Source organism: Python bivittatus, unplaced genomic scaffold (assembly GCF_059951505.1).
Source record: "Python bivittatus isolate LINGU-HERP-01145 unplaced genomic scaffold, Pbiv_v1 ctg000580_np1212, whole genome shotgun sequence".
NCBI classification, from domain to species: domain Eukaryota; kingdom Metazoa; phylum Chordata; class Lepidosauria; order Squamata; family Pythonidae; genus Python; species Python bivittatus.
The window spans coordinates 8821730-8952229 of NW_028277087.1; the positions used below are offsets into that span (position 1 = coordinate 8821730).

Here is a 130500-nt window from a genome sequence, read left to right on the forward strand (position 1 = left end):
TGTGTGTGTGTGTGTGTGTACACACACACACACACACACACACCCCTCTTACTCATCTCAAAAGTAAAACCATCTCACATGCATAAAAGGTAATGCTGAGGCATGCTTAATATAGTCAACCATACCACAAACTTTTCTCTTTGGCATTTTTTTTCTTCCTAGTGGTTTTTTCTGCAGGTACAGGGTCTGCTTTTTTGCGGGGAGAGGGAGATCAATCGAATGTTGATCCATTGGTTGTGACAGGAATTGACTCACCAGACTGTCGCCCGAGCCTGACGCTGTGGGCAAAGAGAGATTGTTAAAAATCACTTATGTGTAAAAAAAAGTTAGATAAGGACTGGTAAAGAGATTTTGATGTTCTTTTTAATACCTGAGTTTTCCCTTTCCCTTTCCCTTCCACCCTACTGAGGTGGAGTCTCATGAGATTGCCATGGGCTTGCATAATCCAGTCTAAATCTTGGACATAATTCATCAGGAGAAACAGCTTAGCTTTACCCAATAAAATGCTGGTCTCTCTTAATGGGGTTTTATGACTGCTATGGCGTGAAAAGATCTTCCTACACTGCTGGGTAAAAATGTGCTCCACAGCCAGCAACGTTGTCTTCTTCTGCTCCAGTTCATCTGACAGTTCCTTTAGATCTGTATCTCCTGAATCTCTCCTCTGTATCTTGTGCATATCAGTAAACACAAAACACATCATTTCACTTCTTGTTAGGACACTACTGGTCAAGCAACTGAGAGCATCTCAAATAGAGTGTGGACATTCTTCAACTTTTCCCTAGCTCCCCAAGGTAGTGGTCCTGGTTCAACCAAACTTTTAGCCCCAAAGTAACACTTCTGATTTTTCTTAGAAGGAGAGAGATTTCCCCCTCTCCTGAATATGGGTTGGATTCTCCATCTCTGCCATATCACCTACAAATCCAATGTATTATGCCCATTTGTCATGCTCACACTCAGACTTGGTGTGAATCTGTATTGTTTTTAAGATTGTTTTAGTCTGGGCTGTCTGTTTGGTTTGATGTTTTATTGGAACGAGATGCTTGTTTAGCCCCAGAGAAGATGCTGTGAGAACACTGGGTCCCACAGGTGCTGCAGTTGAGGACCTGGGCAATAAATCAGGCTTACACACACCATGGCTTAGGGGGTGCATGAACAATGGTTTCGATCCTCTCACTTCCTAACTCAACAGCCAAGAGGAAGGTCAGCAGCTGTGTGGCAGCTACAGAAAGGGCAAGAACAGGATGGCTTTTCAACTGTTGGCAAGGGGGGTTGAAAAAGGTCAAGATGGTGGCCATGACTGCATGATTGAAGCTACTATCCTGATGAACCCTAAGCAACAGCATGCAACTGGCTGAACTTTGGCCATATGCTCCACTAGGGATGGGGAACCTGTGGCCCACTATACATTTTTATCCTGGCTAGAGCTGCTGGGAGTTGTAGTTTAGCACGGTAGTGGGTCAGGGCTACAAGCAGCTTTGCTGTGGTTCTCCTCTCCTTACCCCAGTAGTCTCTCCAGAAAAGGTTGTGGAATTGGAACTGGATGGGAAGATGGGACTGGAGACTCCTTCCTTTATATTTGGGTTTGGGATTTTTTGGGAAGCTGAAGATTATCTTCCAGTAAGGCCATACAAACATTGTTGACCACTTTCTTCCCTGACCCTGATATTCCTTATAACTGAGTGTACAATTACTCATGTCTAGAGGAAATTCTTTCCTATTATTCATCATCTGATAAATGATAAATTATCAAGCTCAATTGCTGCAGCTACAACATTGCCAGATGTCTGCCAAAGTGGCACGCTGTGGAGACTTTTTGTGCTCCTTGGAGAGTTAAGGTACAACCTCTAATGCACTAAGATGTAAATTCTGGACCAACCTTCCCCAAGGTGATACTTCTCAGTTGGGTTAGACTACAACTTTCATCATCTCCTGCAAGCATGGAGCCACTAGAAGCTTTGAACTAGCCAGTTCCCAGCTGGCATTCTGGCTTCCAGATAAATTAGCCTATAGCTTCCATCACTCTGACAATTAGCTGTGTTTTCTAGGGTGAGAGGAACTGTAATCCAATATATCAAAAGAGTCTTTAGAGACTTTGGGTAAAACCCAGAAGATAGAGACCTTCTAACTGCTCTTGGCAGGGATGCCCCCGGGGTGTCCCCAGGGTGTGATCAAAAAAGTCAAGATGGTGCAATTGAAGCTCCACCTGTTTTTTATGTGCAACAGGTTAAGCTTCTATCACACTATTGTGGCTCCCATCTTGATTTTTTGATCACTCCTGGGGGAGACTCCTGCCTCATGGTAACATTTTTCATAGATTTACCTTCTTTCTACCAATATTTAGATGTGCACATATGTGTATGAATGGAAGAAAGGAGAAGGGAGGGAGGGAGGGAGGGAATGGGAAAAAGTGAATGGAGGAAGGAAGGAAGGCATTCTGTATTGGTTACAATAAACGGACTTTTTTCTTGGAACCGACTTTTGATTTGATGAGTTTCAACATTTTTATTATATTATATCTACATTTTATGCTCAGCTGCCTTGTAGTGAAAAGGTGGGACACACATTTAATGGAAAAAATAAACAGCTGTGTCTCATCACCCGCTTAATGATAAAATTTGGCTGCTGGTCCTACAGAGACTGCTTGTTGTATCTTTGCTTGAGTAGCTGTTCTGAATTAGTTTCCTTTTTTCCCAGCTTCCTTATTTCATTCAGTATTTTGAAAAAAAATATCAGTAGAAAGAAAGTCAAAAAAATATAGAACATGTATGAAAACAGGAAATAAGGTATAAATAGTAAAGCACAGTGACTAAACAATGTATCTAAGGCAATGATCTTCAAACTTGGCAACTTTACGATGCACGAGAGATGAAATCCACGCATCATAAAGTTGCCAAGTTTGAAAAACACTAATCTCTAAGCAAAACACAAATATTGTTATTGGATTTAAAGCTAAACGTACCCAGTCGACGCAGTAGAAATCCCTAACAAAACTATAAGCAATAAACAGTACATTAAGTCAATACTGGAATTTTAGATCAAATTAAGATGCAATTCTATAGATAACAAAACCCAAATAGAATTCAATTCCTTTCTACCCACAGGCCCAGCCAGGAGAGTGATGTGCACAGAAATACAGAGCATGAATTCTCATCTTTCTTGACCATCCTAGAAACCAACTTTTCTGGGCATGCACATGAATCATTGAATCACAAACATGAACTGGGCTGTGTCAGCCATTGAATTCCTCCTCCTCCTCCTCCTCCTCCTCCTCCTCCTCCTCCTCCTCCTCCTCCATCACCACCACCACCACCACCACCACTCTGGCTTAGGGCAGAGAATAAAGCCAGAATGAAGGCAGAGTGCCACTCCTACCATTAAAAGACACACTAACCAACTGCCTCTGGATTTTGGCTTATTTTATTTATCAAATTTATATGGTCACCCGTTTCACCAAAGTGACTATGGGTAGCATACAATAAAACCAATGTTTAAAACATATTATGAAAACCACTTAAAACAATTATTTAAACATAAATAAGACCAAGATCACAAGAGGGTTAAAATCAGAATGTTATGTGTGTTGTGGCTTCCCATTGCCACATAGCTCTCTGTCCCATGCTTGCTCTCTCTCTCACACACACACACAAACACACACACATCCTTTTCCCCCTAAAGATCTGTCAGATGTGATGAAAGCTCATGGCCCATCTTAGGTCAGATGAAAGATCTTTTATTGGCCTGCTCCTTGCTAACTTTGGCATGCAGAGCTCCAGCCAGGCCAGGCTGAAAAATCACCAGGCCTGGGGAGGGAAGGAACTGCTGTCATTGAGAGGCTGTGGGTCATTCATATTTTGGCTTAGGAGGAAGGATTCACACATCACCCCAAGTTCAGCCTCTACTGGAGGAAGAGAAACAGTTATCTGGAGGACTAGCTGTGTTTTTCTTTTGTGGGAAGTCAACAATAAATCTTGTGGCCTCTTGAAGAATAACAGTTGGCTTGCAACCATTATATTAAGCCATGCTATGGTTAGTTTCTTAGGAGCTGTTATATGCTTGCAAAGCATCTCAAGATGTATTGTCGAAGGCTTTCATGGCCGGCATACGATGGCTGGTGTGGGTCTTCCGGGCTGTGTGGCCGTGTTCTGGAAGTTTTGCTCCTGCACTCTGAAGATGCCGGTCACAGGTGCTGGCGAAACGTTAGGAAACAGAACTTCAAGAACACGGCCACACAGCCCAGAAGACCCACACCAGCCATCTCAAGATGGTTTGCAATGTTATGAATATATGAATGCATTCAGTCATATCATACCATATATAATACTTTCATAATATATGTGATAAAATGCCCTCCATAAAAAGTCATATTATCTAAGACACGATCTGTATGTATTGTGTGCTCCTTTCATACAACCTGCATTCACACAACCTGCTCATCCTAATGAATAAGTAAACCATTTCCTGGGCTAAAAAATGCATTAAATAGTCAATTTACCCAATACTGTACAGTAGATTCATGCAAGATGCCAAGACACACAGACGCTATCTTGACTTTTTTGACACCCTCTATTTCCCTTAAAATGCTCCTTGGTCTGGTGAAGTTTCTCAGATGCCTCCCATCCTTGGATCTTGATGACAGGAACATCTTCAATGTACATCAAATAAAAGAATGACTTTTGGGGACCAGAACTACAGAAGGAGTTCAGAGTAGGTCATCAATATATGTCAAGCAAGCATTCTTGGGAATGCTATTGACTTGAAGATATATGTCCTCCTCCTTCTCTCTCTATAGTAACTAGAGAAGTGGCAACATGGGGTGGCCCAGAGCATCACCAGAGGTGGTCCTCCTGATGCCTTGCCTTGGGTTCCATCTTTGCTGCTTCAGAAGGCAGGTCCAGAACCAGTGGGAGGAAGTTGAAAGGAAACAGATTTTAGTTCCTCTAACAGTTAAGCAGATAATGTCACTGTGTGAAGCCCACTGCCTCCTCTCCAGCTCTTAAATGAGAGCAGCAGACTTTCCTGATTCTTACTTTATCTATCTCTGCCTATCTTCTCTTCCATGCTGGCTGACTTCTGAGGCAAATATAACTTAAACCAATCAATCAATAAATAAACGATAGTTACACCGAACAACAATGCCATTCATCTGGCCAGCCAACCTTCTGGAATGAACTGTGATCTACAGTTGGCAGATATCTTGGAGCCATAAGAAGGAAGTGATCATCTACCAAGTCCTGACCCATAATTGCAAACTCTGATTGACAGTAGCTGTCCAGAGTCTTGTAACTTCCAAAAACAGAGTTCCTTCATCCTGAAAGGCCAACATCCTGACTCTTTACAAGTCCCCCTTCTCCCAAGTAACTTACCTTAGAATGCTTAAGATCAGAAGGAAAAGTGAGAGCTTTGGATCTACATTTAGAGCAGCTGCAATCGAGGTTAGTCTCAACTGATTCAAATCCCACGGAATGTAAAGGGCACTATATAAATATGATCAGGTCTACTTTTAACCCACTAGCACCAGTTTCTTGGCTTCTAATAGATGAGGCGCTGATCTAGTCTTCAGCACAACCATTTTTATTCCATTATAGCATCTGTAGTTCTTCAGCTCTTTTTTCTTTTTCCCATCCTTGCAGACTTTACTTAATTGATGCTTAATCTTTTCCTAATTGATAGTTAACTGAAACAGCCATTTTTAGTATTATTAGGCAGTTGTAATTTTTTGAGCTTGTTTTCTTCCAATAAAAAAGTGCAAAATAACAAAATGTGCTATTGTGTTAACTCTTGTCTATTTTTTTTCAATCCAGAAAACTGATTTTTTTTTTTAAAAAAAGTGGGTGCTTAAAAATGTAAAGGAGATGGCCATGATTGAAAGCAGGACCTTTGGACCTTGATTGGAGTGGTCTGATAATCTTGCCATGCCACCGGGAATTCCGGGAACTATTATCTGGTTATCTGGAAGGTGTAATCTGGGAGCGGTTATCTGGCCCTGTGGAAGTCTGCCACTGACTTTGCTCTAAGGACCACAAAGGAAAGGGTTATCTACGAATAGCCTGAGGATGGAGTAGGGACTTCCACAGGGAGGTCAAAGAAGTCAAGATGGCAGCCCCAACCATGTAATTGAAGCCCTTCCCCTTTTTTACATGCATCGCAATGCACATGCAAAGGGGCGGGGCTTTGAGTAGATGATCATGACCTTGACCTCTTTGATCCCACCTCACAGATGCCCCTGGGACGGAGCATTTATACCAGGTTTTTCCAACCTGGGAAAAACATTGAGCTGCGACTCCCATTATCCCTGGTTAGTGAGGGAGGTTCCTTCTGATTGGAGATGATGGGAGTGGTGATCAGATGCAGTGTGAGGCTCTAGGTTTGGAAAGAATGACTTGTAGTGTTTCTCAAACTTGACAATTTTAAGATGTGTGGAGTCCACACATCTTGAAATTGCCAAGTTTCAGAAACGGAATGCTTTGAAACTAGAATGACATCCAAGAAAAGCGACAGTTGTAGGGATACTGTTTTTTAATTATTACTTTTTTACCCTCCAAAAGTGGGGAGGGGTGTACCAATAACCTATAGGCTTAATTGGAGGGGTTGGGAGTAGGAAAAAAAGGGAATGGACTGCTTTTATATGAGAGGGGATATATCCCAGGGATCCAAAGGAGGGCTTGTCAAACTTGTGTGAAAAGCTTGTGTGAAAAGGAAAGGAAAGAAAAAAAGGAAAGAAAGATCAAGAAAACACAGGAAGCCGAAAGAAATGGTACCTAACAAATAAAGGAGATTCATATGTATTTGCTAAAAAGGTCAGTGGGTGAGTGACTTTCATCCACTGCATGCAGTAAAAATGAATCATTTTGTGATCTGTTATTAAGAGTGACTTGGAAGATGCCTGGAAAAGGCCTGTGAATTGATAGAGGTAGTCCTTGCTTAATGACCATTTGTTTAGTGACTGTTCAAAGTTATGATGGCACTGAAAAAAGTGACTTATGACAGGTCCTCGCACTTACAACCATCACAGCATCCCTGTGGTCATGTGATTGCAATTCAGACGTTTGGCAGTCATCATGCATTTATGACAGTCATAGCGTCTTGCAGTCATATGATCACCATTTACAACCTTCTCAGCTGGCTTCCAACAAGCAAAGTCAATGGGGAAGTCGGCAGGAGGTCCCAAGTCATGGTGACGTGATGTCTCGTTTAACGACCTTGGGTGATTCGCTTAACAACCACAATCAGAACTGCTGGAACTGCCATCGCTAAGCAGGATGGTCATGTCATGTTTCGCTTAATGACTGCTTTGCTTAGCGATAGAGTTGCGGGTCCCAATTAGGGTTGTTAAGCGAGGACTACCTGTATGCCGAATAGTACTTTTTAAAAAAATCATCCCTCATTTTTTATTACTCCTTTCTACCTTCATCTCCAGCTCTTCCTTTCTCACATTGTGGGATTTGGAGTTCCTTTCTCCTATTTGTCTTTAAGAGAAGTTGGGTGACGTGAGTCAAAGTGTGGGGAGAAAACCTGGACTGAACCAGCCCTCCTCAAAATATCGCTGTTTGGATTCTGCTTTAGCGGCACTTCTTCCCCCAACCCCATAAAATGTTTGGTGGACAGCTTTCTCACCTCTTTGCAATGTCCTGCCGTGACTCATTTCTCTTGCCTCATCCTCAACTCTGGTCCCCGACAGGTGGGTGGCAGGGGATGGGAATGGGCCCTGTTGTCTTCTGCCACGCATGAAGTGTGTTGAAGTCCACACATCTTAAAGTTGCTGAGGTTGAGAAACACGGCGATAGATACTGGGGCCTCTGTAGGCAGAGTCAAAAATCAAGATGGTGCCCAGGCTGCCGGTCAAGGAGATTCATATGTATTTGCTAAAAAGGTCAGTGGGTGAGTGACTTTCATCTGCATCGCCTGAGACCCGTCAGATCTTCAGGAACAATCATAGCTGGTTTTAGGACTTTTTTATGTAAATGCGATTATTCTTGTAGTGTTGAGGGCCACATGGTAGAATATTGTTAGAGTGCATATTTACTAGAGCGTATTAAGAGTGCATATTTACTGGAGCGTATTAACAAAGCGCTTGCGGTTAAGTCTCAAGAGGAGGTGGGTTGCGCACAGGTGTCAGACCACCGATAAAAAGTCGCTGTACTTTGAAAAGGGGAAGGGGAATGGTGCTGAGGTATTCAGAAACCATCAAGTTACCTTGTTATGAGACCCCTTATGACCCTAGTGTAACCAAAAGCGAATTAACATAGTAAAACACACACCCCTAAGATGGAAATTTTAGAAAGCATAGAACATGCTAAGCTTATTATGGGATCTTCCGGGCTGTGTGGCCGTGTTCTGGAAGTTTTGTTTCCTAACGTTTCGCCAGCATCTGTGACTGGCATCTTCAGAGGGCAGGAGCACAGACAGGAGCAGTTCTCTCTGTGCCCAGAACTGCTCCTGTCTGTGCTCCTGCCCTCTGAAGATGCCGGTCACAGATGCTGGCGAAACGTTAGGAAACAAAACTTCCAGAACACGGCCACACAGCCCGGAAGACCCACACCAGCCATCGTATTCCGGCCGTGAAAGCCTTTGACAATACACTTATTATGGGATGTTAGCATGTAACATGGAATCAAGTGTGTCTGCGCAACCATGTAACCAATCATGTTTTTTTACATGCCTACTTCCCTATTTTTGAAAAGTATAAAAATTGATGTAGAACTTTGCTCAAGGTTCCTCTCCTTGGAGAGACGGGACCCTTTTTGCTGAAGCACTTCAATAAAAAGAATAAAAGGGTTCCCCAACTCGGTGTGTTGATTGGACCTTGCGTGCCGGGGAGACAAACCTGCCACTCTTTTGTGGCCCACGGCGTAGTGTCTGTGTCATTGTTTTTAATATATTTTATTAGATATATCAGAGAAAATATATAAACAGAGAAGGAAAAAGAAGAAAAGAAAGGAATACAATGAGTAAACAAGGGATTTACAGAAGTCCCGGAGAGTATAATTTTCCAGTATATCATCAGTTTTGAATAACTGAATATATTAGATCATTTTAAAAGCCTGAAAATCACTATTTTCATTTCAAAAGAATGAAACTGTGAACTGCAGTAAATTCTGTCCATATTAGTAAATGTCTTTCTAATTTAGAAGTCCTAGAAAATTAAAATATAGTCTTTACGCAGAGAGAAAGGTTGTTTGTATAGCAATGACTCAAACTGGCTGCACACCATATTACTTTGGATTTTTTTATATACTTGTGAAAATTTGCTTGCTCCTTCCTTTTACTGAGTAGGGGGGCTTCTATATGCTAACAAGGGAATATCAATATCAATATTATATATTAATATTGACTACTGATGTGTTGCTTTTGAATTTTACTTTGCAGGATTCTGTGGTTGAAATTTCTTAGGATTTATGATACATTTTCTCTCTCTTGGGGGGATAATAATTTTTGGCTTGATGAGCCACTGAAATGATGAACCATTACAAATGCTTTTGTAAAGACTAGGGATACAGAACCCTTGATTTGGTCCCATTTAGACTTAGTTCCCATGTTATTAATTGGCATGGTTGGAAAAGGCAGAGTGACCCAGGCTGGAGTTTAACAAGAAACTGTCTGCACCTTGAATTATGCCACGGTTCAATAATGAAGAAAAGCTGAAAAATCCATGGTACAAATACAGCCTTTTTGAGAAACTGTAGTGATGTCATTCTGGGGCAGTGTTTTATCCATCCAAAACTGGGAAGCCACAGTCTCAGGAAGGCTAGATGCCCTGAGACTCCTTTTGGACCCAGTTATTGCAATCACCCTGGGAACCTTTTGCTGGACTGACATTGAGAGCAACTTCCTGCTTGTCCAAAAGAGAAAGCTGAGCTGCCTATCTGGCGGAAGCAGAGGGACGCATCTGCTACGGCTTCGTGCTTGGAGAAGTATAGATCTCTCTCTCTCCCTGCCCTGTCTCTTGCCTTGTTCCCCGTAAGCCCAACAAAGCTGACAGAGGAAAAAAACACCGCTTGGATGTGGGTGTGCATCTGGCCTCACAGCCAGAGACCACTCCGGAGTGAGCAGGGGGCCTAGCAACCCCCAAGGGTCCAAGGCTTGTGGGGATGTGGGAATGGAATGACCCCACTTCACTTTGGGGTTCAATGCATGGCAGCCACCAGAGAGCTGCTTGGTTGCTGCTGATATTACAGGATCTCCCTGGTGATCCAAAGGTTGGAAGTTGTGAATTCTGGCTGCCAACCGATGATTTTACTGCATCCCACCCTGCTTTTTTAACAAATGCGGCTGCTGTCAGTAACTCACAGTGTTTAATAGCTTTGAGTATTTATGTGTACACGTTCCATGCGCGTGTTGCATTTTCACTTCACTGTAAGCCATTCGTATTTCTCTTTTTTAAAAGGCAATTTGTGTCTCTGCGTGTGTCACACAAAACACAAACATATGTATTCTTACAGCACTGCAAATACCCTGTTCTTAGTTTTAGCACATGTTCAGAATTGTTTTTTAGTAACTTGATCGGGGTTAGTGTGGGCTAACTTCTCTATTTGCCATTTGGAGTTTATTTTATAAAGAAAAGCTGGATATACAGTTATAAATAAATAGAACAAAATAAATATTGAAAGGGGTGAGTTAGAGCAATCAGCAGAATGACCTCCAAACCACGGCTAGAAAAGGATAGAACTCCATTCCTTCCTATAGAGAACCTTGAAAGTGGATGAATGCATAAAAAATGGGCATTCTACACGGCTAGAGAAATATGATTTAAGTATCTCTGGAGAGTGAAGCCCACAAATGTCCCACGGGTAACTGGTGCCTCACCCAGGACCCTGAACCCTTCAATCTCCCTGGAGAGGGTGGCGACAGCTAAATTGCATTTCAAGGAGAAGAAACGCTGAGAAAGGGGAGAGGCTTAAAATTTACAGGAATTAAGTGGGAACATCTTCTAGACCCTGTTATCTCATCAGGGTTTTAAATTTTTTAAATGTATAAAACGCAGACATGAATTACATTTGGAACTCAGTTTCTTCCAATAAGTCCATTAGGCAATTATGAGGCTTACTCATTTGTTTGTTACGAGGAGTTGATGGGTTTTTCTATTCTCTGTCTTTCCTCCCTGCAAAAAAACTGATAAACTTCAGGCTGACTCAGAAGTTGAGATCAACTGTAATTCAAAAGAAATGTATGGGCCGGTTGTTGAACCCCATTCCAGGAGAATTACGTCTAGAATAAATCTGATCACATTAGCCTTTCAAAATGTTCTGTCCAGGGTGTTGGTAGAGAAATTGGGTATTTCCTTCAAGTTCCTAGGAAAAGGAAAGATTGTCACCCAATTTATTTAGGTAAATTGTTATTATTTGTTTGTACAAATTACAACAATTTGTAAATTGTTATTAAAAATGGACATTCTACCCGGGTAGAGAAATATGATTTAAGTATCTCTGGAAAGTGAAGCCCACAAATGTCCCACGGGTAACTGGTGCCTCACCCAGGACCCTGAACCCTTCAATCTCCCTGGAGAGGGTGGCGACAGCTAAATTGCATTTCAAGGAGAAGAAACGCTGAGAAAGGGGAGACATATTATTATTATGCCTTCAAGTCAGTGTTGACTCCTGGCGACTGCTTGGACAAGTCCCTGAAGTTTTCTTGGCAAGGTTTTTCAGAAGTGGTTTGCCCTTGCCTCCTTCCTAGGGCTGAGACAGAGTGACTGGCACAAGGCCACCCAGCTGGCTTTGTGCCTAAGGCAGGACTGGAACTCACAGTCTCCCAGTTTCTGGCCTGATGTCTTAACCATTACACCACTCTGTTTAGGACAGACCTCCCCCTTAACAATGCCATAGCCTTCCTATTTGAGCATCTTCCCATTTCTCCCCCCTGCCACCTTCAGGTGGAGGGAGGCGCAGAACATAATAAGCAAACCAGGGCATATGGAATGTGTGGGTGGAATGCCTTTATGCTAAGGTAAAAATACCTGATTCCACACATTCTTTTTGCTAGGATGGCCTGCAAAATGTAGAGCTGAAGATAACAGGTCTGTTCAGGTAAAGTAACTGGTGTTCATTGCTTCTAAATGCGATTGCTTTGTTCATGTCTTACACAAACAGCTGTGTCATAACAATTCTCATCCTGGTGATCCAGGAGATGCTGGTAGGGAAAAGGAGACAATGTTAGACTGCATAAACCAAAGATTTGGTTCTGTATGGAACAGTTTGTATTATTTATTAAGGGCATGCCCTGCAATGCAATGTTTGCATCAATGCCCGCTTCTCAAAGCATTAAAGTGGCCACATCCTCTGGAAGGGTTGATGCAGTTGTTTCGAAAGCTTTCTGGGCTGTCTATGAAGGTGTGTGCAGGCATAACTATTGTGGTTGGCTGATGGTATTGGTGGAAGCATTGTCTGTACATGCACACTTATGCTCAGAGGGCTAGGGAAGGCCTCTGGAACAACTGCGCCAACCTTTCCAGAAGATGTGGCTGCTTTAATGCTTTAAGGAAGTGTGTTCTGCTGGTTCCAACATCCTTTGCATAGTTTGAATGCTTTGCAAACTGGTCATGATACAGATGAAACCAAAAATAGATCCAGTCCAGTCTGTTGTGTCCGTAAGGACTCACAAGATCTATTTATGGAACAAAGTTCAATGTTACTCCTTGCCACAGTGGAATGGGAGAGGATCCAACTCACTACCCCAATGAGGAATCCTAGTACAGCATCCCTGACAGGTGTCCATCCAATCCCTGCTTAAACATTTTCCAAGGCAGTTTGTTCCATTGTTGAACAATTCTGTAAGGAATGGAGTCAGTTACAGTTGGCAATAAGTGTCACCACTGGAAGACCTGAAAGACCAGGTTAGGGATAGACTATCATGGAGAAAATCTGTCTGTGTGGTCACTAGGAGTCAAAAATGACTCAATGGCACATAATCTGTTAGGAACTTTTTTATGAGGTCCAACTGGAATCTACTTCTATGTAATTTATATCCACTATTTTTTTGGAACAACTTTGGACAATTCTGCCCCATTTTCTACATAACAGCCTTTTGGATACTTCAACGCTGCCATCATGTCTCCCTATGGTCTTTTTTTCTCCAGGCTAAACATTCCTATCTCCAACCATTGCTCATTGGAATTTCCTTCCAGGCTCCTGATTATTGCCTTACCATCTTGATTGCTTTCCTCTCAACACACTTTATCAATGTTCTTCCTAAAATGCAGTGCTCAGGACTGAATCCAGAGGAGTGAAGAGAACAACTTCACTTGTTCTTGATATCATAGTTCTATTTATGCAGCCTAGGAGTGCAACCTGATCCAGGAGGCATTAACCAAACCTTCTGCCTGGCTGGGTGGTTTTAAACACATCACCCCATAAAGTCTTTGTTGTTTCCCCTTCCTTATATTCTTTGCCTAGATGCTCTCAGCTGGGCCCTGGATCTCAATGCATTTGTGCATTTCCTTACACATAGCGTCACCTCCTCCTTCCTTTTTCTCCATTCCTCTTTCTGTGGGAGGGGAAATCCCAGCAGCCTTGATATGGTGCATCTCATATTTAAGAGGCTCTCCCTGAACCCAGAGGTGTTAGACAACCGCCTCCAGGTCTCCAACCTTCCTTTTTTAGCAGAAGTTGTTGAGAAGGTAGCGTAGGACCAACTATGGAACTCTCTAGAGCAGCGTTTCTCAACCTTAATGGCTGGCTGTGGAATTCTGGGAGTTGAAGTCTACATGTCTTAGAAGTTGCCAAGGCTGGGGACTTTGCTCAGCTTTGGCTGGTGCATCAGTTGTGGGGTTTCCTGGGATGAGAGGACCTTGTGGCAGTGACTCATGCCCTCATTGTCATGTGTCTAGACCGGAGTTTCTCAGCCTCAGCAACTTTCAGATGTGGGAACGTCAGCTCCAAAATTCCCCAGCCAGCAATTGGGTGTGCAACTGGCTGGGGAATTCTGGGAGTCGAAGTCCCGATATCTGAAAGTTGCTGAGGTTGAGAAACACTGGCCTAGACTACTGCAAGGCATCTACATGGGGGCTGTCTTTAAAAACTATCCGGCAGAGAGTGCAGTGGCCTGGATGGTCGCTGGCAGTTATCACTGGGAGCATGTGATACCTGTGTTGCAAGCTCTGCATTCATTGCTTAGGTGCTTCCAGTGCAAATTTGGTGTTAACCTCTAAAGGTCTTTATGGCTTAGTGCTAGGCTACCTTCAGGGCTACATCTCCCTACAGAAGTCTGCCCAACTGTTATAATCATGCCAAGAGAAGCAGCTGATTGTACCCCATTTTTGAGAGGTTGGGGGGCCAACGCTCATGTTGTTTCTCAGTGGTGCCATTGACCCTATGGCTAACCTAGGCCATCTTCCAGATGATATTGAAGACCGAGCCCTTCTGGAGGGCACTGGGGTGTGATGCCTCTCCGGTTGGCACTGTATGGGATTTAGTCTTTCTGTATTTTATTGTATCTGTAAGCTGCCAAGATTGCAGTGGAGTAAAAACCTGATAAATAAATGAATACCTTCTTTTTGAGCCAATCATATTCTCCAGTCCTGCGAGCTTCAGAAGCTTCCCTCCTTCCACCAGGTTTAAGTAATGTCCACAAAACCATATTTCTTCCTGTTTGCTCTCCATATTCTCTATATATGTACAGTACAAAGACATTGGAATCCTTGGGTCACATAACTTGACCTATTTCTTGCAAGAATGAGCACCCCTACATGCCCATGCACACCCATATATGCCACACAGTAAGTAGCACAGACAACCCAGGACTCTAAATGACCCGAGTAAAAGATATGTTTTGACCCCCCTCTTCGAGCGTAGAAAGGAGGGGCCCGGCCTCAGCCAGCTGCAACAGGCAGGGCTCCCTGTAGTGTGTGAAAATAGTTTGCCTCTAGAGCAGTGTTTCTTAATCTTTTTTCCTTCAGGACCCCTTCCCACTTTTAAAAATCATGGAGGACTTTTGTTTGTATGGGTTCTATTTATCATATTAAAAATCAAAACTGATGCATTCACTGTTGCTACCGCTTCTCACAATGGTTTGATGGGGTTTTAAGGATGGTATTATTTGTCAACCTAGGCTGGCAAATAATTTTGATTTTGAGGGCTCCTGAGAGGGTCTTGGGGGACCCCCAGGGGTCCTAAGACCACAATTCAAGAAACACTGCTCTAGAGCAACTGTCATCTAAGAATAAGTGCTTTGGATTAAGGGCTCAGCTATCACACTTCATAGCCATGACCCAATGGCCATGCTGGCTAGGAGACTGTAGGGTAGCCATTTACAGATGAGCGGGGGGTAGGGGGGGTAGGACCCCGCTTTATCAGTCAATCCAAGCCACCATTAGCCAAAGCTAACCAACCAACCAACCAAACACATCACATTGCACAGAGTGCAGAAAAGGAGTCCAAACTACTAAGGCAAAGAAATTAAAGGCATAAGATACTTCCAGGAAACCCTTAGACAGCAAGCAAAGGCTCTACCCCTCCTCCGTAGGTGTCTGTAGGGGGCAAATGATATGTTTGATGATGTCAACACACTAAGGCTATGAATTGTGTACTTGCGTCAGATGTGAGGATGCCAATATGTAATGGAGGCATTTGCATGATGACCTTGTGCAATTCATTGTTTTGGCTGTAGCTTGCTGCAGATGCCACCATCCCCACCTCCCGCACACCATCCTCATTGTTCAACTCCCCATCCCCCTCCAAAAAGCCTTTTGAGCTACAGTGCCTCCAAATGTGGGTGTTCTACCACTGATGGATCTATTTTCTTTTGTCACCATTTCTGTCATCCACTTTTAAAGCCACCTGCTGCTACTTGTGGCTGCGTCCTTCAGCTTAGTTTCTTGATCAATGCTGATCAATCTGCACAGCTGGAGAAGACTGTTTTTGATTTGTGGATTTACTTGCACAACTGAATCTTCCTACAGTCCCCTTTAGAACAGGGAGCCTGTCTTTTCCCATTTTACGTTCTCCCACGCTGGGGAAAGAATACCAAACAAGCAGTACATATCCAAAATCTTTATCAGGGTTGGACACCTTCTCCCCAACCTCCTTAATCTACACATTCTCAGAAAACAAGGATAATCTCCAGCCAAGATATTAGGCACCTCAATTAGGCACTTTAAACTGACTGGTCTCAGAAGCCACAGTCTAGCAGAGGGAAGAGCACCATCTACTGCCAGAGAGACGAACTTAATTCCCCCAGAGGTGAATGGCTGGTGAGGATCAGGGCAGCCCTGAAACATTTTTAAAAAGATGATTTCTAGTAGTAGTAATCCTAAAACTTTAGAAAAGCAGTCCACCCCAATGTTCCCTTCTTCAAAGCCCTCATTTTGGTCCATCTTCAAGAAACCAGTCCCTTGCGCCTCCTGTCCACAATGTTTGTCACTTAGGAAAATCAGCCCACATCTCTTCAGCGCCGGTAACGGTAGCGCTTGAAGTGGAACCAGAGCTGGAAGATGCCGTTGGCAAACTGGCAGCGGAAGCCATGCCGGTGAGAGTATTCCCACTCTCGGTTGACAATCTTGAAGGCAATGTCTTCATAGGGAGGTCCAGCGTGAAAGCGCAGGGTGGCAAAGTCCTTGTTGTCTGGGCACGCCTCCAGAAAGTATTCCGGGGTGGAGCGTTTGTCAATCAAGTCCGGGTAGAAGATGTTAAACTTGTAGCCCTGCACAATCTTGGGTGGGGGGTTGTCGAAATCGTAGTGGGTCTGGTTGTACTTGTTCCACTCAAATCCGGTGTGCACCCGGTTGAAGAAACGTGGTTTGCGGGGACGGTACTTGTCAGCCCACAGGTAAGCCTTGCCCGTCAAGGGCATTTCCACGCTGAACTGGGCCTCGTCAGCCCCCATCCCTTCTTTGGCACGGCGGAAGAAAATGTCCTCAGCACTCTCACTGGCATCGCCTGCAGGGGGAGAATAACTTGGATTGGCGTGTGGTCTTGTGCACCACTGGCCACAGTATGCCTATCTGTATTATCTTTGCAACATTTTAGCCCCTGTGACTGGTAAAGAAACAGAAGGCCCAAATACACCTGGAAACACCTTCACTATGGGATTCTACAGCAGGACGCTGTTGTCAATTGTATCCTGCCATTAAAATAGCTCAACTTTAATAAACATTTCACATTGATTTGGACTTCTATCCCAATCACAATCAACACATTATATCAAGCACAACTCTGATTAGGGGACTGGCAGACCAGGGTAAACACATTCAATTTTGTAGCTTGCTTAAAACGGATTTCTAATCAAGCCGATTTCCAGTCTGATTTTTTTAATTGAAGATTCGATTTCAAGTGCCCTGAAATGTGGATGGTGAGAAGAGGTTTGAGTGGAAGCTTGAAGAGATGGCCAAGTGTACCTTCTTACTTTTTTTAACATTTAAAAAGCCTGGCATGTAAATACTGGAAGAGCAGGAAGCTCTTTAAAATGTACAATCTATTTTTCTGGGAGTTTTTTGAAACCATCATGTTTGTCTTCCAAACTAAGACAAACACCTACTTCCATCAAGGAGTTTTCTGTAATTATCCTGTTCAGGATTCTGGTGGCAATGGAATACTCATTTGGCTTCCTTCCAGATTCGGGGAATATTTGTTTTAATTTCTAATCATTGCCTAATTTGAACTTCTACTATGTTTTTTAAAAATTTTTTGCATTATGGGCAGGAACCCATTTTGACCTGATTCACCTCTAATTTTTGCTCCTTGTAGTCCAGAAAAAAGTCAGTCAAACCAGGTTTAGGGCTGGAAATTCCTTACAAAAAACTACCAGAGGAAGAATTGCATAAGAGAGATAAAAAACGGACTATGGAGTGGGAAAATGAATGCTCAGCCTGGCAAGTGACAGGGTTTTATTAACTAATATTAAGAGGATGTCTCAAATGGGGGTGGGGGGCTGGCTGGGCATTTTGGAAATGGGAGACTTACTCCTGTCCTGTCTTCTTTCCCCAGGTTATTGCATGTTGCATTTCAGAATATAAGTTCCTTTTGGACAAAGCCATCCTCTTCCAGTAGCTCGGTACAGCGGCACGTACACACTGACTATGTTATATAAACTGCCATCATGAAAACCAGGTGACATCTCCACCCCTCCTCCCACGCCTTACCTGTGACCTGGAGCTGCTGCCGGGAGAGTTGCAGGCGCTGGAGATCCTCGTCAGCTTCCACCACGTGGGCATCAAAGGGGAGCTCGTGGGAGGTGAGCAGCCGGGGGCTGTACTTGCCAGCATCGTAGTCATCCAGGCTTTGCTGAATAAGGTCCTCCTCGATCAGCACCGCTTCTCCGTCTCCCTCAGCTTTGGCTTCAGCTTCTGGTTCGGTGCCAGACTCCATGGAAGAGGGACCAGGCTGTGTTGGGGCATTTTCCTCTGGCTCTAGACTGGGTAAAAGATAGGGGAAGGGTTAGCCCCCCTTTTTAGCAAAGAGAGTACAGGGGTTGGGGACCAGGACTTTCTTCTAAAGCTTTTTGACTTCGCCCATTGTTTTCTTGTTCGAACCTTCATTTGCTTTTCATCTTTCCCAGTTTACAACCCCACTTTTTAGATCAGTGTTCCCCAACCTTGGCAAATTCCAGGTATATGGACTTCAACTCCCAGAATTCCACAGCCGACATAGCTATTGCTGAGAATTTTGGGAGTTGAAGTCCACTCACCTTGAATTTGCCAAGGTTGGGAAATACCGTTTTAGACTGTGAGCAATTTAAGGCAAAGAACCAAGTCTGTTTAACTTTGGCTTATCTAATCCTATAATGGGTCATATATTCTGATGGTATCCTAATGAATCTTTTGAGACACAAGTTTTGTCTCTCTAAATATGACCAGTGACGGCTTTACAATCAATAGAAAAATATTCAACATATTCTTTTAGCTCCAAATAAGGCTTTGTTTCTTGAAACTGACTTGTTCATTCACATAAGCAAATTAAAGGTAGACCTCATGCTCCCAAATTCACTCCCAAACACACACACACAAACTTTGAAAAACTCTGATTACTTTGAAGATGGAGGAAGGTTTTTTTTTTTAACAGAATAGTTAAGATTTGGAAAGTAGAAATACAGGGAGTCCTTCCGCTGCTAAGCAATGCGGTCATAAAGTGCAATGTCACGTGGCTGCATTGCTTAGCAACGGCAATCCTGGCAGGCCAATATTAACCGAATCCCACCAGTAGTTAGGCAAGGACCCACCCTGATCCAAGCCATTCCCGGCTTGGTTCCTCACAGCCCTGAACCTCGGTAACTTAAGGGACTACCTCCTCTGCCTCCCCTTGAACTCCCCCTTGAACTCCCCCCACCTGCCTATCTCCCCACCATCTCTGTTCTTTTGGCCACCTGCCTACCAGCTGCCACCAGCTGCCCCTGCCACCCAGGCCTGCCTGGTGCATCCGCTGTACTGCATACCACTACTGTACCATCTGGGACCTTCTTTCACACTGCCTTCTTTTGTGCTGGTGCAGCCAGTTCTTCTCTTGTGCCCTGCCCAGGGCCTCCATTCACACCCTGTCCAGGGTCTTCTTTCGTGAAAGAAGCCCGACATGAGAAAGAAGGCCCCAGCTGGAATGCGTCTGAACAAAAACTGCTGCAACGGTTGTAACTCTGAGGACCAGTTGTAAGTTCTTTCGTTCAGCACCATCGTAACATTGGTTGCTGAATGAAAGGACATTAAGCGAGGACTACCTGTAATCTACCTCTATAATCTATAGAAGTATAGATCTATAATCTGAAAACACACTTACTAGGACAACTTTTCTCAAATTGGGTAACTCCAGATGTATGGACTTCAGCTCCCAGAACTCTTAGTAATGGCCACAGGGAATTCTGGGAGCCGAAGTCCACATATCTAGAGGGAGCCCAGACTGGGAAACATTGTACTAGAGAAAATATAAAAGAGCAAGACTTCTTGCTGCTGCTGGAAGTACTGCTCCGATAATGATAATGCTATTTATGTCACATGGCAGCAGTTAGCTTTGCCTTGCAGGGTTGCATATAAATAGAAAAAGCACATAAGTCTTTATGCACTGGAATGAAAATCCTAAGTGTTAGGGCTGAAGGAAGCAGGTAACCCCATCCCAACCACACCTACCGGTGGCTGCTACTGGCAGCGTCTGGGGATGAAGGCTCTTTTTTGATGATGGGGAAAAGGGGCTCACTTTCCACACCTTGTTCTTGTTTGAGCTTGTACAGCTTCTGGCGCAGGACGTCCTGATGCCGTTCTCGCAGCCTGTGGCCCAGGGGAGAGAGAACCAACTCATGCATCACGTCATCACAATCAGATCCTGTGGCTGGGGTGTGTGCGTGAGAGAGAGAGTCTGTAGCAGGAAACGACAGCCAGACCTGAGTGCTCTTTCCATGAAATCTATTGTTCAGTCTGACTCCAACTTCTCCAATAAAGGCCATATGCCAATGATGCTTAAGTGATAGGCTTAGTACTGGGACAGCACAGCTCTCTTAAAAACTTTGTTTTGGTGTTCACTATTCTTTGGCAATATGCCCCTTTCTAATGTAATTTCCATCATTCTTCTCCTCTCCATCCCCAAGTTTACAATCCCAGCTGATCCACTGGATAAGCTGTCAAGTGAACACCTACAGAGATCTTGATATGGCGAGATGTTGTATATATGGCATCTTCAAGTCAGTCTTGACTCCTGGTAACTGCTTGGACAAGCCCATGGAGTTTTTTGGGCAACATGTTCACAAGGGGTTTGCCATGGCCTTCTTCTTCCTAGGCTGAGAAAGACTGACTGGCCCAAAGTCACCCAGTTGGCTTTGTGGCTAAAGCAAGACTAGAATTCATGGCCTCCCTGTTTCTAGCCTGGAGCCCTTAGCCACTGCATCAAGTTGGCTCTTGTAAGATGTTATATAAATATATATTTATTTAACTTGTAAGTTGATGTTCCTGTTTCATTGATTGGTAGAGGCATCAACTCTACAGTTAGCTAAAATGTGACTGTTCCAATACAGTGAATGCTTCAAAAAATATATCAAACCCACTAAAACAGCCTCTTTAGTTAATCTTAAGAGGTATCTATCCGTCTCCAACCTGCACCTTCCAGCTGGATTAATAGTCTCCTTTGAACTGAGCTTATTTTCTTGAAGACAACATGGATAAATCCATGTAGTTTTCCTGGCAGCAACATGGATGTGGTTTTCCAATGCTTTCGTTTGGGACATCTGCTCAGTTTTCCTATCAGGTTTACAGATCTAATTTCATGGTGGTCCCCACAGTGAACACTACCCATGTCTGATGCTGCTGAGCTTTCTGAGATCGGCCAAGGACACTCAGGCATGGTCACCTTTTTCCACCAAAGCCAGCCAGCCAGCCTGCTAGCCAATCTGGTCCAGTCCAGTCATTTGGGAAAGGCTGCTCTCTTTGGTAATGGAAGGAGCTCAGTGTAAAGCACTGAGTTCCCCCTGAACTGAGGTGGATATAAATCAGATACAGGCATAGTTACCTGGCCCGTGCCATGTATGCCTTGAGCTGCTGGAGCAGGCTCTCCCAGTAGCCAATGTCCAAGTTGGGTCCCCCAGCCAGGATCTTGCCCTCAATTCCCTGGTAGATCACTTGCAACTGGTTGTAGGTCTTCCCCTTGAAGACAGACTGTACGTCAGAACTAACTGAGGCATTCACCCCTTCGCGGCGCTCTCCTGCAAGACACAGAAAGAGGAACATGTGATCAGGGGAAGATACTCCTTAAATCTGTAGGCCAGAAGAGGACTTGGAGGAGATTATTGCCAGTGGCCAGGAAGAGTGAGTCTTGATCTCACACAATGGGACAGGGTATATATATTTTTAAATGAGGTTTTGAAAGGATATTTGGAGCTAGGGTGATCTGACGCTTGTTTTACCTGCACTAAGCCTATTCAAAGAACTAGCAAGCCTTATTTCCTTACATTTTCCATCGGAAGATAGTGAAATTGCCTAGATTCTAAGGCAGTCTTCTTCAGCTCGGTGCCCACTAGTAGCACTGGGCTTCAGTTTCCAGAACCCTCAGCTATATGGCAGGGAATTCTAGGACCCAAAGTTCAACACTAGTAGGATGATTCACCCAATCAGAATACAATGAGTGGAGGATCCAGTTGGTTTGTTCAAATGGAACAGAAGTAGTAGAAAAGGAGGAATGGCCCCTACATTGACATATCCACATCTGCTCAGATATTCAAGGAAATGAACTGGGCAATAATGTGGAGAGTGCCTGGTTAAAACAAGGAGAGGAACAAATAAAAACCATATTGTTGTCAGTGCCTATTATGGTCTGCCCAACCAAGGAGAAGAGGAAGATGATGCTTTCCAGAAGCGAACTACAGATCTGTCAAAGAGGTATGATGTAGGAATGATGGGGACTCTGATCACCCTGAACTCTGTTGGAAACAAGATCTGTCAAGTGTGATCCTTCCAGAAAAGTCCTGGAAGTTCAATCAGTTGCCAATGTAAAATTCCCCAGGAGACCAGGCCTGGAGAGAGAAGGAGGGAATAGGTATTGATGAGAATATGGGGAGAAACTAAAGCTCTATGAAATGGGGAATATCAAACATCTTTAGAAAATGGAAAATACCCTATTTTGATGAAGACTAGCTGTGGGTAAGGAACTACCTTTGGCTGGAATTAATTGAACAGAGTCCTAATTTTCTGTTCTCCTGCCCCTACCAGGTCCTTTCCCAGAAGCCTCCAGTTTCCGGAGTTTGGCTATTTCATCTTCAGTGATGATGGTCATGTCTCTCCAGAAATCCACATTCTTCCCTTGCTCCAGCTCCATGTAAACCTGAAACCAAGAGGGAAAAGAGGTGGTAGGGAGAAAGAAAGAACACAACAGCTACAGTGCATGTTTTCCAACTCTCATCTCTTCTTGAAGTTTGAGCTGAGGGAGGAATGGATTTTATAACAAAATGACAATATGCATAGCTTCAAACCTTACTTATTTCTCCTGCCTGCTGTGGGGAAGGAGACTGGGGGGACATGGCATTTGAAACCAAAATATATTTTAAAAAGGAAGAAGGAAAGAAAAGAAACTAGAAAGTACTGTAGCAAAATAAGCCAGAAGTGGTGTTGCCTGTGCTTGGTAAATGGAACCTCCACGTTCACTGATAGCCAAACTTGGAATACTAGGCATTAAAGGCATAAAATTGTATTTTTGTACCTGTATGCAAGCTTCCTGAGAATAATTTGCATTTATTCTCTCCTTTGATTGTTTATAATCATCTGGACTAAACAAACCATTTAACTACAAGTTATATGGTTCTATTAAATTGCAGTTGTTAACTAGCCCAGCCACCTCCACCCTGGTATCCTCCAGATGGCTGGGCATTCTGGGAATTAGAGTCTTAATGTATTTGAAAGTCACCAAGTAGAGGAAGGCTGAGCTAGACCGACTTTGGATCTGGGACAGGAAGACCCTTCTCTTCCTCTTGAAAGAGGAAAGCCACCATTGGCTCGATACCTGGATGTCTTCTAGTAGATCTTCCATGTCAGAGACAGTGAGTCCATTTAGAAAAGTGTAAGGTTCGTGCATCTCCACTGCCAAGTCGTCATCTTCAGCACTGATGTATTTTGCCAAGAGATCAATCGGCTTGGCCCGCCCGTCTCGGATCCGGATTTTGGAGCTGCCAGAAAAGGGGTATCCAGGGAAAAGGGTTAGAGCGATGGAGGAGAGTCAGTGCAGCCCTTCCCAAAGGACAAAGGATTTGGGAAGGGTTCAATAGCTCAGCAGCAGGACATCTGGTGGGTATCCAAGGTTAGATCCCAGGCATCTCCAAAGAAAGGATCTCAGGAACTTTCCTTGCTACAATCCAGAAACACATTGCTGGTCAGAGCAGACAACCCTGGTGCAATGGACAAATTGCCCTTGTAGGTGAAGGCAACTTTCTGTGTTAATTCTGAATATCATTCCTGGTATCAAGTGGAAAAACAGGAAGGAGTGCCAGTTATAGCTGCAGGCACAGTGAGATTCATTCATCATTTTGTGTTCTCCAGTGCTGGCAGGACAGACTGCAAATTGTAAGGTATCACCACTGGAGCTGTGTGGCAGCCATGCAGATACCCCTTGTAGAGTTCTCTGCCCTGAGCAGAAGTGGCAAGTTTTGTGACACTAGAGCATAACCCTGTGTTTCAGTCTCTACCTGGCTGGTTCGGGTCTTGAGGGGAGGGGGGCATTTTTAAAAAACTTTCCAACTAGTGGACATCACCTTCCACAGTCATCCAGACAAGCATGCTATATCCATTCTGCAGACATGTCCAAACCAACAAAGGCATGATTGCTAGATCTTAGTCTCAACTGGGGCTGTTGACTGCCTATCTGCCTATCAAATATCCTTATTCCATCATCAATCACTTAGGCAGACGCCCAGGATTGTCCTGAAACACCTCCAGTTCCTCTTGATCCTAAGCAAACAATGTCCATGATTCTGCTGCACAGAGCAAAACTGGTCTAACGGTAGCATAGAATACGTAAACCTTCATTTTCAGGCTGGTATTTTTCTTCTTCCAGAGACATCACCATAAGCTGGCAAAAGCCGCTTAAGTGCTTCCAATTTGTGCAACGTCAGTGGATGTGACAACCTTGGATGCTGAGATCTAAGAGCCTAAGTATCTGAACACCTAATACTTAATATTATCTAATAGATTACATATTATTGCATAATATATTTAATATCATGTATATAATGTAATACCTAATACCTCAGTAAGATTAGTCAGCTGTTCTTTCAAAGGGTTTCTATGCGGCTCATAAGTACGATGAAAAGCTGGATTTTTCTTTTAGATTTTTTTATCCCGCCTTTATTATTTTTATAAATAACTCAAGGCAGCAAACATACTAAATACTCCTTCCTCCTCCTATTTCTCCCACAACAACCACCCTGTGAAGTGAGTTGGGTTGAGAGAGAGTGACTGGCCCAAAGTCACCCAGCTGGCGTTCATGCCTAAGGCAGGACTAGAACTCACCATCTCCTGCTTTCTAGCCTGGTGCCTTCACCACTAGACCCAACTGGCTCTCAAACTGGCTCTGGATTTGATGGAAATATGATGGAAAATATGATGGAAAGCCCAAGTCAAACTCCTGATCCATCTAATCCAGTACTGTGGCCTCTTCTTGGCCATTCCTAAAAGTCCTAGCAATTGGAGAACGACTCAGGAAATTCTGCTCCCAAACCAGATGGTTCACCACAAAGCTATGAATTCTTTCCTGCTCTTCATCTGATCATATTGGAAGAGAACTGTGGACTAGTAAGTTTAAGAAGTGGTCTTATTATTCTTTTAACATATTTGGGGAGTTAATTTCTCCCTCCCCTGAAGACTCTAGGTTCCATCTATTGTCTCTGTTTACCGTAGCTTGGCTTGCTGAAGGTGGAAGTTATCCTCTTGCTCCTCCCATGTCTTGAAATGCTCCGCCTCTTTCTCCCGTTGCAACATCTCCAGCTCTTGCTCTCTCATGGCCTTTTCCCGCTCCCGCTCCAAGCGGAGCTGCTTCACCTGGTATATGTGGGGAAGGGGAGGGTGGTGGTTAGAAACACTTCAGAGCAGTGTTTCTCAACCACGGCAACTTGAAGATGTGTGGACTTCAACTCCCAGAATTCCCCAGCCACTATGGCTGGCTAGGGAATTCTGGGAGTTGAAGTCCACACATCTTCAAGCTGCCAAGGTTGAGAAACACTGCTCCAGAGGCGCAGAGCAGAGCAGCAGCTGACCCTGATCTTGAGCCTAAAGTTCAGCATCTGGAGTTCACGAATGTCATCCTAGGTTCAACTCAGAGATGTGGGTTTTCTGAAAAACGTGGAATCAGAAAATTTTCTTATGCAAATAAGCAAGAGCCCAATTCACATGCTATATCAATACCCACAGTTTGCCCAAGTATTTAGACTACATTGATATGAAAAAAAATAAGGCTAGCCCCTTTTGTGAAGTCTGAAGACTACATTCAAAGAAACTAAAAGATTTGAAGTGTGGAGAAAAATGATGTTTACTGGAAATAAAACATGTTACATCATTGAAAATGCAACTGGCCTGAAGTGGAAAATGTTGACCCCAGAATAATTTCTGACCAATATCTCTGGTTTAACCTATGGCATTTTAGGAAAGGATAAGAAAAAACTATCTGAAAATCTGGAGGGATTGATGTCACTAATCATTTAGGTTGAGTTTAACAGAACAGTAGTTTCATTCTGTACACAACAGCTTCTTATGTTCAACCCAACAACATACAACCAGAATTTCACTGCTGTTTCTGAAAACTTTCCTTAATGTAATTTTTTATAGAGAAGAAGTACCTGTATTTCCCAAAAGCTAATAGTTCATTCCAAAAATACATAAAATTAACTTTGTTCAAGTATGAAGTTAAGATCTCAGTAGCTTTATTCCCCTTGTAACATCTAATAATCTGTGCAAGTGATTAGCTTATCTTAAAATATCTGGAATTAGTTCCATTACAAATAAAATATCCTATGTCCCTATCTAATTTAGCATTTCTCAGTCTGGACTTCAACTCCCAGAATTCTCAGCAATGGCCAAAGGTCAGACATCTGGAATTTGTCCAGGTAGGGAAACAATGATCTGATTAGCAAAGAATGTATACTTTGTCTTGGATATCATTCCATATATCTGGACCATTTCCTATGAAAACTTATGTCTTAAGAAATATACCTTAAATTCAAAATTAAAGTCCATTATCTGAATGACAACCAAAAGATCTTAAATACAGAAAAATAACTTTGGGTCCAAACATTGACTCAGTTCACCATCATATACTGCAGGTTTACATCTTGGAATTAAATAACTGGTTCTGGGTAAAACAGCAGTGTAAAACTCAAAGGATTCTCTCCATCTCTATTTTATTTTGATTCTTACCTTCTGCAACTCAAGGCGATTTTCTTCTTGGATCCGCTTGTTCCGGTCTTTCAATTCTTTTTCCTCTAAGTGTCCAATTCCCTTTTTTTCCAAAGCCTACAAAATAAATGCCATTCCCCCAAACCCTAAATAAAGCCAAATAAAAAAATTCTAGAAACATTTTCACTAAAGATGTATCACCCCACATTTTTAAAGAGTCAATCCCTTGCAAAAAATAAAAGAAGAGGAGGTGCCTTTGGGTCAGTCTTGACTCCTGGCATCTATCTGGACAAGGCCCTGTAGTTTTCTTGCCAACACTGGAAGTGGTTTGCTATTGCCTTCTTCTTCCCAGGGCTGAGAGAGAGGGACTGGCCCAAAGTCACCCAGCTGGCTTCGTGCCTAGGGCAGGACTAGAACAGACGCCCACTTTCTAGCCTGGTGCCTTAACCACTACATCAAACTGGCTCCCTATATGCATTTTAATCAATGATAATCTTATACTGTTGATTAGCTTTGCACCTAGATAGAAAAAAATATTGTTGAAGTAAGAAATGTAATAAACAACATTTTAAATCATGTGGTCTATGTGCACTTATGGTACAGTAAACATTGTGGAGTCCTTGGCCACTCTACCTGTGTAAAATCAATAATTATAATCAGTTAAAAGCTGCAGCCTTACTCAGAATTGACCTGAGAATATGATCTGCCCCAAACATATAATTCATCTCATTCCCCTTTCATGTTCCCACCAGCAAATTTTTTGGAAATTTTTTTGGAAGACTCCCATATGAAACTGAAGTTTTACTATACTCATGATTTTCAACAGTCTTCCACAGCTTGGTGTTTTGCAATACTTTATACTTAAATTTCCATCGTTCCTCAATCACAGCCATAGGGCACAGCTGATGGATTATGGGAACTGAAGTCTAACACTTTGGAAGAGGTTGAGGAAGAATGCTCAAGGAGGTCTGTTTGTCTGCCTATCTTCCCTACTCATTCCACTGTTCTCACAACAGCCCTGCAGGTTGGATCAGATTATAAGAGAGACAAACCACCTTACAGAAGGTGGTTCTCCCAGAATGATTCACTGCTACCCTGCACCACCTGTCTCAGACTGCAGACATGAATTCAGGACTTACCTTGCTCCAGATGAAAGCTCCTAGCAGGTTGTTGTCCCCAAAAGGGTTGTCGGTATTGGTGTAGCCCATATACTCTTCTCCCCACCCCATCTTCTCTCGTTTTTTTCGTTCCTTGGCCTCCTTCTTGGCCAGACGACGGGCCCGTTTCTCTTCAGGGGTTTCAAGTGCCTTCATCAGCTCCCTCTGCTTTTTTTTCTCTTCTTTCAATGTCAAGTGCTCCTGGAGGCTTAGCTGCTCACCCAGGTCACCCTTGGAGCTCTGTGAGCGGGAGGGTGAAGGGGACGTCATGGAAGACACCGAGGACCTGGATTCAGAACGCTTCCGGGTTTTCTTCCCTCGCCTCTCGCTTCTGTGGCCCCTTTTTTCTGAAGAGGAATCTGAGCTGGGGGACCGTTCCCGATGACGTGAAGAGTGCCTCTTGTATCTCTTGTGATGCTGGTCCCTGCTTTTTTCCTTTTTCTTTCCCCATTTCTGGTTCTCTTCCTCTGAGCTTTTAAAAAAAAACACCTCTGATGTTAGTTTAAAACAGGTAAGATACATGTGGCACCTGAGACTCTTCTTTGTGGTCCTTGCAGCCCCCTCTGACCATAACTGTTGGAAACCAGAAACAGTTTGAGGTAGGAAACAGAGGAAAACTGTATTGTAAGCTCTAAAATAGGCTTATCACAGTTAAAAAACAACAAAATCCTCTCCCATACTAGTTTTTGCTCTTCTGTGATGCAGCCCCATGCTCCTTGCAGCCTTCACTCCCCCAAAAGTGTCCAGAGCAGCCCTTGGCCCCCAAATATTCCCCACCCTTGTTATATACCTACATTCTTGCAGGTCAGCTTAAGAAGGAACTCAGTGGCTCAGCTAAATGAGCATTCATCAACATGTTACACCCACCAACCCCCATTGCCATAAATTCTGTTGAACAGGCCCAGAATTTATCTCTATAAAACCTTCCGTAAAACAATTAAGCACCATCTGATGCAGACAGAGTCCTAGCTATTTACTTTGAGGTGATTTCAACTGAAAACACTGGCACCTTTCAATCTATTACAGCACTGGCTTTTTCATTTGGTCCCTTAAGGTTGACATGAGGGTGAATTTCAGGAGACTGTCTGCTTTTTCTTAGTTTGTCATAGTTGATATAAGAGAGTCCACAAAATCCTGATTCCAATGAGATGCTGGACATTTGTCAGAAAGCTTCCTCTAAGCCTCTCACTGTAATCTTGTTTCACCATTAACCATTTGTCACAATCACTTATTCCCCAGACCAGATTATTCTGAAAATAATACATATAACTGCACATGCTTTTAGTTTATTAAGCTTTCACTTCCCTCTCCTTCTTTTGTTACCTAACTCAGGCAGCAACATAACCTCTTACACCCTATTAATAGAGTGTCATGAGGACAGATGCCCTATGAGACTCCTGTGGGGAAAAAAACCCCTCAGTTGTACAGGTAGTCCTTGTTTAGCAACTGCCTTGTTTAGCGACCAGTTACGATGGTGATGAAAAAATAATTTTACAACCAATCCTTGCATTTACTACCTTTGCAGATCTGTGAAGCAAAGGAAAGCAGAAGATCATAAGCCCAGTTGACTTAGCAACCACTTTGCTTAACAACTGAGTTGCCAGTCCTAGTTGTGGTCGCTAAATGAGGGCTACCTGTATTGTATTACATTTCACATCCTCTCATTCTTTCTAAAGAATCACACATGGATGATGTAACAGTAATAACAGTAGCTACCGTAGTTACTGTTATTGAGATAATTAGGTTTGATATCTAGAGCAGTGTTTCTCAACCCTGGCAAGTTTAAGATGGGTGGACTTCAACTCCCAGAATTCCCCATCCAGTATGCTGGCTGGGGAATTCTGGGAGCTGAAGTCCACCCATCTTAAACTTGCCAAGGTTGAGAAACACTGGCCTAGAGATAGAAGTTACATAAGATTGTTTAAAAGAAACAAATGGAGTTTACATTTTCACGCTCAAGAATACTGGAGATGGGAGGCAGCAGATTCTCGCTACTTCAGAAAGCTCCACTGCCTTCAACGTTCTTTATATGTACTCAGAGGGACTCGCTCCCCAGCCATTACCACTTAAGAACTGTTCCACAGCTTATCCAAACTTAACAGGCTAGGAAACAGGACTTGGGGTTTAAAGCCCTCGCCGGTAACTCTCGTTTGAACCCAGTTCCCCAAATATAAGTCACCCTCCCTAGGGAAGAAACATCTACCAGCAGAAGCCTATCCCTAAGGCCTCTCTACCCCCAAGTAACTCTATGATCCTGAACTCCATGATCACAGATCCCGGAGCCACATTCGTTCAGCTCACCTCCCTTCCCGATCTCTTCTTCTCCTCCCCCGACTTTCTCCCTCTTCAGACCTAGACCGGCTTCTCCGCTGACGCCGTTCTCTAGACCTAGACCTAGACCTGGACCCCATGGCCACTCGAGGCCTGCCCCCTTAGGCCCAACCTGCTTCTCGAAAGAGGTCCTTCCTTACTCTTGTCGCGATGAAGGTTGTCTACTGCAGTGCCTGATCGAGTTCGACTCTAGATCAACTTGGGAGCGCAGCTACTGCTGGTTTTCTTTCTAGAGAGGAACGGAGAATGTTGAAGAGAGACGTCTGTGGCGAGAAGAAAATTAATAACTGTTCAGGCAGCGTGTTGGACACCTTTTTCTCAGCTCTAAGTCACACCAATTTCAACCATAGCGCAAATCTGCGCAGCAGAAAGTAGAAGTTTGACCTGGTTACTGAATTAATCAAGTTGTTGAGTTTCCACAGTATATTTAGCTCTATATCAGTCAAAGAGGCAGGGTTTCTGACAGTGTTTCTCAACCTTGGCAACTTTAAGATGGGTGGACTTCAACTCCCAGAATTCTGGCTGAGGAATTCTGACTAGCTGGGGAATTCTGGGAGTTGAAGTCCACCCATCTTAAAGTTGCCAAGGTTGAGAAACACTGCCTAAGCCGCAAGTACAGCAACCAAGCTTAGCATGTTGAATTAGTGCAGGTGACTAACACAGCATGCTTAACCAAGTCAAAGATCTTGCAGCTGCCAACCTGGTTAATGTTAACCATACAGCAGCTGTGGTTTTTTACAGCTTAGCATGCTATCTTAACAGAGCAAGCTGATTACATTAGTATGACCTCACTGATCCTGAAAATGGATTAATTCAGTAGTCAGATTGTGTGTGGTGTGAATGCATCCTCTTTTCTGCCACAACTTCTCATTAATTGCAGTGTTACGGATAATAGTCTGCATCCTAAGACTGTTTCTGTAATCTGCAGGGTTGGAAGTAGCCTCCTTACAGCATCAAAGAGGCTCCTTACGTACAGCATAAAAACAACAATAGCTGCCCAGAGTTGTCAAGAGTTGGGTGGCATACAAGTTTAACAAATTACCATTATTGTCTTTATTTATTTATTTATTTATTTATTTATTATTAAACTTGTATGCCGCCCATCTCCCCCAACAGGTGACTCTGGGCGGCTCACAGTAACAAAAAAAAAAAACACCAATCCCTCCAACAGTGACTAAAATCCATAAATAATTAAAATACAAACATACATTAAAAATGTCCTATTCCCCCCTGTATATTTTAGCACTGACACCTTCAAGATGCTGGGGGGGGGGGTGCCAGAACCCATCACCCCACCAGCCATCTCCACAGATGCGAGCCCCCATCCAGCCCCCAGGCCTTCTGGCAAAGCCAGTATTTAACCCCTTTTCTGAAGGCCATGAGGGAGGGGGCACACCATATTAACAATGTAGCAGACACCACTAGCACCCTGGCCCCATTGCCTGGTCCTCAAGATCTTCTGGAAGGCCAGCAGGGTCAGGGCTATCCAGATCTGGGGGGGCGGGGGAGGCCATTTCACAGGGCACGCAATTCCTTTGGTTGCCTAGGCAAGCACCTCAGAACAGTCAACCAATCCTCTCAAGCAACTGTCTCCCTTATCCTCACTTTGGAAGAATGCTTCAGGCAGAGGCATCTGGAGGGAGAGTCAAAAATGTCAAGGTGGCAGCTGCAACTACATGATCACGGCCGCCATCTTGACTTTTTTTCATGCCCCCCTCCCCCAGCGCCAGGTATTATTCCAGAGGTGTGAGAAAAGAAATGTGGCTGAGAAAAAAGAAAAGTTAACATGGTGCCATACATATTTCCAGGGGAAAAGAACAGTGGAAAACAGCACAGACGTTGCTTTCCCCCAATGGAAATTCACCATTCCTGGAAATACTGCAATGCCAGATTGATGCTTGGAACGGATAGAGCAACCCCCCTTTACCTCTCCATTCAAAAAAGGAGGTGAATGCATTGTCTTCAATAAGGAACACACCAGATTTTACCCTGTTAAGACCCGATGCTCTACTTCCACCTAAACCAAGAATCTAAGAAGCAATAACAGCCACTCTAAAAGCACCAAGGATGATCTGGCCAATGAAATCCTACCTTTTTACAAGCAGTGCAACACACTGGTATGGCCAACATTACAGCCAGCACTATAAACAATCTAGCCTGGTTTCCAATCCCTGGGAATATTCTCTTAAAAGGACACTTCATTCCACTGTTTATATAAATAACCACTTCATAAAATTATTTAATAGCAGATGTTGTAGATGACTGCCTCAGCAATTCCACAGTTCTTCTTTTCCTTGGCAATGTAATCCATATAAAACTGTCCCCCGACCCCAACCACTTTCCCATAGTATCCTGTTAAACTAGGGCAGTGTTTCTCAACCTCAACAACTTTAAGATGTGTGGACTTCAACTCCCAGAATTCTCCAGCCAGCATGGGTGGCTGGAGAATTCTGGGAGTTGAAGTCCACACATCTTAAAGTTGTTGAGGTTGAGAAACACTGAACTAGGGCTTCTATAGCTGGGCTGCAAAATCACAATGTCCACTAGATGGCAGCAGCAACCTAACAACCTAGACACATTTTGCTATGCGTCTCTGGCCATCTAGTGGTCAGCTGGATTTTTGCAGGGCTAAGTACTCTTTCTTCGGTGGAAGTTTTCGCTCTCTGGTGTGAACCGAATTGGTCAAAATAACATGGTAGGAGAGCCATGTTAGTCTATGGTATGCCAACATCAGAAGGAGTCTGGTGGCTCCTTTTCTGATTAACAAATTGTATTAAAATCCAGAAGTTTTGCGAGGTGTCGCATCTGATGAAGTGAGCTGTAGCTCACAAAAGTTATGCCTGCTAATAAAATGTATTAGTCAGAAAAGGTGTAACCAGACTTCTGCTGATCAAAGAAAGCAGAAAGTTTGATGTAATATGGGAAAGTTTAGGGAAGACTGGAAAAAAAAAAAGCACGCAGGGAACTAAAGGAGTTTGTGTCAAATAAAGACAAATGTACGCTCATTCCCAGTTAACTTCTTACTTAACCACACTTCACTTTGGCTGCCCCCTGATACTTTCCTCCAGAAATCAAGACTTCAGCCTGGCATCTTACACTCCCTGGAACTAAACTCAAGGAAGAGTTATATATCCTGATGGTCAATTTGATGTTATATAAATAAGATCAGTGCAGTGGTGCAAATGTTTGCATTAAAGTGTGTAGATCTGAGTATGAATGCAAGTTCTCTCTCCCCACTTACCTATCCCAAATTGAAGCAGAATTATCTTGGATACTTCTGAAAGTATCCAATGGAAATATCCCAAAATATTTCCATTGGATCACTGACTTCTACTGTCGTGGTTTTCTAAGAGTGCATCTACCTCCACCCCCACCCAAGTCCTGTTGTTCTGCCTCATTGTAGTGGTGGTGGGGTTGTTCCTGGAAGGGATGAGTGAAAAATGTCAGGGGTGTATGCCAAAAGTATACATTTGCAGGAGGGTCACCCAATGCATGAAGGTCATCCCAGCTGCCCAGTTAAAGCAAGCAGGCACCTACATTGGACAGCAGTGATGTAGGAAGATGCTGGAGGCAGATGATCAAATGATGATGACAATGGCAAAGACATCCATTCATACTATGCAAGGAAAGACAATGTCTGTCTATACCAACAAAGATCAGAATAGTGCAAGTAATGGTATCCCTTGTGACACTCTATGGAAGTGAAAGTTGGATTTTGAAGGAGCAGGATAGGAAGAGTATTGATACTTTTGAACTCTGGTGTTGGAGAAGACTCCTGAGAATACGGTGGACAGCCAAGAAAACAAACAAATGGATCATCAAACAAATCAACCCAGAGTTCTCATCCAAGGCACAAATGACCAGACTCAAATAATCATATTTTAGACACGTTATGCTAAGACCTAGATCTCTTGAGGTCTATAATGCTGGGAAGGGTAGAAGGAAAGAGAAGAGGACGACCAGCAGCAAGGTGGATGTTCTCAGTTACAGTGGTGATGAGTCCACCATTGGAAGAACTGAAGGACTAGGTTTGGGACAGATCATCATGGAGAAGATATATCTATGTGGTCACTAAGAGTTGACACTGACTTGATGGCATATAATCAATCCAGAATGCCTCTAAGATATGTGTAGGACCAAGAGGCACTGATGGAAATACAGATTATGCTAAGGCACAGAGCTGTGCTTTGCAACAGGCACACCTCCAATTTTTAAATTTTTTTCATTTAAAAATCTTTTTCAAAAAGCTGAATGGGGTGGCAATAATGGGTATGACTCAGTATGTCCATGTGACACTCCTATTTTGCAAGCTGTACTGGTTACCAATAGGCTTCCAGGTGCAATTCAAGGTGCTGGTTATGATCTATAAAGCCCTATATGGCATAGGACCTGGATATCTGAGATATCTTCTGTGGTATCATCCTGACCAGTAAGAGCCAACAGGGTTGGCATGGTCCAGGCCCCTTCAATTAAATGGTGTCATCTATTGGGTCCCAGGAAGTGTGCCTTCTCTGTTGTGGTGACTGCCCTCTGCAGTGAGATCCCCCTTAAATCTATGTGACTCCCTTCTGTTGGTGTTCGGTAAAGCCTTGAAGTTGTTCTCCCAGGCCTTGGGGTAGGGCAGTGTTTCTCAACCTTGGCAACTTTAAGATGCGTGGACTTCAGCTTCCAGAATTCCCCAGCCAGCCATGCTAGCTGGGGAATTCTGGGAGTTGAAGTCCACGCATCTTAAAGTTGCCAAGGTTGAGAAACACTGGGGTAGGGTGGTTGGAACCCCTGCCAGATAAGTTTGGGGGTGTGGATGTTGTTAGCTAGACTCACCACATGCTCTTGTCCTTTATTCCTTTTCCTTTTATAACTTTATTCTACTGACTATTCTATTTTGTTGGGTCTTATTGTACACTGCCCCAAGTCAGTTCGGGGTTGGGTGGTGTCTAAAAGGAATTGAATTAAGACCTGGCTTTTCTCCCACATTTTCAGGGTGGTTGGGTGGGGTCGGGAGGTAATCGAATTGATGAAATGTGTGACTTTGCTGTGATGGGTTTACCTCAGTTGTCATTCTTTGCTTTTTGCTTTTTTTTATGGGTTTACTATTTTTTTGATATGTATTGTATGGCTGTTTCTAGTGTGTTGGCTATCCAGAGCCACTTGATGAGACAGACGGCCATATAAAAGGCAATTAAATAAATTTGTGATGCCACGTCTGCCAACATGCAGTTTTTGGCTCCCTCGGCAACGACCATTGAATCTTCCGCATGTAAAGTAGGGACTCTGTTGGTTATTTCCCCAGTAACGACTTCTAGCTTCTTCTGGAGCCATCCAACCATCGTTGTGCCAAAATAACAGCAATGCAGACAGGCTTTAAATCACTGTGGTGATGGTTGGGTGATGCTATGAAAACATCAGAAGTCTCTCTAGGTCCAAGTCTCTTCCTAGGAGAAAGTAGAAAGGGAAGAATGCTGAACAAATGTTTCTAAACTCACTGGAGACAGAGGCCTTTATTCTTCATGCTCAGAAATATCTTAGCCAGAGATGGACTTCACATCTGTTAAAATCAAAATACCAGCCTCGTGCCTACATTTCTGATTTTGCAATTTTCTGTGGGTGCATCAGGGGTCACCGAGGCAAGATGGAACAGTTGCTTTTTGGCGCTGAAATATGTTGTTCATTCCTCCTCCTCCTGGAAGCTGCGACTGGATGCAAAACTGATGATTCTGTTGCCCGTCTATCTCCTATTTATATTAAGAATCTGATCCCTGGCAAATCTGACCGATTGTGGAATGAAGGCATTGTTTTTTGTTCATTGAAGGAATTGGGAATGGGAGGGCCAACCTGAAATTCTGAAATAAATCATGACATTGTATTTTAACTCATTATTGTTACTGCCTTGAATGAAATGTATTGATCCCTTTGATCCTTTCAAATACCAAATTGGATGAAGTCCAGCAACATGTGCAGGCGGTCAAAAAAGTTAAGAGGTCAAGAAAGTCAAGAGGACAATCGTGACAATGCAATTGAAAGCCCACCTCTTTTTATGTGCATTGACCCACAGGTACAAAGGGATGGGGCTTCAGTTGCACAGTGGAGACCCCTTGACTTTTTTTTAACCCACCCCCAGCCACAGAATGCCTATGGGGACCTCTCCATGTGTGGGATCCAGGTGGTAGCAATGATACAAAGTGAACCAACTTGCATCATACATAAGAGCAGCCTAGAATTTTTATTCTTAGGTTGTTTCCCAACTTAGTAATCATATTTTACAGATAGCAGATTATTAAAATGTTCATAGTTGGCCTTGCCTCAAAATGATGCAAAACCACTGATTTTCATGAACCACACCTCCAACAGTTGGTAGTAGAATTGTTGGAGGCTGATTGTCCATCTGTAGAGAGCAAGGAAAATGACCTTGATGGAGATATGCAGGAACTGTTCGCTAGTTAAAAGGGGCTGAAGCATTTTAAAGTCCAGAACTATGGGATAATACTCAAGTGTTTCTCAACCTTGGCAGCTGGAAGATGTGTGGACTTCAACTCCCAGAATTCCCCAGCCAGCCTGGGAGTTGAAGTCCACACATCTTCAAGTTGCCAAGGTTGAGAAACACTGGAATATTCAGAAGCAACTCAGGCCAACACCTCCCTGATTCACTGGGGTATAAGAAGGAGGGGAGATACAGCACAATCAGGCTTGCAAGATTTGGTTATTATAACCCATCTCAATAAAAGTAGTTTTAGCCTTCCTGGTTGATTTCCTGATCTGATCTGGCTAGTGGGCTGACACTATCTATTTAGACTGAGTAGTTCTTAGGACCTTGTTTATTTCGAAGTCCTCTCTACTGAGAATTAATAGTACTGTCCCAGAAACAGGCAGCACTGTGGGAAACACATACAGGCCCACTTTAAATCAGTGGAAAATGTCACTCCTTTCCTGCCCCTGGACACCAAACCTAGATGTACTTTGACCTCCCTCCTTCGCTGAAGCCCAGCTCTTTCAGAAAACATCTGGAGAACCTGAAGGTTTACAAATGGCTGGCATGCTATCATCAAAGTATTTTTATACACATCTTGAAAAGAACATCTAAAAACCAACTGTGAGTGGAATTTGCACCGCCTTTTCTGTCTTGGTTGAACTTGGAACAATTCAGAATCAGTTTTGGAACCTGAAGAGCGTTTGAGGCATACCCAGTTGTTATTGTTAGAGTTGGGGGAGAAATCCATTTAATTTTCATTTTAACACATCCTGTTTTGCAGTTCCTGAAGATGCAGGCTGAAAAGTAGCTGTATTTCAAAATCGACATTTTTCTATGTTTAACTGTTTCTCCAGTCTAGTGAATATGCACCAAAGGTATAGGAAAGAATGGAGACATTTGAAAATGGGCACATGTTAGGAAAAATTCAGAAAACATGTTGTAAAAATATAATAGGATAAACATGAAGAAAAAAAATGTCTATGAATTTTGATAAGGATATTTAAACATCGGCAAACTGTTGCTCAAATGAAACAAAACAAAGTTAATGCTGGAACACGAGAGAATAAATAAAATAAATGAACCGATTTTCCATCCTTAATTATTACAAGCTGAAATAAAAAAGGGGGGTTTTGTTTTGTCCATCCTGCCTAACCTGATTTTTGGGGGGTGAGGGGGAATCTTGCCATTTGAGCTCTCTTTATACCTTTCCTAGATAGGACTCCTTTGTAGCACATTAAAGGGTCAGCACTTCCAGCAAGCCGGACTACATTTCAGGAGCTGCCCCCCAATTTTACATAAAGCTCCAGATGAGCTGAGAAGAAGAAACTTCAGTTCCCCAAAGTTGACTTTTCCCAGTCTTATTACTTGTAAATCCTGGAGACTGTATCATCTCTTTGCATCTATGAGACTTTTTGACATCTGGGGCCAATGGCAAAGGGTGGGGAAGGATACGGCTCTTCACAGGCTGACCTAGGGCTGTGGTATGGTCAAAGAAGTCACAATGGCAGCCACAACAGTGTGATTGAAGCTCCAACTGTCTTTTATGGGCATCATGTGTGTGACATACAGAAAAAACAGGAAGAGCTTCAGTCACTGCTGAACATGGTCTGTCTCCAGGATGCATATTAAAAAAAGGGGGAGGGGGCTTAGATGATGTGCCACCATCTTGATTTTTTTTGACACCCTTCCTTGTACATGTCTATCTGTCTCTCATTTGGCCTATTGTTAGTTAAATGAGTGTCTATTTAAGAGGCAAAAGGGATCTTCTTCTTCTTCTTCTTCTTCTTCTTCTTCTTCTTCTTCTTCTTCTTCTTCTTCTTCTTCTTCTTCCTCCTTCTCCTTCTCCTCCTCCTCTTCCTCTTTTCCTCTCATGTGATTTCCTCTCTTCATCTGAAATTTAGATAGCAGTGAGGCTTTTCAATCCTCATATATTTCTTAAGAAATCTACCTTTTACTTCAAATACAGGTAGTCCCCAGGTTAAGAAAGCCCAGGTTACAGACAACCCATAGTTAAGAACAGAGCCTATTGTAGTAAAATTTGAATTAAATACACAATGATTCCAGTTAAATACACAATGGTTCAAGTTCATTACACAATACTATTTATACAGTATTATGCAATCATACTGTTCTGGCTTACTTACAAATTCGATTTAAGTGCAGACCTCGGGAACGGAACTTGTTCTTAAACTGGGGACTACCTGTACTTCAAATGAATGTCTGTTACTGCTGATTGCCAGCTGGCCTAAGACCATACTCTGCATCCAAGACAATTATATTACGAGCTATTTTCTCTTTAACAGGACCTTCTGCTACTGAATTACCCAATGTTCTTTCAGCACTCTGAATGTGCTCAGGAGTATACCCTCTAACAAGGCTGCTGCTGCTGCTGAATTCAATCTTCCGACAGTGAAAACTGTAGCTGGAGAAATAACTAGAGATTCCATGACTAATTGGATAACTGGACCTGTGAATTTCATAAGTGGAGGGTAGGCATTGGAGCTGATCTGGAAAATTTGAAAAGTCACAGTCCTGGGTTGGAGGGGCCAGTCATTTGACTCAGCTCCATTCCACACTTGGCAGAAAAACAGATTGGTAGCCCAGGCTGGAAAAGGCATCTCTCTGCTGAGATTTTTGAGACCCCTTGCCAATTAAAGCAGACAGGACTACTTTGAGTTGGAAAGACCAGTTATCTGATGCAATCTTCTCCACCATACAGTATTACAAAGGCACCAGAACAGGGAAGACATACAATTTGAAGAAAAGAAAACCAACACTGTATAAAGGCCAAGGGATATGAGCATTAGATGGGCCTACTATTGAGAACCTTCAAAGAACATTTTGGGAAGTGGATCTGTATCTCCTAGCTCAACTTGACACAAGTGGTCCTCACTGCATTCTTGTTGGTGTGTTGAGAATATGAACCACTGCATCTAGGCCAGTGTTTTTCAACCTTGGCAATTTTAAGATGTGTGGACTTCAACTCCCAGAATTCCCCAGCCAGCATGCTGGCTGGGGAATTCTGGGAGTTGAAGTCCACACATCTTAAAATTGCCAAGGTTGAAAAACACTGCTCTGGGCTATTCAGAATTAGATTAAAGAACCTATTTGGTTGTTTCCTAGGGTCTTTTAAAGCCTCTTGACTTTTAAAGCCTCAATATTCGTTTGAATTCTTTCTTCTAGCTTCCGCTTCTGTCAATTTAATTTTCTCTCGGGTTTTTAGTCAAGTTCAATCAAAAAGTCAGGAAATGAGAGTGTATGAAAAAACTCAGTATTTCTTAACTCCAACGGCAATGTGTTTTCTCCATTTTTTTTTTCTTCACTGAAATCCATGGTCCAGGAAACCCCAAATCTTAAAGTAACTCTTGAGATTCGGTTCCCACTGATTCATTTTACTGCCTCTTTCCTGATCCATCTGATCATTGCAAATGCAGAAGCCTACTTCGGAAGGACTCCTCCCACATGCACACACATATGTATGGCCTGGGGCAATTGCCTGCCCCCCACGGCTTTGTTCTCTTCCCCCAAGAACTTCCTGTTCTAATAAAGAGAAGCCAAATCACTAAAATATCAGCATGTCTGCACACACATCCATTTAAACTCAAATCACGTCCCTCGAGAGAAGAAAGAATGTTCAACTTTTCCCAGCTCATTTCGTCTTGAAGGGGTTCTTTGTCTTTCATTGTGTGATCCTTTGTCCAGAGGTGAGAGATGGGAGTTTTACTGTCATGCTTTGGCCAGACGACCGCACGGAATTCACACGGAACAGAGAAAAGCCTGGGTCTATTTTAATGGTTGACTTATGCATTCCCAAGGCATGGTGATACAACTCCATTCCAATTCTTCCAGAGTAGCCTTCTCGCATCTAGCACCCTCCAGGTGTGTGGAAGTCCAAGCCACGCCATCTTTAGCCAGCGGATCATGGCCCAAAGCAATTGCAAGTGAGGCCCAGCATTCTGCCCCATTGCATGCAGTTCCCTGAGTTCAGGGAGATTTATAACCAGGGAACTCTGTTTGGGGCTTGCAAGCTTAAGTGCCTTTCCTTGAGCCTTCTTTCTCACCAAAGATTTCAGGTCAACTGTTTTGGGTGGTTAAAATAAGCCTTCATGTATTTAGAACAGGGTTTCCCATCTTGGCAATTTGAAGATGTATGGACTTCAACACCCAGAATTCCCCAGCCAGCATGGCTGGCTGGGGAATTCTGGGTGTTGAAGTCCATACATCTTCAAGTTGCCAAGATGGGAAACACTGATTTACAATTAGCAGGACTTTTATTTTTTAAAAAAATATTTCTTAAATAGGTCAAGAATAGCAAGTCAGATGCCCAGTGGACTTAAGCTGATAAAAAGTTTTTCAGTTCCTAATTTGCCCCAAAATATGGTCCTAAGTCCTACCACACACTCAGCAGCTGGGACTTGCAGGCCTTCCCCAAAATAGAGGAAATCAAGGGTGCTTTTCATGGCCATCTTGCTCCCCTGCTTTCATGTGCAAACCCCAGAGTGGACGTGGAGGGCGGGGAGCCAGGATTTCCAATGGAAAAGCCAAGGGTGGGAACCAGACACAGATGCCTGGCATCTGGAAACAAGAGGCACAGGTAGAATATTGCTCTTCTCATGCCCAGAGGCATGAGAATGCCAGGGACACCTGGAAAGCCTGAAGCAGTATATTCTTGGCAGATCTCAGTATGTTCTACCAAGATTAAAACATGACAATGCTGAATCCCAGGAAATGGGTGAAATCAGGACAGACAATTCTGGAGGGACTCTCCATTTCATGATGCCCCTCAATTGAGGAGGAAGTTCAGAAAGCAGCTTCAACCCTGAGCTTGTCTCCTAAGCGAGTTGCCATATTTTGGTCTGAAATCTGCAACAGTGTCAATGTGATTATAGAGCCATTGCCGCTTGTTAAGGATGCATGCCTTGCTGCTCAGGGATTCGTATATCCTCAGATAGAAAAAGGTGGTTCCTCCCTCTTCCAATCATTAGCTGTGAATTGTGGGGCAAAGGGAAATCATTTTGTATTGATTGGGAAGGAAACAAGGGAGTTGGTGGAAGTACAGATGGCTACAGATGATTGCTGCTGTGAGAGGAAAATTATTAGTAGCCTTTAATATATTTTAATGTTGATTTTGATTGCATTTAATAAAAGCCAAGCTAGTTAACATGAGGCCTTTAGGGCAATAACAGGAAATAGGTAAACTTGCTAGACTAAGCAAACTCCTGATGGGAAAGACGTGACAAAGGATAAATGGAACAGGGAAGTGTGGTAATATTAGCACTGGGAACGTTATGATTCAGTTGCAAATCCTGCGAGTCATGATTGTGGTTTGCGGCTTTTGAGGATAAAAGGGATTGCAACTAAGGGGTCGGGGCCACTTGGCCAAGCTATCTTGCCTGATAGCTTGCTCATGCTGGTCCTCACTGCAATGTGAATCTAAGTAAGTACCTTGTATGCTATTGGTTGAATTTTACTTGCTTATTGAACCAACATTTAATAAAGCTTTTAGAACTTTGAAGTGACTTATGTTCTGGTGTGTCTGTCTCCCGTGTTTAATGAGGTTTTTCCCGACACTGCCAAGGGTAATTGCATTGAAAGTAGAGCAGAGATGATTGCCTGGTGAATTTAACCCTTTCTGTCAAAACCTAAGCAGGCTTCTCTCTCTTTGCATTCCTCCCATTAATCCTTCCTCTTACTGATCAAAATCCTGGCTCTTCTTTTTTTGTTATTTCTGTTGGAAGGAGATATGTATTTCAGTGTGTGAGAATGGTTTTGAGTGTGAGGAAGAAATTGATATATGCCAGGGAGGGAACAATTAATGCTATAAATTGAATATTTTAATTTTCTGATAATTAATTTTAATGGGTAATTGTTCATTCAATTGATAGAACTTTACCTTCTCCTGGTCCTGCCCTTGTTTGAGGCATGGCTTCTGGCAGATTGTAGGCATGCAGATATATGAACACACATATACAAGTGTGTCATATGTACACAGTTGTTGGTTGGGTGCGGGAGTCTCCAGAACTGCTTTCAATTGCAGCTAACAACCCCTTGATTGTGTTTTTATTGTTTTATTTTTAGCATGTTTATTTTGAACTCTGATCTGCGACCGTAATAAACTCTATCTATGGAAGGAGATGGGTGTTGCAGGGGATTTATGCTGGGTTTATGGGTCCCCCCCCCCCCGTTTACTCCTCCTTTCATGAAAGTAAAACATGGTGTTTTGCTTGCAGCACAGAAGTGTTCTTTTAAAAAATGCACTTAGAAGATTCTTCAAGTAAATAAATAAATAGAGATGGGTCAGAGAGCCCAGCAACCCACAAGGGAGGTATCTGAAAGCATCTTTGCCCACATGGGCACCAAATTATCTGCCCCTGAGCTGCACCAAAGGGCAATATTTGTGAATCCCCACCCGTGTTGGCTCTCTTTCCTTCTCCCTTAAGCCTCTGTTCTCAGCTAGCAAGAACAACCTGGGCCTGAGAAACCAGCCAGCGTTGTCGGCATCAGGAAGCGCTATTGCTCCTTTGTGGTGACAAAGAGTGCCAGCAAGAAGAGCCAACACGAGGCAGCCAACAGCTTGTACATTTGTCTTGGATTCAGGCCATAAGTCAAGGCAGGTAATAATGGTTACCATCTGGCAAGAACGATGAGGAAGTTGGAATGGAATGAGTGGTTGATTTTGGTCCTTTCTTCTCTTTTACGTGGTTCTGGATGCAAGAGGAAGCTGAGGCCAACGAGAGAGAGTTCCAGACTCCAGGTATCTGCTGCCTTCTTCCTCTAACACTCTGGCCTGCTTTTCTCATTAGCTCCTGGATAAACAGAGCAGGACGGAGAAATGGAGGCATCAAGGATGCCAAACCACAGGCTCTGGGCCAGAGGGGGCTTGTAAAGCTTGATTCCTTCCACAGGGTGGAGGTGGGCAAGGAAGCAAGTTCCTGGGTTTGGGGGTGGGGGAGTCAGTTCTGCTAAATTTCCAGGGAGAAAAATGTGTAGCTGAAACCTGTCCATGCTTACTTTTTCCTCCAAATTTAGCCTAAACGGGTTTTTTGAGGGGAGCAAGTCTCTGTTGGGACTTGTTTCCACGGATGGTATTAAAAGAAACAGCATTAGCAAAAGTTTTACTGAATGAAGAGCCTAAAGTTCAGTCTAGGAGACCAAGGGTAGCTAGGGGTATTGCTCCAAACAAGCAGAGAATTAAGAGACTACCACCTCCTCTCCCATCCAATCCAGTCACATGCCCCCCCTTGATAATATTTGGTTTCACCTTGAGGAAACGAAGAAAAAAAAAATTAAACACGGGTCCACTAATACTGGAGAAAACAGAACCGGATATTTTGCAATAAATAGCTTAGATCGAACATGGCTTCTTGGCTGCAGCAGAACAGGAACATCTTGTGTAGAAAATGCGTATCACCCCATTACTGTAAAAGTCTCCTCTCCTTGTCTCCTGCCCTTCCATTTCTCCATCGTCAAATCCAAACGTGGACCCAAACTTCAGGGTTCCAAATCAGATGGTTCAAAGATGAAAGTTTATTAGCAACCCGCCGTTATTTTGGGTTATTAATTTCTAAACGTGTACAGAGCAGGGTAGGTATATAGCGTGTCATATTTTTCAAAACTTTAGTATACTCTCCCACATCGCCATCCATACTACCTATTATAGGTATGCATTAGTGCAGGGTTCGTCAACCTCAGCAACTTTAAGATGGGTGGACTTCAACTCCCAGAATTCCCCAGCCATCCCCATGCTGGCTGGGGAATTCTGGGAGTTGAAGTCCACCCATCTTAAAGTTGCTGAGGTTGACGAACCCTGCATTAGTGTACTTGTTAATAAAAACACTACAAAAAAGGCAATCTTGGTGTCATTGTGGGATGGACCATATGAAGTTTCCTTTTTTGGTGTGTGTTAGCAGTGTGGGAAAACACCACACAAAAAAGATTCTCGCCATATAGCACATACACTGATTTTTCTCAGCATGAGGGTATCTGTAAAGTACACAAAGAACCTCAAAGAACAGAAAAGTGTTGGAAGCTGTCCAACAATGCATGAGTTCTGAAATTAATTTAGAAATTACCCAAGGGCTGGACATTCGAGTTTAATAACAGGGAAATCTAAGTTTCATTCTTTCGGTTATAACTATTTTGTAATAGTATTTTACCACTGGAGATTCACAGCTGGATCTTCTTCCTTTATTAGTTAAGGGAACAGTCTCCTCGCCATTTATTCATTCAGCCATGAATAAAAGACTAAGAAAGTATCCACTGTAGGAACTTGAGAGATAAATTTAATAAAGTCCAGTTGCTGAGATTTCGGTAATCGGATCCCATCCTCTTTCAATAAATCTTGGCAAAGAAGCTCCATGAGAATCTTGTTTTCTGTGGAGATGGGGTGACCAAGAATGATGGGGTAGCCAAGAAACATCATGGGGAAAGCTGACATTTATCTCAGAAGAAGACAAATGTCTTACGCAGGGGAAAAGTAGTAAAAGTGAATTTTCCTTTGAATTGAATTTGACTTCTAGTAAATTCATGGTTATGATCATATCGTTTTCTTGGCAACTTGGTTGGCTATTGTCTTCTGTGATCTTTCTTCATTTTTCTAGCGTAACATCCAACTCTGGATTTCCCTGGTTAATTCCCATCCAAGATTGAAACAGCTGTTTAGCTTCCAAGACCCCCAGAAATGTCTTAGATGTATTAATAGCTTTGCTCTTCTCCCTGTTTTTTTCACTGGATTGACCACTTTTTAAATTGGCCATTAATTGACCATTTAAAAAAATTCTTTCTGTTTCTGTTTCACCTGGTTGGGGGGGGGAATGAAAAGACCTTTTTTAAAAAAAAGTATGGGTAACAGTACCTTTTGGAATGATGTCAGCACTGTAGGGTCTTAATAAGAAACTTACAAGATTCGCAGAACTAATGGCTAATATTTGAGCTTTAAAAATCCAGATCTTGATCTTATGGAGAAGTATATCTCATCTGAAAGTTGTAATGCTTCCAAAGCAATCTCTGTGAATCAAATTGCTCTGCCTTCAGGGACAAGAGGGAGGGGTCAAAAAAGTCAAGATGGCAACCGCCTCCTTTTAAAGAGGCAGTGCTTCAGTCATGCAGTCATGGCTACCATGATGATTTTTTTAACACTCCCCCTTGCAGACATCTGACTGTCTTCACTCTCAATAATTCTAAACATCAAATTAGATCTCAGATTTTGAACAGACAGTCCTAGATAAATTTGGGAGGGATACACTTCTATATGCAAATTGCAAACATGAGATTTCCACTGAATATTATTATTTTATGTGGGTGTGTGTGTGAGTGTATGTATGTATGTTTATGTGTGTATGTACACATAGATACTCCTTGTTTAGTAACTGCCTCACTTAGCAATCATTCGCAGTTATGACAGTGAAGAAAAGGTAACTTTATGACCAATCCTCGCATTTACAACCTTCACGGGTCTATAAAGCAAAGGAAAGGTGAAGTAAGATTGTAAGCACAGTCAGTTTCATTTAGTGACCACTTCCTTTAATGACTGAATTGCTGGTCCCAACTGTGGTTACTAAACAAGGACTACCTGTAGAAGAATAGGCTTCTGAATTTCTTTCCAAAATCTGCAGTTCTTAATTAACCAAACTTGTTTCAAAAGTCAAATCAATGCACTGGGGATTTTCTGGTTTTGTTTTATTACTAAATTTTACACAATACATGTATAATCCCAGTTTGTTACTGCTTGTAATTCCTTTATAGCAGTCTTTTTCAAACTTGGCCACTTTAAGATGTGTGTCATGTTGGCTGGGGAATTCTGGGAGTTGAAGTCCACACATTTTAAAGTGGCCAAGTTTGAACAAATCTGCTTTACAGCAACCCTCCCTTCCCAATATTGCTTATGCATCTATGTAGATTCTAAGCAGGGGATAGCACCTCCCTGATAACATCTATGCTGTGACGCTGGGCAGAGTCAGGCCAGTTAATACTTGGATGGGAGACCACCAGAGAGTTCCAGAGCTGTAAGCTAGACCAAGAAGTCAAAACATATCCCCAAAGAAGGTGGCGACAAACTACTTCCATCTTCTTGTCAAGAAAAGTGCATGGTTGTGTCCATGCAGCTGTCAGTAGTTGAGCTTCACTCCTTTCATTTACCTTTTTATGTGTTCAGATAAACGCTATAAAAAAGCAAGAGGTACACGTGCATTTCTATAGGACCTTATCTTAAAAAAATCTTGATACAGTCACAGACCTGTATCTGGTTTTCATCAAGATTCCTTGCAGATCCTTTGAGACAGATCACTGCTTCTTGGTAGGGTTTTTGAGCTGGGCCACGCCACAATCCACTGAATTTGCCTACCTTTCTAGCAGAGGATAATCCTAGTTCACTGACCCTAAGTATTATCTTACCTGCTGTTCTGAGAGAAGGGTCCTTTGGAAATAAGTTCTCTATGTTCTCCTCCTCCCCAAGACCGTGGTTTGTAATGTACGGACTGGGAGACAAGAGGCGTATCAGGGAGCCACCTTCCCCAGTCAGAGAGAGACAAGCGGGTGAGTTTTCCTCCCTGGGCAGAGGCACATAGTCAGAAATTAAAACTCATTTGCCAAGGCAGAGAGGAAGCAGCACATTTAAGATTGCATAGTGTGTCACTGCAGCTTGTGTGGGTGACAACGGGATTGACAGGAGGATTGTTAAACTGCAAAGGCAACGCATGCCCTGCGTGGGTTAAATCTCTTTATCCAGGCCTGTCTACTGAGCAGTGATGCGAAGGAAAGGAAAGAAACGTGCCAATAGGAGAAAAAAGAGCTAGCCGTGCATACTTCAATTCTGGAATCAGGTTGTAGCGAAAATGTAATTCAGGAAGAATGGTGAGCAGAGCAGGAAAGAGACTTGATAAAGGAATGCTGCGTGAGAAACCATTCTCCTTAGAAAAAGAAAGAGTACAATAGAAGTAGGGTCATCAGGGATGGTGGGTGGGACTGTGCAGTTGAAACCCCACCCTTTTTTACAGTATGCATAAAAGGAGCATAGCTTTGATTGCACAGGAGTGGGAGCCATACTGACTTTTTTGACCTCCCTATGGATGCGGGTGGTATAGTAGTAGTTTAAAAGTCTGTGGTCACAGCAGATGTGGGACCTGGAAGGGAGAATGATCATGTTGGATTATGGAGATGGGCAGAATGTACTTTACGGTGCGGTACATTTTAAGATGTGTTCGGAAGGTAATAGGAAAAAACCCGCTACGGCGAGTTTCACCCACTCGGATACCAATCCTGAGGAACTGCAGAGTGTGTCCGGATCACAAAGATTAACAAATTTTTCTCCACGCCGCTCACTGTTGGACTGGAGAAGTGCCCACCCTTCTTCGGCGGCTCGGACGGCGCTGTGTAGAAAACATGGTCCGTAATCCAGACGGGTAAGCCACCACTTGAGAAGGGCCCCGGAGTTGTTCATTGCCTCTCATCTCACGGCGGATCTCGGTCAGCGTCTGGGATGGGGATTCGAGCAGGCGTTGAAAGAAGCTCTTTGTCCCCACTGGCTTTTCATGACAGGTAAAAGTCACAGCCGTGCCCTGATCAGACTTCATCTCACGCGAAAAGCCATCTGAGGTGCCAGCAAAGCAGCGCCCAATTGCAATCTCCTTGGCAAGGTGTGGATTCTGGTCAGTCACGGTGTAGATGCCATAGTTGTGGCCCAGTGGATCCACTGGCGCCAACATGGTGAAGGCCAAAGTGTCATTATTTTCTACTACAGGTGGGTGACGATTTAGATACTCCCTCAAGTAGCTGTTGACAGCAGTATGGCGGCAGCTCCCTTGCGGGATGATAGATACTACAGTCCTGTCCACCATTCCTTGGTCAAACAACATCCCACTGCATTTGAATTCAACGCAGGCTGCTGAGCTGTTGTATATGTTAAGGTCCCGGATGCTACGGGAATCCCTTATGCCATACAGTTGTCCCCGAGTCCTTGGATGACTGCCACCCACATTTCGTGACCTCACCATGTATTCTTGAGGCCCATTAATCTTCACTTTGATATAGCAGGCCCGGAATTCTTGAGGGTTAGGCCACCAGGAGAGGTAGTCTCCTGTCCAGCTGGTCAGGTCACTCTCTTTAAAAGGCACAACGTTATATTCATACTTGTCCTCCTCCCCTCGGTAAAATCGGAAATGGTTGGCTGTGACAGGTGCCTGATCACAGTCCTTCAGGTTCCGATAGGCATAAATGGGCCCATTGGTCTCATCAATATTGTTCTGGTTGGGTTTGGCGAGGTTGATCTTGAAGGCTGTCTTCCTTAGCGCAGGGTCCTCATGGTCGGTTCGCTGGTAGCCAAGCTTATTGAGGTAAGGCTGAGAAACGCCCACAGCACGAGGGTTGAGCGTTGGGCTCGAAGGCACAGCCTCCAACTCCTCTCCTCCTATGGTTGCTGTGACATAAGCTGTGTAGGCATCGGCCCTCTGGCTGTCACAGAAAGCAGGTAAGCATGCACCATTGGGACCCGTCACCACACTATCAAATCGACCCCAGGCCTGAGGGTTAGAAGGATAACCAGGTCTGGGCTCAAGATTGACAAGAGTAACAACAACTCCTTCCAGCTGCTCACTAGGATTGAACTTTTCATTGATGTATGTCCGGATTTTCACAAAGCAGCGGCGGTTTTCTGCAACATCCAGATTAAATAGGCGCCTTTCCCGGACTTCCAAGTTGCCAATCAAAAAGGCTCTCTCTTCACGTTTCTTGCGTTTCTTGTTGGCCAACTTGAGGGATGCTTCTTCCTCCCACAGGCCTGTTATAGGATTGAGGGACCAGAGTTTCATTTTCTCTGCATGTTCAAGAGTTTTGATGAGGTCTGCATCCATCTTTACCTCCACACGCCCGATTTCTAAGCTCTGGTGTGTCTCTTCTTCCCAAAAATCCATTGAAAACATGCCATATGTTCTGAGAGGAAAGAGATCGCCTTCTGCATTGATGAAATTCAGGTCACTGGAGGCAGTGCTCACAGTACCAATGTCACGTGGGTCTACAAAAGTAATGCTTGCCTTGACGGTCCCATTGTAGACTTGTCCATCAGGTTTGAAGAAAGATCCAGGTGGGATAATTATCTCTCCAATAGGGTCTTCTCCAGGTACTTCTCCCAGTGGAATGATATTAGTCTCCGTTGATGCCAAGTCAATGGGCTTCTTCTTCCTCATCAATTTGACATCCTGGTAGACAGCCCCACCACGTTGGTCAAATGGGAAAACCTTGACAGCATCTACAAATTTCTGCATCCGATCCACAAACCTGACCACAAGTCTCTTTGTGTTGGGTGGCATCTCTATAGTGAACGTGCCTTTATAACCAGTGAAGCCAATTTTCTCTGCACCTAGATAGATCTCACCAAAGCGGAGGGGTTCACCATCATCAGCTGCTGATGCTTTGCCCTGGACCAGGACTTTGGGCCTAGTACAGGTGGTACAACCACACTCTGCAACCACTTTAATGGGAAGGATGTAACCAATGCAATGGACCTCTCGCACTTCCATGCGTACTGTTCCACAACAGTGCTGCGTAGCATCTTGGCACTGCAGGCCATCTTCAGAGTTTCCAGCACACCGGGTACTGGGGCAATGGCCAACATTGTAAAAGTAGGAACCTGTTGCCTCTTGGAAACAATCATCAGGGAGTTTTATGAGGTATTCTTCTGGTTGGGCTGTACATGCTGGAACATCTGGACCTGAAACAAGAAAAAGAGAGGATAAGATTAGGAGTCCTGTTAGGACCCAGGTGTATTAGAATCATGACATTTAGCAGAGGATATGAATAACAGGCAAAAGTGGATTGCTGAGATACCACAAGAGGCAGGTAGCAAAGTATCCATCTTGGCAGCAGAGAGGCTTCCCAGTCCATCCTTCATTCCTGAGAAGGTAACGCTACATACAAATGGCCTCCAGCACTGAGAAAGAATTCAGTCTGAAAACTTATGGGAGTCCTGTAAAATTCAGAATGTCAGGCTCTTTCTCATCTGCCTAAAGCTGGAAGCGATTGTTTTCTAAGAATGATTCTCACTGAGTTCTCTTTAACAAGATTTATTGAGATGAAAAGAATGGGGTTACAAGAATTCTAAAAACTAGACTATTTCCCATTTAGAACCAATATATCTCCTTGTATATTGTACAATTAGGGAAGAGACTTTCTGATTTTCTTTCTAACAGCCTTTGTGTAAAACAGGAAGGAAGTAGGGATTTTCCCTGATAATGGGGAAGTATATAGTGATCTTCATCAGTCTGGGAACTAACTATTCTAAATTGACAAGTAATCTAACTCAGCAGCAGAGTCGCTGAACCACAAACGATCCAACCTCATTTTAGCCTCATCTAACCCGTTGTTCAAATCCAGGCCAATATGTCCCTGTCAAAATAGGTTGCTTATTCAGAATCAAGAGGATCAGAAAATTGCTTTTTAGAGGAAGAACATTAGGTCTATACACAGAACCTGCTTTGCATGCTAATGATCCTAATTTTAATCCTCAACATCTCCAGGTCAGACTGGGAAAAACCTCTATCAACCTCAATGACTGACTCTCATAGTCATATTTTCTACGCTGGTTACAAGTGTTAGGAGTTATGCACTGTGTAGAGGGCTTCAGATTCCCTAACCCAAGTTCATATTTCAAGGTTCTGCTACCTCCTATCAGTCTACTGGTTGCTCCTCAGAACCAGGAGTACTCAGGAGAGAGCATCTACCATAACTTCAGGGCTGAAGACTGGTTGTTGTATTCATTTAGATTTTTGTCAGGTCTAACCCAAAGCCAGAATTGGATAAGGCCTCACCCTAAGACTACAAATACAGAAAGGCATCTAAGAGAGGGGAATTCAATCATTTCAGATCTATGATGACATTTCCCATCCCTTCCAATTAATCTTAAAAACAGATCATGAATTGAAGTAACACTGCAGAACTGAGGGACAGGAAAAGGAGGAGGAAGCTTAATACTGTCCCTGTCAAGCCAGGAACAACCAGAAACTCAACAAGGTATGTGACAAGAACTATATCTTTATTGTAACTCAAGAATAATAACCATTACAAACAGGTGGTAATCATGGACTATTAAGATTGACTCCCAAACTTATATCTTCCTTGGATTCAAATCCAGCTCTTTCTCTTTCTGTGTTTCCTTCTGAAAAATGGTAATACAGGCTTTCCTTTACCAGTATCATTCATAAGTGACAGCTGCATGTTTACATTTTGTGCATTCCTACCCTGGAAACCTCTAACTATGATGAAAATCTGGCACCCTACTGTACCAGTGTATCAAATGTAAGATTCCTTGGCAATGCACAAAGACCATAAAACATCAGTGGTAAAACGCAAAACATGAAAAATATAAGGATTAAAATAAAAATAATAAACATTCAGTCTAAAACTGAAGCAGGGTATAGAAAATAAAGTGTGGACTTATATCAATTAAAAAAGCACTCCAGGAAAGTTCCATCTTAACTTGTTTCCAGACAATGTTGAGGCCAGCCTGACTACCAAGCAAAGCTATTCCAAAGGATCAGGGTCATGGCAGAGAAACACCTCTTTCTGGGCTCAGCTCCCCCCAATTTCTTGGAATTAGGAATCATAAGCAATTTAGAGCAGCCCCCCCACCCCCCAGCTGTTATTTTCCTGTTAGGAAATACATGCAGCGTAATGGCCTAGTTCACACACAATGCTAAGCCATCATTTGTTTAACCATGATTAACTGAATAGGGGCCTGAATAATGCTTCTGATCTTGTTTTCCTCCTCAGCACAGTTGCTTCTTATTGTATATAAATATAATGCTATTTTACTGTTACAAGAACCAGCTTGGTCTAGTGGTTAAGGCACCAGGCTAGAAACTGGCAGATGGTGAGTTCTAGTCCAGCCAAGGCACAAAGCCAGCTGGGCAACCGTGGGCCAGTCACTCTCTCTCAGCCCTAGGAAGAGGACAAGGGCAAACCACTTCTGAGAGCATGCCAAGAAAACTGCAGGGACATGTCCAGGCAGCTGCCAGGAGTCAGCACTGAGTCAAAAAAAAAAATACTGCTTTGATCTTTCAATTCTTTATAAGCCATCCAGAGTTGTAGGCAAGCCTTAGGAATTAATTAAAGAAATAAATAAGACACACATTATGATTCATATACCATAGTGGCTATGGTCACCCAATACTACGCCAAGCCCAAACAAACCACATTATGCTGAAACTGGATATTACAAGAGGGTCCTGTCACAAAAAACCAACTTACTTATCACTGTCAAATGGGCAACGGAAGATTTGATTGAACTGTGGTCATTGCTGGCTTTGCAGTGGTATGAGCCAGCTTGGTGAGTCTCCAAGTCACGTAGCACCAAGCTGTTGCTATAATTGTATGCTTCCCAGTTCAGGAGCGTTCCATTATGATACCTAGAGAAACAGCAGAAGAGGATGGAAAGGGAAAAAAACCACTTATATTTGGATTGGCAGCAACACCTTCTTCTTTGTTCACTTCCACACACTGTTTCCACTCCCCAAACCCGCAACAGCCAGTCTGCATTAAACCATAATTATCCTCACTGTTTTATGCCTGACCCACTGAGATCTTAGGATGAGGTAAATAAATGTAAGGATTGCCATGATCCAGCTCAGTTCCAACTGACTGTATGAATATGTCCTTTTCTTGGCAGCCAAAGCTGTGTCATTCACTGCTCTCCAGGATGTTCTTCACTTCCCTAGCTAGCCAATAGTCCTTGGATTTCTGGTGTTCTCCCATCCAAAAAAGTGGATCTAGACAAAAGTCTCATTTCCACCCATCAGCTCACCCTGCCATTGGTTTTGAAATGTTTAAAAAAGAGTCCTCTGTTCAGTTTAGAAAGCTGGAGGTGAAGTGGTGGTGTGGCACTGGGGTGCATCAGCTTGAACTAAGGAACCAGGAGTTTGTCTCTTTTGTTATCCTGGCTTCTAAATTGATTTTACATCGGTTCAACCTGCAACTTGAAATGTTCTGCAACCGTGTGTGTGTATGTGTGTGCGTTTGGGTGGGTGGGTGTGCCTGTATCCACAAACACACACCTAAAATGTTCCTTTGTTTTGTACTGGTAGATGGGATATTTTGGTGACATTTTCAGAAATTCTTTGATACGTATTCCCCAATTTTATAATCCCAACTTTTATAGTCTTGTTTCTCAAAGAAACATATATGGAATAGTTTTAGGTATTTGGCCCCATAAAACCTAGCTGGGTTTTGAGGGTCTGGGGGAGGGAAATGCTAGTCCTTCCTGGCAGCCTTTACTGGACGCAGAGCGGTTGAGACTAGAGGCCAGCAAATTTTAACGATTGATCAGGATGTCCCAATAGTCTTCTGGCATCTACTGAAAAGCTCTTTCGGAGGGTTTCAGGTGAGTGACAGGAGGTCCAGGACTGACTGACATTAATTTTTAACAGTTCGTTTTGAGGCTTATGTTTTAATTGGCCTGCTCTCGCTCTGTTTTTAGTCTGATGCTCTTCAGCTGCTGAGAGTCTCCGTTAAGAGTGGCAGGTTTAAATTTGAGAAATAAAATAAGTAAGTTTGAATCTTGCTTTCCCCATGAAATGTTAGACCAGCTGATCGTCCCCAGACTCAGAGATCTGGGCTGCGAAAAACAGTTGATCGCTAGATGGCAGCAATGAGATGCAGAAAACTCTAACTTGGCTTCCACCTAGCAGGCATCCAGACCTGGTCCGCTAGCACTAGCCTCAGTCTTCCCATCTGCAGAATGGTGGATAGCACTGACTTATCATACAGGGATGTCTGTTGGGATTATAGCAAGACAACACCCAAGAAGTTCATGTTTAAAAACAAGAGCGAGATATGCAAGCGCCAAGGTTGTGATCACCTTCCTCCCATGAAGAGAGGACTCTAAGGCAAAAATGGTAGGAGCCAGAGAAACAGGTTAAGTATTTTGTACCCTCTTTTTTGCTGCCTCCATCATTTCAGATATTTATTCTCAGAGAATGAATCAGACAACAGTTCAATTTACAGTACAAGTCGTTCTCTGCCCTCCTCAATTCCACCTTCAACATGACTCACCAGTAATATTTTTGGGGTTCAGGGGTGCCTTGGGCACTGCAGCAGAACCTCACTTTTTCTCCAACCATCCTCGCTTTTGATTCAGGATTGGTCACCATATAAAGTTGTTCTGCCATGGAGGGAAGGGAAGGGAAGGGAAGGGAAGGGAAGGGAAGGGAAGGGAAGGGAAGGGAAGGGAAGGGAAGGGAAGGGGACAAACAAAAAGATTAATCTGATAAAAGTACATTTGTCTCACCAAAACAGGCAATTTATGGATGATGAGTTTTCCCTACACTTCCTTCAGTGTTTTATGGGTTTGCTATGTCTCCAACTTGGCTACCCAACTTCCAGTTTATCTAGGATATTTTCCAACATTAATTCCAGAACTGAACCACGTGCAGTTTGTCACAGTTTTCATGACTTTCAAGGAAGTGTTACGCCACACAGTTTATATCTGGCAGGTATAGTCACACAATACCCTATTTAACAAGGTTGGAGGGTGGGTTCTGGCAGTTCAATCTCAGCCTGCTTTGGGGTGGCTTTATGGGCCAATCTATTGAAAGAACTCAGAAAATGGGTGAATCCAGTAGCCAGGTCCAGTGCCTTTTGCCAGAGTTCAGTTAAAACGCTCTCTGCCCAACTCTGAGCATAAACCCTGCGGTCCCCACTGCCGATCCTGGTGCCGCCTCTGTAGCCTCTGTTCCAGCTCACTGCCAGATGCTGGTGTCCTGATCTCACATGGGCAGGGAATACTGGGCAAAACTGTTAATTAGTCCCAGAGGTTTAGCCCTCTGTCAAAACCTGGTACCAGCTGATCTACAGGATGGGTGGGGGCTGCACAGTAAAGCAGCCTTCTTGTGTTTATTGGGTGCCTTCTCCCACCCTGCAGACCAGGTCTAGGCCCTGCCCGGTAAGGTAGGAGAAGCTGCATTACTGTGCAGCCCCCACCCTGCCTGGCAGCCTGATCAGTTGTCCTGACTCAAAGATGCCGCCTGCTAGCAAATGGATGAGAGTTGGGGGATGTCTGGTAAAGCGGTTTTTATCACGCAGCCCTCCCATCGTACCCACGGTTTGGTGGCTTGTTTTGATATAGCCCTTTGAAAAGAAGACAAAATCACACTCAGAACAAGCCATCCATCAGTCGTCCGGAGGCTTGTTTTGAGAAAGGGTTTAGCACACCAAGCCCGATCTCAAAAAAGAAGCCACCAGCTGATGGGCAGCTTATCTTGCATACTCAATGTCAGGCCTAGCCCAAGGAACTCCAAGAGACCATGCCAATTCAGTCCAGCTATGTTTATTAGCTACAACCTCTAGCAAGAATCTTCCCAGACTAAAACCCCCTTTCCCAAAGTCCTCCAGCCACAACAGTGTGAATTCCTCAGGGAGGTGCCAGTCTCATTCTCTTGTTCCTCCTATGCGGTTCTGGCGAGCTAAGAAAATGTTTATCTTCCTGAGCTTGGCCTTCATAATTCCATTCCATCACACTCAAGCCGTTTACCATGAAGTTCCCCTCCCTGTCCATTGGCTGTCTGGAGCTGCAAGTACAAAGCACCCGATGGCTATGTGCCGTTCTTCAGGAAAGAAAGAAAGGGAAGAGGGCTCCAAACCCCCAGGGAGGGATGTGCACAGCACCATCCCAAAGTGTCCAACAGATGACAGGTTTATCCTGCCCTCTTTGAGTCACCTGACTGTGCCACCATTAACATGGATGGAGAAGCGCAGTAGCTCCTCCTCGCTCTTAAACTGGCCCTGGTTGCTCTTGCGTTAAGAGGAAAATACTCCTTTACAACTGGAATGACTAAAGATGGCTTAAGCCTGTCCCAGTCATAGGCTGAGGTTAAAATTAAGGCAAAGTCATGGGCAGAAAGCAGAAAAAAAGAAGTTGAAAGGGCATCTTCATACTGGGGTTATTGCAAGTGGAAAGACCCTGTGCACATTCCAAGAATGCCACCATTACAAAAAGGTATCTCCTTTTGCTTGGCCCGAAGTCCCAATCAATCAATTTTATCAGCTTATCAGGGAGAAGAGTGTTTCTCTATCCATTAGGCTTGAACGTTTACAGTTTTAAGATCGGCAATCATATTAAATGCCGCCCAAGACTCACCGTTCCTGCAGATCAAACTCCTCTTGGTGCTTCATGGAGCTTTCTTTCCTGCGAGCTGCAATCTCCCCCTATTTTCCCATCCCAAGCCTGGCTCCCCATTGCACTTACCGAGTCTGTGGAGTACAATCTCCACCGAAAAGGTCCCAGAGCCACTGATGGCTGTTGAGGCACTACCTGGTGCAAAGCGCTCGAGCTTAGCAGTGATGTTGGTGCTATTTCCAGCACAGATGCCACGGATGGTGAACTGACCCCTACGATTGCTTTGGGTCAAGGGGGCTAGAGGTTGGTCTGGGAGGGATATCTGGGCACTGGCAAGGGCCAACCCATTTGCCACCCGTACAGTGCCCAAGAGTGTGTGGTTGGGACAAATGCAGCGCGTACAGTCCTTGTTGGGGATGCCAGTGGCGCAGCTGAGCTGGCAAGCTAGGAAGAGAGAACCAAGAGGGGACATTAAGAGTCAGGGCCTGTTGAGAAGGGAAGGAGCAAATGGAGACTTATATGGAATTCTGGGAGTTGAAGTCCACACGTCTTCAAGTTGCCAAGGTTGAGAAACACTGTACCTTATTCCATAAGCTCCATGCCTGCCTCTTGATCCAAAGAAGATCGTGCCCACACAGGCTGGTACCATACAATTGTTTAAAACAACCTGATTAAAAACCTAGCAACCACATTTGCCCACTAGGTCAGGAGTGTCTGCAAAGTGAGAGTAAAAAGGCAAGATGGTAGGTGTGACTGCACAATTGAAGCCCCACTCTGCATATACAAAGGGCCGAGTCTTTGTGCAGGAGCAATAGACATCTCGGCTCACCTATGCCCTCAGAAGACACTCCTAAGCTTACTTAGTTTTATGCATGGTTAGATTTTCACGCTTAAGAATGCCATGCAACCACAGCTTGTTAAGTTAGCTTGTGGTTCAAAACATTGTACAATTCAGAAACAGGGTTTCTCTTCAGTGACTGCAGTCTTACTGGACAATAACATGCTTCCAGATTTATCCAAAGGAATTCCTGTTGGGAATTTCTGTATTGCCTCCATTCTCATCCTTCAGATTTCAAGCATTTGCTCTACCGAATTGTTCAAATTAGTTCTACAACTGGAACATATCCAGTTCAATTAGTTGGCATTTATACTGACACAAACTGGTTTGTATTAATAAAACAATGCAAGAAAAAAAGTAGAGTTTAAACAATTGTATTTTTGTGTGTATGTATGCTTGTGCATGGTGGATTTTACTGTTGCATACAAGTGCTGCACAGCGAAGGAAGGAAGGAAGGAAGGAAGGAAGGAAGGAAGGAAGGAAGGAAGGAAGGAAGGAAGGAAGGAAGGAAGGAAGGAAGGAAGGAAGGAAGGCAGGCAGGCAGGCAGGCAGGCAGGCAGGCAGGCAGGCAGGCAGGCAGGCAGGCAGGCAGGCATCCTACAAAGCAGAGGAAGAAAATCTCAATACATGTTCAGGGACCTTGAAGAAAGGTTAAATACATTCTGATGTTCATTACCTGGACAAGGTATGTAGGAGCATGTCTGTACCTCCAAGGGACGCCCAACACAATGTGTGTGCTTAGTTTTTTGGCAACTTCGACGACGCACTTGCTTCCCGCCACTGCCACATGTTTTTGAGCAAGGACTCCAGGCCCCCCAATGGCTCCATTTGAGTTCTGAGGGTCAGAGAAGCCACTCTCATTAGAAATCAATCGTGCATTTGCCTTCATGAAACAACACACCCAAAGGTTTCTGAAACTGGCATACGTGACATCAGTCCTACACATTCTTACTTGGACTGAGTCCTCTGGAAATCAATAGGTTGTATGTTTGAGGAGACACGCATATGATTGTGCTTTAAAATCTGTGATCAGGAAAACTCAGGGACCAATTTTATCCCTGTTTATTTAGAAAACCCATGAAATTTACTCGAGGTATGTTCATATAATAACATGCCACTGCTATGTACACATGTACCTCCCTATACAAAACAGAAATCCATGGGTTCCTTTGGCTCTGCTTATTATATCTGCTTATTATAATTTGTGTGAATGCATATTATACTGATGTTCTTCAGATTTCAGTCCCAACGCCAAGCTCCAGGGAAGGATGTGAAGGTTACTTTGGAGTGTCAAATCTCTTGGGACAAGGAACATTTTGCCTCTGCCACAAGCCGCACATGAAAATTAAGGTGGCCTTATGCACCCTGCCCTCTTTTGCATTGGCAAAGCTCTTTTGGAATTGTTGATGAGATGACACTGCTGATTTTCTTTTCCTCCCTCTCCAGCCTCTGTTCCCAAACTACAAACACTTCTCTTTTCTTTTTCTTTCTTTTCTTTTCTTTTCTTTTCTTTTGTTATGAACTTATTCTATGACTTATGCAAAAATCATGTGTGCTAACCCAAGTAAAAGTTCAACACCTCTCCCAACAAATTTTGGAACAGCGATTTCTGCTCCTGAGAAGGTAAGCAAGAAGAAACAAGCTGTTGGCTGGTTTGTTTCTCCAATCTAAAGCCCCTGGCTCACATTTTGAACAGAAAGAATGCTGGAGTTTTGCCCTAAGACACTGTTTGCCTACCACGGGACTAAGGTCCACTGGAGGGCTGTACCACATGTTTCCTTAGAAGAACAGAATGACGAAGGAGAGGACCTTTAGCACCATCCATTGGGTAGAGAAAAAGCAGAAGGTACAAGAACTTAATGAGGAACGAGTGCTCTCAACTCTGTTGTTTTTTTTTCTTCTATCCTCCCAACTCCATTTCCTTTTGGGTTGGGCCTTTGCTAAGTATAAGTCTACAAGCAGGAGCTACCTTAGTTCTGACTTCTGCAAACCATTCTGAGAGGCTTTTTTTTAGGCTGAAGAGCAAGATAATAATGTAGTAGCAAAAATGACAACAAATGTGCGAGAAAACAAGAGTCGAATTCTTGAGTCCTCAAAAGGCAGCACCGAAGAGTAATATAAGAGACTTTATGTGTTCAACTCCTTATTCTAGGAGTTGAAGTCCACGCATCTTAAAGTTGCTAAGGTTGAGAAATACTGATCTAATGGATAAAGAAGTATCATTTTACCAGAATGTATTTATTCCTATTTATTTTCCTGAAGAAACATTTGCTTCCTCTTCCTAAAGAGGAATGTTTCTTCAGGAAAATAAATAGGAATAAATACATTCTGGTAAAATGATACTTCTTTATCCATTAGATCAGTATTTCTCAACCTTAGCAACTTTAAGATGCGTGGACTTCAACTCCTAGAATTCCCCAGCCAGCCATGGGAATTCTGGGAGTTGAAGTCCACACATCTTAAAGTTGCCAAGGTTGAGAGACACTGCATTAGATTGATATACCACCTTAGCTCTAGGAGTTGGAGGGATAAATAGCATTCCTTCTAATTTTTACCTTTAACAACAATCCAATGACATAGATTATTCTCAGAGAAAGTGATTGGCCTCAAATCACCTAAAATTAGAAGGAGTCTGGTAGCACCTTTTCTGATTAACATTTTTATTAAAAAGCATATGCCATACAGTATTCCTTCTGATTTTTGGTTACCAACGACCAGTGTGTCTCAACCTTGGCAGCTTTAAGATGTTATCTTAAAGTTGCCAAGGTTGAGAAACACTGCCAAAGACTAACACAGCTCTCCTTCTACAATGTTGGCTTGCTCCAAGTCCACCTCCATGCTGGCTACGTTACACAAATATAGCAGGATTTTGTCAAGACAACTGAATCTCATGCATACAATGGAAGGATTAAGCCCATTGTCCACCAGAGGTTCAGAAGGAAGAAAAACTGAGTAGCAAATCATACAGGGCAGCAATGTATGGGGAAAACCTTCACTTATTTGATCCATTTTTTACTGTGAGTGGCACATGTTTTTCTCTCTTGGAACCCCTAGTTGAGCATCTTAGGTCAACTGCCATCCCTGGAATTCCCATCACCAACCTCAAGAAAACACACTGTGCCTGGCTGATATTTTGGATCGATTTTAGACAAAGAATTTTGACAAAGTTGATATATGCGTGTGTGCATAGGGGTCAAATTCACTTCTTAGGCCCATCAGAACAAGGGATCGAGTGTCAGATCTTCTGAACAAGAATGTTTAATGCCTGCCCAAAAACGTACTTGGCAGAAAACATGTGTTGGCAGGGATAATGTTAATTAAAAAGGAGCTGCTTTGCCTGTAAAAACAGAAGCTCTCTGGCCTTTTGGAGACTGCAAGGCCATTGCTAACATTCCTTGCAGGTGATGTCTCGACCCTGGGCAGCGGGGTGGCGGAGCTGTGCGTTCACTGCCGAGGCAAGCAGAGAATTCTCCTGCCTTGAAAAATGTAGTTGGCTTCACAGAGAAAAATCTAGATGGCATTTCAGACCTCAAGAGCCAGTTTGATGTAGAGATTAAGGCATCAGGCTAGAAACTGGGAGACCATGAGAGTTCTAGTCCTGCCTTAGACATAAAGCCAGCTGGGTGACCTTGGGCCAGTCACTCTCTCTCAGCCCTAGGAAGGAGGCCAGGGCAAACCACTTCTGAAATCTTGCCAAGAAAACTGCAGGGACTAGTCCAGGCAGTTGCCAGGAGTCAAAAACTGACTCGAAGGCACAAAAATTAAATAAATAAAAATTCAGACCTCAGAGTCAGGGTATAGGTGGAAAAATGTCAGAAAAAAGGAGGGGAGGGAAGAGTCTTTTATAAAATATGCTTCTTTTTGTTAATCCATACCCATCCTACCTAAATCTTAGCTGCTACCAGTTCCCCATGTTCCCCACCCCTACCCCACTCTGAAATTAAAGTAAGCTGAGGGGAGCCAAAATGTCACAAATGAAAATAGAGATTTATTTTGGGGGAAAAATGATTTTTCATTCTACCATTCTTCCAAAAGCTATAAGCAGTGGAATGAAGTTCTGCCCCCGCCCGTATCATTTTCTGTGAATGCCTATGGACCCAGAGGCACCCTTGGAAATAAAGATCATGTTAGAAGCTGGTGATTTGCTTTGAACACAGTTGACTTCCCCTTTATTTTTCTTTAAAAGAATTTTTAAGAGACCCAGTGTGAGGGAGTGGGGAAGCTGCTGGGTTAGGCGTAGGGAGAACTGGGTTCAATTCCCCCCTCAGCTGCAGAGGCTCCCTGGGAGACTTTGGGCCAGTCCTCCTCTCTCAGTCCAAGGACCAGAGCAGTGCAGTGGGGAAGATGCTGGACTAAGAGTGGGGAAAGCTGGGTTCAAGTCCTCCCTCGGCCACAGAACTCCCTGGGGGACTCTGGGTCAGTCGTTTGTTCAGCCCAACTCATCTCACAGGGTTGTTCCCCAGCCTTGGGTTCCTGGGGAAAAGTGGGGAATAATCCTAACAAATAAATAATACATGAATAAAGGTTTGACAAGGATAGTATCTGTGGGCACACTGACATCCACAAACATATTGCCTTCATAACTGAGGGACCAAGAGCCATTTCTGGAGGGCCGAGAGATGGGGGCAACAGAGCTAAAGTCACTGACTCTGACTCTTTTCTCTCTTTGGACCACTTCTTTCTCCCTCTTGCCTCCTTGGATGGATTCCACTCAACAGGTGAAGCTCAAAACACCCAGAAGGGGAGGACATTTTTTTCCCACCTCAGGCCGAAAGCATAAAAAGCTTTTGAAATCAGCCTAGTAAGATGCATGCATAGAATGAAAGCATAAAGCATGAACTGGCATTAGAAATAAGATGCCTCTTCTGTAGAACAGTGTAAGGATTGCTACTTTAGACAAGATTGTCCTCTCTTGGAAGGTATCAGCCATTGGAAGGTCTCTCCAGCCCAAATATAAGAAGAGAGAGCAGGGCCTGGAGGAAGGGGAGTTATAGCGCGAGCCCAGCCTTTGGCAGTGGGCCTGACCTACAACTCCTATTCATTGCCAGTGAATGAGTTGCACAGGTGCTCACGTTAATCCAGAGAGAAGCGGATCAACCCCAAACACTCCAGCCCTGCAGTGTCAGGTACCTTGGCAAGGTTCAGATCTGCAGGTCCGACGTTCCATGGATTTCCCAGGACATTCCGGCAGCTGCCCCAGCACTGGCTCAGAGTGCTTCAAACAGGTTCGGTGTCTGGTCTGGATGCCACTAAGGCCACATGCTGTTTGGGAACAGGCGCTCCAGGAAGACCAACCTGACCAACCCAACCTCTCCACAGGATCTGTTGGAGGGAACAGATTAAGGGGAAAAGGAATTTAGGAAGTGAATTGTGTCTAGAACTGTGACGATTTGGGCAGTAAATTCTTCACAAGTGAGGACCCATGTTTTTCTTCCTAAACCAAGGTTCCTCAACCTTGGTGCCTTGAAGATGTGTGGACTTCAACTCCCAGAATTCCCCAGCCAGCCATGCTGGGAATTGAAGTCTGGGAGTTGAAGTCCACACATCTTCAAGTCACCAAGATTGAGGAACCCTGTCCTAAATGATGTTATATTTTTGTAAATCTCAGATTTCACCAAGCCTGTTGAGATGTCTTGTTTGGTGGGGTTTTATTCGACCTATAGTCCAACTGCTTTTAATGACTTCACTGTTAGAAGGTGGGGTGAGTTTTACAAAGATGCATGAAGGGGAAGGAAACAAAAATAATACAGATTAAATTTATTGCTTCTTTCTTTGGGGACAAATAAGAAGCTCAGAGGTATTCCCCCATATTTCTTTGTTTACTTTTTTGGAGGTGACTATTCTAAGTATTAGGAAGGGGGGATGCTTGGCTGTTATCATGGATCCAAGAAAAAGTGTGAGGTTGGCAATCAATACCTGCTTTTAAAAATATCTGTACCTCCAGACCTCCCCCAGCCCCGCACCATCAGAATTTGGGGGACTGATAACCCGACTAATTAAATGGCTGCCATCAGTTGCCTTGTCAAAATCCATCTTGGACCACCCAAGGAAGCCTGGATTTTTTATGATACTAATCCTCAAGAGAGATAGTTAAACCCCCACCCCAAAATTTAGGGGGCCTCCAGATTACATCCAGTGGCAGAGATGATCAGGAGAGAATGCTGTAAGGTCCAGTCTCCCCAAAGGAAATTATGCCATATAGTCATAGCTTAAGCATTCACACTGAACCCTCTAATGCAATGTTTTCCCAACTTGGCAATTTTAATGGACTTCAACTCCCAGAATTCCCTAGCCAGCATGCTGGCTAGGGAATTCTGGAAATTGAAGTCCACACATAAAGTTGCCAAGTTTGAAAAACACTGTTCCAATGGTTCCAATTGACTGTGTGAACCAGTAATTAGAGCGTCAGATGAAGACTAAAGCCGTTTTCCACTCAGCTGTTCACTTCCTGCCTCAGTTCATACAACATACTTACCCAGCTCACTTAAAAACTTAGTACAGCAGTGGCTTTTGCACCAAATAGTTAAATTTTGATTGACTTGCTTGTTTTTTGTGGCCTAATATATTGTGTACATTCCCACAATGAGTTAGTTTGCAATTCGCGTGAATCCAGAAAAGGGGTTAACTTAATAACCAGGTTAGATGGGTTGTGTAAATGGGGCCAATAGGGTTGTTGTCATGATAAATGGGAGGGGGGGGGTTGAGCATCTTGGATAACAGCTGCATTGCATCTCTGTTTCCACTCAAGTGCAAGAGAAGGGAATTTCCCTGTGGGCACAGACAGGAGGATCTCTTAGTTATGGTCTTCCCTTTTGTCCTCACAGCAACCCTGCAAGGTAGCACGGGGACGAATCACTGCCCCAACGTGGCCTTTTGAGCACTGTGAAGCACAGATCAGAGCAGGAAGGCAAGATGCCCAACAGGAAGGCTGGTAGGGGAAATGGGAGGTGGCATCAGAGTTCTGCTAGGGCAATAAAGACAGACCCTTGCCCACACTCACCTACAGGGCAGAGGAATCGAACATGATAGTTGGAGCAGCTCTTGTTGCCAGGCTGCTCTTGGTTGAGGCAGTAGAAGCCTTCTTGGGGGCTGTAGCGCACAACTTCCCCCACTTCTTCGGGGAGCTCCCACTCGGTGGTGCGGGCCTGGATAGACAGGGGCCGGGCACAGACACGCTCACGGTAGTAGAACTGGATGGCCTTCAGCGTCTCGAAATCCCCTTCGCCTCCAGGATGGTCCACGTTGAACCAAGAGGTCCATTCCCCTGCAAGTGGAAGAGGAGGAAAGAGAACAAGTCTCCCAGATCACGACTCCTTGTGGTGAGCCGAGGGCCGCCCCTCTACCACAGGGCTTTCTACACCAGGCTGTGGTTCAGAAGGGGACCCATTTCACAGATGGGTACATCAAGGAAGCAAGACTTGCCAGTTCAAAGAGAACCCCAAGCATTATTTCAAGAGTTGGCATTTTCCTGGCATCCCCATTTATTAGGACACTGATTTCAAGGGACCAAAAACAATGGAGGAAAAAAATGGGTCAACAGTATGCACTGAGAAGGGCAGAAGAGGTGGTTTTCAAATGAGCTTTCTCCACTTCATTTATTTATCAAATTTATATGACACCCAATGCCCCACGACTCTGGGCAGCTCACAACAACGAAAACAAGGAAAATAGAATAGTAGCCAATTAAAATAATAATAACAATAACAATAAGTAATAATATGGCAAGAACAGCAGACCATCAAGGAGGAAGCAAAGCGTCTTCCCTCTCCTTTGCCAAAGGCTACACCTTCATCTAAAATATGCAAATATGTCCTGGCAGGTCACCTGTTTTTTCCTGCTCTCCCCCCCACCAATGCTGGCAGCATCTGGCTATCTTATCTGGGCTTGGAAGCTAAGCAAGCAGGGTCGTCTCTGGTTAGTATTTGGATGGGAGACCACCAGGAATCCCAGCATAGGCTGGACTGAAGAATATCCCAGAAGACCGGGGGAAACCACTTCCCTTCTGTTGCCTTGTGAAAGGGATCTGGAGAACTGACAAGGAAAGTCAAGAGATCGAGCATAATACAGTGCAAGCCATTTTGAATCTGGCCCAGTTTGAAGGGAAGCTGGTTAAAATTTGAATGGGTCAATCAATTTGGTTGAAAGGTTTCACATTTTGAAACCCTTCTTCATTTCAGTTGGTTGCACTATTTCTTCTCAAATACAGTTTCTGTGTAAAATGTACTTGATCTGCATGAGCTTAAGAGGCACATAAAGGCTCTTTATTCAAAGACGAGGACCCCACAAATAATGCAGAGACAGATCTGAAACTCCATGTGCTATTTTTCTTACCAGTTGGCTGTGTTCACACAACACACTGGGGTAGGCTAAACTCACTTTCATGTGGGTACCTACCATTGTGGGAACCCAGTTGCATGTTATGAAAACCCAGCAATTGTGTTCTGTTAACCCAGATTCTTACTGTAATGCAGTTTTTCCTAATAGTAAAACTCCAGTAGTAAAACTCCCCTTCATGGATCACTGCCTTGTCGTGGCGAAGGGGCTTGCGTAACTCAGTGAAGCCATGAGCTATACCGTGCAGGGCCACCCAAGACGGACAGGTCATGACAGAGAGTTCTGACAAAATGCGGTCCACTGGAGAAGGAAATGGCAACCCACTCCAGTATCCTTGCCAAGAAAACCCCATGGACAGTGTCAGAAGGCTAAAAGAAGATGAGCCCCTCAGGTCAGAAGGTGTCCAATATGCTACTGGGGAAGAGTGGAGGGCAATTCCAAGTAGCTCCAGAAAGAGTGAAGCGGCTGGGCCAAAGCCGAAAGGACGTTCAGTTGTGGATGTATCTGGAAGCGAAAAGAAGGTCCGATGCTGTAAAGAACAATATTGTATAGGTACCTGGAATGTAAGATCTATGAACCAAGGCAAGCTGGATGTGGTCAAACATGAGATGACAAGACTGAACATCGACATCTTGGGAATCAGCGAATTGAAATGGACAGAAATGGGTGAATTTAATTCAGGTGACCATTATATCTACTACTGTGGCCAAGAAACCCTTAGAAGAAATGGAGTTGCACTCATAGTGAATAAGAGAGTGGGAAAGGCAGTAATGGGGTACAACCTCAAAAACGACAGAATGATCTCAGTGCGTATCCAAGGCAAACCATTCAATATCACAGTAATCCAAGTCTATGCCCCAACCACTGATGCTGAAGAAGCTGACGTTGACCGCTTCTATGAAGACCTACAACACCTTCTAGAACTAGCACCAAAAAAAGATGTCCTTTTCATCATAGGGGATTGGAATGCTAAAGTAGGAAGTCAAGGAGTAATCGGAATAACAGGCAAGTTTGGCCTTGGAGTACAAAATGAAGCAGGGCAAAGGCTAATAGAGTTCTGTCAAGAGAACAAGCTAGTCATAGCAAACACTCTTTTCCAACAACACAAGAGACGACTCTACACATGGACATCACCAGATGGTCAATACCGAAACCAGATTGATTATATACTTTGCAGCCAAAGATGGAGAAGCTCTATACAGACAGCAAAAACAAGACCAGGAGCTGACTGTGGCTCAGATCATGAGCTTCTTACTGCAAAATTTAGGCTTAAATTGAAGAATGTAGGGAAAACCACTAGACCACTCAGGTATGACTTAGATCATATTCCTTGTGAGTACACAGTGAAGGTGATGAATAGATTTAGAGGATTAGATTTGGTAGACAGAGTGCCTGAAGAACTATGGACGGAGGTCCGTAACATTGTACAGGAGGCAGCAACTAAAACCATCCCAAAGAAAAAGAAATGCAAAAAAGCAAAATGGCTGTCTGATGAGGCTTTACAAATAGCTGTGGAAAGAAGGAATGTGAAAAGCAAGGGTGAAAGGGAAAGATATAAGCAACTGAATGCAGATTTCCAGAGAATAGCCAGGAGAGATAAGAAGGCCTTCTTAAATGAACAATGCAAAGAAATTGAGGAAAACAATAGAATGGGGAAGACTAGAGATCTCTACAAGAAAATTGGAGATATGAAAGGAACCTTTAGTGCAAAGATGGGCATGATAAAGGACAAAAAAGGCAGGGACCTAACAGAAGCAGAAGAGATTAAGAAGAGGTGGCAAGAATACACAGAAGAACTATACAAGAAAGATCTTAATGTCCCTGATGTCCACGCTGGTGTGATCACTGACCTTGAGCCAGACATCCTAGAGAGTGAAGTCAAGTGGGCCTTAGGAAGCATTGCTAACAACAAAGCTAGTGGAGATGACAGGATTCCAGCTGAGTTATTTAAAATACTAAAAGATGATGGTGTTAAAGTGCTGCACTCAATATGCCAGCAAGTTTGGAAAACGCAACAGTGGCCACGGGATTGGAAAAGGTCAGTTTACGTTCCAATTCCAAAGAAGGGCAACGCCAAAGAATGCTCAAACTATCGCACAATTGCACTCATTTCACATGCTAGCAAGGTTATGCTCAAAATCCTACAAGCTAGGCTTCAGCAATACATGAACCGAGAACTACCGGATGTACAAGCTGGGTTTCGAAGAGGCAGAGGAACTAGAGATCAAATCGCCAACATTCGCTGGATCATGGAGAAAGCACGAGAGTTCCAGAAAAATATCTACTTCTGCTTCATTGACTATGCAAAAGCCTTTGATTGTGTGGATCACAACAAACTGTGGCAAATTCTTAAAGAGATGGGAGTACCAGACTACCTTACCTGTCTCCTGAGAAATCTGTATGCGGGCCAAGAAGCAACAGTTAGAACCGGTCATGGAACAACCGATTGGTTCAAAATAGGGAAAGGTGTACGACAAGGCTGTATACTGTCACCCTGCTCATTTAACCTATATGCAGAGTACATCATGAGAAATGCCAGGCTGGAAGAATCACAAGCCGGAATTAAGATTGCAGGGAGAATCATCAACAACCTCAGATATGCGGACGATACCACCCTAATGGCAGAAAGTGAAGAAGAACTAAAGAGCCTCTTGATGAGGGTGAAAGAGGAGAGTGCAAAAGCTGGCTTGAAACTCAACATTAAAAAAACTAAGATCATGGCATCTGGACCCATCAATTCCTGGCAAATAGAAGGGGTAGAAATGGAAGCAGTAACAGACTTCATTTATTTGGGCTCCAAGATCACCGCAGATGGAGACTGCAGCCATGAAATTAAAAGACGCTTGCTCCTTGGGAGGAAAGCTATGGCAAGCCTAGATAGCATATTAAAAAGCAGAGACGTCACCTTGCCGACAAAGATCCGCATAGTCAAAGCTATGGTTTTTCCAGTAGTAATGTATGGCTGTGAGAGCTGGACCATAAAAAAGGCCAAGCGCCGAAGAATTGATGCCTTTGAACTGTGGTGCTGGGAAGACTCTTGAGAGTCCCCTGGACTGCTAGGAGGTCAAACCAGTCAATCTTAAAGGAAATCAACCCTGATTGCTCATTGGAAGGATCAATAATGAAGCTCAAGCTCAGATATTTTGGTCACCTAATGCGAAGAGAGATCTCTTTGGAGAAGACCCTGATGCTGGGAAAGATTGAAGGCAAAAGGAGAAGAGGACGGCAGAGGATGAGATGGTTAGATAGCATCACTGAAGCAATGAGCATGAAACTGAGCAAACTCAGGGAGGCAGTGAAGGACAGGAAGGCCTGGCGCAATATGGTTCATGGGGTCACGAAGAGTCGGACACGACTTAACGACTAAACAACAACAACAAAGTAGTAAAACTTTTCTTGAAAATAAAACTTAATTTTTTCATAATTTCCGAGCCATGTTTTATAAGGGGAGAAGGAGAAACAGAAAGCTGTTAATTCCAGTTTTGGAATTATCTATGTTTGCTTCTCGTCCAAGCACAATTAAGAAGAAATCAAAGCAGAATTCAGAAGAACTAAACAAAAGACAGAAGACAATAGAATGGAACGCTGGGGGTGAAGTGTAACTGGGGAGGTCAAAAAAGTCAAGATGGTGGCCACAACAGCAATCAAAACCTTGCCCTTTTTACATATGACATCACACACATTAAAAAGGGGTGGGGCTTTGGTTGCCCAGTCACAGCCACCATCTTGACTTTTTGTCATCCTTGTAGATGCCCCTGCGCATCATCCTTTCTTCAAATTATGCAGTAGCCTTTGTATTTCTGAAAAGATGACCCACCGGCTATTTGTGCATCAAGTCGTGGTCTGGTTTTCATCCTTTTTTTATGTTTATACAATTGTTTTCTTTTGGCTGCCTCTGAGTCATTCTTCACCTGTGAATCTGTGAAGAAAACCACAAGTTCAAAGGGAAAGAAATAACACTTCTACACACTGTGGTGAAGCCATGTTTTAATTTATCATAACTACTGAATAATTTACATCTAGCTGGCTCTGCAAAACTCTCCTAAACCAACACTGAATAAAATATACTCTGACTGGGTTTACCTATTCTGCTAAACCGTTGCGTCCTGGTTGGAGATCCAGCTGTATTATGTATTAAATAGCTTTACAGCGTTTGACTGGCAGATAGATGAGGGGCTGTAATCCACCAGTGGAGACGAAATTAAAAGGGGGTTCCCAGAAGAGCTCTTTCTTTGTCCCAAGAGTAACAACCACAGCCAGTTCCAGCACCACAGATTGGAGCCCCTTTAGCCGTCTGCCCGCTCCATCAGTGGAGCCCTGCTGACGAAGGGAACTCTTGATTTATTAAACCAGGATGCTCCCTTGCTACCAAACAGAACACTCAAGGCATCAAACAAGTAAACTGAAGACCATAAAACTCCACTGTTTAAGATTCATTATAGCAAAGCCGTGCCATTAAAAATAATAATAATAACAACAACAGTGTCTGCAGGCCAGAAGCAGGGAGACCCAGGTTCTAGTCCTCCCTCAGCCATGGAAGCTCATTGGCTGAATTTGGGCCTGTCCCTCCCTCTCAGCCCAAGAGCCAATTGGGTGTAGCAGTGAAGGTGCTGGACTGGAAGCAGGGAGACCCAGGTTCTAGCCCCCCTCCCCCCCAGCTGTGGAAGCTGATTGGCTGAATTTGGGCCTGTCCCTCCCTCTCAGCCCAAGAGCCAATTGGGCGTAGCAGTGAAGGTGCTGGACTGGAAGCAGGGAGACCCAGGTTCTAGCCCCACCCCCCAGCTGTGGAAGCTGATTGGCTGAATTTTGGCCAGTCCCTCTCTCCCAGTCCAACCTACTTCACAGGGTGGTTGTAGAGAGGGAGTGCTACATACATTGCTAAATAAAAGGCAGGGTATAGTTTTAATAAATTCGGTCTGATATGTCAATGAATAAGAAAAAATGGCCTGAAGTCTGCATAAAGCAGTATTTTTCAACCTTGGCAACTTTAAGACAGGTGGACTTCAACTCCCAGAATTCCCCAGCCAGCCATGCAGGCTGGGGAATTCTGGGAGTTGAAGTCCACCCGTCTTAAAGTTGCCAAGGTTGAGAAACACTGGCTTAAAGTATGGCCGCTGCCATAGAAAGTTGCCCCAGTGGCACATACCTCCTTTCCTTCTTCCTGCACTTGGGAAATCAAGCATTGCTACTGGGCGTGTTGCTCTCCTCCTCAGCAAGATGCCCACTTAGCCCAGTGCCCAATTTCCAACCACAGCCAGCAAGAGGCTTCTGAAAAACCCATTCACCTGGCATTTGGGCATCCTTCCTGCCACGCTTGTTTATAGCACTGCATATATCGGAGGAAAGCTACTACAGTATGGCGTATGTAGCCATAAGACTTCTCTAACCTTGCCTCCTTCAATACTGCTGGACTACAACTCCCATCAGCTGAAATCACGGATCCGAATTACAAGGTCAAATGTCTATTGAAGTGACCCAGCTACTGAAGCACAAGCAGAGATAGCTTGGCTGGCTGGAAAGCGCGTTGACTTTAGAGCCAACAATAATCTATCTTTACAAAGACACAACATGTCCTACATATTAATTTTCATTTAGCATCAGCCGTCCTGGAGCACGTTGTCAGGCTAAAAGGCCAAATACATGTGAAATGAATCAATAACTCTGTGTCCTATGTATCCATCACAGCAGCTTTCAGAAGAAGGCAACTTCTTCCTTACAGCTAGGAAAATGAAATGTGTTGTACTTCCTCTAACCATCTTGCAAGAATGAGAGGAAAGAACTTTATTTCCATATTATCCCATACAAAATAGATTCTAACCATTTTATAAGTCCTGTGAGAGATCGGTTTACTTCATTCAGGGCCTAGGATTATCAACCTAAAGGAACAATATCCAACATTAACTAAGTTTTGTTGGAAATAAGATGGAGGTAACCCTGCACTAGACTTGAAAAAAGTTTCAGAGCCAGATTTATGCAAGTGATCGCCTGGAGAATTCTTATTTGCAGGAATAGTATCTTACAATTTTATATCATTGACGTTTAAACCCTATGACACATTTATCACACAAAAAGGGTCATTTTTCCATCTATGGTGGGAATGTGGTAAAGCTTCAAAATTTTGGAGGGTGGTCTTTAACAAAAGATGGAGATAATAAAGGACTGAATTCTTACTAGCCTAATACATATATTTGATGGAAGGAATTGAAAGCTCCTAAGCAAGAAAGCAAAGTTAATCATTTCCCACCAGTGGAAATATTTAGATAATGTCTTACTAAAAAAAAAAGTTGATAACCATATTGAGAAAGTCTCTGACAAAATGCATTTGCTCAAAAAGAAAGCAATAACTATTTTATTAAGATTCGCAGGACAATATCTATTTTATAACAGATAAAGCAAATACCCTTCAAGATATATTGAAAATTCAAAGGGCTTGTTATAGGAAGGTTTGAATATAGAAATTATTTGTGGATTGTTACTTTTAAAAAATCCTTAACTTTTTTTAAAAGAATATCATGGTAAATAATGATTTCGACAAAGATGTCTGTCATTTAAACTTCACTAATAGTTGAGGAAAGCTATTTTGCTTATCCCGTAACTATTTAAAGCAGTGTTTCGCCCATGCTGGCTGGGGAATTCTGGGAGTTGAAGTCCACACGTTTTAAAGTTGCTGAGGTTGAGAAACAGTGCTTTAAAAGCTAAATATCTGTTCCTTTCCTTTCCTTTCCTTTCCTTTTTCTTTTTCCTTTCCCAGATGCTGTTGCTTATTAAAAGGGAGAAGGAAAGGACATGCCTCCAGCGGCGTGTGCTGCAGGACTGCAGAGCAAGGCAACAAAGCCCCCACCCTCCACAAATCAGACTGCTTTTCCTCGCTGTGCAGCCATGCTGGGAATCTTCCGGAACCAGCTAAACCTCGTGCTGTGAATTTGAAATTTACCCTACCTTGAAGGTCACTCCACTCAGAGCTGTAAACTGAGCGAATGTCAGCAGAGGAAGAAAAATTAAAATGAAAACCTCTCTAGGAAGAGCCAAAACGTCCAAAAGAATACCAAAGGTCTCTTTCTTCCTCAATACAGTACCCCATGTTTTTATTTTTCCCTCTCTACTTCTTCAGGAGGGGCATCCCCCCAGGAAGTTCAGGAAAGTCACGATGGTGGCTATGGCCACAGGGTTGAAGCCACCATTTTGTCTTTTTTGATTCCCCGACCCCACCCCGTGGGTGCTCCGGTCCCAAGTGGCATTAAAAAAAAAAACAAGGTTCAGTCTTGATGAGATCACATCTTCATGCAAGGTAGGAAGCAGCTGGTTCTTTGGAGAAAGGTTTGCAAGACACTAGTTACTTAAACACGTTGCTAAGATGTTTCACAGACAACCATCTTCAGTATGAGGAACGGTCAAAGATCTTTGTAGAATTACAAGGTTCAAAAGGGCCATTGAAGACCTCAGGATCAACCCATTCTTCGCGGAAGGAATCTAGACAAAAGCATCCTGGGCTGATCACTGTCCAGCCTCATTCAGGAAGGGGATCTTCCCATCCTCTTTGACAACAGAGTCCACTGTTGAAGCCAGTTCAATCTCTCTTTGTGGGATTTCCTTTCCAAACCCTGCTCATCCTGGTTACTTTTTTCTGGACTGGTTCCAAGTTATCTGAATCCTTCTTAAAATCTGATGCCCAGAACTGGACAAGGGTGCTTAAAGTGGAACGTGACCCGGGCAGAATAGATTGGTGTGGCTATTTCCCATAATTTGTATACTATCCAGTCCAAGTCCAATTTAAAAGAGCTAGGGCCAGAAGTTCTGCAAGGTCAAAACAGTCAAGATGGCAACTGCAACCATGCAGTTGAAGCCCTGCCCATTTTGTAGTGTATCACATGCGCGACACATGTAAAAAGAAGCTGGGACTTCAATCACGTGGATAAAGTCAGCAGCTGGATTTTTCTGATCCCCACTCCATGGACAGCCTGTATCGTACCGTAAGAAAGGACAGCTGGAGATTCAGAGTTGCCCATAAGTATTTAGAAGGCACCCAAATGGCCCAGAAAACCAGTTTGGTGTAGTGGTTAATGTCCCAGGCTAGAAACCGGGAGGTAGTGAGTTCTAATCCTGCCTCGGGCACAAAGCCAGCTGGGTAACCTTGGACCAGTCCCTCTCCCTCAGGCCCAGGAAGGAGGTAATCTGAAATCTTGCCAAGAAAACTGCAGGGACTTGTCCTGGCGGTTGCCAGGAGTCGACACTGACTTGAAGATACACACACACACACACAAATGACCCGGCCACTCCCTTCCCTGCTATGATGAGATAAACCGTATTATATTCAAAATGACACCGAGCTAAGAAGAGCCCTAGTGGATCCGGCCTTTGATCCATCGGACCTGGCAGTCTCTGCCACGCAATGGTCAAGTGGATGCATTTGGGAAGCTCGCCAACCCAGACGGGAGGCCAAGAACCCCCTTCAGCAGTTGCTTCCCGGCAACCAATATTTAAGCTCTGCGTCAGAAGGTAGTAAACAGACATCAGTTAATAGCATTCATAGCCTGACCCTCCGTGAACTTGTCCAGTCGTCTTTTAAAAGCATCCAGATGGCTGCCTTTAAGCATACCCGCCGGTAGCAAATTCCGTAGTTTATCGTTTCCTTCTCTCTGTGCTGAATCTCCCTTCACTGTTTTCTATGTGTTGCTCTGTCTTTGGGGCAGTGTTTCTCAACCTTGGCCGCTTTAAGCTGGGTGGACTTCAACTCCCAGAATTCCCCAGCCAGCTGTGCTGGCTGGGGAATTCTGGGAGTTGAAGTCCACCCAGCTTAAAGCGCCCAAGGTTGAGAAACATTGCTTTGGGGTATATATGTGTGTGTGATATGCTTCCTTTCCTTTTGGGGGAGAAGACAATCTCTGTGGGGCCCCCCTATATACTAACAAATTTGGCTCTACCCTAAATAGGAACCCTTACAAATCTCAGCTGAATCCCAAATGACCTGGATCTAATTGAAAGACTGGGCATTAGGATCCTTCCTGGTTTTATAGTTTATTCCCCAAATATGCAACAGCGTACAGTTTTACCACTCCAGCTTAGAGTTTCTTCCATTCCTTGGTGGCTGCTTTTGGCTCACGGGCATTGCTAGCTAGCTCAACTCCTCTCACCCCGCCCTTCGGACCACGGGGCTCAGGAGAAACAGGACATCTGGTTCTGCAGAAGGATCTGCCCCTTTCCAGCATTTTCTGAAGGGGCTGTCAAGTCATACACAGGCTCCTTCTGTACTCGGATTGAGTGCTCTTTGGAAGGAACGCTAAACCGGTTTTTAAAACCAGGATTTAGTGCAGTGTTTTAAAAACAGAAATAACTCTCCGGAGAGGGTGCCAATCCACGGCCGCATCGAAGGTCAATTTAAGCTGGGAAAGAAAGAAAGCCGGGTCCTGCCTGCTGCGTATTGCTGGTTCTGTTACCCACAAACATTTATCACTTTCACACAGCTTTTCCTGACAAGGGGGTTTGCGCGGTTGTCCTTTTTTACCCTGGTTTTATTTCTTCTTCTTTTTTTTAAGATATTTTATCTTTCCTTATAAATAACTCAAGGCAGTGAATGTATTGAATACTCCTTCCTCCTCCTATTTTCCCCACAACAACTACCCTGTGAAGTGAGTGGGCTGAGAGAGAAGGACTGGCCCAAAGTCACCCAGCCGGCTTTCGTGCCTAAGGTGGGACTAGAACTCACCGTCTCCTACTTTCTAGCCTGGTGCCTTCACCACTAGACCAAACTGCTCTCTTTTATCTATTACAGAAGCTACTTCCAGATGTTGCCTCTCACAGGCACTTGCTCCAGCACGGACATTCCCTTACATTACCAGCTGAGAATGGAGCTCACTCATTATACCTCCTTCCTCCTTCGCCTTGCATCCTTCCTCCGTGGCTGTGATCTGTCAGCTAATGTCGGCCCTTCAAGGTAGGCCAGATCAAGAAATGAACACCAGAGGGATTTCAGGAATGCTACTTTATTGTAGGATATCTTAACAGGATCCTCAAAGCCGGTCCCCTTCCTAAGGACAATATTGTCAAGGCAGGGCTGTTTTAAGCCTCTTTCTCATGCTTTCTACTTTCCCAGGGCTGAGCAGCTGTTTCACTTCTTCCTTCTCAAAGCCAGAGCTAAATACCTCTATACCTGGGCTATTTTTAGAGATGGGTTTAGTACTCTTTTAGAAGAGCACTAGACCCATGTTACATAGGCAACTTGACTGGTGATTAAACCAGCCCATCCAAGTGCCTGGTTACCCTTGCCTCGCCCACCACACATTAAACAGATTGACTGGTGGTTGTTTTTCCTGCCAGCAGATGACATTCAGCAGGAGAGGGAATGGAGCCTGGAATATCCGCCATTGTTTCCTGAATATCTTCCACATTAAAACAGCAGGGACACATCATCAACTGTGCTTCTAGGGCAAAAGAGGGATCAGAAGTTTAGGCAATGCAATTTATGCCAGCATTGCCATCTGCTGTCTCATGGACTGGAGCTCAGCACTGTAAGATGCCACCTGGCTGTGTCTCTGTGGTCCCCTTTGCAAAATGATTAGCCATGTACTCTTACTAAACAATCACCTGTATTAAAATCGTGATTGGAAGGCTACATGTAAGGACATAAGAGTGACTGGATCAGACCACAGGTCTGTCTGGACTAGGGTCTTCTCCTGATCAGGATCCCCACTCTTGATTTTCCCCACTGTTTAAAATTCAGAAGTAGACCACCTCTTCCCATCTTGGATGCATGTGACTTTTGATATCCTGGGGCTGATATCTGCCATTTGGGAACAAATCTACTGAAATGAATGGGGCTTCCTCCTTTTCTTTCCTCAGCTGTAATAAACAGGTCTAGATAGGAATAGATCTAAAAATACAGGAGATGATCTGTCTAGAGCAGACCAGAAGATCTGTCCAGTCTAGCAATCTGAGTTCATACAGTGGCCAATAAGATGCCTCTGCGAAGTTCAGTGAAATGTTCCCCTCCATCCTGCCCCCTGCAATAATGTTCTGTCTCTATCAGGACCATGTTTAAGCATTGTGTCAGTAGGCCTTTCTCCACCATAAATACGTCTCATCACCTTTTCAAGTTAGCTACAACTTGCTTTAAGGGCACATTTGCCTTCTTAACACAACGGATCACTCTCATTGCATCTTAGGGTAGTGAGTTCTGTACACAAACCATAGGAAGAGGCCCCTTCCTTATGTAACTTCAAGTTCTGATTTTACTAGAGAGGAAGAAAAGTCTCTTTCTCTATCCCTCTCAGATCTCGATAGCATATCATCTAGCAATTATGAACAATGATTGACTCTCCATTAATTGTAGCAGCATGATAAATTAGCCTTGGTCCTCTTGCAAGCCCAACCTACCTCACAGGGTTGTTGTTGTGGGGAAAAGTAGGAGCAAGAGAGTGACGTATGCCGCCTGGAGGACAGAAATTAATTAATTAATGCATTAATGCTGTCCTCCTCCTTGATCTTGAAGATTTGTGGCCCATCTTGCCCCTTTAATTCCTACGTAGCTATGCAAATTGATAAAAAGGCTGGGGGGGGGGGAAGGACAGAAGAACGTCTCTCTCTCTTTCTCTCTCCACATACACACAGATCCATGCATAGATGTACAGTAGATGTTCCAAGATATCCCAAATACCTTGAGCCAAGACACAGATGAAGACAAGAAAGAAGACAAGGGCCGGTTTGAGTCCGGTCATCACTCCGGCTTGCAAGTGGAGAGAAGATCTTCTTTTGGGGTGTGGGGATCAGAGAGCCTCGGGGAAAGTTTCTAGGCTGAGATCCTCGGCTGAGCTGGAGAGATCCTAGGCTGAGAAGAACAGCAGGTCTTTATAGGACTCAGCCTAAGCTTTCCATTGGTTGGGATTCCTTCTCGGATAAATTGCCTGGACTGGAGAACTTAGAGAGACACAGAACTCAGAGTATTTCAACCTGAGTAGCGCTGGAAGAATATCAGGGGATTTTTGTGTTATTATTATTGTTTTTGGGAAGGCTTCAACAGAAGCTATTTTACTGTGGGCTGCTAAAATTGGACAGAAGTTGGAAGAACGAAAGGCAATGAAACCACAAATGAGCTCATGTGGAGCGAGGTCATGCTAAAGAGTTCTCCTGACAGATGTGATTTTGGAATTGTGTGTGGGGTGGGAGGGGGGGTAGAGAGAGTCTTGGATGCCTTTTGAGGTCACAGTTAATACCTGGTCCCCAATATGTTGGGGACTGAACACTTTTTGAAAAGCTTGTGTCAGAATATCTGGACAGTACAGCCTCATTTTGATTATTGCTTGCTGCTAAGAACTGCTTAGAACCATGATACTGTAGATCAGTGTTTCTCAACCTTAGCTTTAAGATATATGGACTTCAGATATATAAGATGTGATATATGGATTTAAGATATATGGACTTTAAGATATATGGACTTCAAGATTTATGGACTTTAAGATATATGGACTTCAACTCCCAGAATTCCCCAGCCAGCAAGCTGGCTGGGGAATTCTGGGAGTTGAAGTTCACATATCTTAAAGTTGCTAAGGCTGAGAAACACTGCAGATAGATGATAGATGATAAATAGACCAATATTAACAGAGGTACATAACATTTATGGGGTGCCTGACTCCCATACAACCCTGGGCAGCTTACAACAGGAATCAAAATATATATAAAAGATATAACAGACCGGAAGGGCAAAGTCAAAACAAAACAAAGCAAGCAAAAACAAAAAACCAAAGGGGGGTCCCCAATCACCCTGTCCCCAAGGCCTGGAGAACAGAGGAGGCACACTTCCTGGGTCCTGCAGGATAACATTGCTTAATTGATGGGACCCGGAATTCACCCACTGTCAGTCCTTAGAGGTAGTCCAGTCAAGAAGCACAGCATTGAATACTAGCTCTATCTTTATTGTAAGGTCACATGAACAGAAGCTTGCAAGTCTGAAAGAATTTCTCTCCTCCTCTCCTTTTACTCTCTGGAAAACTAGGAAGGGTCCCTTCTGAAATGCTTCCCACGACTCTCCTGTCTCTTTCTGTGGACTGAGATATCTTTTACATGACAGTCGTCTGGTCTGCGGCTCTTCCCCCTGTCTCCCAAGGTCATTCCCACATACTGTTACACTCACCCTGCTGGACCAAACTGGAGAGGCAGAGGCAACTGAGATAAGCAGTCCCTCAAATAGCCATGCCGCGTATGTATGTATGTATGAACATGTATGTGTATGTATATGTATCTATGTATATATATATATCCCCTCTCACTCCTATGGGTGGTCTACGTCTTCCTCAGTCTCCGATCCTCTACCAGAGGCCTGGGAGTTTGAGGGTTCTGCATAGTATTAGCTGTTCCTAGCACTGCGCTCTTCTGAACAGAGAGCTCTGATGTTGCTCCTGAGATCTGTTGGAGCCACTCTCCCAGCTTAGGAGTCACGGCCCCGAGTGCTCCTACCACCACTGGGACCACTTTGGCCTGGGCAAGATGAGACGAGACAGTGTGTGTGTGTGCGTGTGCGCACGTGTGTGTGTGTAGCCTTCCCCAGTCTGGTGTGATGCATGCAAAAAGGGTCCGGTCTTCAGGTGCACACTTGCAGCCGCCATCGTCACCTTTTTGACTCCTCCCCCATGGATGTCCCTGCTTATGTCATGGCATCACACATGAGAACAGTGGAGCTTGTATGGCGACCCTGTTTTGTCATGTGCCCTCCTCCTTCAAAAGTCTGTGACCCCATCCCTTCATCTTACCACTGGTCTTTCCTTTCTACTCCTCTCAATCACTGGACTAATCACTGCTACGACTATTCGCACGGTTGTAGCCACCATCTTGATTTTCTTCCCTCACCTCCAAAAAATCCCTCCTTCCATATTTAGTTTCATAATTAAGTCTTCTGAGTCTTCTTTAGGTTGACTAGCAAAGTGGCGATGCCTGCATATCTTAAATTGTTTGTTCCAGAGGAAGAGAATATCTGTAACTCAAGGTTGAACTGTTGTGTTCTTGATGCCCTCTGAGCTTAGCTGGTTTTTTTGCAGACGTTGCATTACCAGGCTAGGTAACGTCATCAGTGCCCCTCAAGAAAACAACCAAGCCCCTCGCACTGATGACGTTACCTAGTCTGGTAATGCAATGTCTGCAAAAAATCAGCGAAGCTCAGAGGGCATCAGGGTCCCGCCAAATTGTTAGTGTTTCAACCTCTAGTTCTGATTCCAATTGTCATCTTGTCCGATCCTGCCATTCTTACACTATTCTTGCTATATAAATTAAAGAGGTATATAAATTAAAGAGATTAAAGAAATATAAATTAAAGAGATGAAATTAAGGAGAGATTTTTGCTATATAAATGAAACAGACTATGAATCCTTGTTTCAGTCCTTGCTTGTTGTGAACAAATTTTCAGTTTTTTCTCCATATTTCTCCAAATTCAGTTTTTACAATAGGTTCTTGTTCATCCTCAGGAGAATAAGTGTTCTGTTACATCTATTAGTCTTACTATATTCCACATTCTGGCGGGAACTACACACAGATTTTGCGCTAGTCTATTCATTAGATGTAAACCCCAACTTTATTATTTGTACAACTCAAGGTGGCATACATAACACTTGCTCCAACAACACCCCTTGTAAGGTCTTAAGGAAAATTTACCCTCCCTGGCTCAGCTTTGGCAGCAACTACTCAAAGCTTACAAGGTGCATCTAATAAGTATCTCTACTGAATACCAAAAGGAAACCTTTAAACGGTTGCTTGGCTCTGTCTGTGGGAGAATGCAATTCCCCTCTCATACTCATTTCATTTTAAATCCAGAGCTTCTTTTCCCCACTTTTTGCACAGTTTAATGGAGCACGTTTGCTTTGCCCATCTTGGCTTGGTGCTGAATGAGTGTTGTTTGTTGACATAATCAGCATTCCTGCTCTGAGGAATCCCAGTTCCCAGTTGAACTCCCACAGTTAAACTCCCAACTGTGTAATTCAGTAAATTCTATACAAAAAGGAGTTTTGTTTTCTCTAAAAGGAGAAGAGAAGAGCTCACATCTGTGATATTTATGTTTTAAAAGCCTGTATTGGGAAAAGTTTACAAATATGACATCAGGAACATTCATGTTACAAAGTGTTTTTCTGGGAAATTCCATTACAAACCATGCACATTCAGGTTGTGTACAAAAAATATTTTGATATTTTGGGGGGAGTTACAGATGCAAACAGATGCAGATTATCCCAGGACTGTCTAGCTGAGGAACATTTCTGGAAAGCTTTTTAAAAATCCAGATAAATTAGGTCTATTAGATTATGCCCTATCCACAAGGGTTGTTGATGGTCTTAAAGAATTTTAAAACATTAATTAACATTAAGTAAGGCTTCCCCTTACTATTTCTTTCATTCCATTGTCACCCTCATTACCAATGCTGCGCGTGCTGTCTACATATCCCTTTTTTACAAATCCAGAAACTCCAGCCAACCAACGGTTCTGGAAGCCTAAAAATCATTTGGAAAAAAATAAAATGACCACTGGATGGAAGCAAAGAGACTTTTTCCATATCTTTACTGCCATCTAATGGTATGTCCACTTTTAACAGAATCAGGGGATCCCAAACTGAGGGGGAACCCCTGAAAATTCCAGCTGTACATGCTCTATCTGTTGCCCTGCCACCTTTTTGATATTAAGCACATCCTGCTTTCAGTGATGTGTATACATTAGAAGAGCAGGGAAGAATTTTAATATAAATAAGGATAAATAAATAGATCATCACTCATCCCTTTTGTCAAGGCCCAGCTCCTGTCCCAAACTGTTCCTTAAGGCCTAACAAATCTGAATGCCTCTTCCCAGCACCTCTGTCTCATCTACACACTGAGATCTCTCAATTCAGGTGTGTTCACCTGAAGGGGGGGTATTTAAAATCTGCAAGAGGGTGGGCATTTTGACCCCTTTCCTTGCAGCCACCCCTACCTCAACTCCAATTGCCTAGCTGCCCCCCAGATGGAGTATACAGCATTTTGGTGAACATACCCCTGAAAGTGATGTAAGAAGTATTTGAAACAAATAATAACATAAAATATGTTTAGAGCAGCTTCGGGCCCTAAATCCTTAAAGATTGCTTTGAGGAGGCAAAGGGGAAGAAAGAAGGAAAATAAAAATTTGAGTGGAGGAAAGTATTCCTAAAAAACTCCCCTTTCCTAAAGGCACACACACATAACATAGACGTAAATCAGCATTCAGCAGATTATAAAAATTGGCTTGAATTTTAATGGGTCTCCTAACAGTTATTTGAAGACGAATTTATGTGTGTGTCTTTTAATTCCCATTTACCGGAGGGATTCTGTTAGGTGGCTCAGTAGCTTGAGCGCTCCGTCTCTTCCAAATGGTTTTGCCAGATTTTCACAATGGATTAAACGATACTATTATACATTCCAAAGCCTAGATATGGAACTGATTAATACTGGGGATCTTGTCTGACATTCAAGAGAAGCAAACCAGGATGTTCTTAGCGTGCCCAAGAAATCCAGAAGCCACAAACTGCTGGATGATTCCAGGCCCTACAGAGCAACCACACACTCTGTGCCAGGGTATTCTGGCAAATTCAGTTCAAATTTCTTCTGCACGTCGTAGGGGAGGAAGCGCCCGGCCACCAGGTGGTGCTTGCCCATAAATCTCGTGGCACATTGTTTTGGTGCCGCCAAGGAGACGAGGACATCAGGGCTGATTCCATCACTGCTGCCCGTCTCCACGTCCCAACCTGCAACGAAAAAGCAAAAAAAGGCAAAATCAGGACGACGACAGGAGTGCTGCCTGATCTGAGCTGTAACAATCCAGATGTCCCCAGAAAAGAATGTGTTCTGTATTTCTCTTCCACTAATTAGTGATCAGAGGTTTTTACAGCCCAGCTCTGGAAGCTTTAATTAAAGAAAACTTTGGTGCTAAAGTACTGTTGGCCATTTGCACATCCCAACTTCTTCCCTAACTCACACGGCAGCAGTCTTCCAGTGCTTGAACGGCTGACCCAGGGAAGAAGGTGGGGATTTATTCTCCATAGCTCCTGAAGGTACGGCAAGAACCAGTGAGTGGAAGCTTTACGAAAGAAGATCCAAACTCAAACTAAGGAGGAATCTCCTGGCTGTGAGAGCTATAAGGCCAGGGTTTCTCAACCTTGGCAACTTTAAGACATTTGGACTTCAACTCCCAGAATTCCCCAGCTAGCATAGCTTGCCTCCTGGAGTTGTGAGGGCTCCATCTGTGGAGGTTTTCAAGAAAAGGTTGGATAGCCATTTGCCTGGATAGTCTGAGGATCCCTGCCCTGGGCAAGGGGTTGGACTAGAAGAACTTTAAAGTCCCTTTCAACCCCACAATTCTATGGACCAGAACTAGAAGTAATGGGATGGAATTTCAAAGATGTAGATATAGATTAGATATTAGGAAGAACTTGACAGTAAGAACTATCAAAGAGTGGAATAGGTTACTGCATGGAGTGGTTTCTTCCCCTTCACTGAAGATTTTCAAACACAGGCTGGATAGTCATCTAGTGGAGATGGTGTTGTACAGTGTTTCTCAACCGTGGGAACTTGAAGATGTGTGGACTTCAACATGCTGGCTAGGGAATTCTGGGAGTTGAAGTCCACACATCTTCAAGTTCCCAAGGTTGAGAAACACTGGTGTAGTGAATGCTGCAGTGTTCAGGGGTTGGGTCTTGATGGTCTCTTAGGTCTCTTCTAGCTCTATGATTCCAGGGCCACCACACTTTGCCCCCAGTTGTCCTGGCCTGGCTTATCAATACTGGCTGATGGATTTTCATTGCTAAGGGATGACCAGAAATTGCAGGGAGGGGGCAGGGAAGTCATTACGCTGCATTTTCTTCTACTATGTCCACTCTATATGCTGGGAAGGGATGGTGGGCAAATGCAGGTGGACCTGGGTGAGATAATGATTGGCACATCCTGCATTTGACATGGCATTATTCTATACGTGTTAGACTTCCTTGGGGGTTTTAATACTTGCATTTTGTTGGATGGGTGTGATCCAGCCAAAATGGCTGGTTAATATTGAAACTCATAAAATATATCATTATCAAATGAACCTTGTTAGGTCAGACCAGGACAAGCCCCCAAAGTCTTAATTAACTAATAATTCTTTGCCTCCAGTTCTAGCAACCACTGATAGATGTGTAAAAATTCAGAAGAGCCTCCCTCTCTGAAATTCCTCTAGGTCTGGCTCAGGTTCCTAGTTTCTCTTCTGGCAGACAGGTGCCTCTGGCAGGCACACAAGGCACAACTATGTCATCTTACAAAGGTAGACTCTTCTTAGGTGTGGAGGTGCCATCATGACAAAACCCCTTTTATGGGCATCCCAACTTGTTAAAAGACAGACCAATCCTGTGTGCCGATGGCAATCATATTTCTTGAGGCATTGGGCGCTTTAAATTAAATTAAGCTCTGATCATACCAATATCAGTGGGAAGCAATTTGAACATTTAGGGGAGGAGATGTTTTCTCCCATCCATGTCTCATCTGCCTGTTGGTTCTTCCACAGAAGAAATTCCTTCCCTTGATGGTGAAAACAGGTCTCAGCCTGCCATGCTCTGTAGACACAGCAAAATGTGTTTGAAGATGACATCATGTCTCACTTTAGGAAAACGAATTCCTTCTTACAGCAAGCTCTGCCTTTCAAAAGAACCACATCTTCAGACAGCCACCGCTGTAGCCAAGGAGCCCAGCTGAAACTTGGCAAGGGGACGGAAGTACGAAGAAGTGGAGGAGGGATTAAAATTAAGCTCAGGGGGAACTAGTGAGTGTCATGCCCTGAGAGGACGGGGAAAGGGAAGAACATTAATCGAAGCTTCGTGTTTGTGAAATTTATCACTTCAAGCAGCCTTCCCTCTACCTGGTGTATTCCAGAGGTGTTCAACTACCTCTCAGAATCTCCAGCCAGCAGTGGGCATTTTGCTCTAATTTAGTTTTATTCTGTTTTTTAATCACGACATAACTAATATTCCACCCACAAAGCTTCAAGGAATGCATAGAATCATAGAATGTAAGGGACTTTCTAAACCATCTAAACCAGTGTTTTTCAATCTCAGCAACTTCAAGATGCATGAACTTCAACTCCCACAATTCCCCAGCCAGCATGCCGGCTGGGGAATTCTGAGAGTTGAAGTCCATACATCTTAAAGTTGCTGAGATTGAGAAACACTGATCTAAACCGACCTGCCCAGTGCAGGAATCCACTACTACATTGCAGGCTTCTAGGTTGAGAGTTAAGGTTAAGGGAGCGGGACACTTGCATTTTATAACAGTAACTTCTGAAACATATTTGATTTAAAAAAACATAATTGTGGTGTTGAAGGTAGCTCTAGATGGACTCTTGACTTGATGGAGCAGGGATCCTCTTAAATTCTTTCACATCTATCAACTGACATGACTGAATATAGCAAAATTGAAACTCCGTGTACAGGAGCAGCCTACAAGTTATCAAACTCTGGAGACAAATTTGGATTATTACAATGAGGCTACTCTTGAAGACTATCAGCTGGACCAGAAGCAGTGGCTCAAACATTTATGGATGCCTGGTGATTTCTCAGTGCAATTCAAGGTGCCAATTGTCGCCTTTAAAGCCCTTTATTGTTCAGGACCTGGATACTTGTAGGACCACCTTCCACCAGTGGTTTGTGCCCAATCTGGAAGAGCGGGCTTCCTCCAGCTCCTGATAACACAGGCTTTGACCTTATCTTTTCATAAAATGACTAAGACCTGGTAGTTTTAGCAGAACTTCAGGTTCTGAAGAGGTTTTTTTGTTCCTGCAGGAAGTTGAATGGGTAAAAGAATTAGGGGTGTTCCTTGGTGTTGAGTAATCTATATTATTATATTGTGCTTGTTAGTTTTTAATATTATTGCTGATTGGAAATATGCATGTTGCTTAGAGTCAGACATGATTGGAACAGCATATAAGCCTAGTAAAAACGAATGAATGAATGAATGAATGAATGAATCTGGCAGCTACCATTCCATCAAATTGCAGCAGAGGGAGGGATGAGTATTTGGGCCATATCCATCTGCTTCACCAAGAGACCAGCTGGATTGGACTCCAAGTATCTGAAGCGGGTCAAGTGATTGTCGTACCTGAGTTGGAAAATCCGTCCCCTTTCCCAGAAATAAAAATTCAAAAAGACTGCATGACATTATGATCAACAAATTGCTGCCCTTTCACAACATCAAAACCGGATGCCCAAGATAGTGGCTGCCTCATTCTGCCTAATGGGAGGGCCAGCCCAACGCAAATCAGCTGAGTTCAGGGGAGCAAGGAGAGATCAGAGCTCCCATGTACACACCAGATGGGACATCCAGGCTGATAAGAGGAATCCGAATTTGCTTGAGAGTTGCCAAGATTGTGCAGTAGGGCTCTGATAGTTCACCCAGGCTGTCTTCTACACCAAGCATGGCATCAACCACCAGGTTGTATGCATCACTGATTAGTTGAATCTGCCAGAGAGGAAAGGGGAAAGTTGTGTTCACAGCTCCATATTAGTCTTCCTCATTATTTCCAAAATGAAACAGACTTACTAGGAATTCATTATAGTATGCACTTTTTGAAAAAACGTGTCCAGCTTTCTTTCTTTCTTTCTTTCTTTCTTTCTTTCTTTCTTTCTTTCTTTCTTTCTTTCTTTATTTATTTATTTATTTATTTATTTATTTTTCAAATTTGTATGCTGCCCATCTCCCCCAATGGGTGACTCTGGGCGGCTCACAATAATAATAAAAAACACAGGACTCTCCAGCAATAGACATAATCTATAAATAGTTAAAAACATATATAAAAATGGCCTAAAAACCTTCTATAATTTGGCCCTAAAAAACCTGTAAGATTCTGGGGGGGGGGGAACAACCCCTCACCCCACCAGCCATCTCCATAGGTGCGGGCCCCCCTCTGGCCCCCAAGCCTTCTGGCAGAGCCAGGATTTGATCTCTTTCCTGAAGGCCATGAGGGAGGGGGCACACCGCACCTCAGGCGGCAAGATGTTCCATAGGACGGGCGCTACAGCAGAAAAGGCTCTCTGCCTAGACCCCACCAATCGAAATTCCTTGACGGGTGGGGTCTGCAATCTGCCCCTTCTGCTGGACCGAGTGGGGCGGGCTGAGATGACCGGGGCGAGGTGGTTCCTCAGATAACCAGGTCCCATGCCATGAAGGGCTTTAAAGGTGATGACCAACACCTTGAATTGGACCCAGAAACAAACTGGCAACCAATGCAGCTCACGCAACAGCGGTGTTATACGTGCCCTCCTAGGGGCATTAAGAACTGTCCGCGCCGCTGCATTCTGTACCAGCTGTAGCTTCCGGATACTTTTCAAGGGTAGCCCCATGTAGAGCGCATTACAGTAGTCCAACCCGGAGGTGACCAGGGCATGAGTGACTCTGCGGATTTAGCGGATTTATATTTAGCAGTTTGTACAGGAAGCTTAACATCCGTTTCTGTTCCTTTCCTACCTTGACATTGTTTTACATTTGCTACATAACAAATAAATACTGATATTACTATTAGTGTTCAGCAAATTTGATGCAGTCTGTTTACACACACTGCTGCCTTTTTTAAACCCAGGTTTAAGGCATATAAATTTTGTTGTTGTTCAGTCGTTAAGTCGTGTCAGACCCTCCGTGACCCCAAGAACCATATTGCGCCAGGCCTTCCTGTCCTTCACTGCCTCCCTGAGTTTGCTCAGTTTGCTCAGTTATATGTTTGGGAATCAGTCCGGGAAAGTACAGAATAGATTCAGTGGTCTCCAAACATCATGCATGGTTTTCCCCATCCTTTCCCTTGCTCTTTCAGTCTAGACCATGTTTTTCAACCTTGGCAACTTTAAGATGTGTGGACTTCGATTCCCAGAATTCTGGGAGTTGAAGTCCACACATCTTAAAGTTGCCAAGGTTGAGAAATACTGGTCTAGATTTTCAATGGCCAAATAAACCAGGACCAGGCATATAAATACATCAGGATAAACCCAACTAGAGCTGTTGTCATATTTATTGATTTATAACATTTATATGGCTGCTCAAATCAAACTCTGTGACTCTGAGTGGCATAAAAGAAAACAAAAAACGCAACACAAGGAAAACCATACAGTGCATTAAAACCAACTAAAACAGTAAAGAGAGGCAGTTTGTGTAGTGATTAAGGCATCAGGCTAGAAACCAGGAGACCATGAGTTCCTGTCCTGCCTTAGGCACCAAGCCAGCTGGGTGACCTTGGGCCAGTCAGCCTGTCTCAGCCCTAGGAAGAAGGCAATGGCAAGCCACTTCTGAAATCTTGCCAAGAAAACTAGAGGGACTTGTCCAGGTAGTCACCAGGAGTCAACACTGACTCAAAGGCACCAAATAATAAAATAATAAAGCAGTGGAACGGTGACCAAACTAAAATATACTGTAACTCACCTGACTGGGATTCCAGTTGACCTGATCCAAGCACCCAGAGAAAGAGCCAGGTCAACAGCCCTTCCAAAGGCCTGCAGGGGCAGGGCCAACCATATATCAAGGGTAGATTGTTCCAAAAAACAGGGGTCACCACCAATAATGTCCCATAAGGTGACAGTGTTCCAGTGAGGGACCTCACTAATATCAAGTTCTCCCCCTGCCTTTTTTTATTTTTTGAGGTATAATGTACATCAAGATAAAAAAAAAAATCTTATTCAAGCTGAATGATTCCTGGTGAGACCTGGTCTTCCTTGAAGTGCTGACTCATCTATCAATCAACTATCTTTCATCTCTCTCTCTCTCTCTCTCTCTCTCTCTCATCTTTCTGTCTAGCTGTCTGTATGTATATTTGTATGTCTGTATGTATATAGCATTAGAAAACATGTATCTTTGTTACACAAAATTTCTCTCTTCAACCTGGTGTCTTTCAGTTATGTTGGACTTAGGTTTTCATAATCAACAGACGTCCTGGCCAACACATCTGGAGGACACCAGTTTGGGAAAGTACAGAATAGATTCAGTAATCTCCAAACTGACTCATCATGCATGGTTTTCCCAATCCTTTCCCTTGCTCTGTCAGGCTAGACCAGTGTTTCTCAACCTTGGCAACTTTAAGATGTGTGGACTTCAATTCCCAGAATTCTGGGAGTTGAAGTCCACACATCTTAAAGTTGCCAAAGTTGAGAAACACTGGTCTAGATTTTCAATAATCTAAATAATAAAATAAACCAGGACCAGAAATAATGGGCATGTTGCAACTATCTAGATTTTGCTTAAATATAAGGAAAATCTTCCTGACAGTAAGATGTGTACCATAGTAGAATAATATACCTTGGGTTTTTCCTCTCTGGAGGTTTTAAGAGGCTGGATAGCCTCCTCTAGGGATGGTTCAATTGGATTTCCTGCACAATGCAGAGATTTGGACTAGAAGATTCTCATGATCCCTTCCAACTCCACAATCCTGTGATTCCATGATTAGAACATTAATAAATAAACAAAATAAGGGGAAATGTCTAATTCATACATGAGACAAACCTCAGAAATCTATACTTTCTTTAAATCAATTTCATTTGCCCAGGAATGTCATCACAGAGCCAAACCTGAATCTCTCTCTTGGGTCATGGTATTACTGTACGCGCTACAGCATTGTAACATCTCCCGTGGAAGGGAGACGGTGACAGGTCATACCCCATGTATCTTGGATTTCTCTGCATTTGTAACTTGACCAAATGCATTCACAGAGTGCAGGAGATAGCATCTCTGAATGCTTGAAAAGAGCGTCTGTGATTCCTAATTACCTAGGATCATTCTGTGACTATAGACCCTTCACTATTTCTTAGCCCAAACTGCCTCACATGGTAGCTATGGGGAAAAACTTGGACTCTGTACACTCGCCTTGAGCCTTTGAAGGAAAATTGGACATAAATCTAATGAAGGAATGAACAAGGAAATGGAACCAAGTTAGCGAGTGAAACCAGTGCAATAAATTAGATGACATGGATATTCAGCAGCAGTGTTGTTCCTGCAACTCTCTTTGGATAAGAGGAAAAATTGAGCAAATGTTCTGCATAGCCCCATATTATTTATTATTACTGGTTTCAGTGGTAAACGTTTGAGAAGTTCGAATTTGTAGACTGAAGAAACTTTTTTTTTTCTTGACTTCTGGGTGGCTTCCCCTTTACTCTATACCACAAGACTGTAGAAAGGAACTTCAGTTTCGTGAGATGAAGTAAAATGGCAAAGCCAAAACCTTAAAAAAAACACTTTTCTTCCTCCCTGCCTCCCCTTGCATGGAAGCATTCAATACTGGAATTAGGAAAACTTCAGAATCCAGCAATCATTTGGGAGATAATGCTTTTGGAAAGCTTCAGTCATCCTCAAACTGAATCCATGGCCAAAACCATTTCTCCTGAAGTTTCTTGCCAAGAAAGCAGGACCAGCAACATTAGAAAGCAAGGTTTGAAGAGGCTTGTTGGACTCTGGTTTGTTTTTAAAGACCAAATAGAGGTGTTGAGTCGAAGCCAGATACAATTGCTCAAGGGGGTGCCACATTTGCATGGAGATACAAAGAAGTTGTAAGGATTTCCTTACTCCTTTTCGGTGGTTTTGGATATGCAATAAAATTCCAGGCCCTAAATGGACATGATTTTGCCAATTCTTGGAAACAAAATAAACATCAGGAAAAAGAATAGCTTGCAAAATAATAATATATAAGAGAACGTATACAATGTTTATAATACAGGTAGTCCCCAGTTTAAGAATGAGTTCCGTTCCCAAGGTCTGTCCTTAAGTCAAATCTGTATGTAAGCTGGAACGGTATTATTGTATAATACCGTATAAGTAGTATTGTGTAATGAACTTGAACCCTTGTGTATTTAACTCGAACCCTTGTGTATTTAACTTGAATTTTGCTACAATCAGCTCTGTTCTTAACTATGGGTCATCTGTAAACCGGGCATTCTTAAGCTGGGGACTACCTGTATAGATATATATCATGTGTATTTTTCAAAAGGCATAAAATACTAACAAGTGTTTTGAACACATGAACCCAATGTGAAGTGATAAATCAAATAACTCACTAATGTATTTATAGAAGGGCATAGGAGCATATATAAATATATAAAGCATTAAAAATAGATGTGTTTCCATTTTACACTTTTCAGCAGCATAAATACTGAACATGTTGGCTTAACCACAGCACAGAATAAAAGAATCAGTCAGGCTAACATAATGACCCTGAATTAATGGCAGAAAGAAAAAAGGTAAGAAAGCAACAGCTGCACATTCTCAAGTCTGGATATTTCTCACAAAAGGCATCCATTTCTTCAAAGAATGCAGAGCAACTAACAAGTCACAGTTAACAACTAACAGAGCAATAGAATATAAAACTTAGAGCAAAATAGATTATGAAAATTCTAAACTGTTGCTAAAATCTCATGCAATTTGTATAATATTCAGGTGTTTCCTCCACATTCTCCCCTCTTTTTATCGGTCCCATAAAATTCAAGTTCATAAGGAGGAGAGGCATGATAACACCAAGAAGGCTTTCTATAATGGCCCTTTCCCCAGAAGATCTGGACCAGCCATGACAAGCAGGTGAGACCAACTTAGGTACAAGAAGGACATCATGTAAAACAGACATATAGAATTAAAATCAAAGTCAGAGGTACAAGTATCGAGAAAAGAAATGTTTTTCAACCTTAAGGAGACCTAAGAGGAATCCAGTATAAATAATTAGATCCAGTCTGCAGAATCACTACAGATAGTCCTCCTTTGGCAACCACAATTGGAACTGGCAACTCAGTCATTAAGCGAAGCGGCTGCTAAGTGAAACTGTGACTGTGCTTATGGTCTTACTTCAGCTTTCCTTTGATTTAGAGACCTGTGAAGGTCATAAATGCAAGGATTGGTCACAAAGTTACTTTTTTATCATGTCGTAATTGCAAACAATTGCTAAAGGAGGACTACCTGTATTGCCAACATTTTGTGCTGTTGTGTGCAAAAGAATAGTTGTGTTAATATTAATATCAATTTTGACCTTACTATGCTCATGTATCTGTATGCAACAGAAGGAATTTACTAGACTGCACGCTCCAGAAGATAATCCAAAACCAGGCAATTATCTAGACTAGCATGGTCACAGCCTTCAACTTTGTATTGCAAGCCATGTATGGCATTAGCAGAAGCATTAAAGCCTTTTTCTAATTCAACAGAAACATTTGCAATTGCCTTCCCTAAGGAAATAATTCCAATATAATACAAGCATATACAACGTAAATCCCAGACCACATATGCCACCCCTCGTCTTCTGATGGGGCACCAAAGGGCTTCCAAAGTGCTGCCAACTTATCATTGTTAATAGGACGAGATAAGAAATGTACTAAATGTAGAGAGAGTAATGATGAGAATGGGCTTAATCTGATGAATTACTGAGATCCCAGGATAATCATAACAACTAGATTATCTGTGCTTACCCTTTAATACACCTAAAATTAATTCTGGAAATGAAAGCTTTCGGTTCCCTTGAAATCCCTTTCCAGGCATCTCTTCCATATTGCCATTTCAGGGTGTGCCCTGCACTGTAGTTTCAGTGATGCAGAAGCATGCATTGAAATAGCAACGATGGGATCATGCGTATGACTGCACTAAGGTAGGGGGTATACTTTGGGGAAATCAAACATGTGCAATAAAGCAATGTTAAAACATAACAAAAAGACTCTTGAGTCAACCTCAAATTCAGATCCCATGAAAACTGCAGATCGAAGTGGAAATGATGGATCAGGATATATAATTAATTCAATGTGCATCTGACATAGGCAGAAGGAAAGAGACATACATTCCCAATCTGGTGCTCTCCAGGTATGTCAAACTACAACTTGTGTAACTTTCACCTAGAGTGGTGTTTCTCAACCTTGGCAACTTTAAGATAGGTGGACTTCAGCTCCCAAAATTCCCCAGCCAGCTAGGTGAAAGTTACACAAGTTGTAGTTTGACATACCTGGAGAGCACCAGATTGGGAATGTATGTCTCTTTCCTTCTGCCTATGTTAGATGCACATTGAATTCATTATATATCCTGATCCATCATTTCCACTTCGATCTGCAGTTTTCATGGGATCTGAATTTGAGGTTGACTCAAGAGTCAACACATCCAGAGGACAAAAGATGGTGAGATATCCATCCTAGCCTCTTTCTAACCAGAAGGGCAGACAAGTCCAGATCTTCTGAAAAAGAGATCTGGATTGTTTTACTTGCAGAGATGCTAAAATGTAAGCCTGCATGCATAGTACTGAAGATGGGGCTGAAACCTCAATAACAGTGTGACAGCTGGAAATAAAAGGATTTTTACTGTAATCGGCTTCCCTTCCCAAATATGATTAACTGTCTTGCCTTACCTCTGTTGGCAGATAGGAAAGGAAAGGGATATCAATCTTTTCGCACTGTGTGGTGAAATCTCTGTAGAGAGGATTAGAAGACTTTTTGGGGTAGAAAATGGTTGGCTCATATTCCTAGAATGGAAAACAAGAAGTGAATGCAGATAAGCATAGCGGGTAACCACTTCCCTGGTTATAACCAAAGCAAACATGAATATGTGTAATTCCAGAAATCGTTCCAGTTAAATCAAAGAGGAAATTGTTCCAGTTAAATCAAAATTCAAGAGGCAGGACAGAGAAGAGCATGTAGGTTGGACAATAATGTCAGAAGAGTTACAAACTGCTATGGGGAAATTCCTAACGAGGTTTTCTTTATGAACGGTTATGTGAATTAACTGGAAAGCGATTCAAGCAGCTTTGCAAGGAATCTTGGGAATCATACCCAATCCAGGAGTTGAAACTTCAAAGAAATTTGAGATATTTTCAAGGCTCAGGATGCTAACTTCTGTTTTTAGCAGTCCTCTAAAAGGGTACCAGAATTTAGAGCAGTCCTCTAAAAGGGTACCAGAAAAGGGTACCAGAAGAAAGGGTAAAACACAGTGAGTCAGAATCCTGTCCTTGAGAAAAGATAAAGAAGATTTCAGTTAGGTAATCAGAAAATAGAAATCCAGTATGGGAAGACCCAATAGCTGATAGCCTGGCAAAGTTTGTAGACGTTTACTTGTCCAAGCCTACTCAAAGAGGAAATGGTGAAAACAGGGATGGGCAGATTTCAATTACCAAAGACATTGAGCACTCCAGTAAAGAAATCCATTCTCTCTAGTTTGTCTCAGATAGGTAAGATAACTGCTTACCAATCAACGAAGCCTTGTTCTGTTGTGGTAGATGGGTTTATTAATACTCTGATAGAAATTATATTAAGAATGTTAGCCCAGCTAGGTGGCAGTATCTAACTGTCCTGGGCTGATCTAAAAAATGTAAGCAGGGAAGGGTTTGGTTAATACTTGGAAGAAGAGTACCAAAAAGTAAGAGGGGACCAGGACAAAAACAAAATTTAATTCAAATTATTTTATATTGCTTTCCCTGTGCGTTTATCTATTTTTTCCTTTTTGGCACATTAAAAATCGTGGAGTCCTTGGTGCTCTCTGAGCTTGGTTGTTTTCTTGCAGATGTTTTGTTACCCAGCTGGGTAACATCTTCAGTGCTAGAATGGAATGAGGTTTGCTCTCTGTTTATATACAGAGCAGCCCTCAAAAGCCTAAAGAAGGACCAAATCATCATCCTCCCAGCAGATAAAGGCCAAACCACAGTTATCATGGATAAATCACAATACTTACAAAAAGCCAAAAAATTATTAGAAGACAAAGAAACCTACATCCCAGTCAACACCAACCCAATACAGAAACTAGGCAACCTGATCAAGAGAACCCTTAACAACCTAACCAAGAAACCATATCACAAAAGAAGAACAGTGGCAGATGAAAAGCAGTGGACCCATCCTCCCATGTTTCTATGGACGACCAAAAATACACAACCCCGACATACCTCTCCGACCTGTTGTATCTCTATCAGGGACTCCAACATACAACATAGCGAAAGAACTAACAAAAAAGCTTGGACATCTCACAGAAAGGAGTGAATATTCTATCAACTCACTACAGTGCCTCCAGAAAAATCAAAGATGTACACATAGAAGAAGATGAAATTATGGTTTCATTTGATGTCACAGCACTCTTACATCCATAAACCCAGAACCAGTGAAAGAATCCATGTCAGCAGTGCTACATAACACACCCGACCTAACCAAATATACCCAGATCAAAATACCCAGAATCATGGACCTCATCAACCTCTGCCTCACCACCTATTTTCAGTTTGATGGACAAATATACCAACAAATCAGAGGCGCACCCGTGGGATCACACTGTCAGGACTCATAGCAGAGATTGTAATGCAACACCTAGAAACTATAGCACTTCCATGCATACAACCAAAAGTATGGATCCAGTATGTGGGTGACACCTTTGTTATAATAAAAAAGGAACAACTAGAGAAGACACGTGAAACTATCAACAACATCTTCAAAGGAATAAAATTCACCAGAGAGGAAGGAAACAACACACTACCCTTCCTGGATATCCTCATCAGCAGAGGAAACAACAGCAAATTAGAAATCCAAGTCTATCGGAAGACAACCCATACTAATCAAGTACTCCATTACCAAAGTAACAACCCAACCTCCCACAAGAGGAGCTGTGTAAGAACATTATTCAGATGAGCACAAACACATTGCAGCAACCCAGAACAGCAGAAAAAGGAAACAGACCACCTATACAACATCTTCCAGCAAAATGGATATCCATGCAATTTTATCAAAAAGTGCCTGACCACTCAACCTACTACAACACAACCAATACAAGCTATGAAAAGGATCATACTGCCATACATCAGAAACGTCTCAGAAACAACCAACAGACTATTACAACCACATGGCATCTCCGTAGCACACAAACCGACTAAAGCCCTCCAAAACATCTTAAATAAACCAAAAGACCCAGCAGCCTAAGAAGAAAAAACAGGAGTCATCTACAACATACAGTGTAAAGACTGTAACAGCCACTATGTAAGACAGGCAGGCAGAAGGCTAGCAGAGCGCATCCATGAACATCAACTAGCAGTCAGAAGACATGATGAAAACTCCTTAATCTCACAAAACATGGACAGACTCAACCATGGTTTCAGCTGGGAAACTGTGACCAAGCTAAATCCAAAAATGCAAGGGAATTCCCAGAAGCCTGGTAATCAGACAAGGCAGCCATTAACAGACACACAGAGATAAACAACATCTACACACTATTCAAAAGAGATAATAAAAAGGAAACAAAGGACCAGAACATCTCCTCACCAGCAATCATCAACGAGAAAAGCAGAGATTAACACCAGATTATCACCAAACATACAATGAAGCAATAAATGATACCCTAATCAAGGAACCACCAGAAAAAGGAAAAAAACCAAAACACCAACACTGGCAGGGCAAGCCACTGTACATAAACAGAGAGCAAACCCCACTCTGTTCTAGCACTGGCTGGGGAATTCTGGGAGTTGAAGTCCACATGTCTTCAAGTTGCCAAGGTTCTAGAACTTATCCACTGCCCTTAAGCAAATCTCCATTCTGTCTCAACCTGCAGGTGGGACTGGAAGACCTACTTAGACAAGCTCTACAAATGTGAGTGAGCTGAGTTGGAACATGTGGAGTGTATGTGTGAAGGGGATTTAGCCCGCTACTCCAGCTGCACAGGTTCCATGGTTACATTTATTTCCAGTACCAATATTTACTTTTCAGTGATTGATAATAGTATAAACAGCAATTCATTTATTCATATGCAAGAAGTCACTGTTTATAAATATATAAACATAGCCCGTGTCCATCTTCCATAGCCTGTAGGGGCAGCTGAGACTTGAGGCATACTGTGGACACTCTCACAAAACAGCTACAACAACAGAGACAGCCACCAACCACCCACTTACTAGAAAGCAATCAGGTGAAATTGCTTTCAGATACTTCTCAGGAGCATGCACAGAAGGAGTCAAAAAAGTCAAGATGGTGACCATAAACATGTTATTGAAATCGTCATCTGTTTTGACCCCCCTTCCCATGGTTGCTCTTGCTCCCTCTGACTCTCTAGCACCCTTTTAGCCATCCCAGGTTGTTCTTTATCACCTTTCCTGCAAACAAACATGATTAAAGACCAGCAGTTTTACTTTCCTGCAAGCCAGCTTCCAGCATATGCATGTATGTATGTATTTATTTGGAAGAATCTGCATTTAAAGAAGAATCTGCATTTAAAAAGTTCAAGTCAAGGGGCAGAGGCTCAGCCAAGGGAAATGTTTGCAGGGACGCAGATGGTCTACAAAAGGGAGAGCCAGCCTGTCAACTTCCTGAGCTTGTGCTGGGCAAACCCCACACTCTTTTGCATCCTCAATTCATTCACTGCAGTCTTTGCATTTCCCAAAAAACATTAAGTGCAGTTCCATGATCCAAAGGTGGTCCACCCCCACTGCATTCAGAGTGAACTGGATACCTACAAATACACGCAGATGCCGGGCACATGCCAGGCCGATTGCCCCGTTCTGTTCACAACCACAGATCACCAACAGTGTCGGCTGCTTCTTCGGAAGAGACCGCCGGGGGAAGACCTGGAACAAAAAGACCACCAAGTGAAGGCACAGACCCACAAAAAAAGACAAATATTGCTCAGGTTCACAATGTGCCTAAAAGTAAAGCTTAGATCACGAAGAGGGCAGAATCCCAGTGAAGGTCACAGCACACAAACTACATGATACACTTCCTCAACTTAGGGGATGAAACAAGTTCATGAAAGTGATCAAGAGTCTCTCCCAGGGTTGTTGGGAGTCAGGTGGTGTACAAATTGAATTAAGTAATTAAATAAATGATGATGCCCAATTATACATCTCCACCCCTGGCTGAGCAGTTGATGCTCTTGCATGCTGACTGAATACCTGGAGGCTATGATGGCCTGGATGGGGAGGAACCAACTTAGACCCAATCCTGGCAAGATGGAATGGCTCTGGGTTTTTGCCACGTGCCCCCAAGGTCTGGTGATATGTCATCTTTGACACTGGGTGGGGTGGCACTCCCCCAGACTGAGCTGGTGCATAACTTGGGGATCCTCCTAAACCCACAAGTTGAGGAGCAGGGGGCAGTTGTGGCTAGGAGGGCCTTTGCACAGATTCATCTTGTGTGCCAGTTGCACCCTTTCCTGGACCGGGAGGTCTTGCTCACGTCATTCACGCCTTGGTCACTTCCTGCTTGGACTATTGCAATGTGCTTTACATGGGGCTTCCCTTGAAGACCACCCAGAAGTTACAACTGGCCCAGAAATGAGTACCTGAAACCAGCGGTGTCCAGGGGAGTGTGTGTTAAAACTGGCAAGATGGTGGTCATGGCATTGCAACGTGTTTTGACCTTTATTTTATCTGTTATGCTTTTAACCTGATTTACAGATGTCGTGTATGTACACTGCTCAGAGCTGTGAGCAATTGGAGTAGCCTTATAAGCCCAGTGAGTAAAAATAACATAGAAATGATCCTGGGAAAATATGCAGCTGAATTTAAAGAGCTGCACCGTCCTAATATGGGGTCATTGTGGCTGTTTATTATCTCCCAGGTCAGAAACTCCCAGATCAGATCTTAGGAGCACATGGGTACGAGGTGCCTGACCTAGCCTGGCCCCCGTTAAATCATTTATTCCACCAGCCAGGATCACTTATTTCAGTACCGAAAGAGCTTTCCCTGCAGCTGAGCCAATGTGCTCTCTGTCCACCCTTGGATCAGCAGAAAACTAAACCGTGACATTGTCTGATCCCTCCCTGACTTGACTGCTTCTGTCCTGGGCTGGAGATGATATGAAGGCAATGTCACGGGGATGCAGAGGAAAAAATATGTTGCCATGGTGCCAGGCCATGCTTGCGGTCGTGAGATGCAAGCGAGGAGAGGCCCGAAGTGAAGCGTTTGTTAAATCAAGAGCTTCCACTTTGGACACTATCCCCACCCCCTTTGTTGCAGCTGACTAGCTAATGCTTCCTGCTTCTTGTTGTTAGTGGATTTGTTTCTCGGGTGGTTTGGGAAAAATACAGAATAATCCTGTGCTGGCTGAATTGGAGATTGAGGTATCACAGATGGAGTGAAAAATGACTTGGTTGCGCCCTTCCTCTGGTCTCTGCCTCTTGTGCACCCCCAAATTGGAGAGAGCCAGCCAGAACTGTTGCAGAGTTGTTCTCGTTCCCATCTCAGTGCCTATGGATACAAACCTCCGTGTAACTCTGGCAGGTTTTGTTGATATAGCAAGACCAGATTCAGGTAGCCTACAACCTCCACAATTTCTTGCATCCTGAAATTTCCCAGGATCAGACCATCATGAGAAGGAAACCAGTAGCAGTTGCAGTGGAACATGAGCAGAAATGTTGTGCTCCTTTTCCACATCTGAATCTCTCAAAGGATTCAGTTCCTCGCTGGGGGAAGACTAGATTTGATAGGGCTTAGTTTTTTCCACTCAGAACTCTTATGGTGCTTTTTATTGTCACAGGAATACTGGAAAGAAATTACGTTCTAATAGAAGAGAATATGTGTAGCTCGGGGTTGAACTGTGGAGTCCTTGGTGCTCTCTCAGCTTGGTGGTTTTCATGCAGACGTTTCATTACCTGACGAGGTAACATCATCAGTGCAAGTGAGTGTGGGGAACACCCCACACTCACATACACTGATGATATTACCTCGTCAGGTAATGAAACGTCTGCAAGCAAACAACCAAGTTCAGAGAACACCAAGGACTCCAAGAAATTGGGTAAAGGATTCAGGACTTGTCTGTCCATGAGCAGAATAACTCTCTGAAAGCAGGATAGAACTGAATCAGCAACATCCACAAGGGGGTGGTCAAAAAAGACAAGATGGCAGTCACAAACAAAGCCCTGCCCCTTTTGTGCCGGTGTGTGATATCAATGCATTTCCACCCACCAGAAAAATCTATCAATAGCCCCATTTCTGAGAGACTTCAGGGGTGGAGCCCAGTACATTTTTCTTTTTTTAAAAATAGAAGTTTAGTGACGCTTTTTTCCCGTCCCTTCCATTTGTTTCCCAACTGCTAACCTAAATAGTTGTACTTTACAATGAGCATTGAACGTTGAAGGTCATAGCTAATATCTGCTTAAGTCATGTCATCTCTTATTTTCGATTGCTCTCATAACCCTTCTCCTCAAAACTGTGCTCCAGATATCTAAGCTGGCCTTGCTGGGTGTTGCACTGATGGGAGGCATTCAGCCTTAAATTGGGTTAGGCTTCTGTTAGGGGTATAAATTGTCAATTTTGCCATTTGCTGCATACCATCCAATTTTGGTCTCCCAATTTTGTATCTTCTGCAGAAGAAAACATTGCCGTTCTCTGGCAGCGCCAAGGCTATAGATTTCCCTGCCGCCCCCCCCCCTCCAAAATCCAATCAACCCCTACCTTGCTAGGCTCCAAGAGACTATTAAAAACAGAACTGTTTAAGAGGGCCTTTGAGTCAGAGATGTCACTTTCTGTGTTTATTGCTTTTTGACTGACTGTATTTTGATTCTACCCCCCTCTCAATGATTACTGATGGTTATATAAAATTATTCATACTGTTTTGTGTTTAAAATTGTAACTTGCTGAGAGTCTCTCAACTGCAGCAGGTTAAACCAGTAAACAACCAAAGAAATAAATAAAGGGACAGGGCTTTAATCATATTGGTGTGACCACCATCTTGCCTTTTTTTGACCACTACTCCTGTGCGTGCTGCTGAACTGGACCAAATTTGGTGTACAGAGGAAAATCTGGCAAAAGAAAGAGTGAGTTTGAAAATGGGGCAGATCAGTCTAGGGCAGAGTTTCTCAAGCTTGGCAACTTTAAGACACGTGGACTTCAACTCCCAGAATTCCCATCTGGGGAATTCTGGGGATTGAAGCCCACGTGTCTTAAAGTCCACATGTCTAGGGGCTACCAACGCATCTCTATGAGAGAGTTGCCTGGGTAGCGGCTTGGAATATTGTTGACCGCTTCATTTCAAGCCCTCACACTTCCAGTCAAGTGACCAAAAATAGTGCACACAGCCTGTCCCATGCTTCCCAGTGCACACATACCACACGTGCACACACACACAGATTAGATCCTCACAGACAGGCAACATGTATGCGTGCACCCTGATTAGTTCTTAGAAAGAAAGGGTGGGTACACGAACAACCTTTGTAATGCAGAAAACGGAGATGTCTCTTTATGGCCACTGCCGATAAAGGGTTCAGAAAGAATTCCAGAAACCATGCATTGCACACCTTGTTTTAGAATCTCAATTAGTCACTGAGAATCAATCCTTTTTAATGTGTTCTCTGTTTGCTTTATGAAATTAAGGGAAAGTACAGTTCCATTGAAAAGTGGCAGCAATTTGTGTTTCCTCCAATTCTGGTATTATTTTTAGAACTTCTTGTCTACGGGGAGTCCAAGGGGATAGGAACATATACAGAGCAAAATTCTGCAATAGAACATAAGTTCCGAACTAGAAGGTTATAAAGAAATAAAAAATCAATTCCAGCAGAACAATCCAAATATTCTGCTCTATCTACATGTGGTCATTTTGCTTCTTAAACCTACAGCTATTTCCCCAATGACCCTGGACTGGAATCACTCAGGTGTGTTGTGGAAAATGTTGCTGTTGCCTAGATCAGTGTTTCTTAACCTCAGCAAATGTGTGGACTTCAGGAAGATGTAAGATATGAACTCAACCATGATTTATTCCATAACAAATAGTTAAACCAGCCATGCCTTAGTGCAATGTTTCTCAACCTTGACAACTTTAAGATGTATGGACTTCAACTCCCAGAATTCTCCAGCAAACCTTGCTGACTGGGGAATTCTGGGAGTTGAAGTCCACACATCTTAAAGTTGTCAAGGTTGAGAAACACTGGCCTAGATCCAACTGTACAGCTACCATTACAGCCAACTAAGATCCTTTGAAGCCAGCTCCTGCTAATGAGGTTCCTTGAATTATACTCTGTAATCTGGAAAACTTTCATTGGCTATCCTGGATACTATGAACTCACCTTGGTCACCGCCATGGCAGATGCATGACCCCAGATCTCAATTAACTGCTGATGTCCAAATCTAAACTCTTCTAGGAGCTCCTTCTCAATAGCTGCTGCTTCTGCTCTGCTGCAGTAGAAGGAAGGGCAGGGGAAACCACAGTTACATTTCTCCAGAAAATTCCATTTGCACGTTCTTTCAAAAGCTAGGCTGTAATCAAAGCGCTGGAGGAATAGTCTGATGAATTTCTCACCAAATGACTCAAGAGAATGTCCACATTCAGAGGTAGTTTACCTCTGAATACCAGAGGCTAGGACAAACAATAGGTGGTCTTTATCACAATGCAAGAGTTGGTCAGTCTTTACTTCTGATCCAAAAATGCTATTATATTACCTTTGAGACTTGTAGAGAGTAAGAATGATGACCTTGATGGAAATATGTAAGAACCCTTACCTAGTTAAAGGGGGTTGAAACATTTTTTTAAGCCCTGAGAATCGAGATAATATTCGGAACTGATTCAGGCAGATGCTTCCCTGATTCACTGGAGTATAAGAAGTGGGAGGTGGTGCAAGATTCTGTTATTCTAGCTAACCCCAATAAAAGTAATTCTAGTCTTTCTGTGGAGTGGATTTCCTGGTCTGGTCTACCTAGTGGGGCTGGCAAGACTAGACCTTGTGCCAAGGGGAGGGGGAAAGGGGAGGGAATCTTCTGATCTGATTCAGCAAAACTCTTGTCATGCCCTTATTTGGGAGGATAACATGTCTTCCACAACTCTGCTTGCAGGGAATCAACATTTAAGTAATTGGGGGTTGCCGGGAACCTATGACTACAGCCAATCTTCTCATTGAACTCAACCGTGGACTTGCAAATTCCAAATGTCTTTCTTTCCAAAGAGGAATTGGGATATTAGGAAGTCCTCCATGTTTTTTATTTCCAAATGTTGTGTAATGCCCCATGTACATGCTGCTAATTTCCAGCGTCTTCCTGTCTTATCTCATCCTTGATATCTTGGGTATACAGCCTGAGACCCATGGAGCAAAAGATTTAATGTGGCCCAAGAACCCTCTAAAAGTTACCATCCAATCGTTATTTTCCATATGATGGAAGGAAGACATTATTAAGTACATAGGGAACAGTAATATTCATTGAATTTAATTCATTTACATTTAGTGACATCAGATTTAAACTAAATTTCATACCTGTCCTGACACCACTCATTTCCTTGTCTTATCCATTTGTATCTTGGAGTACATCTATTTAGACACACCTCGACAACCAAATGTGCCCTTAGCTTAAATCTCTGCTCTACATCAGCTTCGTAGATATTTGCATTGGAAGGATGAAAACACTATAAAAAAGCAACTTCAATGTGATTTGTATGTATGATTGCTAGCAGAGTCACTTTTGTGTGGTGTTTTATGGCCCAGTGGTCTGAATCTGCCTATAACCTATGTTTACACCAGCCAGCCAGATGTTCACATACAGTACTGTACAATCTGTTCAGTGGAGTCCTTGGTGGTCTCTGAGCTTGGTTGTTTGCTTACAGATGTTTCATTACTCAACTAGGTAGGTACATCATCAGCACTCAGAGAGCACCAAGGACTCTGCAGTTTGATCCTGAGCTACATATATTCTCTTCTATTGGAATCTGTTCGGGATATGTTAAAATAATGTATCTGGAGATTTTTTTCCCCCTTATTAAAACAATTGGGCATTTACCAGTGTATGAAAATGCGGCAATGGCTGTGCTCCTGTATACGTGCCTTCAATCTGTCATGTCTCTGTTCAACCTGTAGCAACTGACCTTATAATTAGGTTTGCATTTAGACAATAAAAAGCATTTGGCTCTGTGTGTGTGTGTGTTCATTTTAATTGTACAAGCCAAAACCAGGGTCATTTGGCTTCCAGACAAAAAGTGGTACAGACCGTTCCCCTCACCCCATTCTTCTTCCCTTGTAGCAATCTCTGGGTATTCCATTGCGGTATGGGAGAAGCCACAGGCAGGAATTTGTACATGGTAAAAGTGAAGACAATACCCTGATTGTTCTATTCCTGGCTCACAGCCCCCAAAACCCTGGCATGCGATGCAAAGGCTAGGGCGAGGGATGGAAAGAATTGTTCCCATTTGTCAGTTCATTCAACCCAAAGGATCAAAAAAGAGGGGGAAAGGTCATATTACTGACCATCATTCTTAGACAGCATTAACCTGAAAGGGAAAACTGAGTGAGGTGGGTATGGAGGAAGCCTTGGGGATCTGCCCCTGGCATTTTAATCTTTGGGAACAGAGAGCACTGCCGTTAAATAAGTTCATACTCTGGATGTAAGGATCGAATGGAAACCTGGGAGCAAACATTACTTCACTGATTTCAAAATATGATCCCCCAGGCTTGTTGCATTTGTCTTCCTTCCAGAACTCCTAGGGGGGAGCCCCTGGCCCTGATGCCACCCATGCTCATAGATCTTCCCTATAGGAGATAGGGGGAGAGCTGGGAAACTTTTCAAGGGGGATCCCACAAGCTTTCAAAGAGGCCCAAAGACTCAGAGATGCAGAAGTCAAAGACCATGAGGAGGTAGAGACAAGAGGAGTCCACCATGCTAGAACTAGAAGCCTACTAGCCTGAAGGCAAACACTGGGATTAAATGGGAACGTAGATATTATGGTGGAACAGCAAGAGGACTGAAGCTGATGGAATGAAGCGGAGAACAGGATAGGCAGGTGCGTGTTGCTTCAAAATAAAAGGATGATGCTGATTTGCACGAGGCTTACATTTGATATAATTTATATAGAAAAGCACCGATTTAGGAATAAGTACTTTATCTTTAAAAGAAATACTATGCCTCTTATTAGATGGATGGAAGTAATTTTCCTGCCATTCACTTACAGCATCTTCTAGCATCATCCAGCCATCACTAGGGAATAGAAAGCCCTGTCCTCTGTACTATGAGTCGGTCCAACAATAAAGACCCAAAGAGCCTTTTTCAACTACCTATAGTACTACCACTAGTACTACCTATAGAATTGTCCACATCTTTTCTTCCCATTGCAGATCCCTCTCCTGCCTTGATTGCCCCTGGTCCTTGTCACTGCCAGTCTCTGGATTTCCTTCCAAGATCATGGATGACAAAGCCAGACCAATTTTGCGTGGCTGGAGTTTGTCCTTGGATGATGTGGGAAGAAGGGGGAAATGACCAACACAGCTGAAGGTGGGCTATGAATCTAAAAGCAGGAACAACAAGAACAACATGGCAATACAGCAGAAAAAAGATGAGGGTTAGGGGAAGGGCCCTTACGAGCTGGTGATTGAAATAATGGTTCCCATTATATCGGAGAGAAAGAGGGACACTATGGGCGGGTGAAAGGGTAAAATATAGGAAGGGGTATATGATGAAAATCTGTTTCCTTTCTCCATTATCACACATTCAAAGCGGATACACACCGCCCATCCAGCTATCCATTCACGCACAGAGAAGCTAAATTTGCAAAGGTCCTTAGCCAGATCAGATAGAGGTGGGCTGCCTTTTGGTTAACAAGAGCCACATTTAATCTTTGGGGAGTGGGGCAAAGGACCACAAACTGGGTGGGGCCATATTATACATGTGGGTCAGGCCAAGGGTTTTTTGGAGTAGTTTTTTAAGATTTTGTTTTCTGGGCTGAGATGTTCCTGTCCTACTGGCCAACGCGAGAATTGAGAACCAGATGGATCTCAGAAAGGCCTCTTTAGTTCTAATCTGGGATAAAAACATAATCTTGAAAACTGTATTCTTTCAGACATATAATGAGTTAATTAAGGTGGAGTCTCTTTGAAATGCTTGCTTCTCACATTCCTAACCTCTGGGCTTTATCGCTTCTTCTCCCCTAAACTTCACTCCTTCCACACTTCCATCCCACAGTCTCTCACAAGTCCACGCTACAGTTTTCATGCACTTCCCCCTTCAGAACATAAGAAATGGTGCAGTCAGTTTTCAGGGGGATCTAATGGCCCCAAAATGGGGGGTTGGGGGCATGTAGCCCTAGAGTTTCCAGTTGCTCAACCCAACCTCACAGCTGGATTTGCACAGCAGGCTAAGCTGAGTTTTGAACAAGGTTAGTTTTGCTTGTTTGTGACTTAAGGCATAGGCTGTAGCAAGTGCGTTAATGTTCATTAAATAATTCAATGAAAATGGTGCATGCATGTGTACGTGCACGTGTGAAAATGGAGTCACACAAGTGCACAATCCTCCACCGCCACCCCCTTCTTTCCACCTACACAGCTGTTCAGTAAAGGCCAACTGAGGTGCAGAGAAAGGGGCAGAGGAACAGAGCATAACCATCAATCTCCTTCTTCCCTGCTATTTACTGATGACCAGCTAAGCAGAATAATTGGCTGAGTGATCGATTACGTGCCATCAAGTCAGTGTCAACTCTTAGTGACCACATAGAGAGATTTTCTCCATGACGATCTGTCCCTAACTGGTCCTTCAGCTCTTCCAACAGTGCCCCATCACCCCTGGAACTGAGCCCATCCAGTTCCTGCTGGTCATCCTCTTCTTCTCTTTCCTTCCACCTTGCCCAGCATTAGAACATTAGAGCAGAGTAAGAAATGGGTTTTCCCCCCCCTAAGCATCAGGGCTGCTGCTACAGCAGGAACAGAAGATGGAATCTTATCTCTTCACTAAGATAATTCAAATTCTGCACGGTGTTCAGGTGACCGGCAAGGAACCCCTAAGCAGTAATTTTTTAAAAAGCTGTAGTCATGGATGCTCCTTCTCCTCCACTGTTTAGCTGATGGGGAGGGGGGAGAGATGTTGGGGGGGATGATTAAAAACTGGAGAGTTTACTGTACTGTGGTTATTACTTCTGTGCCTGAGGTAAAACAAGTTATTTATTTATTTATTGCATTTATAACCTGCTCGTTCCTGATAAAACCAGCCTGCAGCAGTCTGATGTTACATTTCCTGGAGGTTATGTGTGTTAACTGGGGAACACTGCCTGGACTATGCACAAAATGCCCCAGAGATATGCCCGTTCTTCAAGGCTTGCTGGAGATTATGGAAGTTGACCTAGAAGTATGCACATTTATCTTTTTCGTGCACAGATTACAGTATATCATTCCCCATGAGGGCTGGAGGGAATGTACAGAACATGCAGAACTGTTGGTTGGGCTATTTATCACTTAGCTAATATTACACCTAATCTAACATTGCTAATTAAATAGTCTTGGGGGCTTAATCACAACTTTGCAAGAAATAGTAAGCTGAAATTTGAGAGATATGTTGCCCATAATCTCTCAATGACTCCTCAATATTTTTCCCCCTTGCCTCTGTCCTGAACCTTTCCCAGTCTTGTGAATTATGCCTACAAAGGGTCTTCTGTGACTCCCACCTTCCCAAGGAAATTACTGTCACAATGTTGTCCCTGTGGTTATCATTTTAATTTGTACATCTGTTGACAGATTTCTTGCTCGAGAAAGATCAGCTCCTTTGCCACGATCCCTGGGAGTCTGATACCGAAATGGAGTGGGTGGGTGCATATTCATATGAATCAATGCTCATGGACTGTGAAGCACCAACTCATGCTCAGCCAGCCATGTTCACACACTGCAGCTGATTTTGAACCACTGACAACTTCATTGATCATTGGACCTGTGGACAATTATATTAAACCAGTAAAAGCCAGGCGGTTGCAGAGTAAACAGATAACTAGGAGGCACGATGGAGTTTTCAAAAATTAGAGACCTCAAAACATGGTCGTAAGAATACGAGCGTTATAAAAAAAGAATCGCTGTTTTGAGCTGTGAAATGTTGGATGATAAGGCTATATAAGTATTACTGTTCATGTTTACATCAGCTTCCCTTTGATGGCCACCTGCAAGTCCTGGACTTTAATTCCCATGATCCCCAGCCCGTGCAATTGGAAAAGAATGGTTTGCACCCTTGTCTCTCACCCACTTTGCTAGAAAGCGCTTCCAGAGACTTTTTTCTTTCTGAAAGAGACTCCCCAAAAACAAGCATTCCAGCTTGATGGATCCTTTGGATCTGTTGCTACAGTAACAACGGAACAGGAGGATTTTTTTTAAAGAGAACTAACCCGCTTCAAGCAATACAGCAATACACAAGCAGATCCTGGGCTTCTATTAGCTCTATAGCCAGTTCTTTGCCCCTCTTGATATCCAGTCCCCATGCTGCTTATCATAATATAACATTTCAATTTTATTTTTTAAAAAGGAACCTTCCAGCAGAATGTCTCTTCCCTGAACCCTAGAAGCTATTTTGTAGGATTGTGAGCATGTACAGAGTGTTTTTCCCCTTTGGGAGCAAAAGCAGAGGATCCTATCCTATAAATTCTCCTTTAAAGGCTTCTTTCTTATGCGTTTCATTCAAGAAGATTCAGTGGCCGGCGGGGGGGGGTTCTTCCAAGCATGCAATGCCCTCCTGCAAAAGATTTGTCAAAAGACTGTAGAGAATTCTAAATGAGTCCCCCATTGGGGGGAGATGGGTGGGGGACAAATTTAATAAATAAATAAATAAATAAATAAATAAATAAATAAATAAATGCATGAAAGTGCATTGCCCTATTCTGTATACATGCATATATTTTGGGGTGGGGGTCCATCCTTTTGGTCCTTCCCTGAAAGGTATTCTCTTTTCTGATTTTTTTTTCTAGTTGCAGTTTTTTTCTGGTTGGAAAACCTCTTATTCTGGGAACTTCATGGAAGAGTAAATTCTAGCCAACAGTAACATTCAAATCAACTCTATGAGCTTGAATTCAGAAGGACACCAGCCTTCACCAGCAATCAAACTGTTAAGCATTAGAAAGAAAATGCCCCCCCCTTCCATGCACACCTCACCACCCACATTTCACTCACGAACGCGGCTCCCTTTATGGTCACTATGGTGATCAGTGGCAAGGGGGTACACCAAGCTATTCACACAACTCTGTCAAATTGCAAAGAGGGTGGAACAATCTTCGTTGCCATCTTGCTCCGGGGTGGGGGGTGGGGGGGGTGGATGGTGGTTTGAAAAACCACCTCTTCTTCTCACTACCGGGTTTCCAGAGGTTTTGGGAATGTGCTTGTGGAACTAAGCCGAGAGAGAAAACTTGCAAACAGCGATCGATCGCTGTATCCTTCTGCTCTGCACCTTGCGTCTCTCGTGAACATGCAACAAAAATGCGTATTAGGTGGGCAAACGAGACTTAAACAGTTATTTCTTTTCCTTTGCTCCATAGCCTTCCTTTTCACTCTCTGCACAACCTAGTTACATGGAAACAGGCCCCAAACTGAACAAACTTAGGGGCCAAGCAGGGATCTCCCCAGTCCCACTCGAAAATGTGAACCGACATTCGCTGCATGAGACTGCATGTGGGGAAAAAAGTTATGGGAGGGGGGGAAAGAAGGGGTCAGAACTGACACTATCATCTTTTACTCATTTGCGCCTCGGTATTCGAGGAACTAGCAACAATCCGATCGTCTCAGCCAGCGCGTTATCCCCTGCCCAGTGAGTGACTATGCAACCCCAAAATAACCCCCTTCCCATATGCAAAATAGGGTGCGACGTTCACAAACTGATTTCCCTCTTTAGCCCAACCCTGTTTCCACAGCAGCTCCTCAAGAACTGAGGCTGTGCCTGAGTGCCCATCCCTGCCAGGATCCTCCCAGGCTGGTTTTCCTGGGACAATCAGACTCCAAACTAGTTTCACTCCTTTCCACTGGGTTAACAGGCATGGCGGTGACTCACCTCCTAAATGTTCTGCCTCTGCCTCCCATCCCAGCAGGCACAGGAGCCCTGCTGGGAGGGAAAACATGGCAACATTCACCCCTTTCACTGCACAGCCACTTACCTAAGATAATGAAGGGGCTGGATCGCCTTCTTGCTGTGAGACGAATTGCAAATGGATTTCTCCATGGCAGGAAGGGAGGGAGCCTGTCTTTCCAAGTTCACACCTGGGGACCCTGTTCCCCCCACCCCCCAAAAAGGCCCTTGGCGGCTTCCTCCCTTCTCTCCTCTAGTGCTGACAGAAGATGGGGAGAAGTAATGAGATGAAATGAAATGGGCAGCGGTAACAATTTCTTCTCGGCTGGCAGCTTGGCCAATGTGGGCACCACCGGAGCACGATGGAGTTTGATTGGCTGGCTCTTCCGAAGAGGAATCAAAGGGGGGAAAAGGCTTTGCAGTCACCCAATGGAAAAGCAGGGCGCGGGGGGGGGGGGGAGTGGTTAACCCTTTCTGCTCTCCAAAGGGGGGGATTAGGGTTGCTAGTCTTCTCCACCCTCCGCTCTCTGAGTCAGGCTGGCAAGGCAGATCTGGAAGAAAAGGTGGAGTGGCAGTTACCCAGGAGACCTATATCTTATGGGGTGGTCTTGGAAAGTTATCCAGGCTTTTTGGGCCACAATTTTTTTTTATGACAATAAGACCAATTGCCACTTAGGCCATTATATTGGATCTATGTTGGCCTAAGTTTTCTCGATAACCCAAATGGCATTTTGAGACATAAAGAACTGATTGTTTTCTCCTTGATGGCAGCCTGAGAGGCTGCAGCAAGATCCTGGAAAACAGGAAAGGATTTGAACATTGCCATAAGGCCTCCTGAATTTTTCCTCTTTCTTTTACTCTGTGTAAATGTGTTTTTATAAAATGTATAAATTTTAACTGTATATTTATTTATTGTTCTAATATGCTGTAAGCCGCCCAGAGTCCCCCATTGGGGGGAGATGGGTGGGGATAAGTTTGATAAATAAAAATAAATAAATAAATGTGGTAGACATGCTAGAAAACTGGTCTAATAGAAAAATGGACCTCAAAATGGCAATCTTCCGATAACGTAGATTTTTTTTTTTTACTTCACCTGGTTTATACTTGTCATTTATACATAACAAAGGCATAATGTTTGCTTGAGTGTTCCAGATTCCTAGATAATCTCATTAAATCAGCCTGTACGTCTCGTGCTTCTATACATACGCCACTGTATCATTAATAAATTGAAATAAGTCGATAGACATTCTTTGATAACATCCACCTTTATTATCGTTATTATTGCTCTTGCTCCTGCTGATGAGTTTTAACCAACTCTCTTAGTCAGAAGATCCAAGAAGGAGAATGACATAATGCTGCATAGAGGGGAAGCCAAACAGCTGCCATTACAAAGAGAAAGATTTGGGTCACCCACCTCTGCCACCAGACTGCAAAAGTTATGAAGAGGCGGCGTTATTAGTGTTCTGCAGCCTCTGTAAATTTGGGGGGACATTAAGGTGAGAACATGGCTCACAGCTCACCTGGCCTACCGATGTGACACCTAAGCAAGGCTTGTATCTTCCTCTAACTTGGTTCCCTCGCAAATTGTCTGCTGGCACAGCTGGCAATCATTTTTCTCCACTTCCACCAGCGACAGTATCCCATATACATTCTTTCCCCTTAAAGTGTTTATCATTCTTTTCTTTTTTTTTAAAAAAAGGAAAAAATGTATTTTGAAGGGCAAACCTGCATCAAAGATAAGGCAAGGAAGGAAGGATGAATGTTATGATCAGTCTACACCAATCCAAGCAGGGCAGAACTTGCTCCTGCTTCAAAATGTGTGGAATACTTTTTTCTCCCATGCTCAAATGTGGAAAAAGTACAGCAGGAAGACCTTCACAAATTAGAGCTCTTGTTTAGCAATACATTTGTTTTTATTCCTAATTGTGACATCTAAAATTCTGTGAATGGGGCACTGTCAGGCAGTTCTTACAATGGGTTGCTGCCTAGGACTTTAGGGGGGGAAAAAAGGAACAAACAACAAAAAAACTAAAATGGAAAGGTGAGGGTTAACATATTCAACAGCGTGGAACAGTGTTTCTCAACCTTGGCAGCTTGAAGATGTGTGGACTTCAAGGCTGGCTGGGGAATTCTGGGAGTTGAAGTCCACACATCTTCAAGCTGCCAATGTTGAGAAACACTGGCATGGAAGGATTTTATCCAGAATAATCTTTGAGGCCCTTCCCACCATCTCAACTCTGTCTGCCCAAGGAATGCTTGCAAAGAATGTTAAGAGTTCTCTCCACCTTGCAAGATAACAGCAAGGAGGGACTTGTACAGGTCCAGTAGGCATCTTCTGCAGGAGCTCCCCTCTCACAGAAACCCCTCACACCAGATACAAGATCTGCCTCCTTGCTTGCTGCTCGTTAAGCTTTTAAAAACACAGCTCTTCCAAACAGCACTTAAAGACCAAGGTGGGGGTTACATGGTTGTACCTGGGATAATTGGGGTGCTAGTAATATGCATTAATTCATTTTTCTTCCAGTTGGTTGTTCTTTTGTGCTGACTTTATGGCGATCGTGTAGTATGCGCAGATCGTTCTGCGGCATTTCCTAGCTTGTAAGCTGTTGAGATTTGCAGTGATCAAAAGGGTGTAAAGCCTTGACGAATAAATAAATGCCTCCAATGGGGCCTGTTAGTAAGGAGTATAAGACGGGCAATGCAAGTAAAATTATATGCTCTCAACAGCAAAAAGGAGGAACTTATATGTGCAAAATTCCAGGGTAGTGTCATCACTGATAGAATATGGTTCTTTTTTTTCCTACCAAAAATCTTAAACAATATACAGTAGTTGAGTTTCACTCAGGAGCTTCACTGCAATTATCTTCACTGTTTTCCTCCTGGATTCGCCAGGAGAACGTCTTGAGGCAGTGGCAGAATTCAAACACGTGCCCCCGGTTGTCGGCTTGATAGCTACGCCCAGGCAACTTTCTCAGCCAAAATTGAAAGGGGAGAAATAAACTCAGCCGCTGACTGCAGCACACACGTGCTCTCACGCTCCCCATTCCACGAGGGGATGCCTGGGAGAGATAATCCATCGCATTCAGTTTTGAGTATTTGCCCCAGCACAAATCCAGCATCATCTGCCTAGGAAGAAATGCCTAGCCTGGTCTGAAGAAGGTGGAGGCAGCTCTACTGCAGTCTTAATATTGTTTTGAACTCAAACAGGATGATGTTTGCAAGCTTTGGATATTACCATTCTGGTGAAAACCTGGAATGTTCTCCAAGCAAAAAAAGACAAGGTATTCCTTCTTTTGCAGTTCCCAAGATTTCTTGTGTCAAAAGCACCCATGCTGACTAAAAGGCTGCAAGGCTGCATCTTAGACAGTGTTTGCAAAGATTCTCCTTCATCCTAGAGGTAGGCAATCTTCTTTAGATCATTAGATTTACATTGGGAGAGGTTAACATTCTAGAGGATTATCTGCCTCTAGAATCCTTTACGTGTTACAGAAGCCTCCGTTCTTACATTCATTTCCTTGGGAAAGAAGAGGATTTGATCCGGCTGACAAAAATTCAGCTTTAGAGCATACGGAAGTGCCTCCACTACACTGGCAACAAGATTCTCTACCGCTGAGCCATTTGCTCAGACCCTACTCTTTTGCAGGTTTCTATTTTTTAAGGAGTCAGGGTTCTTCTCCGAGAGCTGGCAATGGTGTCCTCAGGAGGTGTTTCTGCAAGGCGATCACTGTTGTTCTTTTGGTCCTTGGGAAAGTGAACAAAAACCTCGAGGGTGGAAGAAAAAGGCCAAGGAAGAGATTATGCTTCCATGCATCAGTTGAAAGGGAGGGAGGAAGAGGAAGGAAAGGAAAGGAAAGAAGAGTGGAACAAGTATGGAAGGAGGAGGCGGAAAAAGGAGAAGGAGAAGAAAGAAAGAATGTGAAGGAAAGGAGAAGAGAATATGAAGAAAGGAAAAGCAACGTTAATGAAAAGAGAGAAAGAATGAAAGAAAAAATGAATGTATTTATTACCCCTCACACTGGACAAAAAGATTCCTTTCCTGCCCAGCAGAAAGTAAAAGCAAGTACAGTTTAAGGAAAATGTAATGAGAATTATAGCAAAAATGAAACATTTCACAAAATGAGCCAAAGCAACATGCCAAGAACAAAGGCTGTAGTCTTAGAAGAGTCAGGTCATATATCTGGAAGCCCATCTCCGTGATCCAGAGCACCTTCTAGCACAGTGTTCCTCAACCTCAACAACTTTAAGATATGTGGACCCACTCCCAGAATTCCCCAGCCAGCATGCTGCCTGGAGAATTTTGAGAGTGGAAGTCCTGACATCTTAAAAGTTGCTGGGGTTAAGAAACACTGTTCTAGCAGCAAAGGCTACTGAACCTCTTATGGCCTCCTTCGAGAAAGGCAAGCCAGGTGCCTTTATCCACACTTGAGTAGCTTCCTATTCGGACTGTTGCAATGAGTTCCTGTTCTTGGCTGACCTTAAAAAGCTAAGCAGGGTCAGAGAGAGTTAGTACTAGGATAGGTAATTACCCAGAAGTATCAAGGTTGTTGGCTAGAGGAGTGTTTCTCAACCCTGGCAATTTTAAGATATGTGGACCTCAACTCCCAGAATTCCCCATGCTGGCTGGGGAATTCTAGGAGTTGAAGTCCACATATTTTAAAGTTGCTAAGGTGGAGAAACACTGGGATAGAGTGAGGTATAAAAAAATGGAAAAAGGCAATGGCAAACCAATTTCATTTTGTTTCCATTGGCTGCCATGACATTGTCACCATGGTTGTATCCATGAAGCCATGAAGTGTAGAGGTCAATTCAAAAGAAACTTTGCTTTTAAGCACAGCCCCACAGGACGCTTATTAAAAAAAGTAAGTGAAATGTCCAGAATGAAAATGAATGTAACAAGATTACAAAACACAACAATTAAATGACTAAACCTGGCACCAACCGTATTAAACACATTTTGCCAGTTTTGAAACAATGGCTCCTAATCCTAACGGTTTGAACTTTCAAAGCCTATTTGGGTCTCTAAATGGATGAAGCAGAAGAGAATATGGCTAAGTAGAGAGTAGGAAAGCTTGCTTGTCACCTTTTCAGCCACAAATGGTTAAAGAAATACATAATCCTTCTTTTATACTGTGTGCTACCAATATATGAACATAAGTGTATGTGTGCTTTTTTAAGAATGGAAAAACTATTGTGATTTGATAATGCCATGCATTTGATCAAAATTGCTCTCTTATAGTATTTAATCAATGCTCATGGGAGTATTATTTGCGTAGAGGAAAGGTAAAAGCTATGGTAACTCAAGCATGTGGAATTTGCTGCAGAATGTTAGGAAATGAAACGAATCAAAATGATGGAATTCTCCACTGAAAAGTTGGAAGAGGGTTAAAGTGGTCAGACTGGGAGCATGGGTTACAAAAATTTCAAAATTAGGATATACACAAGAAAACAATGAGGTATTGCTAATCCTCTGGCTGCATTTGGAAAGCAACCGAAAGCAACTCAAAACACTAAAATCTAAGGAAAGGTTTGGACAAGAAGAATATTAGATGCCTCCTTCCTGAAAGAACCCTTCTGGACAAGGGTTCCTTCTTACCTGTCCAAGGTGGGTACTTCAGATGTGCCCTCCTTGATCCTGCTGAGGATGCAGTTCCATAGGAACCCCTTTGCTTGAAAGTCCATCCCTGTTGTTGACTCATCCTGGAGGAGAAAAAACCTGGAACGTTTCAAAGGATGCTTTACAAGCCCTTGTGTGGTTGGGTAAAATTCTTGTCCCCAGAAAGAGCAGCCTGAGCTGATGATTCACAGTGCCCAATGACTGACCAAGATTACCAGTGGGGCTCCAGTGACTGTGATAGCTATTGCCAGTTGGCATTTGCTACACCGCTATATCGACCAGCAGGTGCGTCAGCAAGCTGCATCGTTAAGCATCACTAAGGCCTACTTTACCACCTCTGGAAGATGATGGAAGACTGGTTCTTTTCTATGATGGGCATCTGAATGAAGAGGAGGGAAATTGTTCCTCCTTTTATCTCTGAGGTCAAATTATTTAAAAGTCAAGTTAAAATTATTTTGCAGCAGATTCAGGGCAAAAGAAAGAAAGAAACATTTCCCCCATTCAAACAGTGCACAATTAACATATGAACATCAGGGAAACAAGACATAATGTATGTTGCTAGTTTAGATTATTAAAAAAAAAAAAAGATGGGATACTCATCCCTGAAGGAGGAAGAGAGATAGCTAAACAGAAGGTAAAACTTCCACATTAACATTCTTAGAGGATTTCAACACATCAATACTAGGGCTGATATTCAGTCACTCCTTTAATTTTTGCGACTAGGGCAGCAAAGGAGATAGATTCTTTTTCACGCAATCTCTGGGCTGACAAAAGTTAAACCTAGTTTTGTAAATAGCTCTGAACCACAGTCAGCCTGTATTCCTGGCAGACCACATCTGGGCTGTAAAATTGCAGATGGCCACTAGATGGAAACCAAGAGTTCCACTAGCCTTTGCTCCCATCTAGGATTTTTATGGTCTGCCTAAAACCAGCTGACTCCTTTACTACCCCTGTTAAAAACTGTCTGAATCCTTCTAACTCTTCTTCCAGGCGAGTCAACATACAAAAAAGGAAATAATTATTCACTCAATAGGAGCATCTGGATCTGCCATCAGCCTTTTCATCATTAAGTATGTTTCATATCAGTTTTATTTTCTTCCATAAATGGGAAGGGGTACAGATATATTAGAAAGAGGACTGTATATAATACCTCAGAATTATCTGACAAATGTTCCTGAATTGCAGAAGTGAATTCTTCAGTTGATTTTGCACTGTCTCAGGATTTGGGGTCTTGAAATAGTCTCAGAGCAAGAGCAATATAAAAACAACTCAATTAAACGCAATAAAAAATTACTTGAAAACCGATCAATAAATGATACTTGTAGCATTAACTTTATACAGAACTGCCCCCAGTTCTCAAAACAACAGAAATAATCAAACCAACTTACAGAGTTAAATAATGAAAAAGGAAATAAAATGGATTATTTCCAAATGTACATATAGTCATGTATGTGCCTATGGCCAAATGTTTAGTATGTTAACAATGGAAAATAAGCTGATCCTTTAAACTGGGTCTCCAACCCTCTATTTGGTGCAATGCTGAGGTTCTGTATGGTGTCTGGTCTGCCTTTGTGCAGCCCATCTAAGCTTGTTTGAAGGAGAAGCAGACGACAACCATACAAACTCAGCTAAGTACTTCTCTAAACCCAAACCAAGGATCTCCCATCCGTAGTCTAAACCATGAGGGCAAAGCATTTACAAAATGCTGCAGAAGTCCACAGACAATGGGCCCAGTAAAATGATAAATGCAGAACTAAATCAATGTGCCATTTCTAATAGCTTTCACCGACTGAGGCACTCCAAATGGGCCAGGATGCTTCCAGAATTTCCACTAGCATGGCCATGCCATTTGGGAATTCAGAGAGTTTCTGCCTTAATGCATCTAGAGCAATGTTTCTCAACCTTGTCAACTTTAAGATGTGTGGACTTCAACTCCCAGAATTCCCCAGCCAGAATTCTGAGAGTTGAAGTCCACACATTTTAAAGTTGACATGGTTGAGAAACACTGATCTAGAGAATGTTAGGTTGGAAAAAGCAGATCTTCAATAAGAAGTATTAAAAAATCTACTTTTTCTCAGTTGAGGAAGACACCTTTTTCATTAATTAGTTAATTATATCTTCATTAAGACAACAATAATGATTTTGAGGCAATCACCATCACTTGTTTTCAGAGGGGGCCATCCATATTTTGCCAAAGGAGACAGGGTTCAAATTGCAGAGAGAGAAACAGAGGTCTTTAATAGAGTGCTTAAATTTATCCACTGATTCCTTCCTGCAATTTCCACCTCTATTTGACTGATTATGAGCCATCAATTCAGTGTGAACTCTGAGTGGCCACACAGATAGATTTTCTCCATGACTATCTGTCCCCAACCTGGTCCTTCAGGTCTTCCAACAGTGCACTCATCACCACCATAACTAAGTCTACCCACCTTGCTGTTAGTCATCCCCTTCTTCTCTTTCCTTCCACCTTTCCCAGCATTAGAGCCTTTTCTAAGCCACCCTAACTTAACCAAATTATATTTGCCCCAGCAAGTAGTGATGGGAGATAAGGGTGTGAGTTGGGCACAGCTCCCAGGGAACTTCATGGACATGTCCATATAGTTGTTTTCTTGGCAACAATCTGGAGTTGATTTGCCACTGCCTTCTAGAATTGTTTTTTTTTTTTTAATCCACTCTAATCTTCAGACCTAGGGTATCTTGGTGGTCTCTCATCCAAGTACAATTTGAGTTCTTCCTGCTTAGCTTTTCTGAAGTTCAGCTTTTCAAGTGCCACCTAAACTGGGTGATCGTGGGATAAAAGGATGCTGCAAAAACCGGAGGGCTGCAATTTCCCCTGCTCCACTGCCCTATAAAAATTGACTCCCCAAAGGGGATCCATGTTTCATACTGTATTCTCTTTCTAGAGATGCACGAGAAGCTTGTGCTGCACAAGGATGGTGGAGCAGAAGACAAGCTGTCGCAAACATGCTCTTCCCAGCCGAATCCCAGCTTGGAGGAGACACAGACTGTCAGCTGTTGCCAGTGGAGAAGAAGAATTGTGAATGGAGAGTGACTCCTGGTGGCAGGAAGCAAGATGATTTGCACATGAGAAAAGCTTTAGAAATAATTTCTTTGAGGAGGTCAGGCATCGGGCCTCATGTTTGTAAAGGTGGATTGAGTTGATCTCTCAACTCAATTGAGAGTTGATCAATTGAGTTGATCTCTCAATTCAGCTGCTATTTGTTCTGCAATGGAGGAAGACTAGCATCATGCACTATGTAGAGCAGTATTTCTCAACCTTAGCAACTTTAAGATGAGTGGACTTCAACTCCCAGAATTCCCCAGCCAGCCCAGCTGGCTGGGGAATTCTGGGAGTTGAAGTCCACTCATCTTAAAGTTGCCAAGGTTGAAAAACATTGATGTAGATTTAAAGTTCATTTATAAACCAGTTCTTTTAATATTAAATAGAACTCATTAGACTGAATTAAAGTGATTAAATCGCTTTTTTAAATGTTTAGTTCAGGGATGAAAAGTTTTCAGGTTGCATCAAATTTCATTTCAGTCTGGATTATATCATGCTTCTAAGAATATAAGCAAGAGCCTAGAACAGCAGTAGGGTCATCTAACAACAGCCAGACAGATAGATGCCTCTGGGAACTTCATAAAGAAGATGAGCAGCTTTTGTGGTTTGTCTGTTTCAGAGGTAGACTGCCTCTGAATTTGGAAGTTTTGTCAGCCATCATAAGTAGCAGTATTCTAATAGTGGACATCTGGATCACTCCATAAAGTCTCAAGAAGCCTAAGAGCATTTTTTCTTTAGCTTTCTTTTGCTCCCTAATATATATCCCGATGGTACTGTTTTTGAATTTCAGCTGTAGTTATGGACCGAACTAATAACCTTTAAGTCCCTTACCATCTAATTCCCTTTCAAAGCCTTGTGCAAAGTTCCACAAGTTAAATCTTTAATTAAAGTCGTCCTAAGCAAGTTGGGTATCTATTTTGCTTAATAGCTTCAATATGGAAACAGTTATCCCAGCCTAGCTCTCAAGACGTGGATTCAGTTACTGCAGTAAGGAATATCTGTTTTATGTTTTTTTATGTGTTTTATGTTTTAAAGCATACCAAAAATAACCAGCCCACCAACCCACCCACCTTCATAAGGGCTTGGACGTTTCTGCTGATGGCAGCCAAAGCTGTGATTTAAAATTGCAGACAAGCTCCACCACATCCAGTTAGAAACAGGGATCTGAAACCACAGAGGATGGACTTGCCCAATATAAACCCTTTGAGATAGGCCAGTTCAAGAAACCAACCCCAGAATGGCTGGGAGATGGGTGGCATATAAATTTAATAAATCATTATTCTTATTAAACACTCCAGGGATTCTAGGAATGCTGTTTTATTGTAATAGGGTATAATAACAGAATTTAGAAAGCCGGTCCAAGTTTCTCTCGGTCGCATATTATACTAAATAAAATCAAGGGAGGGGGAGTTTCTTTCTTATGCTGGCTTCAACTTTGGGACTCTATCATTGTTTTTCGGTTATGCTTTTCTGTAAAGGGGAGGCAAAAGGTTGATTTTTTTTACTAACAAAGGGGCTGAAAGGATGAACCAAAAGAGGCAACGTCTTTGGAGGAGACAACTGAAATCATCGGAGTAAGATAATAAACTAGGGAGTAACATATACAGGTGAAACTCGAAAAATTAGAATATCGTGCAAATGTTCATTTATGTCAGTAAGGCAACTCAAAAGGTGAAACCAATACTGAGATAGACGCATTACATGCAAAGCAAGATATGTCAAGCCTCACTTTGGTATAATTGTGATGATTATGGCGTACAGCTTATGAAAACCCCAAATTCACAATCTCAGAAAATTAGAATATTACATGACATCAATAACACAAGGATTGGAAATAGAACAATATCGGACCTCTGCAAAGTATAAGCATGCATACAGTCAGGTCCAGAAATATTGGGACATCAACACAATTCTACCATCTTTGGCTCTATACACCACCACAATGGATTTGGAATGAAACAAACACAATGTGCGTTGACTGCAGACTGTCAGCTTTAATTTGAGGGTATGTACATCCAACTCAGGTGAACGGTGTAGGAATTACAACAGTTTGCATATGTGCTTCCCACTTGTTAAGGGACCAAAAGTAATGGGACAATTGGCTTCTCAGCTGTTCCATGGCCAGGTGTGTGATATCCCCTCAGTACCCCAATTACAATGTGCAGATAAAAGGCCCAGAGTTCATTTCAAGTGTGCTATTTGCATTTGGAATCTGTTGCTGTCAACTCTCAAGATGAGATCCAAAGAGCTGTCACTATCAGTGAAGCAAGCCATCATTAGGCTGAAGAAACAAAACAAACCCATCAGAGAGATAGCAAGAACATTAGGCGTGGCCAAAACAACTGTTTGGAACATTCTCAAAAAGAAGGAACGCACCGGTGAGCTCAGCAACACCAAAAGACCCGGGAGACAACGGAAAACAACTGTGGTGGATGACCGAAGAATTCGTTCCCTGGTGAAGAAAACACCTTCACAACAGTTGGCCAGATCAAGAACACTCTCCAGGAGGTAGGTGTATGTGTGTCAAAGTCAACAATCAAAAGAAGACTTCACCAGAGTGAATACAGAGGGTTCACCACAAGATGTAAACCATTGGTGAGCCTCAAAAACAGGAAGGCCAGATTAGAGTTTGCCAAACAACATCTAAAAAAGCCTTCACAGTTCTGGAACAACATCCTATGGACAGATGAGACCAAGATCAACTTATACCAGAGTGATGGGAAGAGAAGAGTATGGAGAAGGAAAGGAACTGCTCATGATCCTAAGCATACCACCTCATCAGTGAAGCATGGTGGTGGTAGTGTCATGGCGTGGGCATGTATGGCTGCCAATGGAACTGGTTCTCTTGTATTTATTGATGATGTGACTGCTGACAAAAGCAGCAGGATGAATTCTGCAGTGTTTTGGGCAATATTATCTGCTCACATTCAGCCAAATGCTGCAGAACTCATTGGACGGCGCTTCACAGTACAGGTGGACAATGACCCAAAGCATACTGCAAAAGCAACCAAAGAGTTTTTGAAGGGACAGAAGTGGAATGTTATGCAATGGCCAAGTCAATCACCTGACCTGAATCCCATTGAGCACACATTTCACTTGCTGAAGACAAAACTGAAGGGAAAATGCCCCAAGAACAAGCAGGAACTGAAGACAGTTGCAGTAGAGCCCTGGCAGAGCATCACCAGGGATGAAACCCAGCTTCTGGTGATGTCTATGCGTTCCAGACTTCAGGCTGTGATTGACTGCAACGGATTTGCAACCAAGTATTAAAAAGGGAAAGTTTGATGTATGATTATTATTCTGTCCCATTACGTTTGGTCCCTTAACAAGTGGGAGGCACATATGCAAACTGTTCTAATTCCTACACCATTCACCTGAGTTGGATGTACATACCCTCAAATTAAAGCTGACAGTCTGCAGTTAACGCACATTGTGTTTGTTTCATTCCAAATCCATTGTGGTGGTGTATAGAGCCAAAGATGTTAGAATTGTGTCGATGTCCCAATATTTCTGGACCTGACTGTATGTACTGAGTACTTGGTTTGGGCCCCTTTTGCAGCAATGACTGCCGCAATGCAGCGTGGCATGGATGCTATCAGCCTGTGGCACTGCTGAACCTTTTCACACTATTCTAATTTTCTGAGGTTGTGAATTTGGGGTTTTCATAAGCTATACGCCATAATCATCACAATTATACCAAAATCAGGCTTGACATATCTCGCTTTGCATGTAATGCGTCTATCTCATATATTGGTTTCACTTTTTGAGTTGCCTTACTGACATAAATGAACATTTGCACGATATTCTAATTTTTCGAGTTTCACCTGTATAGCAACACCTATGGAATATAGTAAATTCATGTTCAGAGTTTCAGGATCAGACCCACATCCTCCAAACTTCCAAATGAGCAAAATTTACTGATTTTCTTAGATATTTCAGGAACATTTTCCTCTTCCTGCTAACAAGGGCGATATTAGCATAGAGCAGTGTTTCTCAACCTCAGCAACTTTCAGATGTGTGGACTTCAATTCCCAGAATTCCCCAGCCAGCCAGGGAATTCTGGGAATTGAAGCCCACACATCTGAAAGTTGCTGAGGTTGAGAAACACTGGTATAGAGGACCAAAACAGAGGATACATAGAATAATACAATAAGGCCATTGAAATTGACTCTGTGAATCCTTTCAAACAGGGACAGTCTTGCAGAGTATTATATTATATCCATCTTCCTAAATCCTAGATCAGTGTTTCTCAGCCTCATACTGTAGCAGAACTATGGTAGCAAAAATTCAGGAGGAATCCAGTAGCAACTTTTCCAACTAGCCAATTTTATCACAAGGCGTAAGCTTCTATGATTTGTTAGTGGGGAAATTTGCCAGTCAGAAAAGGTACTACCGAATTCCTGGTTTTTTATAGTTAGGAAATGTCCCTAACCTTTGTCAGGAATCTGCTAGCCATTCACCTAAAAACCCACGTTCTCTGTTTTAAACTCTGGGATGACAGAGAAGAGGTTGTGACTTTTAAGTGTGTGGGGCACCACTTCAGGGCCTTGAACGGTGCCATTCTAAGCCATCTGGCACAGCCCCTTGCTCTCTGCACATGTAGAGAGTTTGCAAAAGTCTCTCAATGTACACCGATGCAGAGGAAAACTCTCCCCACAAAAACTTTAAACATTCTTTATCAGCTCCTCTCTCTCCCTAAGAGCTATTTTAGTAATCTGCCTTTACTGATCCAAAGCTTTTGTAATCTGTGCCCATTTTAGCCACCTCTCCCCTGTCTGTAGGAAACAAATACGGTCTGTACAAATCAGCTACCTCGGTTGCTGCTTCCAGCCAGGACCAAGATAAGCGCATTTGCTCTCCTGCCAAGACCACAAACAATACACAAAGAACATCTGTTAAAACATCTTAAGTGATTGCGCATGGGTAAGAGGGTTAAGTTTTGCTTCTTTTTCCACATGTGATTTCACCAGTTAAATGTAATGAAAGCCATCCCCCAGATACTAGGGTTTCTGCATTTATTCCATAACCTATAAATAGAGAAGCTATTTTCTATTACCTTGTCTTAACTGTCTACAGCACATGATTGTAGGAGCCTGTTCTGATCTTTAATGCATGAAGTCACATACTTCACTGCAATTATGATTTGTCTCTGGTTTTTATTATTTTCTTCTTGGATTAAATTCCTTGATGCTGATGTACATGAGCAGGGAGTGTCCAGGATCACCTCCTGTGCGGAATAATCTAAGAGGCGTGGATAGGTATAGGATTAGTCCACACCTGTCTTAGATCTTCACTAACCTCACATATCATGCTAAGCCATCATGTGCCTTGTTTGATTTCCACTAATGAAAGTAGCCACTGTGGATATTAAGCCAGATGGGGCCCAGCCCAGTCCAACTTGTCTAAACCAGACTTTGCTGAATAAAATTCTGACCAGTATCAAAAACCAGTTGTTCCATATTTCCTTACCACATATGCCCCAAATAATTAAAAAGGGGTCAAAAGCATCTCCTAAGCTATAATCCATTGAATTTTGCCAACAATACTCTTGCACAAAATATCTCTACATGTCAACCGTTCCACCAAATATACTATGTCAATGCACAATTTCTTTGAAAGAAAAGTCCAAGTTTCTAGGGTCTCATGGGTGCAACAGTATATTCAGAAGCATTGGGTAACATCTGCTGAATCTCTCAGAAGACAGTCTTTGAAGTAAAGGGAAAGTACACAGAAAAGATAGGTATTGACATTGGGAATCATGACAGATTCCAGATGTCACCCTCATATAACTGGGCCCCCATATACAAACAAAGTGCCCTTTCATCTTCTCTTTCATTAGCAACACTGGGGGGCTTAACAAGCTACCTTAGTAAGAAAAGCCAAAGAATAAGCATTGGGGAATACAATCTACTTTGAGGGTAAGGTAGAATGAAGCACTGGAACAATAAAGATAAGCAATGGGGCACTGGGGAGGAAGAAGAGGAAACTACTCAGGAACCAGCTGTACCACCAGTTGGCACTGCTGAGCCCCATAATCTTCATAGCCTCCTTCAGATGGGCTTCCTTCTCGTGGACTACCTCTTGGATGATTAATGGGCCACCAAACAGAACCAAGCCAAAGTTATGTAGGGAGGCAGGGAGCAGTTTAAGACCTGCAAGGAGCTAGAAGAGAGGGATGGAGAGCAGAAAGAAACTTTAGGGAAAGATTTCTCTCTTGAAGTTTTGTACAGTAAGGAACTGGAATTGGAAAGATGTGTCTATACCTACAAAGATGAGAATCGTGCAAGCCATGCTATTCTCTCTGACACTATGGAAGGAAAAGTTGGATTTTAAAGAAGCAGGATAGAAAGAGTATTGATGTCTTTGAACTTTGGCATTGGAGAAGACTCCTGAGAATACCATGGACAGGCAAGAAAACAAACCGATGGATCATCGAACAAAATCAACCCAGAGTTCTCACTCAAGGCACAAATGACCAGGTTCAAATTATCCTATTTTGGATATGTTATGCGAAGACCTAGCTCTCTGGAAAAGGTTCTAATGCTGGGAAAGGTAGAAGGAAAGAGAAGACGACGATGACCAGCAGCAAGGTGGATGGACTCAGTTACAGCGGCGATGAGCACACCATTGGGAGACCTGAAAGAACAAGGTTAGGGATAGATCATCATGGAGAAAATCTATCTATGTGTTCACTAGGAGTTAAAAATGATTTGATGGCACATCAATTTATTAATTAAATTTATGCACCATCAAATTGACAGTGCAACTCAATTCCTGGTTACTTAAAAATTATGCCCCCTCCTTATGCTCCCAAGTAATCTGCATAAAAAAAATTATTTTTTATTTTTTATTTGTTGGATTTCTCCCCCGCCCATCTCCCCCACAATAGGGGACTCTGGGCGACTTACAAAAAACATTAAAACTATAAGTATATATAAAATACATAATACATCCAGAATTAAGAACAAAAAAGAAAAAAATTGCATCATAACTAAATCTATCCTGTCAAATTTTCCACCCAGTTCTTCCACTACTTCCCAAAATCTTAGCTTTGATGGGCATCAAGAAGCCATTAAAAGCTCCTTTAATTCAGCAGACAAATGGAACAGTAAAAGGTTAGGCTGCAATGCTTTGCACACTTACAAAGGGATAAATTAGACCCAAAGTTTATTAAACACAGGGGATAATTACTTCTGAGTAAATATCCAAGAGACTTTTTTGGATTGAGATGCAAAGTAACACTGTTTTTTAAATACCGCACATTAATGAATCTCCAGGACCTGCAACTTCCACCCTATCCATCTTTAACACAGATCAGAGAACTCACTCACTATACTCACCAAAGGCAGTGGAAAAACAGGTGTTAGTCCAGTCTGTTCTTTAAAATCAAGGCATTAAGTACAGTAGACCTCACAGGAAGGATTTAGAGGTTGCCTCCTTAAGAATATTGGAGAAGACTCCTGAGAATACAGTGGACAGCTAAGAAAACAAATAAATGGATCTTCAAACAAATCAATCCAGAGTTCTCACTCAGGGTACCAAGGACCAGGCTCAAATTATCCTACTTCAGACATATTATGCGAAGATCTAGATCTCTGGAGAAGGCTCCAGTGCTGGGAAAAATGGAAGGAAAGAGAAGAAGAGGACGACCAGCAGCGAGGGGAATGGACTCACTTACAGTGGCGATGGGAGCAATGTCAGAAGACCTTAAAGATTGGAAAGATCACTTTGGGGAAAATCTATCAATGTGGTCACTAAGAGTTGGGTTAGGGTTAGGGTTAGGGACGTAATCAGTGAACCTATCCTTAAGAAAAGGGTTGACTCTAGTTAGGTAGGCAAAGCTGGAGAATTGGCTGCTAGAAGGAGCCCATCCCAACCTCGGATCTTCGTGTGTACCTGGGAATTCTGGGAGCTGTAGTCCCAATTGCATGGCATGAGAATGCAAAAGGCTGTCTCTGGAGAAGATAATACAGGTAATGTGGAAACTCATTGTGGATTTTTAAAAAAAGATATCCCCACTTTTGTATACATTATTTGTCCTCTTACCCTGTACTGAACACTCTGGAGTTTTTACTCCCCAGTAAATATGCATAGAAATGCATCTTAAAAAGGAAATAAAACTCCCAGGAAAAATGAACATGAGATACCCAAAGGATCAATTTCATAGAGGGAGCACCACCTATTTTTCAAATTAAAATAGACATACTCTCTTAAAACCCTTGATCCTGTCATAACTGTATGATAAATGCACACTAATATTAATAAACGTGGTACTGCGCTAGAGGCCTAGAGAGAGGAAAATAGAGCACTTGGTTTATCCTGCAAAATAACAACAACAACAAAATCAACAGATACATACCGAAGACACACACACTGGAACATGTCAGGCAAACCCTCTGGGGCAGTGTTTCTCAACCTTGGCAGCATTCAGATGTGTACAATTCAACTCCCAGAATTCCCCAGCTGGGAATTAAAGTCCACACATCTGAAGGCTGCCAAGGTTGAGAAACACTGCCCTGGGGTGTAGGAGAGAGAATGAGGAGAGGAGGGGATTTTTTTTCTTTAACTTCATTAGAAAATGTCTTTTTAAGATGACTTTTTACCCGCTCGTCTGGCGCGGTCCCTTTAAGGCGAGACCCTATCCCCATTAAGTTCTCCATTGTTTACAAAACAACCAGAGAGAATGTAACCAGCCTCAAAGTCCTCTCACAGACCACGCCCTTTCGCCTACCGCCAACGTTCGGATTTGGAACGCCGGAGCAGCCAGCCTTCTAAGCTTATGAAGGTAACGCAAGAGGAGTTATCACCAATCGCGTGACGTAGATCGTCCTCTTCTTAAAGGAGCCGCGGCCTAATGGTGGGGGAGTTTAGGAATGGGGGAAGAGTCATTATGTACAGTATTGTACTTGTTGATGAGGAGGAGAATGGGGATGAAGATGATGATGATGATGTCGTCCTTTGCTTCCTTTGTCATTCTTAAGGCAGTGGGTGCACCATTGTGCAAAAAGAATGCTAGACTAGATAGACCGTTCAAACCCAGCACGGTTTGAACACAATAAATCGTTAGCATAACTAGAACTATCTTCTCTGGGCTGTAAAAATCCTTACGAACCCTAATAAGCTACAAAGAGTTAATTTTCCATCTCTCTTTGCTGCCACCTAGTGATCGTCTCGATTTCTGCAGTCCAAATATGGTAGTCCTGCAACGCCCCAGGGCACCATGCCCCTCGCAATCCGATCTATTTTACGGTGATCTTGGAGACCAAGGCCGTAAGATCTACCAAGATCCGTAAAAGCAAACACCCCATGTAAGATAACTGTGTGCTGTAACCAAAGGACTAGTCTGGATAGAGGGGCACTCTGCCATAATTAAAGGGTAGCAACCAAGTGCTGTTGGTGGGAAAAGTCCACCTCCTTGCGTGCGTTTAAACAAAGGAAATACTATTTTCCCCCCAGGGTTGTGTTTCTGCAAACAGGAAATACTTCTTTTCCCCCTGTCCCAGCCAGCAGGAAAAGTGAATTGTCATTCCAAGGGTACAAAAACTTGGAAAAGATACACCATATCCTGAATGCTGCAGAAATGTCAGCATCCATTTGATCAGCAACATAAGGGTTATTGGGCTCCTGCTGATAAGAATCTCAATGTTTTTAGATGTATTTTCCATGCATGGATCTGTGCTCAGCATGTTTTGGACAGGCCCGCTGCCCAGAGTCACTTGTTGAGATTGGGTGGCTATAGAAATCAAATAATAAATAATGCACTGCAGGAGTTTCTTCTTATCTGTTTCTCTGTGTTTTTGGAAGACTATTAAAATATCAGCAGAGCTCCTTAATGTGCCTCTGCTGGCCATCCTGAGGAGTTGCTACTGTCTCAATGTTGTTCCCTTTTGGAGAAGGACAAGTCTTTTTAAAATTGGACTAGTGTTAGTTGCTGTCAGCCTCCCCAGGCAGTCCAGACAGGAAACATGACCAGATGAGCTAATTCTACTTTATTGTAAGGCTACATTAACCGAATCTTGCATGTCTGAAAGTACAAATCTCCCGTCTCCTTTACAGCCTGAGAAGTTAGGGAGGGTCCCTTCTGAGCCTCTTTCTCTGCCCATTATGCAGCCGAGGGCTATGCCCGCTCTTATCTGACTTTCCCTAGGCAGCATCACTTCGCCCCATTTCTCAAGACCTTTCTCACTTACCATTACAGTTGCAGATATAGCCCAGAACTGGTGCACAATGCAGCCGCTGTTGGTATAATTAAATATTTGAACTATGTTCAGTTGGTGTTCCTTAGCGCAGTGTCTTCCAGATGCATTGGGATTAAACTTGACTGAGAATTCTGGAAGTGGCAGTGTAAAAACAACTCGAAGGTACCAGGCTAGAAAAGATTGGGCTGCTCCTGAGCTAGCAGTCAATCTTGCAGTCACAAGCTTGTTTATCCATTTAGTTACAGAACTGTATATTACTTTAGACCTGTCCTGTCTGGGTGCAACAATCTGAATGGCCACTAGAGATAGAGAAAATTCTAATTTGCTGCTGCCATTAATGGCCATCAATATCTTTGCAGCCCAGATTTCAATGTCCTGCATTTTACATTGTAGACAGAGAGCCTGGTAGGTTGACAGGACCACAAGTCCTTCACACCCCTTGTTTAAGTGAGTTTTTAATCAATTTCTAAGTCTATGTGTATGTAGACTTGGAATAGTTACCATTTTGGATTTGCAGGAACTGGAATGTGGAATAACAACTGATGTATATAAAGCCTTGAGGATGATCAAGCACACGACTTTCCAGTTCTCACACAGAAGCCAGTCAGGAATGTTTGAAGGCGTGATCCAAAATGCAGAGTTGACTCAAAGCATGCAAATAGATTTTTGGGGTTAAAGAGTAATCAGCCTCTTCACTTTCAAAGCAAATAATGGACAAATTGTTGCTGAGTAAACAGAGAAAAAGCTCTAGATCAGGGTTTCTCAACCTTGGCAACTTTCAGATGGGTGGATTTCAACTCCCAGAATTCCCCAGCCAGTCTTGCCAAGACAAGAAATTATCTAGTCCAGCCCTCTGCAACAAACCATCCATAAGAAATGCCCGTCTAGCCTCTTTTCAGAAACCTCCAGAGATGGAGAACCCATGTAATGGTATGTGGGAATGACCCTGGGAGACAGGTGGAAGAGCCGCAGACTAGGCAATGGTCAGATAGAGGCGACTGAGCCCACAGAAGGAATGGGGGCATAGCAAACGTCTCAGAAGGGACCCTCCCTAGTTTCATGGACTGTAAAGGTGAGGGGGGGAGAGATGGACTTTCAGACTTGCAAGATTCTGTTAATGTCACCTTACAATAAAGTTAGAGCTAATAATCCTGGGTGTGCTTCTTGTCTGGACTACTTTGCAAGGCTGACAACCCACCCTCCATAAGTAGACTGTTCCTTTGTGTTAGACTATGTTTGTACAACACAAACTTCCTGCACAGTGCAAGGAGTTGGACTGGATGATCTGCAAGGCCCCTCCTAATCTGTGATTCTATAAACACACTTTCCCATGAGATAAGGTTGACTCAATCTAATTTTCCTGGTTCACACAACATATTGGACCATAAACCACCACCAAGGCTGGGTTCAGACCATTCAGTAAACTCAGCTGTAGTGGGCTGAATTTGTGACTCAGCATACCACATGAACACAGACCAAGGTTGAGTTTAGAGCGTGCTGGTCTGCTGAATTAACCAACTTGGCTGGGCTCATGTAACACAGCACTGCCTTTGCACAACACAGAAACTTCCCAAGCCCATTTTAGCCCAGGGTGTTCTGTAAACCTGTGTGGTTAATTTATGGCTTTGTGCTGTGCAAAGCTAAGAAACTGAGCTGTTAAGCTACAGTTAAGCTCATCAGACACAAAGTACCACAAACAAGCAAAGCATATTTTATCCCAGCACATTAGACAAATCCAGCAGGAGTAACCCCCAGTTGTTCACCAACGTCTCTCTACCCCAATCTACAGCTCCTGAAAAGCAGTCTCAGGTGAACAGCTTCCAACACCTGCTTTCTTGGCTGCAAATTAAGAGACAGGTGCTTCTTTTATAACTGGGAAAGGGTGGAGTTGCTGGCACAATTAAGCTGGAGTCTAGCCCCAGGTCTAAGCCTACTTTTAAGGAGGGAGCAGGCAGCTGTTGCTCTCCAGA

At 43.2% G+C, this 130500-nt stretch overlaps 3 protein-coding genes and 1 non-coding gene across 4 annotated transcripts; all 4 read right to left on the minus strand.

Moving 5' to 3' along the window:
- Positions 1-15968: 15968 nt before the first annotated feature.
- CACTIN (cactin, spliceosome C complex subunit) lies at positions 15969-30380 on the minus strand. The gene is made up of 10 exons (XM_007436852.4): positions 30232-30380; positions 27913-28402; positions 26795-26890; positions 25278-25423; positions 23394-23556; positions 22604-22718; positions 21411-21603; positions 20042-20179; positions 18071-18342; positions 15969-16868 (listed from the first exon to the last, which is right to left on the minus strand). Exons 1-10 carry the CDS (start codon positions 30339-30341, stop codon positions 16378-16380), a joined length of 2214 nt encoding a protein of 737 aa, XP_007436914.1. The 5' UTR covers positions 30342-30380; the 3' UTR covers positions 15969-16377.
- Positions 30381-32114: 1734 nt separating this feature from the next.
- On the minus strand, positions 32115-32303 carry LOC112541693 (U2 spliceosomal RNA). The gene has a single exon (XR_003085667.1). It is a non-coding gene; the product is annotated as a U2 spliceosomal RNA (small nuclear RNA).
- Positions 32304-44540: 12237 nt separating this feature from the next.
- Positions 44541-77790, minus strand: LOC103051287 (cartilage intermediate layer protein 2). Its single transcript, XM_088149532.1, has 9 exons — positions 77648-77790; positions 69815-69916; positions 64664-64927; positions 62794-62985; positions 58340-58498; positions 56955-57269; positions 54764-54872; positions 52964-53121; positions 44541-50429 (listed from the first exon to the last, which is right to left on the minus strand). The coding sequence occupies exons 1-9, from the start codon at positions 77706-77708 to the stop codon at positions 48043-48045; spliced, it is 3747 nt and encodes a 1248-aa protein (XP_088005658.1). The 5' UTR covers positions 77709-77790; the 3' UTR covers positions 44541-48042.
- A 3255-nt stretch (positions 77791-81045) lies between these two features.
- On the minus strand, positions 81046-109909 carry YJEFN3 (YjeF N-terminal domain containing 3). Its single transcript, XM_007440269.3, has 6 exons — positions 109742-109909; positions 101943-102051; positions 97399-97509; positions 93331-93444; positions 86300-86450; positions 81046-82717 (listed from the first exon to the last, which is right to left on the minus strand). Exons 1-6 carry the CDS (start codon positions 109804-109806, stop codon positions 82518-82520), a joined length of 750 nt encoding a protein of 249 aa, XP_007440331.1. The 5' UTR covers positions 109807-109909; the 3' UTR covers positions 81046-82517.
- Positions 109910-130500: the final 20591 nt, after the last annotated feature.

Bases quoted from the DNA above. Each gene is read 5' to 3' on its own strand.
- CACTIN (XM_007436852.4), bottom strand. From the start codon at position 30,341: ATGGGGTCCAGGTCTAGGTCTAGGTCTAGAGAACGGCGTCAGCGGAGA. The intron at 28,403-30,231 runs GTGAGCTGAACG...TTTTTTTAAAAG, and splicing joins AGAAGAGATCGGGAAGGGAG to CTCAGAGGAAGAGAACCAGA. The intron at 25,424-26,794 runs GTAAGAATCAAA...CACATATACCAG, and splicing joins ATCGCCTTGAGTTGCAGAAG to GTGAAGCAGCTCCGCTTGGA.
- LOC103051287 (XM_088149532.1), bottom strand. From the start codon at position 77,708: ATGACCGGACTCAAACCGGCCCTTGTCTTCTTTCTTGTCTTCATCTGT. The intron at 57,270-58,339 runs GTAATGAACATC...CTCTCTTCCTAG, and splicing joins CTCCTACATACCTTGTCCAG to CTTGCCAGCTCAGCTGCGCC. The intron at 50,430-52,963 runs GTAAGTTGGTTT...TTCTTGTTTCAG, and splicing joins TGCCCATTTGACAGTGATAA to GTCCAGATGTTCCAGCATGT.
- YJEFN3 (XM_007440269.3), bottom strand. From the start codon at position 109,806: ATGGAGAAATCCATTTGCAATTCGTCTCACAGCAAGAAGGCGATCCAG. The intron at 97,510-101,942 runs GTGAGTTCATAG...TTTTTGTTCCAG, and splicing joins CTGCCATGGCGGTGACCAAG to GTCTTCCCCCGGCGGTCTCT. The intron at 93,445-97,398 runs GTAGGTATCCAG...TTTCCATTCTAG, and splicing joins CCCGGCATCTGCGTGTATTT to GAATATGAGCCAACCATTTT.